Raw genomic sequence first — 144,179 nt, 5'->3', positions numbered from 1 at the left:
AAGATTTGAATGTGTTAATTTGCATTTTTATTGAGAGGTATATTTTTTTACGATCAAATGCAGAGGAGCTGGAAGTAACCCGCAGCAGGGGGTGCTGAAGATCTTTTTTCGTTTTTCCCATCCAAAAACAACTGTTTCGGTCCAAATTTGTCATGCTCACGTGTTTTCTCCATGCAAGTTATGCACACAGGCATGGTGGATAGTTTACGTACTACTACTACTAGGCTACTATAAAGATAGCTTTCTATTTCACCTACTGTGTGTGTTGGTGTTTTTGTATTGGAAATAAAAGCGCCTGTGTGTTGTAATGCAAGTCTTCACAGCTAAACAGCACAAAGACATGCGAACACATTTGAAAACTAAAAGGTCCAATGAGCCTCAGTTGAACACCCCCTTTTCCAACACTAAAATAAATTGTGCTCTGCACGGTGGCAGCTCAACAGCAACAACAAACAATAATATGGCTACAATGCAAGCATGTCTTACCTATTGGAAGACAATAAAGGTAGATTTCCTTTCTGGACTCCACGGTCTAAATCTGTTGCAGACCTTTCCTCGCTGGGCACTATTATAGAACTATCATCATGATCATCGTCATTTTCAACCTCGAATTAAATTTTACCAAATTTCACTGTTTTTGTCAAGAAAAAAATGTTAATTAGTTTTTGCGCCGTGTTAACGTCTCCTCTGTCAACAGTTAACTTTTCCGTTCCAATAGCGCTTTATTCAACCTGACCCAGTAGCAAGCAAGGTGTCAGGTGTTTTTAACATATATGTAATCAACCCCCAAAGTTAAATACACTATTGTTTCAATATTTTTTATTTATTTGTAACAACAACAAAAAAAGAATCTACGAAAACACTCCCCCCAACACCAGGGCATAGACTTCAAAACTTATTGACATGACATGGGAAACGGGGCTGATTCGTAGGGGGCCTATTTTCAAAAACTTCAAATTCAAATATTTTCAAAACCAAAGCTCCCACCGACCTAAAACAAAAACAGGCACCTACCTTAGCTCATATATGCTCTATGAGCAGCGGCATAAAAAAATTCAAAGTTGTTCCCTTATGAAATCCCGATTAATTATTTTTTTATGTAAGTATAACACAACTTGAAATGACTATAAAAGTCTCAGATTTTACAGTAGATGCACAAAAATCCCCAAATGCAGAGTTAATCACCTATATTTTCAGGATCAATAGCAAAATTTAACATATCATATAAAGTTTTTGCCCAAAATAGCGTCTTAGATTTTTTTCTATTAAGTGCAAGTTTTCAACAGCTAATAAATCACTTAATTTAACATCAGAAACTTAATACTCGAAGAAAACATGCAGAATCAATTAAAAATAATATGTAGATAGATTTTTAATAACTTCTATATACAATCACAATTTATTATAGAAAAGAATAGCCCTTTATAATCATTACACACTATATACTGTTAGCGTTTGAGGCTAGCGGCCGCCTGATGTAAAAAGAGCTTTTCTGGTGAAAATTCTTGTGAATAAATGCTTACACCCCCAAATTCTTCATAGATATGGACGTAAAACAGTCTCGATTCTTGGTTAAATGCAATGAAACCGTGCAGATAATGTTTATTTTACGTATATTGTTGAAGTACAAAGCTACACTGTAAGCCAATCAGGCTAGCGGCTGCCTGGCGTAAACAGAGTTTTTCTGTCGAAAATTCTTGTGAATAAATGCCTGAATCCCTGCCTGAATTCTTCATAGATATGGACGTAAAACAGTCTCGATTCTTGGTTAAAAGCAAAAAAAAAAAAAAAAAAATGTACAGGTTACATTTATTTCACGTAAATATTGCCAAATATGAGGCTAGTCAGTTAAGAAAATTAGCCGCCTCCATGTGTAAACAAAGAAGAAAATTCCTGCGAATAAATGCTTCAATCACGCATGCAAGGTACAAAAAGTATAATATTTACCTTGAATCTTCAAACAAATCACTCCTGAGACAATCCTTCCTGTTTGTATGCGGTACAGCTTTCGTAGTTCTTCAAAAATCCAAGCGTGAATCCAGCTTAGACATGAGCGTGTGCCGTCTTCACCTGACTATACTAAATGAAGCTCAGTCCCTTCTGATAAGGCGTGACCCAATGAATGACGAAGTGTGACGTCAATAGGTAATGAAGTCTATGACCAGGGTGTGCTGCAGCACCCTCAGCACCGTACTTCCCGCGCCACTGATCAAATGTGCAAATAAGTAAATTGTTATTATTTGTCAAAGTTGAAGGTTTGATGTTAGAAAAATTTACGCCCCAAAGACAGCGATGGGACAAAAATCACTCTGTTGTTCGTGGTCGTTGTGCTTTTTGATTCTGGTTTTCTCAAAGAGAAATTCATGTCATCCAACAATGCAATTTGCCTGCAGGTGGATATCCCAAAAACAGCTTCGACGTCATCATGCTCATCGTCGTCCTCATCCTCACTGGGTGACAAAAAGACTAAAGGGCGGACGGGATGGCCACAACACGTCTGGGCTTTGGAACTGAAACAGTAGCATCCATCCTATAGGTCGACTGCACTCGCGTTTCCACTGCTTTTCTTTGGACGATCGTGACGCATTCCTAAGAAGCATCACGGCTTTTGTCTGGTAGGCATGGACCTCAAGCCATGCACACTCCTGCCCCTCAAGGAAAGTGAAGGAATAGACCCCGTTATAATTTTGCGGTAGTATTCCGTGCCCAAATGGGAGATGCATGGTCTTCTGCTGTTTGCTATCTGTATATTTTCTAAAATAAAAAACTGGCATCCTTTGAAGGACAATTCAATAAAAAACTGCATTAATGAACGAAACGCAGAATTTTTGAACGTGAACTTTTATTTAACTAGATATTATGTGCAATGAGGCCGTTTGGACAAGCCAAACTGCCAGTCCACTGAATGGCCAAAGTAATTCATTTATTATTTCTCATTATACACTATACACGGTGTTTGTGAAGTTGTACTGTCTACCTGCAATTAGTCTTGTCTTTCTGGTTCTCATGGAACGGGTTGTATATAAATGTTGTGACATCACTGTGATGACAAAGTGTCCGTGTCGTGAAGTGAAAAAAAAAAAAACGTGGTGAGGGTGGAAATACTGCCAAATATAGGCTCTAATCTGTGTTATGAATTGAATAAACCACCACCTGACAACATGGGAAGTGATTCACAGGCCTTTTTATTCGTTTTTTTTGTTGAGCAGCCACACACAAATACAGTGCTGGGCAAAAGTATTGGCACCCCTGCAATTCTGTCACATAATGCTCAATTTCTCCCAGAAAATGATTGCAATTACAAATGCTTTGGTCGTAATATCGTCATTTAGTTTGCTTGCAATGAAAAAACACAAAAGAGAATGAAAAGAAACAAAAAACATTATCATTTTACACAAAACTCAAAAAATGGGCAGGACAAAAGTATACTTGGTAGCACAACCTTTCAACAAAATAACTGCAAAAAAACGCTTTCGGTATCCATCAGTGAGTTCCTTACAATGCTCTGCTGGAATTTTAGACCGTTCTTCTTTGGCCAACTGCTCCAGGTCTCTGAGATTTGAAGGGTGCCTTCTCCAAACTACAATTTTCCGATCTCTCCACAGGTGTTCTATGGCAGTGTTTTTTAACCTTTTCTGAGTCACGGCACGTTTTTACATTGAAAAAAATCTCCCGACACACAACAAACCAAAAATGCTCCACAATTATTTTATGTACAGTACATTTATTTATATAATAATTTCTTAACACTTATACTTACTCAGTGTGAAACTTGAGCCTGTTTAGATAAACACAAAGCCGATATCCTGGCATCTTCGTCAATAGCTCTCAGACTCCGTTTTCATTTTTTATAGCGGTTAGCTTGAAAAGCTCAGAATTATCAGATAGGGGGACTTTAGCAATGTCTTTAACCGCAGGGCCAAGCATCTCGCTGACAATGGCTTTGCAGGCAGGTAGTATTAGTAGGTATAGTAGGTCTCTGCCACGGTGTGGGACTTTTTCGATTTAGCAATAAGTTCAGCAACAAGTTAACTGGCTTTGGGGGCTTTCTCATTTACCATTGTAGATTTTCTCAAAAAAGTTTGTGTTTTCATAAAGGCGAACAAAATAGTCCATAGACTTGTTTTGAAGCAGGTGTTTCGTTTGGAGATGACGTTTAGGAAAGCTGCTCATGTCACGTTCTAGAACTGCTTGGGTTTCTAAGTATCAGCCACCTTGCTGTCCTTGACAATGTGTTGGAATAAAACACAGGGGAGGATTGACTGTCGTCATATATGGATAAAATGGAAAGGACACTTTTGTGAATATTGAGTCTTGACGAGTCTAACCAAATGATGTACAGTAGACGTGCTGGGGTCCACACTGTTGTGGACAGCAAGGTGGCTGATGGCTAGAAATCCGAGCAGTTATTGAATGCAACAAGAGCAATACCTCACTCATCTGCAACTTTCTACCTACTCTTTCCTTCCTACTGCAACTCTGTCCGACGACGTAAAAGAAAAAATAATATATTGGATATTCGGATATTTTCTCACGGCACACTTGATGATCTCTCACGGCACACCGGTTGAAAAACACTGTTCTATGGGATTCAGGTCTGGACTCATTTCTGGCCACTTTAGAAGTCTCCAGTGCTTTCTCTCAAACCGTTTTCTAGTGTGTTTTGAAGTGTGTTTTGGGTCATTGTCCTACTGGAAGACCCATGACCTCTGAGGGAGACCCAGCTTTCTCACACTGGGCCCTACATTATGCTGCAAAATTTGTTGGTAGTCTTCAGACTTCATAATGCCATGCACACGGTCAAGCAGTACAGTGCGAGAGGCAGCAAAGCAACCCCAAAACATCAGGGAACCTCCGCCATGTTTGACTCTGGGGACCGTGTTCTTTTCTTTGAAGGCCTCGTTTTTTCCCTATTAACTCTACAGGTATGTTGATGGCTTTTCCTAAAAAGCACTACTTTTGTCCTCCAATACATTTTTGGCTTTCTCAGGTAAGTTTTGGCAAACTCCAGCCTGGCTTAGTGAGCTTTCTGAGTCAGAAGTGGGGTCTTCCTAGGAATCCTACCATAGAGTCCCTTTTCAATCAGATGCCGACGGATAGTACGGGTTGACAGTGTTGTACCCTGGGAATGCAGGACAGCTTGACACAGGAACATTCAGGTCTTTGGAGATGGACTTGTAGCCTTGAGATTGCCCAAGCTTCCTCACAATTTTTCTTCTCAAGTCCTCAGACAATTCTTTGGTCTTCTTTCTTTTCTCCATGCTCAATGTGGTACGCACAAGGACACAGGACTGAGGTTGAGTCAACTTTAGTCCATTTTAAATGCTTGCAAGTGTAATTTAGTCATTGCCACCACTTGTTATGTGCCACAGGTAAGTAGCAGGTGCTGTTAATTAGACAAATTAGAAAGCATCACATGATTTTTCAAAGGGTGCCAATACTTTTGCCCTGCCCATTGTTGGAGTTTTGTGTAAAATGATAATGATTTAAAAAATGTTTCATTCTCTTTTGTGTTTTATCATTGCAAGCTAAATAAATGAAGATATTACTACCAAAGCATTTGTAATTGTAATCATTTTCTGGGAGAAATTGAGCATTATCTGACAGAAATGCAGGGGTGCCAGCACTGTATATATACATATATTTTCCTAGCTGTAAAAACCCTTGGGTACATCACGATTAGAAATGTGAGCGAAAATTTGGCGCCAAAAATAGCTCAAATTTTCGGCTTTCAGTTACCGTTTACCACTGAAAAGTGTGAAGAACCTTCGTCCCTCTTGTGATGACGAAATGAGTACACCGTTAGCTAACACTATTGGCTCTCAACCAACATATCCCTGGTTTGGAAGTACAGTATTTTGAGGTATTAAAGAAATTATTAGAAATTAGAAATTGCTTAATTAAGGAAAATAGAATAAATTTGCTTCATTTGCTCGTCCTGAAGTTGCTTTCCATTGATATCCCCGCGTCATATCGAGTACAGTGCATTTGAGCCTGTGCGTGAGTAGTTTGGAGTTTAATCAACAGACAGTATACAATTAAGTAGAATTCAAATGCATGCACAGGGGTTGCCTGGCATGGCCAGACTGTTCTCCCTGTATTTTTCAAACACTGAGAGAATAGTCTGGGACTCAGCCCATTAACAGCCTCTCGAGCAAGTACAAAATCAATCGTCAAATCAGATCCGTTTATTTGCGTGACGTCTTCTTAACGAGCAACGTCATTCTTCCGCGTCGGTAGTCAACATACAACAACACAGATGGCAAACAGGAGAGCCGAGAATATGTTCCAATCCACAGTAAAATCAGTTTTAAATTACCAAAAACACATCGACACAAGTCATTGACAACAGTCTGTCTCGCGCTAGCCATGTTGAATAAACTCCGCTCTCCTCGTTTGTTCACTTCCGCTCGCAAGTCCCTCGTCCCGCTCGTCGCTGATTGGTCCACTCCGCTGTCTGTTTGCTGTGCTTGCTCCGCCCTGGAAATGTTATCCGCTTAATGGTGGCCAAACTCAATGTTATTAGCCATGTTATTAACAAAAGAAAAAAAATCTAACTCATTGAATCAATATATATTCAACCCCCACAGTTAAATACGCTATTGTTTCAATATGTTCTATTTGTTGATTTATTTTTAACACACACAAAAAAAAAAACAAATCTACCAAGACACCTTTTTTTCTCTCCAACTGCAGGGCGTGCTGCAGAACCCCACTGTGCATGATTTCGAGAGTATTTAGAGGTACTTAAAGGGTTAATTCCGGTGTACGCGGAAATTCGTGTTACATAGCCAGTGTAGGAATGGCACTCGTCCGTAAACCGGGGACCATCTGTATTGTACAACTGTTATTTATCTGTTCCTCAGCAATGGGTAGTTGTGGCAACCACGACTGAGAATAGTGGTTGCTATTGTTGCTATTATCATTTCATGAGTGTTTTGTTCAATAAAGTGTGTTGTTTCTTGGGGTCATATGTGGCACAAGAAAAGCAAGTGTTAAAAACAAAAGCCAATAAATATTTAACTACCAAAACGATTAGAATGTGTGGAAGAGAGATTTAGTAATACTATATAAGATTATACTACTGATTGTTCATTTCTCATCAAGCATTAACAAAACATTCAGAAGTGTGTCATGAGCCAATGGCTCTTGTCTTATATGCATTGTTGAACATTTTAAAATAGTTTAATTCCCATGGGTTAATCCACTGAGTATTATCCCTTCATTTATATTGTGTCATTACTGTTTGAAAATGTGTTATTAATTAGCATGTGCTGTTTATATTGTAGAATTATTTCAGGTAAAAACAAAACAAAACAAAAATGCCGTTCACCAGCATATGATGAATGACCAGCACTAAAGTTAAGTAAGACATCACTTCAGTACTGTTCAGGACTAGCTTACTGTAATCTAATTCATTCAAGTTATTTTGAGTACTGCAAACTTTAAATAAACAATTTCTTATAATACAGTTTTTATGGTTAAATTTGAAATAATTAGTTAAATGCCATCTAATTAATGTAGGTAACATGATTTACTTGTACTAAGGCAGCAAGTTTGCATTTTTTTAAGTAGAGTCAATTTATAATAGTTTACAGTTTGGCTGACTTTCTTCGATTTAAATTCAACATTTATTGTCTGATAGTGCTGTAAGTTAACATATTTGTGGAGCCATGGTCGACATAACTATGGATTTATTCACTTGCCTTTGTCCATTGATCAATTTAACGAGGAAGCCAAAAAGTTCAACAGCGTCATAACCAGCTGAAGAGTCTTTAGCTGGCCGTGGCCCATCGCTGCACCTTCGCCGCTCGAGGCGGGTTGGCCCAACAGCAGTGAAACAAGATGGTATTTTAGCTCAACCTGTGCAGAAACTCCAACAGAACCTTGGTTCCGCACGCAGTGCTTCACTCGCGCCAATGAGAAATTAAAAAAATTAAATTAAAAACAAAATACAAGTAATCCCCAGGTTATGAACGAGTTCAGTTCCTACGCTGTTGATGTAACCCGAATTTCCATGTAAGTCTGAATTAACCCTTGAGGTAACTTTAAATCTCAAAATAACAATCCAAAAAGTCCAAAAGCATACGCGGAGATTAAGAAAATGTCATTGCATGTAATTGGCTTTCCAATACAGTACATGAATTTAAAATCAAGACTTTGCCGGGAAAGTGTTGTCTATAAAAGTTGTAAAGCAATAAAACAAACAGAAAAAATGAATTAAATGAACAAAAAAATATCTTTGTAATGAGGCAAAATTCATTTTCGAACAGATCATATGACTAGTACCTTAGAGACGGTCATTTGCTTTGCTTTGCCAAAACCACCTGAGGACAGAAGAAACAAGATGTATATACGTAATTTTTTTCAAACCTAAGCTTTCGAAAGCGACAACAACTACTGAGTGACAAGGATTGAAGATGTGGACCAAAATGGTGAGCGGCGTTTCAGTTTGTCCCACTATAGACGCTATTTGTACAACAGAGCCACAACCAGGCGTACCATATTCGATGCATGACGGTTTTGGCCAAAAGCATAGTTGTCCTAAGCAGCCTGATTTACAATTCCCCTAAAAAATGATGGGAAACCAAAAACGCTAATATTCAATGTATGAATATAAATATTCCTGGCTGGAATATTCAGTCAAAAAGGATGCCCTCTCCTGTTTTGCCTACCACCATTTTCAAACTCACTACAGTGAAGATTCGTTTCCTAAGGGTGTGAGTGACTGGAAAAACTTGGCATTAAATTGGATATCTCAGCAGAACGCAAAAAAAATTGGCTTCTACTTCTCCACAGAAAAATGCGCGCGCTCACACACGCACGCACACACCCACCCACACACACATACAGTAGCTGGGATGCCTGTATTGACGAGCATTGGCTAAGCTACTAACTAAGCATATATCTTGTAACACCACGTTTCGGGGTCATCAACTTGTTTCGCATCCCTGCAACAAAAGTCGAACTCCGCCTATGTACAAAACTATTGTATTTTGTTTAATGATGAAGGATACACTGCCCACTGGTGGCAGCGTTGGGTTTGGCTGGACTGTCGCCCTGTTTGACTCGTCTGACGTGAATAAAGGACAGCTGCGCTCTGGTTTGGCCTGTAAGTTGTTTCAGCTAATATTTGTTTGTGTAAGCATTTCTAATTAAGTTTAGAGCTACCGTTAGTGGAGTTACGTGTGAGCGATTTGCTATGAGAATTGTTAATATGTTAGCATTCGTAGCATTTAAACTAGCGGACTTTTGCTTGGTAAATTAGGCTAATTTAATCTACTAAATTTACATATTGATTAGAGTAGATGGACGTTTGACTACCAGTTGTTTTATGTCAAGTGTTTTATTGTTTAAAATGTATGTCGCCTTGTAAATAAGTGTACATGTGTGTATAACAGCGTTTCTAACGGCGTTATTTTTTTCAGTCGTGAGTAATCTAATTAGTCACTTTTCTCATCTTTGCAACGCCTTTACCGTTACTGAGGATATAAAGGCGTGTGTTACTATGCGTTACTACGTTGGTTGAATGACGCGAGAAAAGTCTGAGAGACACCGAGAGATATGAGCAGGAGTGGCACGGAGGAAAGGGAATTGTGACGCCGTTGCAAACGTGATGCTAGGCTAGGTGGCTCCAACTGAATATATAGAACTAGATGCGGAATGACAGACTCGGCGGCATTAAAAAACAGCCACCATCTTAAAGCAGTAGACTTCTTAGAAAGGCTCTGTTGTAGAGAAGAGCAAAGCTTACTATCTGGTTATCGCAATATCTGCAATACCCGTGTGTCTAGATAAGTTTAGGGTAAAGAATTGGGCTGGGGCAAATTGTCCCCAAAACCCTTTGAACTTCACATAGTGTGACCTGACAAAAAAAAAAAAAAAAAAACATTAAAAGTTGCACCAGTTACTTTGCCAAGTAACTAATTACTCTTATATTCAGGTAACTGAGTTACTAACTCAATTACTTTTTGGGAGAAGTAATTTGTAACTGTAATGAAGTACTTTTTAAAGTAAGATTAACAACACTGCTGTTTACGCGACAAAAAAAAAAAATTAAATGACCAGAGACAAATTGGCGGACGGGACTTCGACGTCATAAAGTCGAAATCATGTGAGTCGAGTACGTCGTAACCCAGGGACTACCTGTAAATAAAACAAAACCGACCAGTATGCAAGTGCATCAAACTGACCATGCGAAACCGAAATGGTTTGATAGACCTATGTGAACCGTTATACCCTTAGTACAGTGGGGAGAACAAGTATTTGATACAGTGTATCAAATACTTGTTCTCCCCACTGTATATATTATCTGATTAAAAAAAATACTTTTATCAAATACAGTAAATTCACATGTGTCATTAAGGCTTTATAAGACATGTACACTTTGAAATGGTTATTGCAGTCATGTTTTTGTGCTTGGGTGTTGCTGGAATACAATTATTTGCAGCTGTAGCCTTATTTTGTTGGGAAAAAAAGCCAACCAAAGAATCATTATTGAAAATAACGAGTTAGCCAAATGTTGGTCATACAGAAACAGAAATAAATACGCATAAAATTTTTGTGACCCTGCACTCACATAACACTGCCATTAAAGAATATCATGCCAAACATCACCACAATTTCAACTATATTATGAACATCATTCACCTTTTAGGGTTAGTTTTAGGAAACACTTGATCTGTTTTTAATAGAAAATTAAGATGCCTGAACTAAAGCGTCCGTTTTATCCACATCTGTTTGGTTACTTTGTGAGTCATTTTCCCATCCACATTCAAAAATACAGCATACTGATACTTATATGAATTTCTTTAACCTTTAAAGCATATGTACAGTACTTCTAACGCTTAATTGAAATAATTACACTATTATGGTACCGCAATAGGAAAGACTTGAGCAGATTACTGAATAGTTATGGAAAACTGATGAGCTTTATATGTCTTAAATAGTGACACGCTATTTCATTCCTGACAGTGATGTGGAGGTGTCAAATCTACATGCACAAAATACTATAAATATATAAAATAACAATGTGGCAGGCACAGCCCCAATGGTACTGTTGCATCTAGGAATCAGAAGATTATGGATCAATTTTTAAATCTTCCTCGTGATGTGGTATCATCAGCACAGTAGGTTGCTTTGTTTTAAGGCAAATTGGACTACTGTTATTGTGCAACTGTGCAGGGCATTTCCACATCAAACTTATATAGGCCTATCTGTAAGATGACGAATATTTGTTTTATAGAAAGAATATGTCTATGAAGTGAGCGGATCCCTCTTACACCTAAAAGAAGGTTCACCATGATGTACACTTCCTTACTGTTCTCTTATGGTCTGCCAATATATTGTAGCCCTTATACCAGCATATGTGATTTATTATTCATGGCTGCATTTACTTTTACAGGCGCATCTGGATAGACTTGATGGCCTCTCAATCATGGATAGGCTCTCTGAAAACCCTCTCGTAAATCTTATGACGACATTTTAAGCAGCAACAACTAATCGATAAGATCAATTAAAATCGATTCATAAATTAGTTGCCAACAAGTTTGATCATCGATTTTTGCTGGTAGCTATGAGCAGTCCCGTTTGGGTCCTTGTTTGTAAAGGTAAGATTGGGCCTAAAAAATCCAGGCCGACTCGACCCACCCGCGGGTACTAAAGCCCGACCTAGCCCCGAGCCCGATCAATTAACTTGATTTGCAGGCCCGAGCTGGAAAAAACCTTAAATTTTATGTTTCATTTGCAGGCCCAAGCCCGAAACCCCCCCTGGAAATTTTACGTTTTATTAGTAGGCCCGAGCCCGAAAACCCCCTGAAATTGTATGTTTTATTTGTGAGGAGGGTTAAAAATTGATCCGAATAATTTTATTCGCCTCGAGGAATCGTTTAATTTTGCCAGCTCTAAGCATCACGTTTCGCGCGGACTACTTTTAATGCGGGACAACGTGCTGACGTCATGTGCGTAGAGGAGGAAGCAATAATATCTGACTGCAGCCGACAGCCGCTACAAACTATGCCAACATTGCTACAAACAGTTTGCTGAAGACATGTCAACAAAGCACATGGATTACGGGAACCATATCTTATGGTCTGACGAGACAGGTGGGCTTTCTTGTGTACCGTCTTCAGAAGAGGCTTTCTCCTGGGGTGACAGCCATGCACACCAATTTGATGTAGAGTGAGGCGTATGGTTTGAGCACTAACAGGATGACCCTCCACCTCTTCAATTTCTGCAGCAATGATGACAGCACTCCTGTAACGAGTCACATGACACTTTGGAGGGCAAATGACAAGCAGTACTCAATTTGGATATTTAGGGATGTGCGTTTTTTTCATATGGGTGTACTCACTTTTGTTGCCAGGGGTTTAGATATTGATGGCTATATTTTGAGTTATTTTGAAGGGAAAATAAATGAACTCAATTGTATAAGATGCACACAGACTACTTTTCATTGTGCCAAAGTGTCATTATGTCAGTGTTGTCCCATGAAAAGATATACTTAAATATCTACAGAAATGTGAGGGGTGTACTCACTTTTGTGATACACTGTAGGCCGCTATTTTCGACAGCAACATACGGCCAACCGACTTGAACAGTGTCTCTGCCTTATCTGCATTGCCTACGCAATAGAGACAGACAGACAGACAGACAGACAGAATCTAGGTTGTTATTTGCTAGTGCGAAGTGCGGGAGTGTTGTCAGAGCATTAAAAAAGTTAACATACGCCGCAAAGTCACGTTTTTTTTTTTAAATAATTAAAGATTTGCCTGCGAGCCAGATGCAGCCGTCAAAAGAGCCAGAGCTCGTGAACCATAGGTTCCCAACCCTTGGCTTAGAGTTTCCATTCAACAAAAACTCCCATTTAAACTGTAAATTGTCATACATGCGAGTGTGCATTGAATTTGAATTGTATTTATGAACAACTGTTCAATAAAGAAAACAGATCCATTACAGTCTGCCTCCTCTTCATTTGATTGTGTTGTTTAGTTTGTTTAAAGAAAATAAATGAGTCATTGACACAAATTATATCAGCTCTTTGCCCACAAGAAAAAAAAAAATTCAGTTAGCTGCACTTGTTTGTTTGAATAAAGAAGACTTCTGTCTTTGTTGTATAGTCAGAACGTTTATCAAAAACTTTAACACGTATTACAAACTTAAAACAGTTCAGTTGTAGACTACAGTTAAGTCAGGAAGCTGTTATAAAGGGTTATTTTTTAGGGAAACAGTCATCCATTTTGTCTTCTTTGTTACTTACAACATGCCTAAAACAACTTCAAGTTAATTGTGAAAAAGCGACATTTATCCAATTAATCGATTAATCGTTTCAGTAAATGTCTGATTAATTGATTATGAAAATAATCGTTAGTTGCAGCCCTAACTACGGTATAGTCCAAACTGCTGGATACACCTTCATTTATCGGTTAATATTTAGACATACGCTATCTCAAAATGATCAAAATACCTAAAAGATGTCATATGTACAACACAATCTACTAGTCCCAGAGAACAACCATTGGCTCACATTGTCATCGTATCTGATGGAACTGTCAATCAGGCATCTATTGATAAGGTCTTATCTTGCAGCCCAATTGGTATGTTGATGGAGCGAGAGAAGAAAAAAAGAGAGGAGCTTGAGAGGCTTTTCCACATCTAGAGAAAGACTGACGTAATGGCCAACAGTAGACGGGAGAACAGATAAATGGTGAAAGAAGTGGCGTCAGACACTCCTGACCTTTTAATGACCTCATTTGGCATTCTATATTTGCAAGTTGTTGCTTTAGCGCTTTTACAATTTGCATAACTAACAGTGAAAAATGTCCGAGTTCTTTTATTTTTCAGGGGTATTTCTTAATTTAGGTTTTAAGATAAATTAATAAATATAAATGTGTTTTGGTTGAATATGGGGGTTTGTAGCCTGAAAAAGAAAAGGATCTTGAAGTTCTTGAATATTGATTCTGTAGTCCTTATGATGTAAATGTTTAAAGGACTTAGAACGAGTGTTCAAGTCTGGAAATGCAACCGCAGACCACTGACAAAACAATAACAAAACATGAACCACAGACCTGGTGTGTGTTGCGGTGTGATCAAGGATATTGCTGTCTGGACTGAAATCTTGCCATAAAAAAGAAGTCAGATGTGCTCAATGACCAACAATGAGAAGGATAACATTTTCCAAGCCATTTATACAAAAGATTAATGAAACAAAGACAACAACAATGCAAAAAAAAAAAAAAAAAAAAATTCAGCTGTAGTGTAATTGTGGATGGTGATGTAGATATGTGTCAAATTAATCTAGACAAATTATACAACCCCTAGCAAAACGTATGGAATCACCAGTCTCGGACGAGCACTCACTCAGACATTTTATCATGTAAATAAACACAGATAAAAAGCTTGAAAAAATAATGAATTAGTTCAAAGGTGCAACTCTTTAGCATTCAGAAACACTCAAAGAAATGAAAAAAGTGCAACCCTTTAGCATTCAGAAACACTCAAAGAAATGAATAAAAAACATTGTGGTGGTAAATGTTACTTTTATAGAGCAAGTCCAGGGAAATATATATGGAATAACTCCATTCTGAGGGAAAAAATATGGAACCATGATAAACAAACAAAGAAATAACAATCAAAACACATCTCTAGTATTTAGCAGCACCACCTCTGGCTTTTATGACAGCTTGACACCTTGTCCAGAGTCAAGAATCTGCATTGGACAAGGTGATGATGCTATAACTTTTGTTTGGTGCTGTTCCAGGGAGATTTACAAATATGACTGCCTGAAGAAAACATAAAAATTCATTTAGTCCTTGATGATATGGGGCTGCATGTCAGGCAAAGGCATTCGGGAGATGGCTGTGGTTAAATCTTCAAGAAATGCACAAGTTTGCATTGGAATTTTTGGCAGCTTTCTTATCCCTTCAATTGAAAATATGTTTGTCATTTTCCAAGATGACGATGCATCATGCCACAGAGCTAAAACTGTTAAAGCACCCTGTGGAGAAAGACTCATCCAGTCAATGTCATGGCCTGCAAATAGCCCAGATCTCAACCCTGTGGTGGAAATTGACAAAAAAAAAAAAAAAAAAGGTCACCAGCAAGGCTCCGACCTGCAAGGATGATCTGGCAACTGCAACCAAAGAGTTGGCACCAAACTGATGAAGAACACTCATCAAGTCCACGCCTCAGAGACTGCAAGCATAAACTCCAGAGGAGGACTACTAAATACTAGAGATGTGTTTTGATTGTTATTTATTTCTCATGATTCCATACTTTTTTCCTCAGAATGGAGTGATTCCATACATATTTCCCTGCACTTGCTCTATAAAAGTAACATTTACTGAACACCACAATGTTTTTTATTCATTTTTTTTTAATGTTTCTGAATGCGAAATAGATGCACTTTTGAACTAATTTATTATTTTTTCAAGCTTTTTATCTGAGTTTGTTATCCATTATAAAATGTCTGAGTGAGTGCTTGTCCGAGACTAGTGATTCCATACTTTTTTCTAGGGGTTGTAGTTCAAACGTTTGGTCACCAAAATAAGTGTCCTCATCACTGAATGTGTTCCCCACATCATCAATCCAGACACACATATCTCTTCTCACATCCCCTGTTCGTCTGGGTGTGCACAGGACTGCTGATCATGTTAGATGACTAAAGCTGCAACAGAATTTCTCCTTGCAACAATACCAAAACATCTGGCAGCCATTACAGTGTGCAGACCCCTCCGTCCCCACACTGCCTTCTCTTGCTTCCTCTCCCGCCTCATGTGGTGCCCTTTTATTCATAAGGGGGCGCAATTCCACCCTTATTTGCTTTCACAAATAATTTTTCTGTTAGGTTTGAAATATATTTGATGTGTTTTGAAAACAACGATAATAATAACAATAATAATAATGATAATGGGATTGAGGCAACACACTTAACAGCTGAAAAAGAGGATGAAAAAAATGTAAGCATGAAAGGAACTTTTGAACACTTGAAATATTTCAACATTCACCATCTTTATGTCTACCTCTAAGCCTTCCCTGCTGCAGTCATCACTCTTTGATTTATTTCAAACATAAGATGATCAAACCTCAACTTGATGAGCTCTCTTAAAACCCTGCAGTAACCAGAGATTACCACCTAAGGCCAGCTTCAAAACAGTCATTTACATTGACATGTAGTGTTAAAATTTCCGGTTTCACAGCATAATAAATGTGTTTGCAACCAAATAGCCCAATACAAAATGGAATATAAATCCAAATTTAAAAAAAAATAATGTTTTTTTTTAACCTGTCCTGTTCAGCTGCTTTGACATGGAGAATAGGAATCTGAGTGTCCTTATAGTCTGCACCATTTTAATGTATCACATGGGAGTATGGTATACTCCTGTTGTGATTATTCATTGTGTTTTGTTTATTAGGAGAAAGCAGTGAGCAGGGAGGGACTATAAGAGGGACAGAAAGATAAATTGGACAGACAGAGGCAGAAGACAAGAACAAACAACAACAAGAAATACATTGACCACCTACACTACCTATAAATATAGTGGTGCTATCGTGAGCTAATTGTTTTTCCTGTGGACACCATGTAGGGGGCTGAAGAGAAAGTGAAGTGGCGTGAGTCAAAAAGAGATGTGATTAGATGGGGTGGCGCGTATACAAATCAGCAATTTGAGGGGTAGAACCCAGTCATATGTGAATCGCTTGTACGTGTGAATATGTTGATTTCCTATTCTATGCTGCCTGATCACTAATCCTGGCACTGACATTCTCTCTACTTGAGTATGTCTACTTGCACCCAATCATGCATGAATCCCATCAGTCCTGCAGACAAGTGGAAATGCTGCACGGGGGCCGCTCCAGGGCCACGGCTCCTCCCTAACCAATCAGCAGTGTTGAGCCCATCCCTCCTCCCGCAGCTCCAGCAAGGGGTCCCTGCCATCCCACTGGGACCTAGGGTGGTCCCCGGGCCATCCGCTCCCCCATTAGCCGGCCTTCAGGGAAGGGATGAGGGAATACGCCAGTGCCCCTCATAGCTACCCCCACCACTGATTGCCCACCAGCCAGCCCCGCAACCTCCCAACCGACACGGAACGTCGTGGCACCCCAACGTCCCAGTAGACCCGGGGCAGGACAACAGGAGTGGGCGACATCCCGCCGACCCACCGGCACTCAGCCAGTGACCCACGCTGGGGCCCAAGGAGAATACTCAGGTAGAAAAGAGGGGGAGGCGGAAGTAGGAGAGCTTTTAGGGGCGGCACGGGACTTGGAGCGCCCACCCCTCCAACCCCCAACCGGCAGCCCAGGCGAAGAGGAGGGCACACCCTGGGAATCACACCACAGAGAAAAGTGTGGGACCCACCTGTGGCTGCCAGGTCCCCGACTGGCAGCCACAGTAACTGAGCAGTAGGTGCGTCCCATTACCCAGCAAACTGATGGGATTTTGTGGGGAGTTTATTGCCTGGTACACCAGACTCATTGCTGTTCCAGCTATAGAGTCTGCCGACCGTTCGGGTGATCAAATTCCCAGAGCGGAGCGAGCCGCAGCATCCTCGGTTTTTAAAAACCCTGCTAGGTGTAGACATGGCCTCTGTTGATCGTAGTCAAGTGCTTCTTGTTTCCCCAGAACCCTTGTTGGTTAAACTGCATGTGCTGGATCTGTTGTAACAAGGACCAGGACCTACTGCGGACCGGTTTACCCACCCCTGGTTTAGTAGGCTCATTACCTTTACTGCTCCCTGGTGTAGAGATGGACAGAGTCTTGTCTGTGTTTTCCGCCATATACATGGCAGAAAACACAATGCTGAAAAAGCAGTTTCTTCTGCTCTTTCACCCCTCTTTAAAATAAACTGCTGTATTTTAAGCCAAAAGAACTGTTGTGTTTGATAGAACACAATGTGTATATGCTGCCATAGCAGTTTCATGGATGTTTAATTTGTCCGTTTTACCCTGGAGACCCCCGTTTACAGACACCGCGCAACCACTTTTGTTTCAACTCAGCCATAAAAAGAAGGTAAGTAATGATATTTATTATTTGAAATGTCTATCATTTTTAGCTTCATTAATTGATGTCTAATATTAAGTTAAAAAAAAAAAAAATCAAATTATTCACTCGCATATTTTATACTTTTAAACAAATTACATCACAATGAAAAAAATAATGTTTAAAAGGGTAAATATTTGAAAAAGAAAATCTCGACCACTCCTTGATGTCTGTGATTTCTGCATTGCGACCCTTGCTATTTAACCGTGTTTCACCGATAAAGTCAGGCTTTGGCCATTCACAGCTGTGTCTTGCCACTCGGTGGGACATGCTACACAGAGTTTTTGGATCGAAACAATGTAAATCATGGTGTCTTTAATACTGCTCTCTCCATGCTTTCACATCAAGTTAGGGTTTAGGGGTATAAAATATATATATTTTTTTATACAAATGCCCTCCTGTTAAAAATTTTCTTCCCCCAGAAATATCCACACTTTGTATTATTCCTCGTTCTTCATAGAGAATTTGTGGGAACTTATTTGCCCAGTTCTTCTGTCCGTTTCCACAGCCTCTAAATGCACGTTCCACTATGTTGCAGTTCTAAAGTCAAGACTCCGTAGACTGATGCTGCATTCGAAGAAGGTGGGAAGTTGGAGGTTTCCAACCTCTGACCAGGAAAAAGATCATTGGAACACCACTCAAACAGGTAGGCCCTAGTCGCAAAGTCAGAAGAAAAAGTACCCCGACTTCATAAGTTGCTTCAAACAGACATCACTCGACAAATGCGCTGCTTGTTGAAAAGCAGACCATCAATAGTAAAACTAAAGAAGGCAGTTTACAGTGTGGTCTATTTACCTTAGCCGTCGTTTTTCCTCCACTATTTGGTCGCTTACGTGAAGGCAGGTTTGCTGGAGGTCAACATGTCTTTTGATGGCCAAAATAAAAAACGCTTGGAACGTTTTGAGGTTGCAAATTGTACCATCTGAGTGGGATCAGTCCGACTTCCCACCTTCCTCGAATGCAGCATGAGCACAAGTGGCCGAAGCACTCCTCTCTATTGTGCTCACGTTACGCATCTAAAAAAATTGTTTTGCAAAAATGAATTAAATAAGTATTTAGTCAACCACTAATTGTGCAAGTTCTCCCACCTGAAAATATTAGAGAGGCCTGTTACAGTGGGGCAAATAAGTATTTAGTCAACCACTAATTGTGCAAGTTCTCCCACTTGAAAATATTAGAGAGGCCTGTAATTGTCAACATGGGTTAAGCTCAACCATGAGAGACAGAATGTGGAGAGAAAAAAACAGAAAATCACATTGTTTGATTTTTAAAGAACTCATTTGCAAATCATGGTGGAAAATAAGTGTATTTGGTCAATACCAAAAGTTCATCTCAATACTTTGTTATGTACCCTTTGTTGGCAAGAATGGAGGCCAAACGTTTTCTGTAACTCTTCACAAGCTTTTCACACACTGTTTTGGGTATTTTGGCCCATTCCTCCATGCAGATCTCCTCTAGAGCAGTGATGTTTTGGGGCTGTCATTGGGCAACACAGACTTTCAATTCCCTCCACAGATTTTCTATGGGGTTGAGATCTGGAGACTGGCTTGGCCACTCCAGGACCTTGAAATGCTTCTTACGAAGCCACTCCTTGGTTGCCCTGGCTGTGTGTTTGGGATGGTTGACATGCTGAAAGACCCAGCCATGTCTCATCTTCAATGCCCTTGCTGATGGAAGGAGATGTTCACTCAAAATCTCTCGCTACATGGCCCCATTCATTCTTTTCTTTACACCAGTCATGTCCAAAGTGCAGCCCGGGGGCCAAATGCGGCCCGTGGTCAAATTTCATCCGGCCCCCAGCCTCTGTGATAAGATCAATAACGTCTGGCCGCACACAGACTTAATAAATTGGTCAGCAGTACTGCTACCAGCATATGAAGTGGCTTACACACTAAATGCTGCTCCTCATTTACACCAGCACTCTAAGCAACATTAGAGTGTGACCCTTGACTTCTAATTTTCTAAAATGGCGACAATCAACAAAAAAAAAAAAAAAGAAAAAAAAAAAAAGAAAGTTGACTGCGATGGCCGATGCTTCAAGGATAGGTGGTAATTGGACTATTTCTTCACTAAAATACGTAACAACTGTGTCTGCCTCATTTGCAAAGAGACAGTCGCTGTTTTTAAAGAATTTAATGTGAGGCAATATTACCAAACAAGACATGGTAACATGTACAACAAGATTACAGGTAAGATACGCAGCGAGAAATTGAAGAAACTTTTGAAGCTAGATTAATTTCACAGCAGCAGTATTTCGCAAGAGTCCGAGAGTCGAAAGAGAACGGTAGTTGGAGATTGTTGAAATTATTGATTAAAAAATAAATAAATAAAGCAAATGTGACACACAGAATGGCTTGCTAAAATTTGCTGAAATATATTGTTCTACGTAAAGGACGTCAGCCAAGGTCGGCCCCCTACATTTTTACCACACCAAATCTGGCCCCCTTTGCAAAAAGTTTGGACACCCCTGCTTTACACAGATATATCGTACTGGTCCCTTTGCAGAAAAACAGCCCCAAAGCATGATGTTTCCACCCCCATGCTTCACAGTGGGTATGGTGTTCTTCGGATGCAATCCAGTATTGTTTCTCCTCCAAACACAAGAACCTGTGTTTCTACCAAAAAGTTCTATTTTGGTTTCATCTGACCATAACACATTCTTCCAGTCCTCTTCTGGGTCATCCAAATGCTCTCTAGCGAACTGCATGTATGTCTTCCATTGTCTAATAATTGCTCGCACAGTTGATTTCTTTTACACCAAGCGAAGACTGAATAGTTACAGAAAATGTTTGGCCTCCGATATTGCCAACAAAAGGTACATAACAAAGTATTGAGATGAACTTTTGGTATTGACCAAATACTTATTTTCCACCATGATTTGCAAATAAATTCTTCAAAAATCAAACAATGTGATTTTCTGTTTTTTTTTCTCCACATTCTGTCTCTCATGGTTGAGGTTTAACCATGTTGACAATTACAGGCCTCTCTAATCTTTTCAAGTAGGAGAACTTGCACGATTGGTAGTTGACTAAATACTTATATGCCCCACTGTATCTGTATGAACTGTTATTATTATAATGTAACCTATTTCATAACCACATTACATCAACCCAAAGAAATACTAAAAAAAAATCCAGTGAGAGAAAAAAAATCTACAAAACTGAAGCATCATTCATCCTAAGAGCATGAGTGCCCTCTAGTGGAGAAAATAGTTCGAAGTTTGAATAGTTGAATAGTTCCTTCATAGTTCCTATTATGAAATTAAAAGGATCATATCTCCTGTTTTTCGTGGTCAATCGGTGCCAAATAAAAACTGGGAGAAAACTAAGCTTGAGAACGATAACCGATACGACCGGATATCCGGTTTTACAGGTGAGAGATACAGCTGTATCGATGGTAAAGTTACCATTCGACAGTAATTAGCCATTAAATATTCAATGAACAGATAGTAGAGATAGAATTCGGCTATCGCGAGTACAAGAATCGGCTTCTAATGCCTAGTTCAATGCATTGCTTGATATGATAATAATTTAGCTTTTACCTCACATGCTGCGCTTGAGTCATTCACCACACAGCGCACTTAGATTGTGACCGCCGTCGTGGTTGCCTTAACTTCCCATTCATTTCGGCAGAACCGCTAGTAGTCGCCGTCATTACCTGATCGTCACGGGCGTGTCATAACAACGGGAGAGCTAACAAAACCATTGTAACGCACGCTCCGTAGCGTTTTCTTCACAGCCCAAAATGAAACTAGTAGTGGCAACGAAGCAACATGCTAAAACAATGGAGAGTTTGCGCACCACGCCAGCGACGTGCAGCGATTGATTTTCAACTCACCCAGGAAAACAAAAGTCGGACTTTGAAGTGACAAAGGCAGCCAGATCTGTTCGCATGGGACAGAGCTAGTGTGAAGTATGAAGCGGTACAGAGATCGTGAGTTTTTAACCCTGAAAAATAACCCACTACAGTGGTGGAAAGGGCGATATATTGTTTCCACGAAACGCAGTCTACTTAAACATTAACATGTGGATCAGTTGATCTTCCTCAAGAAAAATCTGCCCTTCAAAAAAGATATAGACAGTCATGAGGAATAAAAAATGTGGAAGCACAGGCATAAGTGAATGACCTTGCTGCGTGTAAGGTTAAAGTAATGATCATAGACCTGTCTGTCTAAAATGCCATGTTTTTATTCCCCAGTTATACCAGTGGTAAAGCATAATTTATTATTTATTTATGATAACACTAGCAAGTTGAATTCTTTTTTTCTACAGCTGCTGCATATAATTAATATTTTTTGCTTGTAAGATGCTTACGTTGAAAGTTTGCACCTAAATTACTTACCTATTGTGTTCAAAACACCAGGAAATACATTAATTAAATTACTGCACTTTATTGTTGTCTGTCACTGGAGTTTTATTTTATTATCAATCCCATCCAACAAAATGACGGTCATATAGTAAGCTTTATTTTTTTTCATAAAAAAATAAAATATAACATTGGTATGAAATTTTGTTGTTTAATTTTGTCTTTAATCTTTGTTTATATGTTTAAAATACTGTACAAACACACACAACAAATGTTTACTATCATATCGTTTTCACTCTGTATCGAACCGTATCATTCTTAAACTGTATCGAATCGTATCAAATCGCTGGGCCTTAAGAATGTATCGTGTTTTTTAATCGAATCGTAACCTATGTATCTAGATACATATCAAATCGGCTTCATGCCAGAGATTCCCAACCCTAGTTAAAACCCGCGCTTTCGAGTCGTGTTGAGGGCAGATGTAAAATACTTAATGTCTTTACGGGGCTTTAAAGACGCCACGTGATTGAACAGGCCGGCCGGCGTGATCATAGAACGGCAAGCTTGAGTCTGATTTGAACAAAGACGCAGGTTTGCATAGGTGTAACTGGTGTTGCATAGATCCGCACGACACGATCCGTTCCCCTCGTCTAGGTCAGGACTCACACTCGCACGCACGGCCATCCAGCACGGCAGGCAAGTGCCCTGACCACTAAGCCAAAAGTAAGGGCTGGCAGCTTTAGTTGCCAGCGCACCCTCTTGAAGGCATCGGGAGGGAGGTTTCCATCCACCGCACACAACGGACTCGCGTGTACCCGTTACATTGGGACAAGGGACATAACACTACCAACTTTTCAGGATGCGCAAATCGTCCCCACCAACCTTTAAGCAACCTTATTTGCATTATATAATGAGCTCAATTATTTTGGTAATTTAAATTGTCTTCCCATATGTTGTAAGGATAGAATTGACCCTACATTAACCCCTTTTCACTCGCTGAATGTGCCAGTCCATTTTTTTCCCCCACAAACGCACGTATGATTGGCTGATGACTTGACACCCCCCCACCACCAACACAAACACGCACTCATAGACCTGCCAGAAATACAACATGTTGATAACATGCCACCTCTTCGGACCCCTTTGAAGAGGGGTGACATTAGAATTTTTTTAAGCTAACAGCAGCCACTGTAAGTAATGTAAAAAGACTTTAATGTTGTGGAGGTGGGGAAACACCATTAATTTTTCTACTGAATGTCCAACCTGCATCAGAGTTAGCATAACATGAAACTGTGTGAATTTGCTAACTTGCATAACTCGAGTAGGAAGCTGTTTAGAGACATTTCTTCCTGTGTGTGTTTTTTTAATGTTAATGTTAATGTTTGAGAAATGTAGTGAGCTGAGGTTTACCTCCTTCCCCCCAATTTCCATTATAATTTTATTTCTGTGGTGTTAGAGTGGTCCAAAGGAGCTTTGGCTGTGCTTGTGGACAAAAGCAGTTGTGTTTTGGAAGGGTGCATTTTTATTTTATTTTTTTTTTGTTATTCCCTGACTAAGACAGACAATGTTGAGTGATCATAAGACAAATTTCTATTTTTTTGGAGTTCCTGGATAGTTAAGAGATTTTTAACAAGTGTGTATTTATTGTGTATGCTAATATAATTTATGTTCAAATATTGCAATTTAAATTTTCTAATAACCAGTTCAGGGTGTCCCCTGCCTACTGCCCTTAGTTAGCTGGGATAGGCTCCAGTACCTCCGCGACCCTCGTGAGGAGAAAGCGGCATGGAAAATGAATGAATGAATGAATGAAATTTTCTAATAAAATCCAGACATTTTATCTGGAAGTTTCAAAATGTTTCTTTACAAGTTTTTTTAAAACAAAGGTTGGAATCGAACAGTGTATCGCCTGAACCAATAAACATGAAAGTTAGTATAAATCAATACAGATTATTTTGTATTGATCATTTTACCTATCAATTAATAAGGTTCATTTGGTTAGAAATGTTGCCCTCACCCCCGTACACCCAATCTGTTTGGTCTTACTGGTATAATGGAATCATATGATTATTGTTGCGACCTCTCATTGGTAAAAGAGAGCTACTGCTGGTATAGCTTTTGACCTCTCATTGGTGAAACAGAGAGCTACTGCTGGTATCTATTGCTGGTATCGCTGGCATAAATTAAAAAAAAAAAAAAAAGTAAAATCTAATATGTAGAATAAGGGGAAAAATGTAACGACTAGTGTAGCCCACAATAGTGGAGTAAGAGTAACGTTTTTTCTAAACAAATCTGCTCGAGTAAAAGTAAAAAGTATGGGTATAGCTTAGAGGTACATTTTTCTTAAAAAGATACTCAAGTAAATGTAACGGAGTAAATGTAACACGTTTCTACCCACCTCTGTATTACCTCTTCTTTGTTTTACTAATTCACTAAATCACCTAAAAAAAATAATTGGTTTGAATTGCTAATTTTCAGTATTTACAGGATGTGTAGTGCTTTGCTGGGTTTGATCTTGAGAGGATGGTCATGCGCTGCACTTTCTCGGAGTTAATTGAGGGGGGTGGCTTAGATAGACTAGGGCAGAGGTCACGGAACCGCGGATCTCGGTCCGGTTCCGGACACCCAAGCCGTCTGGACCGGATCTCAAGCTGTCCGGACTAATACACTTTTCAAAAACAAAAATCTTTTTTTTTCTGCGGGTTTGCAGGGTGAAGGTGGGCAACAAACAAAAACCTTAGCGGTGATGCGCGTGAGCCAGCCAATGGAAGTGAAGCATTTGAAAGTTATTTTTAGAACAGCATGTCTTACACTCGCTTTCCAGATTCCGCGGAGTGACAGCCAAAAACCAAGCCGAATGAAGTTGGAGGAAGAGGCGAAAAGGTACGGCAAATGGCGTGCTCAAAACTACGCAAGATTGTTGCAGAAAACAGAGTGTTTAAGGAGGAGTGGATCAACACATTTTTGTTCATTTTACCTGGCGGCAGCACAAGACCGCTATGCCCCATCTGTTCAGAGATGGTAGCGCTTGTAAAAAGCAGCAATTTGAAAAGGCATTTGAGACGAAGCACGCAGCTTTTTTGCAGAGTTTCCCTATGAACTCTGCCATCCGTTCTCAAAAAATAGCAGAATTAAGGGCTCAATATGTTGTTAAGGCTCATGGTTCATGTATTCACTGCACAGAAACGTGCAAATGGATGGTCCCTCAGAATAGCATGGATATTGGGTCAAAACAAAAGGTCTTTCAGTGACGCACCGATTGTCAAAGATTGTATGAGTGCAGTTGCTGAAACTTTGCTTGATGGAAAGCAAAAAGAAGAGGTCTGTCAAAAATAAAAAGCAAATACCCCTGTCAGCTTCCACAATTAAAAAAAAAAAAAAAAGTTTTGAACATGCTCTTATGTTGCTATTTAATGATTCAATTAAAGCACTTTTTTAGTTTTATGTACCTTTTATATTTTATTTACATTTTTGAATGTTGTAATTATCAGCATGGCCACGTTAAGATACGTTTGTATTTTCTGGAAAAAAAGAAGCATTAAAAATATTTCCAGACCCGAGATTGTTGTAATTTTTTAATTTCGGACCCAGAGGATTTTTAATCCATGACCCCTGGACTAGGGTATAGCCTTTGATCCTTGGGCACGGACAGTCTCCCATTGGATATAGCCAAGGATGTGTGTGTGTGTGTGCTGGCACATTCGAAAGATTGGGGTATATGTCATTGTGGGCAAGAGCACAGCCAGATCGTATGGCCGCCAAACAAATTAGTTCCTCTAATTCCCTTGGATTTCAGTTTGCAAGGGCCACACTGGACATGGCAGGAGAAATAACTCATTTTGAACATGCTTCATCATGAACACGGGAGGTCAAAGCACAGTACATTTACTGCAAGCAGACCTCTATCTGATAACGAGTGGCACAGTGGGCGACTGGTTAGCACATCCGCCTCACAGTTCAGAGGTCAAGAGTTGCATGTTCTCCCCTTACCTGACAAAAACACTTCCCAACGGGTTCTCTGGTTCTTAACCGCATCCCAAAAACATGCATGATAGTTTCATTGGAGACTTTGATATTGTCCATCGGTGTAAATGTGTGTGTGAATGGTTGCGTGTCTATTTTTGCCTGCAATTAGCTGAAGGTCATTTCGGGCTGTATCATCATAGCCAAGTGGCCACAGTCCCGTAGTGCGGACGTTCTTATTGCAAACCCACTAACGTAAAAGCCCAAAACAAGTGTCAGTATTTTACTCCAATGAATTGGTCCAAAATGCCTGAAAAGGTTTACAATGGGCCTCTATGTGACACACCCCGATCATTATACTGTATGATAAAATGGCAGTGGTGGAATGTAACGGAGTAAAAGTACTTCGTTACTGCTTACAGGGGAAGTTCAGAATTTTTGACATTGGGCTTAATCTTGGAGTTAGTGGGGGTTGAATTAGTTGGTGGAGCTGATTTAAAAAAATTCCGTGCAGTTTGTTAGTTATTTATTAATTTCATGGCTCCGGAGTGGCTAAGCTAGCGCGGGTCAATGATCCTCTCCTAGCATGCGCAAGGGAATAGTATGTTTTCTCGTATTTACTGTTTGACTTTGTATTACTCTAACGTACACAATATAAAATAAATGGCATTTGTATCATCGATTAAGGAAAACAAGCAGAATATATTTGACATAGAGCATAAGAGATACATGACGTCTTCCGACCACGGAAGCCCAACGAATGCGTCATGCAGCTGACTGAGCAAGATTTTTTTATTTATTTATTTTTTTTAAACCTGTCTTGTTCAGCTGTTTGACACGGAGAATGGAAGTTCAAGTGCCCGGATAGTCTGAACAGTTTTAATGTTTCACATTGAGAGTCTGACTGAGCAAGATTGACGCTGACTACCAGGTGATAGGCAAGACATCTACAAGCCCACCGTCAAGAACAAATGGCGGGACGTACTGTACTACCACAACACCCGATAACAAAAACAACTCTAAGTTTGATAGCTCAGTGCCTCAGATATCAAGGCAGCATCCCACCTCAGTTGCCTCCGTAACGATGAGCCAGCAACGAACGGTGATGCACAAACTTGACCGCCCAAATCTGCAACAGAAGAAGTATCCTAAACAACACCCAGGCACAGTCTTCGTCCGGCCCACCATACCGCAGACTTAAAAAAGACTGAACGTTTAACTAACAACTGTCACCTCTCGGGGACATTCCGATGCGCCTTGTTTTGCTTACCCTGGGTCCAGAATTGCCTCTCTGTCGGGGACCCATTTGCTGTTCGCATGCCGTTTGATTGCTGTCAACCGGAATAAATTTTCAACTTGTGTTTCGAAGCCTTTTTCCAGCTTTCAAAATGGAGTCAGTACAAGGGGTTAAGACTAAGGTGAACACATTTAAACTTTTCAGGCTCACCCATCTGTACAATCAAGGCAGTGATGGAAATACACGAACACAAGGAGGAGGGAGTTTGACCTTTTGGCCGGGTTGTCGGTGTTTCATCAGCCCGGGTCATTGGAGCTGCGCCAGCACATGTCCGGTGTTTCAGCTGGCGTGATTCCGGCAATCTAGCTAAAAGGTCAGATTCCTTCAATGCCAAAATAAATTTAAAAAAACGAAACGAACAAATCTAACATAGTCAAATAAATTCAAAATACAGATTGTTTTGGCCGCGTGGGTATTTTAAACTACAGTGGGGCAAATAAGTATTTAGTCAACCACCAATTGTTCTCCTACTTGAAAAGATAAGAGAGGCCTGTAATTGTCAACATGGGTAAACCTCAACCATGAGAGACAGAATGTGAAAACAAAAACAGAAAATCACATTGTTTGATTTTTAAAGATTCTATTTCCAAATTAGAGTGAAAAATAAGTATTTGGTCACCTACAAACAAGCGAGATTTCTGGCTGTCAAAGAGGTCTAACTTCTTCTAACGAGGTCTAACGAGGCTCCACTCATTACCTGTATTAATGGCACCTGTTTTAACTCATTATCGGTATAAAAGATGCCTGTCCATAACCTCAGTCAGTCACACTCCAAATTCCACTATGGCCAAGACCAAAGAGCTGTCGAAGGACACCAGAGACAAAATTGTAGACCTGCACCAGGCTGGGAAGACTGAATCTGCAATAGATAAAACGCTTGGTGTAAAGAAATCAACTGTGGGAGCAATTATTAGAAAATGGAAGACATACAAGACCACTGATAATCTTCCTTGATCTGGGGCACCATGCAAGATCTCACCCCGTGGCGTCAAAATGATAACAAGAACGGTACGCAAAAATCCCAGAACCACGGGGGGGACCTAGTGAATGACCTATAGAGAGCTGGGACGACAGTAACAAAGGCTACTATCAGTAACACAGTGCGCCGCCAGGGACTCAAATCCTGCACTGCCAGACGTGTCCCCCTGCTGAAGCCAGTACACGTCCAGGCCTGTCTGCGGTTCATAGAGAGATCCAGAAGAGGACTGGGAGAATGTGTTATAACACCATACCCAGAGAGAAGCATGGGGGTGGAAACATCATGCTTTGGGGCTGTTTTTCTGCAAAGGGACCAGGATGACTGATCTGTGTCAAGGAAAGAATGGGGCCATGTATTGAGAGACTTTGAGTGAAAATCTCCTTCCATCAGCAAGGGCATTGAAGATGAGACGTGGCTGGGTCTTTCAGCATGACAATGATCCCAAACACACAGCCAGGGCAACAAAGGAGTGGCTTCGTAAGAAGCATTTCAAGGTCCTGGAGTGGCCTAGCCAGTCTCCAGTTTTCGACCCCATAGAAAATCTGTGGAGGGAGTTGAAAGTCCGTGTTGTCCAACGACAGCCCCAAAACATCACTGCTTTAGAGGGGCTCTGCATGGAGGAATGGGCCAAAATACCCAAAACAGTGTGTGAAAAGCTTGTGAAGAGTTACAGAAAACTTTTGGCCTCCGTTCTTGCCAACAAAGGGTACATAACAAAGTATTGAGATGAACTTTTGGTATTGACCAAAAACTTATTTTCCACCATGATTTGCAAATGAGTTCTTTAAAAATCAAACAATGTGATTTTCTGTTTTTTTTTTTTTTTCCACATTCTGTCTCTCATGGTTGAGGTTAACCCATGTTGACAATTACAGGCCTCTCTAATATTTTCAAGTGGGAGAACTTGCACAATTAGTGGTTGACTAAATACTTATTTGCCCCACTGTAACAGTGCTTAAAATACCATGGCTTAAATTTTGAAGAAGAAAATCAAACATCATAAGCAGTTACAATGTTACTCATTACTCAACTCATTACTTGAGTTTTTTTCCCATCAAATACATGTTTTACCTTTTATTTGAGTAAATTTTTTGAATGACTACTTTTACTTTTACTGGAGCAATATTATTTTGAAGTAATACTACTCTTACACGGGGTGGAGGCAAGGGAGAGCTTATGTTTTAGCGCCACAGCCAATTAACGAAAACAGCGAGTGGCTGGAGGTCATTGCAGTTTATTAAAAGGGGTTAATTAGGAAGCAGTGCATGTTTTTTCCTGGTGAAGTGGCCTCACTTCAAAGTAAATAGAAGGCAAATACAATAAAATGTATAAATAGTTGCATCATTACAAGAACCTCAACAGCATACAGAAAGTGACAAATCTCTTTTCCAACCTTTGATTAACATTTGCTGTGAAGTGAAGCTGGATGCGTTGGAGGCATCTCTACGCAATCTGGCTTCAGTCCACTACCCCACCAACTGCTCCACAAAATTCCCGTCTTCTAAATGTGTAAAGCACGTGCCAGAATTTTTAAACAGGTGCATACTCTTTCCCCTAAAGTTTATTTTCATATGTCTCATACAGTACATAGCAAAGTTGAGTATGCATCTAAAACACTAATATTTTATTGGTCAAAAAATAAAATATGGCATAGAAAAAAAGCAATAATAAAATAACAGACGTTAGCTCCTTTGTTTCTTCCTCTTGATTTGGTAGAGGTAGGTGGTGAGGAGTTGAGCAAGAGGCTGTAGTAGTCTATGTAGACTATTTCCATTTTGTGAAGCCTGAGGTAGCTGTATTAGTGATTAAAAATAAATAAACGAGTCAGAAACAAGGCATTATTGGCCTAACAGGAATTGAATCGTTGAAGCCAAACAAATCAACAACAAAGCCAACCAGTGGGACACAGATAACAAGTTTTCCTCAGACATCCCTGTCATGGAACAGAGTGAAGTTAACAAGTTATAACACTGCCCTCGTCTGGTAGCACACGGGAAGTCACCTCACATCACAAGCCAAAGGGGAAAGGTACCGTACCGACCAGGCAGAGGAAAATTCCGAGACAGAAGTTGCTACACTGCAAAAACACACCTCCTTAAAACTAATTGAAATCCTTTGCTTTCAGTGTAAACCTGCTAGTCACTTTGAAAGTGCACCAATCATCATTTTTTCACCTCCGAGCTCCTGAATATGGATGTGTGCCGATGACGATACTATTCCAATATCGGAGCGGTTTCCATTAATACTGTTTTATTATTACTGCAAAAACACACCGCCTTAAAACTAGTTAAATTCCCTTGTTTTCAATGTGAATCTACTAGAAATACGTAAAATTATCTGCCAATGCTTCAAGTAAATTTTATCGCTTAGATTTCTTGAAATATCAGAAATATTCTTAATTCAAAAATAGATATTTGAAAGCAATTTTCTCTTGATTTGGGTGAAAAATTACAAACTTTTAGATGTATGGGCATAATAAGAACAAATAGTAATAGTAATAGTGGAATAATTTGACACATTAATCTGTTTACTACCCAGATAGCAAAATATAACTGGAGCGGACATGGGCTAGATGTACTTCAAATTTCGGCCCACCTTCGTAAAACGGATCCACCTTAGTATCTTTTTTAACAATGGCCCAAACTCAGTAAAGAGTCACTTGCTGGATCAGCCACCAGTTTTGGGCCAGAACTGGTCCAAAGTAGCAGACTTAATGTATGTACAGTGCCTTGCAAAAGTATTCGGCCCCCTTGAATCTTGCAACCTTTCACCACATTTCAGGCTTCAAACATAAAGATATTAAATTTAATTTTTTTGTCAAGAATCAACAACAAGTGGGACACAATCGTGAAGTGGAACAACATTTATTGGATAATTGAAACTTTATTAACAAATAAAAAACTGAAAAGTGGGGCGTACAATATTATTCGGCCCCTTTACTTTCAGTGCAGCAAACTCACTCCAGAAGTTCAGTGAGGATCTCTGAATGATACAATGTTGTCCTAAATGACCGATGATGATAAATAGAATCCACCCGTGTGTAATCAAGTCTCCGTATAAATGCACCTGCTCTGTGATAGTCTCAGGGTTCTGTTTAAAGTGCAGAGAGCATTATGAAAACCAAGGAACACACCAGGCAGGTCAGAGATACTGTTGTGGAGAAGTTTAAAGCCGGATTTGGATACAAAAAGATTTCCCAAGCTTTAAACATCTCAAGGAGCACTGTGCAAGCCATCATATTGAAATGGAAGGAGCATCAGACCACTGCAAATCTACCAAGGCCCGGCCGTCCTTCCAAACTTTCTTCTCAAACAAGGAGAAAACTGATCGGAGATGCAGCCAAGAGGCCCATGATCACTCTGGATGAACTGCAGAGATCTACAGCTGAGGTGGGAGAGTCTGTCCATAGGACAACAATCAGTCGTACACTGCACAAATCTGGCCTTTATGAAAGAGTGGCAAGAAGAAAGCCATTTCTCAAAGATATCCATAAAAAGTCTCGTTTAAAGTTTGCCACCAGCCACCTGGGAGACACACCAAACATGTGGAAGAAGGTGCTCTGGTCAGATGAAACCAAAATGGAACTTTTTGGCCACAATGCAAAACGATATGTTTGGCGTAAAAGCAACACAGCTCATCACCCTGAACACACCATCCCCACTGTCAAACATGGTGGTGGCAGCATCATGGTTTGGGCCTGCTTTTCTTCAGCAGGTACAGGGAAGATGGTTAAATTGACGGGAAGATGGATACAGCCAAATACAGGAACATTCTGGAAGAAAACCTGTTGGTATCTGCACAAGACCTGAGACTGGGACGGAGATTTATCTTCCAACAGGACAATGATCCAAAACATAAAGCCAAATCTACAATGGAATGGTTCAAAAATAAACGTATCCAGGTGTTAGAATGGCCAAGTCAAAGTCCAGACCTGAATCCAATCGAGAATCTGTGGAAAGAGCTGAAGACTGCTGTTCACAAACACTCTCCATCCAACCTCACTGAGCTCGAGCTGTTTTGCAAGGAAGAATGGGCAAGAATGTCAGTCTCTTTATGTGCAAAACTGATAGAAACATACCCCAAGCGACTTGCAGCTGTAATTGGAGCAAAAGGTGGCGCTACAAAGTATTGACGCAAGGGGGCCGAATAATATTGCACGCCCCACTTTTCAGTTTTTTATTTGTGAAAAAAGTTTAAATTATCCAATAAATTTTGTTCCACTTCACGATTGTGTCCCACTTGTTGATTCTTGACAAAAAATTAAAATTTTATATCTTTATGTTTGAAGCCTGAAATGTGGCGAAAGGTTGCAAGGTTCAGGGGGGCCAAATACTTTTGCAAGGCACTGTATGTATGTATGTGTAATGTAGTAGCATTAATGTATGGCCCGGATATGGTACACATGTTACCCAATCTGTGCCAGATTTGTATCAAAACCGTTTTCAGTATTAAATTTGGAGACCATTTTGTTCAATGTATCATACTGTAATGTCTTTATATTCTAAATTAAATTTGTCTATTAAAAGCATTAATGACACTTCTTTATGCCTTTTATTAATGCTAACATATTCATGCAACATACAACAGCATAACAATTTAACAATGTTCTTTCACAAAATATTTTAATTGGAACAAAAAACTCAACATTAAAAATGACCCTTTTTCAGACTGTAAACAGCATATTGTATTTGTTTAGGTTCTGGGGTAAAGGGGGATATAATTCATTGACAATGAGAGGGAGTGTTAGATAGTGTCCAAAGAATCCAGTGGGCAGTTTGGTGATAGAACAGGTGAACAGGCAGGCAGGTGTTTCAACAGGCAAGCAGTACAGGATCGGGGGGGGGGGGGGGGGGGGGGGTGTCACAAAAATGAGCTCAGTATCAGGATTACAAGATTCTTTGTTAGCTTTGTTTGCTGAAAGTCACATACCTGTAGGTAGTGATGGCAAAATGAAGCCCCATGAAGCAGTGAAGCCCTGCAGGGAAATGCGTCACACACACCTAGGGGCTTCAAAAGGATTGATTACCTCGACTACGCCATCATGTGGACAGAAAAATGTATAACATGCTTGGTGCATGAATCATGCTCTGATTACAAAGAAAATACATATTTTAAGTTTAACATGAATTATTGTGTGTTACTTTGTCTATGTGCTTACTCATTTTTATTTAGAAACAATATTTTTTCCAAAGTTTTTGGACTCAGGCGGTTTCTTTTTTTGCAGAGAATTTCACCTGCTTTTGAAAAAACTCTTTCACATGGCACTGATGAAGCAGGGGTGCATAGATAGGATACAGCAAGTTTGTATAAAGTTGGAAGTGTATATTTCTGATTCCCAGTACTGAAGGGGACTTCAACTCTGGGGATGTTTGGTGCTCCCAGATACTTTTGCACCTCAACTGTTGCATTTGCCGTGACATTTGTGGTTCTTGCTTGATGGACTGAGGCATCAAAATGATGCCACAGTTTGCTTCCTAGGAAAGAAACAGATATTAGTAATTATTTAATATTAGAGCAATTAGGAAATATTAAATACCTCCAACAGACTGGGAAGGTTCTGATGATGACGACGACTGTGATGATAATGATGAAGTAGATGAGGCTGTGCGGCTCATGATAGCTGCGTATTCCATCGTGAGCCTTTTTTCTGCCTCTGCTGCTTTACTGGGACTGAAGAAGCCTACTTTTTTAAACCTTGGGTCAAGCAGAGTAGCCAGAAACAATGCTCATAGACTGGAGTTGGTTCAGCTTCTCTTAGTTGTCTTTGCAGAAACTCAACCATGGATGTGGTCTCTGGAGTTTGAAGCTGTCGAATCTCTTCTTCCTCCAGGGAGTGATGCAACATGGACAACAGCGGAATTACCTTTGACCCCGAAACTTTCTTCTCCTCAGACAGCTCAATTGTGGCATAGTTAAATGGCTCCAATACTGTCAAACAGTCAGCAATAATTCTGTACTGTTCAGCAGACAATGGTGTCAGATCAGTGCGTAGACCAGCCAAAGCTGCTCCGACAGGCTCTCTCAAAGTGTAGATACGCTGAAGCATGAGATAAGTGCTGTTCCACCTTGTTTCAACCTCCTGAAGAAGTTTAAGCACCGGAAGGCCCATTTGAACTTGCATCTGAGTTAGTCTCTCCTACATTAAAATCAAGTGTCAAATTAATAAATAGCAAAAAATAAAATATGTTACATATGACAAGTAAGGAGCTTACCTTTGCTGTAGTGCTGCTCTTAAAATAACCAACTATCTTTCGACAGTTTGCCCGGATGTGGAACAATTCAGGACATTGGTCAAGAGCTTTTTTCACCAAAAGATTTAGCGTATGTGCCACACAAATAGTGTGACGCATATGAAGCTCTCTGGCACAAGCTCCCATATTTGCTGCTCCAACAGTCACTAGACATGTCACTTTTTCACTGATACCCCACTCTGACATTAGCGAGGTTTTCATAAAAGCCATGTTTGCTGCAGCGTGTGCCTCAGGGAAATGTTGCACCCCCAGTACAACTGATTGGAGGGATGTGGTTTCATCAATGAAATGACATGTCACAGCTAGATAGGCATCAGTATTGATGGACGTCCACATATCTGATGTCAAACTACATGCAGATGCTTTAGCCACAATGGCTTTTGTTTTATCTTTGGTTTCCTTGTACCTTTTTTCCACCATGGCTTTCAAAGTCTAAAAAAAAAGTACGATTTATGGAATTGAAAAGTATTGAAATGGTTAATCCTATAATATAGTGCTTCATGTCGTGACACACATACCTGCCGTGTAGGTAGAACGTAGGAAGGAGCTAAAGCTTTCATAAGCTTTTTGAATCCACTGCCGTCCACCAAGGAAAACGGCTGAGAATCCTCAATTACCATATCAACCAACAGCTCAGCCAAGTCAACCTTCTCAGCTATATTAAATTACATGTCAGAGTTATAAAACAAACAAACAAACAAAAATGCACACAGTGTAGTGTGGGACTATGAATATAAAAGACCCACCTGAGCCGGGTTCAACCTGGTTGGTCTCCTCGTTCCCATGCAAGACCCTATAGTGCCTTAGCATTGTTGAGGTGTTATTATAACTAAGCACCTTGGAACACACCAGACACTTCACCTAAGTATTCGGAAAGGAAAAATGTGAATTTTATGTGTCATCACACTCTCTTTCATTATTGGAATCTGTTAAATAGTAATTAATTGCAGTGCATTACCTTCTGAGGTGAGATAAGCTCAAAGTGCTCCCAAACAGGGGAAAATCTCCTTTTTCCTGCTGGTTCCATCGCAAAAATGAAGCTCGTTGAATCGAATGCCAAATAGCGCAATAAGGGACCCGAAAACACGAAAAGTGAAGGGGAATCCATAGCGTTTCTTGGCCGCTTTTATTTCGAACTCCAATCAAGCCAAGCGAATCAGATCCTGAATCAGTCACGTGGTACACCCGCTCGCAAATGCTTGACTGAATCAGCCACCTGGTACACCTGCTCGCGAATCATTTCCCGAATCAGTCACGTGGTACACCCGCTCGCAGATGCTTTACTGAATCAGCCACCTGGTACACCTGCTCGCGAATCATTTCCCGAATCAGTCACGTGGTACACCCGCTCGCAAATGCTTTCCTGAATCAGCCACCTGGTACACCTGCTCGCGAATCATTTCCCGAATCAGTCACGTGGTACACCCGCTTCGCGGGGCAACAAACGTCACCACGTAAGTCGTCAACACGGGCATCGGCTCGCGGTTCATGAACCACTCATCTACATTACTCGGCACACACTTCAGGGATTCGACCCAAGGAGCACATCACTACCTGTAGGTGAGTTGTTGATCTGGTGATGATGTGAGGCCAAGGACCGGTTTAAGTAAGTTGCAGATGATGATCAGTGGCACCTGGTCCCAGGCTCACCCATCTGTGCAATCAAGGCGACAATAAGGCAAAACTGTCATAGTGCTGATCCGGGCCACATCTGGAGCACTGACGTTAAGCGGGAGTTTGAGCACGTCTAGTCTGCAAAGTCCGCCAGGAACAGTGCGTAGCCTATCATTAGGACTGCCATAGTGCTCATCCGGGCTGCATTTGGCGCACTAATGTTAAGCAGGTATGATTGCTATGTGGATCTGGAGAGCTGAGGCCGGATCCGGCACGCAGTCGCCTGCTATTTGGGTAGTCTTGAACACTCCAAACAAGATGGAGAAAAATAATATTAATAAGACATTGTAAATTTATACTGTAGTGTATAAAGTGTATATTTGGGGGTAACTTTTATCCCTTAGGCCCATCACCTGTAAAGATGGAGTATAGCCAAGAGATATTGGTCAATTCAAATGTGTTAATGCCATTCACACGAGACCGTTTGAGGACATTTTGGGGAGATGGGCCTTCTCAAATGGGATCCAATAAAGATGAAATTGAAAACCAATCCGGACCACTTGCTAACTACACTACAAAAGCACCCTTTCCCCTTTTCACACGTTTATTTTGACACTTCCGCATTTGGTCTCTCCCGCTCCTTTCGTTGCTAGATTACAGGTAGTCCCCGGGTTATGAACGAGTTCCGTTCCTACGCTGGCAATGTCACCCAACTTCTCGCGTAAGACTGAATTAACCCTTTAAAATTCAAAATAACTACCCAAAAAGTCCAAAAATATTGTATTTTGTTTAATGATGGAGGCATAGACTTCATAATATATTGATGGGACACAGTGCGCGGGGCCGATTAATAGGAGGCCTATCTCTGTCAAAGCTGACCAGGTGGAAACACAGACAAAGAGCTTTTCAAGTTGAAAATTCTTGTGAACAAATGCTTAAATCCCTGAATTCTTTATAGATATGGACATAAAACAGTCTCGATTCTTGGTTAAAAGCAAAAAAAGAAGCACTTAGCATTTATTTTACGTAAATATGTCGAATGTGCTGCAAGACTTTAAGCTAATGTGGCGCCACCTTATCACCACAAAGAGCTTTTTACGTTGAAAATTATTGTGAATAAATACGTAAATCCCTGAATTCTTTATAGACATGAATGTAAAACAGTCTCAAGTTTTGGTTTGAAGCAAAAAAACGGGCAGTTAGCATATATTTTAATTAAATATTGCTAATTATGATGCCGGTTAATTTCTCCCACTGATTTTTTTCAAAACCTTTCAAAATGCATGCATGGAACGAATGAAATAATAATTACCTTGAATCCTAAAACAAATCACTCCTGAGACAATCCTTCCTGTTTGTATGCGGTACAGCTTTCATACTTTTTCAACCTTAATCCGGCGTTGCATCGCTGCATGTGTTTGAGGAAAAACTGCGGAGTGTGGGACGGCCCCCTACTTGAAGGTGTGGCACAGTGTCTGGAGAAGTTGTCCCATCAATATCATTATGAAGTCTATGATGGAGGATACGCTGCCCTCTGGTGGCAGCGTTGGGTCTGGCTGGACTGTCGTCTTGTATGACTCAGGAGCAGACTCAGATGTCTGACATGGATAAAGGATAGCTGCACTCTGGTTTGGCCCACATCATGGGTAAGTTGTTTCAGCTAATATATGCTTGTGTATGCATTTGTTATTAAGATTGAAGCAACAGTTTGTGGAGTTATGTGAGAGCGATCTGCAATGAGAATTGTAAATACATTAGCATTTGTAGCATTTATGATAGCGGACTTTTGTTAGGCAAATTAGGCTAATTTAATTGAATGTATATACATATTGGTCAGACTAGATGGACGTTTGAACACCAATTATTTTTTTGTGTCAAGTTTTTATTGTTAAAATGCATGTGGTTTTGAACGTAAGTTTGCATATGTACTATATGTTACAGCTTTACAAATTGTCAAAAGTGAAGGAAGTAAAAGCTTCAAAACGTACAATTGCTTTGTTTGCTGTATGTAAAGCTGAACAACTTCACATTTTTTGAGGACAAAACACATCATATTAATAAAGTGAAAAAAATAAGATACTGTGAGGTACAATAGGGCACTGTTTACTGTATGCGACAAAAAAACAAAACAAAACCAAAAAAAACACAACTAAAGACAAAATGGTGGCCGAGACTCTGGCGTCGTAAATACAAAATCGCGCAAGTCAAGTACGTTTTAACCCGGGGACTACCTGTACTTGTCTGTGTTGTCTCTCGTATCATCTATCTGAGCCTTTTGCTGTTTTTTTCTTCAAATTTCAAAATCATGGAACTAATCAACACATCCTTTCAATGCATTCGACAAAATTCCTCTACGAGGCTGCTTACCCGCTGCACTACTAGAACTAGTGGAGGATCATGTTGCAGAATGCATGTTGAAGACTTCGGAGATGTTTAAATAACTGGAATCATAACAGCGGATTTTCTGCTGATTGGGACTGGCACATTCCTGAAGGAATTGTGAACTTTTCAGGATTCTCAAAGGCTAGGTTCATCTAGCAGTTCTTAATGCACAAATTCTATTTTTTCGTGTTTTTCCGACTCAAGTGAGGCATTAACTTGACAGTCACAACGTGACAGGTCGCATAAAAGTGGACCATTTCAAATCCGATCTCGGTCACTTTCGTATGTAGGCCACATTTTTCCCGAATGTGGCTGCTGTCTGAATTGTCAAGTCTTCCAAATCGGAATTCATGCAGCAATTACGTCAACAAAGGGCGAGAGAGACACGGAGGTGCTGTGCATTAGCGTTGGAGCCTAGCTTGGACTCAGCTTTTAGGGAAGAGGTGGGCTTGACAACAGTCGTAAAACAATTAACTGAGGGGAAAAAAAGGATCAGCCTGAGAATGCTTGGTTTCCTTTGTGTGCGCCAAAAAAGCAACTTTTCAATATTGCTTACATGGCCAATATTCAGGGCAAACGGATTGTATGCATGTGCGTTATGCACGCACAGTGCGTGCATACGTTCTATCAATCCATATAAACTTTGAATATAAGACTAAATGGGGATTTTTTTATGTCTGTTATTTGTGTCCTTTTTGGAAATCAAAATAGATCACCCTAGAATGACGTAGAGACAGCATGTGTAGTCATTTGTTTTGATGCTTCTGTGCATGCGGGTCCGTTTGCTCAGCGCGTGTCGTACTGCGAGTTAGTGTGCATGCGTAATACATAAACAGGCTCAATGGAAAAAGGCAGTCTGAATGGGCATGCCAAAAAAACAGATATGAAGAAAAATCGGAACTGTGCCTCAAGACCTGCGGTCTGAACACAGCCAAATTGTCCCCATCAACTTAAAAGCAACCTTATTTGCATTATATAATGAGTTTAGTTATATAGGTAATTTAGATTGACTGTACCATTATTAAGTGAAATATTTTCATTATGTTCAGACTTAGATTTACCCCTTTCACTTGCTGAATGTACTGGTCCATTTTTTCCCTCATGCATGTCGACAAAATGCTGCTTCCTCCGCCCCCTTCGAAGAGGAGGGATATTAGAAGTTTAGAAGCAGCCACTGTAAGTAATATATAAATACGTCAATGTTGTGTAGATGGAGAATACACCACTAATTTTGCTCCTGAAAGTTTGACCTGCATCAGAGTTACCATAACATTAAACCGTGTGAACTTGCTAACCTGCAAAGAGTAGAGAGAAGTGTCTCCCTGGATGTGTTTTCTACTGTTAATGTTAATTAAACTGTGAGAAATGTAGACAGCTCTGCTGGAAACTATAGAACCAGACAAACATGAGCAAGAAGCTGCTTAGAGTCCCACACGCTGCTGCTTTTCTTCTTGTAAATGACCTGGTTTAGAAGGCTAGAGCATGTTGTGACTTTGCACTTTTGAAACCAAATACCTATTAGTTCATTTATTTTTAAATTAAAATGTATTTATTTATTTTCTCCATTATTTATTTTAAAATATTGTTATTTGCAGCTTATGCAGACATTTTCTCATATAATCATCCAATAACCATAATCGAGGTAAAAAGTTAAAGTAAAATTAACCTCGATTTAGATTTTTTTCCATAATTGCTCAACCTACTGATGCTCTTTAGATATGAAAATAAGGGAGAAGGCGCTGAAAGACACAAGCAAGTAAATCAATGTATTACTTATTAGTTAAATGCAGACATTTATTTTGGACGTTTTCAAAATGTATCCATCGTACTTTTTTAAAACAAAGGTTTGAATCAAACGGTGTATCACTTGAACCAATACACATGAAAATTAGTTTAAATCAATACAGATTTATTTTGCGTTGATCATTTAACCTATAAATTAATTAAGTTCATAATCGTAAGTAAATGTAGCCCTGAGCCCAGTTCACCCAAGCTATTTGGTCTTATTAATGTACCGTTCCAAGCAAGGAACACTTGCTGGACAGCAAGGAATATGAAATATGGATATGCATAGACTTTATGACCTATTGACATGACACGGGAAACGGGGCCGATCCGTAGCGGAGCTATTTTCAAAAATTTCCAATTCAAATATTTTTAAAACCAAAGCTGCTACTGACCTAAAACCAAAACAGGCACCTACCTTTGCCATATATGAGTAGCGGCATCAAAAAATTTAAAGTTGTTCCCTAATAAAATCCCGATTAATTATTTTTATATAAGTACAACAAAACTTAAAATGGCTAGAAAATTCTCAGATTTTACACTAGATGCACAAAAATCACTAAATGCAGAGATAATCCCCTATATTTTCAAGATCAATAGCAATATTCAACATATCATAAGTTTTTGCCCAAAATACCAACTTCTTTTTCTTTCATTTACTGCATGTTTTCAACAGCTAATAAATCACTCAATTTTCACATCAGAAACTTAATACTTAAGGAAAACATGCAGAATCAATTACATAATTATATAAATAGATTAATAATAAATTCTATATACAATCACAACTTTTTATAGAATAGAATAGCCCTTTATTGTCATTATACAGTTGTACAATGAAATTGTGGAGCATTTCCCTTTGCAGTGCATTATCGGTTAAAATCTCAAAAGTGACTTGCAAGTATAAAATCTAAATAAACAAATATAAAATGCGTATGAGATAATCCTATGTTCAGGCAGTGCAAATAATCGAAGTGAAGTAGCAGCAGTTTGACAGTTCAGGATTTGAATAATGCAGGTGAGTGGGTATTGCACATAGAAAATTGCAAATAAATCAATATTGGACTATGCCTTAAGTTTGCCGGTCAGCTTCCTGGACTTGTACTTGTACTGTATTCATTTTACGTAAATATGGCGAATGTGCGGCTCGTCTTTAATTTAACTGTGGCGCCGCCTTAGAACAAGTACACAGCAAAGAGCTTTTTATGTTGAAATTCTTGTGAATAAATACTTAAATCCCTGAATTCTTTATAGATATGGACGTAAAACAGTCTCGATTCTTGGTTAACTCATTCACTCCCAGCCATTTTCACCAGAGCAAGGCCCTTCGCTCCCGGCCGTTTAAATGGATTTTGACTGATTTTGCAAGGCCCACAGAAAATTCTGTTCTATTGCTATATAAACATGGAACCCGCCAAAAGAAAAATTAGACTCTATTCTTTCAGCAGAAAGAAAGTTATTTCTTATCTTTTTCCATTCTTTAGAAATAAGCGTTAGAAAATAGCTTAGTTTGAGCAATTTTCAAATTTCTGATGAAAAACGTAGAAAGTTTACTACTTTTTGTGAAAGCATACATTTCAAACATAACTTTGACTTATACACAGCTATTTTTTGCTTTTAGTTACATCCCAAACATCTGAATAATGTATTCCTTTTACAAAATAAGATAAACAACAAGACAAATAGAGCTTTTGATAGCAAAGTAACAATTTATCTACACATAACTAACTGAAAGATGACGCTGTTCTGGCCGCGACAGCCGGTTAAACTTTTCCCTCATCGCCGTCTGTCTCATAAAGATGAATTTTATTTGAGTCCCTGTGGGCTCTGCTTGCGAGCAGCACATACTCAAAGGCATCGTCCGCTGCACTAGTGGTCCCGATCGTTCTGCTCGGTCGTCCAGCGCCTGGCATCCCGAGCGTCCTACCGGTTGATCTCCTTGGTCATCTGCCGCCTGGCATCCATTCGGTCATCTTCCGCCGACGCCCTGAATACCAAATACGCTACTGCCCTCCAGTGGCCAGTTTTATTGCTTTAAAATGGATTTTCAGTTTTGTGCTTTGAAGCTAAATTGAATCACGACCCAGAGATGTCTTTTTTGGGAAAAAAAAAAAAACAAAAAACATAAAAGACGTCTAAATACATCTTTGGGACACTGAAACAATTAAAGACAGAACGCATGTATACATTTTTGGAAGCAAATGAGTTAAAAGGAAAATTTAAAAAATGGGCAGTTTGAATTTACTTAAATCTGTCGAAGAATGATGCTAGTCTGTTAGCTCTTCGTAATGATAAGGGCGCAGCCACGATGGCTTTTTACGTTGGAAATTCTTGTGAATAAATACTTAAATCACTGAATTCTTTATAGATATGGACTTAAAACTGTCTCGATTCTTTGTTAAAGGGCAAAAAAACGGGTAGTTACGCATCTATTTTACGTATACAATGTATCACAAAAGTGAGTAGACCCCTCGCATTTCTGCAGATATTTATATCTTTTCATGGGACAACGCTGACAAAACCCGCAAACAGTTTGCGAAGACATGCCAAATAAGCACATGGATTACTGGAACCATGGCCTATGGTCTGATGAGACGGGCGGGCTTTCTTGTGTACCGTCTTCAGGAGAGGCTTCCCCCTGGGGTGACATCCATGCACACCAATTGTTAGGTTTTGTGTTGGTTTTCTCCTTGTGTGACTTGTCCCTGTGATTACCCATTGCTCTCACTTGTGTGTTTTCCCAGTGTATCCTGCAATCTGCATCCACCTGTGTTACCCAGCTGTTCCTCGTCTCGTTACCCCTTGTCTGCGTATATAATGACCCAGTTTCTTGTCACTCCTTGTTGCGTCATTGTCTATGTCAATGTCTGTCTATGCGAACGTCAATTTCAAGTCCGGTCAACGCCCTCGTGTACCAGTCCCTCTGTTTAAGTAAGTTTTGGTTTGAACCTTGCCTTTTGATCCATAGTCTTTTTGTTTGTACTTTGTGATTTTTGTTAGCTATTATTAAAACGTTTTTTGAGTTCACTGCCACCTGCCTCGCTGCCTTTTTCGTTTTCCCTGCATTTGGGTCCACACAACCTGCCTGCCTGCTCGCGTCCCTGACACCAATTTGATGTAGAGTACGGCGTATGGTCTGAGTACTAACAGGCTGACCCCCGACCTCTTCAGTCTCTGCAGCAATGCTGGCAGCACTTCTGTAACAATTCACATGACATTTCGGAGAGAAAACTGACAAGCAGTACTCAATTTGGACATTTAGGGATGGGCATTTTTTCATAGGGGTGTATTCACTTTTGTTGCCAGGGGTTAGATATTAATGGCTATATTTCCAGTTATTTTGAGGGGAAAATAAATTAACTCTATTATATAAGCTGCACACAGACTACTTTTTATTGTGTCAAAGTTTCATTTTGTCAGCATTGTCCCATGAAAAGGTATACTTAAATATCTACAGAAATGCAAAAGGTGTACTCACTTTTGTGATACACTGTATATGTCGAAGAATGACACCAATGCTGTAGCGGTTCCCATTCTCCCATTGATTTTTGTCACAACGTTTCAAAATGCATGCATGGTACGAAAAATATAATATTTACCTTGAATGAGGATTCAAGGTAAATATTATATCACTCCCGAGGCAATCCTTCCTGTCCGTATGCAGTACAGCCTTCGTAGTTCTTTAAAAATCCAAGCTTAAACCCGACCTGAGTGTGTGCCATCTTCTGCTGAATATTACTAAATGAAGCTCGGCCCCCTATGGTAAGGCTTGATGCAAGGAATGACGAAGTGTCAGGTCAATAGGTTATGAAGTCTATTGGATTTGTCAAAATGGGACCAAACAAATTCATAGCAGATAAGGAAATTACCAGCACTCTGATAACCAAAACATAGCTAATCAGCATGGCCTCATAGATGGCCACTATCTCCTGAATGGAGTCTAACCTGGAATGTTCAGACCCCTCCCTTCCTCCCTTTCCGCCCTAACCTTCACCCTAGAAGGAACGCACTCTAGACTGTTTCCATGGCAAAAGCCCTTCGAACAGCCTTCTGACTGACATAGAATGCGACTTGTAGGTCGTTTTTTTTCCCTGAAGGATGGAGTGTCTCAAACATACACACACACCTCCATTTCGCTCCCTATTCCCCAACCAACACGCCGTGGGAGGCATGGCATGGTGGCACGAGCACCTGGTTGGTTGTGACTCCTTATGCCTGTAAATATGCATTTTGAGATATGATGTTGTCTTGTTTCTTCTGTTGCTCTTGATGAGTTGTTTTGAAACCTCATGAAACCTTTATTTATTTTGGACTAAATATTTTTAATTTAACAGACAACATTTTTAGTAAACGTCGACTAAAACTAGATCAAATTCGTCTTGAGCTTTCGTCAACAAAAATTAGACAAACGCATTTTGAGATGACTAAAATATGACTGACTAATAAGTATTGTTAAAGACTAAGAATAAGACAAATTTGAAAGGGCTGCCAAAAACAACACTGTGTACAATTTTGTTGGTTGAGTCTTTAATGTTAAATTTCCAAGATTAAAACAACTTTTTTTTTATATTCAAATTTTTCGGGGAGTACATATATAGATACATCATTGGTTAGCATTGGTTTCATATTATTTATGATATAAAATTACAAAAAAAAAATTAAATGAAATGTTCAATATACAATGATTGAACTTACCACAATGGCTGTCTCCCAAAGCACTGATGCAGTTCTAATATCTGCATTTCATCAAGCCACCTCAGAGTGCAACATTTTGGGTTAAAACGGCAAAGTTATGTTTGGCCTGAGAACGTGATTTCAACCCAATCCTCCGTGTCTTTGTGCCCAAAATAGTGAGCTTCGGGCAGTGCCTGGAGCCTCCATGCTGGAGATTTTAGTGGCGCTCTAAAACATTCAAATTATTTTATTCTACGTGTTCAATCACAGTTTACTGTATCAGTGCATTGCTGTAATAAATGGCAAAAGTGCTGCATTTTAGTCCACATTCAAATGTTTCTTTTTTATTTAAGTCATTTTCTGATTAAGTATTGTAAGTATGTTCTACTCGAAATATACAGTGGGGCAAATAAGTATTTAGTCGACTACCAATTGTGCAAGTTCTCCTACTTGAAAAGATTAGAGAGGCCTGTAATCGTCAACATGGGTAAACCTCAATCATGAGAGACAGAATGTGGAAAAAAAAAAACAGAAAATCACAGTGTTTGATTTTTAAAGAATTTGTTTCCAAATTAGAGTGGAAAATAAGTATTTGGTCACCTACAAACAACCAAGATTTCTGGCTGTCAAAGAGGTCTAACTTCTTCTAACCAGGTTTAACGAGGCTCCACTCGTTACCTGTATTAATGGCACCTGTTTTAACTCATTATCGGTGTAAAAGACACCTGTCCACAACCTCAGTCAGTCACACTCCAAACTCCACTATGGCCAAGACCAAAGAGCTGTCGAAGGACAACAGAGACAAAATTGTAGACCTGCACCAGGCTTGGAAGACTTAATCTGCAAATGGATAAAACGCTTGGTGTATAGAAATCAACTGTGGGAGCAATTATTAGAAAATGGAAGACATACAAGACAGGTGAATAATCTCCCTCTATCTGGGGCTCCATGCAATATCTCACCCCGTAGCGTCAAAATGATAACAAGAACGGTGAGCAAAAATCCCAGAACCACACGGTGGGACCTAGTGAATGACCTACAGAGAGCTGGGACCACAGTAACAAAGGCTACTATCAGTAACACAATGCGCCGCCAGGGACTCAAATCCTGCACTGCCAGACGTGTCACCCTGCTGAAGAAAGTACATGTCCAGGCCCATCTGCGGTTCGCTGGAGAGCATTTGGTTGTTCCAGAAGAGGACTGGGAGAATTTGTCATGGTCAGATGAAACCAAAATAGAACCTTTTGGTAGAAACACAGGTTTTCGTGTTTGGAGGAGAAACAATACTGAATTGCATCCGAAGAACACCATACCCACTGTGAAGCATGGGGGTGGAAACATCATGCTTTGGGGCTGTTTTTCTGCAAAAGGATCAGGACGACTGATCTGTGTAAAGGAAAGAATGAATGGGGCCATGTATCGAGAGATTTTGAGTGAAAATCTCCTTCCATCAGCAAGGGCATTGAAGATGAGACGTGGCTGGGTCTTTCAGCTTGACAATGACCCCAAACACACAGCCAGGGCAACAAAGGAGTGGCTTCATGAGAAGCATTTCAAGGTCCTGGAGTGGCCTAGGCAGTCTCCAGATCTCAACCCCATAGGAAATCTGTGGAGGGAGTTGAAAGTCCGTGTTGCCCAATGACAGCCCCACAACATCACTGCTCTAGAGGAACTGCATGGAGGAATGGGCCAAAATACCAGCAACAGTGTGTGAAAAGCTTGTAAAGAGTTACAGAAAACGTTTGGCCTCCGTTCTTGCCAACAAATGGTACATAACAAAGTATTGAGATGAATTTTTGGTATTGACCAAATAATTATTTTCCACCATGATTTGCAAATAAATTCTTTAAAAATCAAACAATGTAATTTTCTGGTTTTTTTTTTTTCCATTCTGTCTCTCATGGTTGAGGTTTACCCATGTTGACAATTACAGGCCTCTCTAATATTTTCAAGTGGGAGAATTTGCACAATTAGTGGTTGACTAAATACTTATTTGCCCCACTGTACTTAAAAACTTTAACATATTAAATATTTCAAGAATATACTGTATGTTTTACTTTTTTTTTTTTGCACAAGGCCCCGCCCCGTTTGTCTCAGCAGAGAATGGTTTCACCCCGCTCCGGCGCACTCAAGGCTACAGTAGGTACGAGCCCTGAAGCGGGATATTAAAATCTGTCATTGTTATAAACTCTAAACATGGCGAGTCCTCATAAATCGCAGAAAAGAAAAGAGATGAAGATCATAGAGGTGAACAAGAAAAAATGATGACTTTTTTAGAAGGGAGACAAGAAGCCAGAGAATTAGGGCTAGAGTTGGCTGTGAACGGTGACGTCGGTAAGTGAACAACAGCCGCTAATACCGAATGGTTTACATTCCCTATCACCATGACCAAAGCCCGATTCGAGTCAGTTACCGGCCGCTTGTAGCCTATTGAGCTGCAGTATTACAAGACATGCTGCTCGCATTGAGCTGAGGAGAGAGAAGGTGATGGGAGATCAGGGATATATGTTAGTCTGTGGGGAGCAGGTGCACGATGCTGAACAGACGCAGGTCTGGCGGCTGGATTTATCATGGGTTTACAACCCACTGTGTATTATAGCAACCGCTAATACGAAGCGCACTGTTACACACGTGCACACACGTAGCAAACTGCTACGCATTTTCTTGTCTTTGCCAGTGACTGTAGCTGGAGGAGAAAGAGCCTTCAGTAAAATGAAAATAATAAAAAATTACCTACGCTCCACCATATAACAGGGCAGGCTTAACAACCTAGCCATGCTCTCCATTGAGCGTGAGCTTGCTCAAAAATTGGATTTCGCTGATGTTATAAATTATTTTGCTGTCAAAAAATCTAGGCACATCACTGTTTGAGGGCTTGATAATCCCAGGGATGTGGAGGGGGTAGGCACAGGATGTTTAGTTATATTGTTTTGTTGCTTAGCAGGCAGTCACAGCACTCTCAGTTGTATTGTATTGTAGCCTACAAGGGAAAATTGATGGAAATTGTGTGTTTGTTGTCTGTTAAATTTAACTGTCCATCTCAAATTAAATAATTTGAAAATTTACACTGTCATTGCTTGCAAAGTGTTAAAAGTACTGCGTATGTTGTCGTGACAAGCCGGTGGCAGGGGTGCAGTGAGGGGGCCCTATAACGGTCTCTTGTCCCCGGGCCCATGTAAGTCTGTTGACAGCCCGGCTTTGGCGTCCAAATAGACATGAACTCGACAGACCTTGGGATAGACGCATGGAAAGACATGACAAGAAAGCGACAATAACACAACGATGACTGACAGCACATGGGGTAGTTCAATACAGATGTGGGGTAATGAGACGATGAGACACAGGTGGTTGATACAAGAGGCAGCTGATTGGTCAAGGCACAAGGAAGAGGCCCCAAAAGGTGAAATTCATCGACAATCACATGACAAAACACACTAGGGCATAAACGTAACCCAACTTAACTCAAGGCATGACAGCGGCGTTGGGAGCGCATTGTGGGGTCTTGAACTCCAAACTACAGGATGCTGGAAGGGCCATAATTTATCGCACAAAGGGGGATTGAGGTAATGCCGGTATTAACAGGTTTAACTGACAGCTTCATTATAAATGTATATATATGACCTGCGCTAATGGCCCAAACGTCAGGCCTGCCCACCGGGATTTGTCCATGTCCTCCCGATTAGCCACTGTGGGCCTGGCCATATACCGTTCATAATTTGTACCCAATACAAAACCTACAACCTTGGATTCATGGCTAACCAGGTCCCTAAAATACATTATTCTGAAATGCAGTTTTTTGACCTCCTGAATTCCAAGTCTTTTTATGCATTTTTGATTTGCAGCAGAAATGTACTTTTTTTATTTTTTGACCATGGCTTGTAACAATATGCAAACATACAGGCAACTAACATCAACCCCCACCCAGAACACACACATACACACATGAACCTTGCATCCTGTAAATACTAAGACCACCCGGGACCATGCAGACCACCAGGTTGTCCAGTACACGGGTACATGTTTTTGATCAGTAGGTCTGGGAACACATATAAAACCTGGTAAAAGGTGGGCAAATACACACATATGCAAAGCTATAATTCTGTCACACACAGAGAGACACACAGTAACACATATGGCTACTAATGGAGTCCTGGGTTTTATGGGTTTTTTTTCTTATGACTGACTTCAGTGCGGCGAGAAATGTGTATGTGCACACGCAGAGAGAGAGAGACAGAGAGAAAGAGAGAGAGAGAGAGAGAGAGAGAGAGAGAGAGAGAGAGAGAGAGAGAGAGAGAGAGAGAGAGAGAGAGAGAGAGAGAGAGAGAGAGAGAGAGAGAGAGAGAGAGCTGGGAGGGTGCTCCAACACCATTTGAGAGCTGTGTTTGACATGTGTACTGGTAGGTTGACTGATAGAGGCACACACAGTAGGGGGTAATGTGTTTGGATGGGGATTAACTTGGGGGATGCCAGGAATGCATCCCGGACCCCCGCGTCCCTTGTGAGGATAAGCAGCTTGGAAAATAAATGAATATATACAGTATATTGTACATATACGTATACATACTGTATATATAAATATGTATATACAATAGTTAAGTAGCTGCACAGTGAATAACAGGGTCTGAGTGGGTTTACTTCTGGTACTTCAGTTTATCAACATATTTATTCCATAAGGCAATAAGCAAATCCAACTGCTGTGGCTGCTACAAATATGGTACAGTGATTCATCGCCAGGGGCGTCACTAGACCTAATAGAATACTGGGGCACAGTGAAGCAATAGCAAGCGAGCAAAAAAAAATTTTTAGCACTTATCTATAAGAAAAAGTCAGAAATAGCGCTTTAAACTATATATGATCAAACCAAAATAGAGGTTTATGTTAAAAAGTTTTTGTTTTTCAGCCATCAGTATTCAAAATCGAAATTAGGACATCCCTTGTTGATAGTCAATTCACCTCTGTTCATGCTCATCAACTTCTATCTCTCCCTTACCACTTCATACACTCTGCTGCTCCACTTTATCTGGACAGAAATGGGGAGATATCACTTTAACTGTTACACAATTAATAAGTGTTTTTCAACTGGTTGGTTGTGACCTAAAGCTACGTCTTGTTTCCTAGGTGGGTTATCAAGCCTACCTAGCCTCTTGTTTCAGATTACAGGGACTGCAGTAACAAATAAAATGCTTGTATAACAGTTGGAAATTATGATGAGCACACATACATAATTGTTAGAGGTTTTATCCCAAAGATAAGCAATTAATTCATACAGATTGAATGTATTCATTTTGGTCATATAAACAAATAGCAATAAATAGCATCAGTATTGATACAGTTCATATACCACATATCATATTAACACAATATTGGACAAGGCTCTTGAGTGAGCGCCTCTCACTCAAATCGAATTTAATTATCATTGGATTCATAGCCAGTTTGCTAAAAGACGGCACCCCAATGACAGCTGACTGCTTAGCGATCACACCCGTTGAACGTCAGTGCGCCAGATGCGGCCCGTATCATCAATCTGACAGTCCAAATTGTAGGTTAGGTATTGGTCTGGGGGAGACCGTGCACACCGGACACGCTAAAAACCTGAAATTTAACATTCGCCGTGTGACGCCACAACAGCATACCTGTCAAGTTGTACGGTTTCGGCGTAATATGTACAAGTGAGCACTGATTTTTATTTCTTTCTTTCTTTTTTTCTTTTTTTTTTTTAAGCCTGTCCTTTTCAGCTCATTGATACGGAGAATGGAAGTTTAAGTGCCCGGTTGGTTTGAACAGTTTTAATGTTTCAAATTGAGAGTATGACATACTCCCATTGAGATCATTCAACATATCTCGTTTATTATGAAAAAGCAGCGAACAGGAAGGGGTAATGGGGGAACAGAAGAAAAGAAACACAAGAAGACAAAAAACAACAAGAAATACATTGAACGCCTGCACTAACTATTAATATGTTGGTGCTATCGTTAGCTAGATGTATTTCCAGTTGACACCATGTGGGGGGCCTGTTGACCAGGGAAAGAAAGGGAAGGGGTGGAGAAGTCTATAAGCTAAGTGATTGGGAGGGGTAGGGTGTACACAAATCAGCTCTGTGATCTAGAACCCAACCGACCCTGTGCTGCCCCACCGCCTGTCCCGGCACCGGGCCACACCACTCGAGCACACCCAATCACATCCAGCCGCACGCGAGCCCCACCAAACACGCGACAGCCATGCAGATGAGCGGAGACACCACGCAGGCACCAACCCAGGGCCACAGCTCCCACCCAGCCAGCCCAGGGAGGGAGTACAGCCAAGCAAAGGCGCCATCGTCACCCCGCCGGGATCCAGGGGGACACACATAATAGCCCATGCCCATTCCCACCCAAGCCCGCCCACCCGGCCCACGAGCCACAGCCGCAGCCCCCCAACCGGCACAGCACGCTGCGGGACCCCCAGTGGCCTACTAAGCCCAGGACAGAGCAGGGTCCCCCGCCGGAGCAGGCGACATCCAGCCGATACACTTGCGTCCAGCCAGCGACCCACAGCGGAGCGCAGGGCGGATACCCAGGCAGAGAAAAAAGGGGAAGGTGGAAGCATGAGAATGCCGAGGACCCGCTGCGGGGCGAGGCGAGATCGGAGCCCCAACCTCTCCCCACTCCCGCGGCTGGCAGTCCAGGCAGAGGGGAGGCCAGGGCCCGGGAGCCACGCCATAGAGAAAAAGTGTGGGACTCACCTACCACTTATTACTATTACATAACCCAGCACCGTAATGGGACTGTGTGGGGAGGGTAGTGCAATGTATGCATTAAAACAGGAGAGCTCGGCTTGTGGCAGTGTGACCGCTGCATGGAATTTCTACCCAGGAGTATAATGTGTGTGGTGCGTTAAAGAAGGTGCAGGAAAAGCGGGGCCTGCCGTGAGGAGTTAACCGTGAGCACCCCTCCCCCAACAGGTCCCATCCATCCCACAACCGTAGCGTGTGATGCATTAAAATCAGTGGGGAGCCGGGCCGGGACTCTATGGCCGCATCCCAACTATCCCCGGAGAAATGAATGAATATGTAGGTGCCAGGGTGAAAGATAGAGAGACCAGGAGATGTCCACCCCACTGGCAAGGGACAGCAAACCCCACCCAAGGCCCTGCGGGCCCCAAGAGGCCCCGCTGACAACCCCGCCAATAGGAGAGCAGCAGCAGCCGCCGCAGTCCGGAGAGGCAGACAGGGCCAAGGGGAGGGAGGCGCAACCCGCCCCTGGGCCAGGAGGTGTACGCGGTATGACACCAGGGGGCACCTCCCCAGTACCCGGTGCTAGGAGAAGCGGCTCCGGCCGGGCCGACCCGGGAGGGAACTATGGCCGCCGTGTACACACCAATAGCAGCTGACTGCATGCCGGATCCGGCCTCAGCTCACCAGATCCGCATAGGAATCACACTCGTTGAACGTCAGTGCGCCAGATGCGGCCCGTATCATCAATCTGACAGTCCAAATGATAGGTTAGGCAATGGTCAGGGGCAGACCATGGACACCAGACACGTTAAAAACCTGAAATTTAACATTTGCCGTGTGACGTCACAAAAGCATACCTATCAAGTTGTATGGTTTTGGCGGAATTTGTACAAGTGAGCACTGATTTTTTAATGTGTACGCCGTACGTTCAAAATCTGTACGGTTTTCGTGCTGTACGTTTTTTTTTTTTCATCGTTTCGGCAACGAGACAATGCACCAAATACTCTGTAGCCGTTTGCTCGCAAGAATTGCGCATTGAGCTTAGCGTCTGCTTCTACCTCCATGCGGGAGTGGGAAGGAGGGAAGAGTGTTGTGACACTGTTGCAAACGCGATGCTAGGCTAGGTGGCTCCAATATTTCCTGACTGTGGCCGACAGCCTGCAAGCTACGCCCACTTGATGCTACGCTAGATATCATATGCATATACTGTAGAACTAAATGCGAAATAACAGACTCGGCGGCAACAATATTTCCTGACTGTGGCCGACAGCCTGCAAGCTACAACCACTTGATGCTACGCTGGATATCACATGCATATACTGTAGAACTAAATGCGAATTAACAGACTCGGCGGCGTTAGTAAACAGCCGCCATCTTAAAGCAGTGGACTTCTCAGAAAGGCTTTGTTGTAGAGAACCTTCCAAGTGAACCTAAGTAACTTTTTATCTAAAATACTCCTAAATCGACAAAATCTTGACTTGACTCAATCTTTAAATGATGAAACAGTTTTTAAACTTTATTTATTTATTTATTTATTATTGTCATCATCATCGGTATCATTGACAGTTGCAAAATGTCATATAATTAGCCCGAAGAAAGAAAGAACCGAAGAAAGACGAGGGCTGACGGGAGAAGCATATGCTTATCAAGACCCGTCCGGACCCGAAGGGAACTAACGCAAAAATGGGACCAATTTTAACAACCTTAACAGTTGATTAACAAAGCTGGATTAGCAAACGTTACTATGGTTTTGTTTTTTTTTGTTTTTTTAAACAAAAAAGAAAAAAGAAAGAAAACACCAGTTACTTTGCCAAGTAGCTAATTACTCTTACATTTAGGTAACTTGAGTTACTAATTCAGTTAGTTTTTGGGAGAAGTAATTTGTAACTGTAATGAATTTTTTAAAGTAAGATTAACAACACTGGTCATAAAGATGAAGTCTTCAGAATGAAAAGTGAGGAAAGCGGAAATTTTAATCAGACAAATTGTTGCCGAACACAATTTGCCTGCAACTATTGATGATCACTTCTCAGAATTAGCAAAAGAAATGTTCCCTGACTCAAAGATTGCATCGGTAAATTAATTTTATCAATTGACCTTTTTAATTTATAATTGGACACACTAACGAACTACCTTCAAATCAAACTGAATTGCCATGAAGTGCAGCCATCAAAAGACATGATAGAAATTGCCAAAAGTGCTACATACAATTATAACAAAAGTCACTGTTAAATTTTAGTAATCATGATGTAGCTGAAGATATTGATTGTTCTTTGATTGTACCAGGTTATATGTTACAATATTACCAATAAATTCATATTATTTTAAAAATTGAGTTTTATTTTTGTTTCATATTGCACGCTATGTACAACATTGTAAGATTAGTCACCAATTTGTAGGGGCATACGTTACTATTTGTAAGATTGCCAATGGCCTCGGGTTGACAGGTATGCAATAGCGCGCATTCGCTGCGACTCATTGTATTTGAAATTTGTATTTTAGGAGCTGCACATCCGAATCAGCCTTAAACAGGAGAACGCGCAGGATTAAGGACACATCATCTTGGTGTATGGAAATTTTTATGGACAGTGCTTTGTTCAAAGCGTTTTGAAGTCACTTCTTGACTGCTAAACAAGTTATTCAATCGAGTGTTAATAAAATGGCCGGTATGCCATATCTGCATGTTAAGTAATTCAAAATTTGTTCCATGACAATATATGGAGGAAGAAAGTGTTTTCTCTGTGTTACTGTAAATGTTTCAAATATTTTTGAATACTATTATTCAACCTGAGCCCCTCCTCCTTGTGTTTGTGTATTTCTGTCACTGCCTTGATTGTACAGATGGTTGAGCCTGAAAAGGCCAAACTCTGCGCGTTCACCTTAGTTTTAACCCCTTGTACTGACTCCATTTTGAAAGCTGGAAAAAGGCTTCGAAACACAAGTTGACCGTTTATTAAGGTCGACAGCGATCAAACGGCAAGGCAAAACAGCTACAGACCCAGGCGTGGAGGCAGACTCAGGGTCACCAAATCACAAATCAACAAAAGATTCCCAAGAAAAATGACAACGATTATTTAAACATTCAGTCTTTTTGAAGGCTCTCGCAGGGCGGGCTGTGGGCAGGAAGAAGGGTATGTTTGGAAATTGTTTAGGATTATTGTCTGTTTGTGGATTGAACTGGAGGATTCGGGAGTTATTGTTGTCAGGACAACGAGGTTTGTGGATTTTGCCACCTCAGCACCACATGAATGCAGAGTGTTCACTTTTCAGTCACGGGTTCCTCCTTATCAGATGTTCCTTGTCAAGGCAAGATGTCCCGCCATTTGTTCTGGACTCTCCGGAAAAAAATGATTGGTGGTGCAGACGTGGGATTGTTGTAGATGTCTAGCCTCGTCAGCGTCAGTCTTGCTCAGTCAGCTGCATGACGCACGCATCGGGCTTCCGCGATCAGGTGTCATGTATCTCTTATGCCCTATGTCAAATATATTCTGCTTGATATCCATAAACTATGATATAAATGCGACTTATTTTATGTTGGGTGTGTTAGAGTAATACAAAGAGTCAAGCAGTAAATACAAGAAAATATACTATTCCTTCAGGTTTTGATATTTACATGACATTAATGTAGTGTCTGCTAATTTGGACCAGTTCTGGCCCAAAACTGGTTGCTGATCTGGCAAGTGACTCCTTACTGATTTTGGGCCATTGTTCAAAAAGACACTGGGGCTAATCCGTTTTACAAAGTTGTGCCGGAAGTTGCAGTACATCTGGCCCATGTCCGCTCCATTTGTATTTTGCTATCTGGGCAGCCAGGTTGCTACTTCAATTTGCGACCAGAGTAGTTTACCGCAGTTAACTGCCTGATACGTAAAGAGTTACGTTGGATTTATTAAATTTGAATTTGTAATTGGAACCGCCGACTGTATGATTGGCACACGCATTGTACTATTGATTCTGTGTTCATGTCTTGTTGGAGTAATCAAAAAAAAACCTCTCCTACGTGGTGTCTCTATAAAGTGCCAAACAGTCAATCAACTTGTGATGTATCGTTGGAAAATTAAAATAGGCTACACTTCTTTGTAGCAACCATGTTTTTAGCCCACATTACAACTTTACAACACATTAGAACAATTTTCCAACTTGGGAACTCAGATCTCCCGACACACATTTGACACAGCGTATCTCCCGAAGGTGCTTCGTGGAAGTGTCAACTCATCTATCACAGTTACGTGCATAAATTACCATACTAAGGAGCCATGTGCAGATTTTGTATATGGAGTGAATAGAGTAATATGACCACATTAAATAGGCACATTCTGTAGATTGTGCTACATAGACTTAAAACTCCAAAGTTTTTTTTGTTTTTTTGGTTTTGGTCCCCATTAAGAGCGATAAATAAGGGCTTACTGTATACCTGAACTAGGGTGACTACATCTATATCATGACAATATGTAGTTTCTCTTATTACAAGAGAGGACTTTTTTATGATTTATAATTGCCATGAAGGACCAACTGGAGCAGTTTGCTCATGAAGAATGGGTCACAATTTATGCAGAGATGTGCATGTTTCTCTAAAAGTTAAAAAAAAAAAAAAATAAATAAATAAATAAAAGCTTGCAGTAATTGTCTCAAAATGTTGTGCAAAAATATTAAGATATAAATGTACCATCATTCTTGTTGAGGTCTGTTTGATGAGTTTGTTTAAAACACGATTCTATTGAAACAAGATGTAAAAAATAAAAATTAAAAAAATTAAAAAAAAAAAAAAGAGGAGTGTCAGTGGAGCCACTCAAGTTCCTCCCTAACAATTTTTCTACAAGTTCAGTTCAGTTTTGGGCATCAAAGGAATACAGCGCAGGGATTCGGGAACCCATGACGCCCCATCCAGCTGAGCCATGCATGTTGTGCCTCCTTTTCCTGTTTTTGGATTTTTGACACCCTCTACTGGACTGGCCATGCTATACAATTACCAGTTTGGGTTGAGGTGCAAGGAAAATGATATCAATTGAGATTTAGTATAAGTGAAAGTAGGACAAATACTGTATGAGTCACACACATATATAAATATATATATACACACATAGGTCTATTATTGACCAGGCTGCACTGAATTCCAACCATACTGCCAATCTAACCAGTGAAGCGGTATGCAATGTTAAGAGTCTTGTTAGCTCGAATTGCTGTGTCCAGCGCTGTAACTCTGCTGCTCTCCTTGAACTCTCTTGAACTCTCTAATGAGCCGGAACGCACGCGACTCTTTATAGTGTCTCTGTCACATGACTGTGACGCAGCCGGTAACGCGCTCGGCCAAACAGACACACAAGTACGGTGGGTGAATTATGTCAAACAAAGGGTCACCACACAGGTCCCCCCAGAATTCACCCACACAGGACGCCAGGCGCAACCCGAATCAACAGTACAGAACGGAAGGGTTGCGCGGCCGGGGCATCTGTGGAAGACGACCAAACGGACAGTCAAGCGGATGTCCAGAATGCCAGATGCGGGACGCCCAAGCAGAACAGTTTGGAGGACGCCCAGGATGCCAGGCAGCGGGCGACCGAAAGCGACGTTCAGGCGGCCGTCCAGGACGCCAGATGCGGGACGTCCGAGCAGAACGGTCTGGAGGATGCCCATGACGAGGAGTGCGCCGTGCAGCACCGCCCAGGCGAGGCCGGAGAAGCGGACGCCGAGAGAGGCAGCACGCGTTGCTCAGCAGCGGTCGAGGAAGAGGTCGAGACGTGCGATGAGCAGCACCACCCAGTCGAGGCTGCAGACGAGGGTGACGGGCGCAGCGGTCGGAATCGACCGGTCTAGGCCGGAGACGAGGGCGACCGGCGTGGCGGTCGGAGTTGCCCAGCCGTGGACAAGGGCGACAGGCGAGACGAACCAAGTCGACTGGTCGTAGCAGGTACGGGGGAAACGCCGAAACCGGAGCGCCACCATCGTTGACCAAAGGCGGTGGACGAGGAGAGACTTCGGGGGCGGCGTTCGCTGGCGCTGGCTGAGGTGCGACCTCGGAGACTTCCGGAGGTGCCGGCACATCAGCAAGGCTAGCAGCGATGGCCAGCAGCGTAGGCAGAGGACTGACTTCGAAGACTCCCGGAGGCGCCAGAGTGAGGTCAGTGGCGGCGGCGTCCAGCGGCGCCGGTAGAGGGGCGACCATGGAGACTTCCATAGGCGCAGGTGCTGGAGCGACGTCAGCAGCGGCCAGAGACTCAGGCACAGGAATGATGTCGTGAGGAAGGCCAAGAGCAGGCGCAGTGTCGCCGAGAAAACCAGGGCCGGACGGGATGCAGTCAAGAAGACCAGGGCCGGACGGGACGCAGTCGAGAAGACCAGGAAGTGCGCAGTGGTGGCGTGGGTACCGGGACAGAAGTACGGCTGCGAGGAACCGCGGCGGAAGTGCCGCCATCTTTGGCGGGAACCTCGGGCAGCAGGGCTCTCGAGGTGGCACCCTGGGCGCCTCTGAAGTCGATTTGTACGACGGTTCAAAAAGTCTGAGAATGTGCGCCTTGAGCCCCGTGTACTTGCCCACCTTCGGCGGATAAACCACGAAGCGCTGTGCTCTAACCGCCGTTGAGTACCCGAGCGTGGCCACCACATGGTAGAAGCGCATGGTGTCGTCGGAAACACCACGGAGGACGAACTGCTCCTCCGCGTCAGCGAACCACGCGGCCGCATAAGACTCGGTAAACATCGGTAGCTCGAGAAAGCTAAAAGCCGCCATTGCTAAAAGTGTTCAAAAAAGCCTCTGAGACTTCAGCGAGGCTCGTCGGGGTCACCAGTGAAGCGGTCTGCAATGTTAAGAGTCTTGTTAGCTCGAATTGCTGTGTCCAGCGCTGTAACTCTGCTGCTCTCCTTGAACTCTCTAATGAGCCGGAATGCACGCGGCTTTTTATAGTGTCTCTGTCACGTGACTGTGACGCAGCCTGTAACGCGCTCGGCCAAACAGACACACAAGTATGGTGGGTGAATTATGTCAAACAAAGGGTCACCACACCAGCGGAATAACCAATGTAACAGTCTATCCAAGAAGATGCTGGATGAAGACATCAATGCAAGAGTACATCCACAAAGAGTAAAAGAAGTGCTACAAGAAAGCAGGTCCTCCTCCACTGCTGCTCCAAGACTTTCAAAGCAGCTTAAGGCATCGTCACCTACCCCATCTCCCAGCGGAGCGAACGGATGAGGGGGGAAGAGAAGCAGTAAAAGAGACAGTGGGAAAAACATGTTTTTTGGTGAGATCCAAACATTTCAACAGAGGTACCCATTCTAATTTCCACGGGTAGGCTGAATAGAAAATGCCATGGAACCTGATGACTTCATTTTTGCCCCAGGTGTCACTAAAAATCCGCATGTTGTACTTTTCAGGAGGGAACATACCGTGCCAATAAATCAACAAGGTATAAAAGTTAAGGTGACAATTATTATTGTGGTAACATCGCCAAAGAAATCGCCAGCTTTGTCAGGTTTCTAGTCATTTGTTCCATCAACTTGTGCAACACAGCACGCCTACTGTCTGCCGCAGTTGACACCAGCAACCAAACAAAATATTTAAAAAAGAAAGTAATATCTCTACCGCACTCTCTGTCTCATTGTGGCATCAGCCACGCGGTGCGTTCAGGTACAGTACGCAAAACACATCCGACACTTTAGCATCCCATTCGTTACATTGTTACAGGAATGATTAATTATTATTATCATACTGTATTATTCCGATTTTTATTTATAATTTATTTGTTTTTCTATGTGTAATTGCCATTTGTAATAACACCAGCAGTATTTATTATGGATTTAGTGTAGGTTTTCGGGCTGTAGAACAAATTAATGGAATTCTAATGTTATGTTATTAATCATAATGCATTAGCCATTAGCCTAATGCTAACGCGAACACGAATGCTATGCTTAAAGTTACATTTAGTGTGTGCTGATCACTGAGCAAAGACGTATAAAGGCTAAAGCAACACTGGATATTCTCAACAATTGCATATACAACAGACAAACGATAGTACAAAACAAACATATTCATAGTTTGTGTAGGCCCGGGGTCGCGAACCTTTTAGACAGAGAGAGCCAAAACCCAACATATTTTAAAATGTGATTACACAAGAACCATACAATGTGTGTCTATGTGTATGTATGTATAAAAATACACACTGTATATTCTATGTTCTTTTGCCATCTTGTCCGAGTTTGTTTTGTAAGCACTGTTTCTTTTTTGTGAACGAATTTGAATGCATTACACGGGAGGCAGAGGGTGGTCACGCTCTGCTTTTACGAGCAGTCGCCGAGTTGCGATTGAAATAAATCTTGAGAAAACGACAAAGGAAGTCAAACATTGTTACTTGGGTTGTTCCAATCATAGCACAGTTGTGCACTCACCACAAGGAAAATAACAAATAGAAACATAATGTGGCGCTGCGTATATTTCCTGGAAGCTGAAACCACAATCGGGGACAATCTGGGGGATGTGAGCATAGTTGAGACAGGCGGAGCCGCTCTGGGTGGTCGTTTCGTGAGTCTCGCTAAATTTGCCAGTCCAAAAAGTCACAAAAGTAATCACAAGTCTGTGTGACTTGGTAGTACCACGCGGTTCCCTATCATGGTTTAATTTTCCCCTATGTATTTTTTATATACTCCAATTCGCTCGGCATCGAGACAGGAGGGGCTGCCATCTCCACGTGACCCTACTTGAAGCATATTATTGCGACACACATTTGAAGTGTCAAAGATTAATGTGCGAATGCGCCATCGGCTCATTATAGCTGCTTCATGTCAAGCGAGCCAGCGGGTTCCACATTTAAGATGACTGGTTGGAAGACAGCCTATGTCACGTGAGCCATAGGTTCCCGACCCCTGGTGTAGGCGTTCAATGTATTTCTTGTTGTTGTTCGTACTTCTTATTTCTCTCTCTCCTTCTTTTCTTCTGTCCCCCCATAACTCCTTCCTGTTCACTGTTTTCTATTAAAGGATCCACGGATATAAAGACATGAAGACACTTAAAACATAAATCTTAGTACAAGTTATAGTAATGTGATATTAAAACCCCTCTCAATTTTTTCGTTTTAATAAAATTTATGAAATTATTTTAACTAGAAGATCGCCATTGTTGTTGATGTTGCAGGGAGGTGACGTCACATGGACACGCTGCCGAACTTCCACTGTGTCACTCTTTAACTACATGTCATCGGTTCTGCCCTTCCAATCTGAACCCGAGCAGAATATTAACGAGAAGGACAGCCCTGTCGATATTTCACAAAACAAGCAGCAAAAGCAAAATGAACACAAAAGATGGGATGAGAGGAGTAGCATACATGAGTCAAGTTCGCTAGTGAAAGCTAGCACTCTTCTGCTCTAGTGACGGAGCAGGAGAGTGTTTGATGTCAAAAAAAATGTTTGCAGATCTTCACGGTAAACTATTGGGTGATCCAACTTATTATGGAGATAGTTAGCATCCAGAGCTGTCGTGTGCTTTACATATCATTAGGGTATACAGTGAAACACAGCAGTTCGATTATTTTTTGCATCACATGAAAACGTTGATAGTTTGCCTCTACCGGCATTGGTCGACCCAAAACACGTTTTTAGCTCGTTATCATCTCGTCATCGTCATGAAAAAAGTGTTCGTTGTCAATATATTTTTGTATATTGTATATCGTTGACGAAACAACACTGCCCAGTACCATATACTGGACTGTCTCAGAAAATTAGAATACACAATATTCTAATTTTTTGAGACAGTCCTGTATATATACACAGGACTGTCTCAAAAAATTAGAATATTGTGTATTCTAATTTCCTGAGACAGTCCAGTATATATATATATATATATATATATATATATATATATACACAACATTTTCGTCATTGGTGTTAATAAAACTTTAAACTTTTCGGCAGTGTTTGTCTGTGAGATTGAAATCGGGGTCAGACACTGGAGAATTGTTTTCACAGATAAAAATGAAGCAAACTATAGGATATCACAAAAGTCTAGAATTTTCAGTCTAGCAGTGTTGCAATGTATATGGCGTAAAACACTCAGGTGACTTAAAGTTCCGCTCTGAGACCCCCAACTTCAAAATTGTCCTATATGCATGTGTGATACATCATTGGAAAGCTTAAAATTTTCTGGGGGATGAAACATTTTGAACAGGAGGGCATTTAAAAAAAAAAAAAAGTTAAATTAAACAGCGAATCCTTATCTGGAGGTAAGAGCATGAATTAAAGACGCCACGATTTTAACGAGATATTATCGCGTACTTACCTCTTTTCCCAAAACTCCATGTAGCATGGATCACCGAATGTCAAGACACAACTGTGAATGGCCAGACCCAGATTTTTGGGGGGATTTATGTGTAAAACATGGTCCTATAACAAGGGTCGCAATGCAGAAATCGCGGACATCAAGGAGTGGACGAGATTTTCTTTCATATATTTACCCTTTTAAAGGTGTTTTTTTTTTCTCATTTTTTCTTCATTTGGATCGATTATTTACCATGTAAAATATCGGGGAAAATGCGAGAGTAACAACAACAACAAAAAATACAATTAAGAGATAGTTATGAGGTAGATATCCGTGACTTATTTACAGACACCATTTTTTTCATTGTGACGTAATTTGTTTAAAAGGTTAAAATATGCGCGTAAATAATTTTTTAAAGTCTTTGTTTTTTTGTTTTTTGTTTTTACTAAATATTAGACATCAATTAATGATTCTAAGGTAAAAATGACAGACAATTTGAATAATAAATATAATTACCTACCTTCTTTTTATGGCTGGGTTGGAACAAAAGCGGTTGCGCGACGTCTGTAAACGGGGGTTTTCCAGGGTAAAGAAACAAATTAAAAATAGTTCGGGGGTTTATTGCGCCATGAATCTGCTATGGCAGCATATAGACATACTGTATTGTTCTATCAAGCTCAACATTTCTTTTGGCTTAAAATACAGCAATTTATTTTAAAGAGGGATGCCAGAGCAGAAACTGCTTTTTCACCCTTGTCTGTGTTTTCTGCCACATGCATTATTTAGGCTACTTTAAGGTCCATTGTCTTTGTATATCGTAATGCAGATGCCATTTTGAAATGGTAAGAACGCATTTTTAATGGACCACCCCCTATTGTTTGTGTGCATTGATTTAATCGGTTTAATTAACCCACAGGCTCATTAACAATTTGACCTATTTAACACTCTCTTAAAAATGACAATCGTAAGATATTAAAATGACATAAATTTTCTATTTATTTTCCAATAGAGGTATTTTATATAACACTAGGTGATGTTATGAAAGATCCTCAGATTGGATGCAAGAGATACCCAGATGAGGAGAGACGGTGCTGAAAGAAGGACTTCCCTGATCCTCCATCATCTGCAGAAAGAGAAAAACACATACGCGCGTGCACACGCAGCCTCCCACATACACGCACAAGCACACTGTGCAGAGCGCTAGCAAGGAGCTTTAAACCATTCCCCCGATATTGAGACAAAAGGACTCTAACCTGCAACAATGGAAGAAAACATGGATGAATCGCAAAGCCAGAAAGGTAGGACACGACTAAAATGTATGATTTTATTCATCTTCATGATTTCATTGTTCTGTGCATCCCTTCTTTCAAGTGGCTTTTTGTTTTATGAGCAGATGCCGCATAAATTTAGTGCATCTAGAGAAAAAAAACATGATCTATACAGTGTATTCATGTTTCATAATCAGGATATTTTTATGTCTATATGACTTTTACTCTGAGACTATGTTTCTCATTATTTACTAAAGACTGTAATCATTACATTGAAAATACCGCAGAACATACGGCCATATTCTGCTATGTGCCTTATGATGAATGGATAATGAAGCAGATTGAGAATGAGATGAAATGGCTGGAGAGTCTGGAGGGAGGATGTTGTTTTGCTTAGGAAGACTGGATGGACAGATGGATGGATTGTTGGATAGATGGATGGGTGGATGAAGAAGGTGTCTGTGGAAAAAAAAAAAGGTTAAAACAAAGTGGAGCAGTGATTGATGCCTCTATTGGGATTTTCTTTGTTAGCCTCTATTGTTGACGCTTCACGCTTGTCTGAGCGCCTTTTCCTCTCCAATCTCTACGTCTCCCATTTTCGTTGTCTGCGTCTCTTTCCCTTGCCTTCCCTCCATTTTCTATATCTATTCCTTTAGAGCCTCCTCACTGGTTTTCATCAGCATATGTGGCTCATTATCATTTTTTATACTGGATTTTCCAGGTTTATCTGTCAATCCCTATGTTGCTGTAGGTGTCTGCTTTTACTGTCTTTATTTTTCTGTCACCATATACCTAACCATCATTCCCTCCCTCTCTACCTCCAATCATCCATTTTGTTTTGTTATTTGATATTATTTTTTTAATCGCAGGGATTATTTAGCTCCTTATGTGTATCAGTCCTTTCAGGGGGGTTGCAGTATTTCATGTTTTTGTGTGTTATTTGCCTTGTTGTCGTCCGTCAAAATGGGCGTGTCCATTTTGTTCCTTGCATGCCCAGCGTGGAAAAATAACCTATTGCACTAAAACTGATTAAACCAATGGCTAAAATACATTTTACTTTTAACTGCTATCGTTTTAATTGCATTTACCACGAAAAATTACATTTTTAAAAAAAGAGATACAGTCTAATTGTTTGTTTCAACGATTTCTTGATCTGTTTTTTTTTTCTGGATGGAATTCGTCTCGACTAATTGTTTTTCATTGAAATTACCTTTTGTCGATCCTGCTGTCTCTTCAGTCACTCAGCATTGATGTTGTTGATTTTGTCGAAATAAGAACACGATTCAATGCTGACAATATTTTTCTGGCCTGGCCTACACCCACAAGACCCCCTCCCTAACCCAGTATGGCACTCTGAATCATACTCAACAGCATGATAACTATATGCAAATAGGATTTTAAAAAGGATCGTGTTCATTTTGTAACAAAAATGATTTGAGGAAAAATCTGACTTTAATGAGAGTGTAAATACTTTGTAGTACCAGCTTAATGATGTTCTTTTTATTGTACTCTCACATTTTATACTTCACTCTGTTTGCCATTTTTATTTTGTTTCCACTCCATCATTGTGTCTTGACATTTAAGCTTGGGGAGGATAATGTAAAATTACATACAACAATATACATTGGCTAGTGTGTTGTCTGGTTACTCCCAATCTGTTGATCTGTTCGATCTTCAATTGGACTGCAGGAGGCAGAAGGTATTTTACCGCAACATTTTTCCAAGACCAAGGTTGAACTCTCACATGTTTGAAATGTTCTTTCATAGACGTCATAATGTATTGACGGGACACGGGGTGCGGGGCCGATAAATAGGGGGCCTGCATTGTTGGCGAGGCCGTCAAAGCTGACCAAGTGGAATCACAGGCAAGGAGCTTTTTTTTTTTGAAAATTCTTGTGAAAAATGCTTAAATCCTTGAATTCTTTATAGATATGGACGTGAAACAGTCTCGATTGTTGGTTAAAAGCAAAAAAAAAACAAAAAAAAAAAACAAACATGCAATTAGCATTTATTTTACCTAAATATGTCAAAGTACAATGCTAGTCTGTTAGTAAATGTAGCTAGCGGCCGCCATATGTAAACAGAGCTTTTCTGGTGAAAGTTTTTGTGAATAAATGCTTAAATCCCGGAATTCCTCATAGATATATACGTAAAACAGTCTCGATTCTTGGTTACAAGTGAAAAAAAAAAACAGTGCAGTTAGCATTTATTTTACGAAAATATTGCGAGCTATGATACCAATACAGTTGCGGTTAATTTCTCCCATTGATTTTTTTCACAACGTTTCAAAATGCATGCATGGTACGAAAAATATAATAATTACCTTGAATCCTCGAAAAAAAAATAACTCCTGAGACAATCCTTGCTGTATGTATGCAGTAACGCTTTTGTACTTTTTCAACAGAAATCCGGCTTTAGATCGCTGCGTGCGTGTTTTTGTGAATAGCTCCTCTTGATGTGGGCAGTTCCCTACTTGAAGGCGAGGCGCAGTGCATGACCGATCTGACCTGTCAATATCATTATGAAATCTATGTTTTTTTCACCTACTCCATTATTCTACTATCCTCCAGCAGTTTTAGTGTGCATGAACAGTGCCTTCAATTGATCCATAAGCAGTACAGCTATTAATAAGTCATGATTATAATTGCAGTAAAACAAATTTTCAATCCGCCTCGGATTGTCAATAATGAACACCATGTTCAAGCATAAGGGTGTCCATATGTGCACTTGGCAAAAGGACACCCTAGGCCGTAGTTCGATGATTGACTTTGTAGTCGTCTCATCGGACTTGCAGCTGCATGTCTTGGACACTCGGATGAAGAGAGGGACGGAGTGGTGGTGAGTTGGCTTCGGTTCGGCCCGGCAGACCCAAACATTTTGTGAGGGTTTGCTGGGAATGCCTGGCAGAGTCCCATGTCCAGAGGAGTTTAAGCTCCCATCTCCAGCAGAGCTTCGCCCATATCTAGGGAGAGGCAGGGGACATTGGGTCCGAGTGCACCTCCAAATCCAAGGGAAAAGGTGAAATGCACTGTCTGGGTCGGGGAGGAGGTCCTTCCCCAAGTGGAGGACTTCAAGTCCGTCTCATCAGACCATAGGACATGGTTCCAGTAATCCATGTGCTTTGTTGAAACTGTTTGCGGGCAAGACAATACTGTATGTTGATTTTTTAAAAATTCGTAATTTTTATTACCGTGTTATAGTCATCTTATATGTATTTTGTAAGTTAATAAATGTCAGCGTGCACACAAATCATGAGAAGAGAGACAATTTGATAACTCCTGTTGATCATTTTCACTGTCTGTTGTTAAACAACTGAAAGTCACATTAAAAATAAATGATTATCAAATGATTCTGCAACAGTATCCGGTTGATGCAATGTGGATGCAACTTGTAAACATTGTTGTGCTTCTGTTCTAAAATGAAGATGTTAAAAGTATGAACAATAACGTGACAAAATACTTTATTTTCAGGGCACACAAGCATATTTGTGTAATTTCGATAATTAAAAATAAATAATTAATGGAGAACTAACAATAATGGAAGAAAATCCAGTCAATAACTACAAAAGGTCTGAGGGCCATGGACATTTTTTTCCATGTGGAGTCAATGAGCTGGATGACATCTTATAGTATATGGACTGAAAGAACGCCCCCATTACACCTTTGACTGCATGCCTGTTACTTAAACTGCTTCAACAGGATGTCACTCAACTGTTCACGCAACAAAAGATCAAGAAGTCTCCTGTTCCAGATGGTGTGCCCCCCCTCCCGACCTGAAAATATACATTTAGATTAGCTTGCTGCACCGTTCATTTAGAACTTAAAAATACAGTATTTGCTAAATAAATAAGTTGCGCATCAACTTCAAAAGGTCCAACATCATCCCAGTTTTCTTGAAACATTCGATTAAGTACTTTAAATCTACAGGCCTGTCACTCTAACATTTGTGGTCATAAAGTCCTTTAAATGTCTCATGTTGGACCACCTGACGAGCATCAGAGAACCCATGCTGGACCCTTTGCAGTTTGCCCACTGGGTCACTTGCTGATGCATTCAACATGGGGCTGCACTTCCTCCTGTAACACCTTGATGATGCAGATGGAACTTATTCGAGGATCCTGTTTGTCGTGTTCAGTTCTCTATTAAAATCCTTCAAATCTAAATTTCTGCTCTACCTTATTTACTCCTCTTTCTACTTGCCAGGGGAAAACCACATCATCTATATGCACAATCTGTTTTTTAGCAGTAAATTTATTGTATGTGCATGAGTTATTGTTGTGTTATCTGTATGCTTTCCTGTTGTAAGATAAGTTTCCCCTTCTTAGGGGACAATAAACTTAAACTGAACTGAACCAAATAACAAAGCTGGTGCTTTGGTGCATCCAGCACAACCTGGAGCTAGGGGCGGGCTGGGGAGAGGCCCGGGAATCATTAAAAAACCAGCTCACTTCACGGACGGTCTTGGAAGCCATCCAGCCGGCAACACACTTACCTGTACCTTGATTAAAAAACAGCATTTCTTTTGGACAATAATCATATAGTAAACAAAAGCCCAAGCCCGCAATTAGCCTACAGTAAAGCAATTACAATAGTGTAGTGATTTTAAAGCACAATTACAATAGTGTAGTGATTTTAAAGCATGTTGTGATTTTCATACAAACAGTTCATTGATACAGTAAACTATAAAATGAGTAAACCATTAATTAGAGAACTGTAACCTGATCAAAGTACACATGTAGGACTTTTAATTCAAATCTTCTAAATATTGGTTCAGTAAAGATGCATAGTTTTGAGTGTGTGGATAGTCAGAGAGGTGCACTACTAATATTCAACAACATTGGCTAGAACTTATTCAGAATTATGGACTTACAGTATCACAAAAATGGGAACTGTAACCTGATCAAAGTAGGACTTTAAATTCAAATGTTCTAAATTTTGGTAACAAAGCATAGTTTTGAGTATAGGAGTAGTCAGAGAAGTTCACTACTAATATTATTCAAACTTGTCCAGAATTTATTCAGAATTGTGGATTTGCAGTACAAAAATGGGAACTGTAACCAGATTAAAAAAAAAAAAAAACACATGAAGGACTTTGAATCGTTCTAAATATTGGTACAGTAAAAATGCATATTTTTTAGTATGGCAGTAGTCAGAGAGGTTCTACTACTAATATTCAACAACTTTGGCCAGAATTGTGGATTTACAGTACCACAAAAATGACAACTGCAACCAGATCAAAATACACATGTAGAAATTTTAATTATTTTTTTCTAAATATTGGTACAGTAAAAATGCATAGTTTTTAGTATGGGAGTAGTCAGAGAGGTCTACTACTAGGCAAGGCAAGGCAAATTTATTTATATAGCACAATTCAACACAAGGCAATTCAAAGTGCTTTACATCACATGAAGATCATAAAAATCACATTTAAATCAATACAATGTAAAAACCAAGACAATCAAAATCGGAAATAAAATTATACATAAAAATCGCATTTAATAACAAATAGAATAAAAATAAATGAATAAAAATAAAACAAAAACTACTACTAATAATAATAATTGAAATCAGCATTGGAGATAAGCACAAGTGGAATAGAAAGCAAGTATATTGAAGTATATAGACAGTTATGGATATACAGTGCTAAAAAAAAAGCGTTTTTAGCCCTGATTTAAAAGAGCTAACAGTTTGAGCATACTTCGGACGTTCAGGTAACATGTTCAAGAGGTGAGGAGCATAATAACTACATGCTGCCTCACCCTGCTTGGTTCTTGTTCTTGGAACATGCAGAAGACCGGTTCCAGACGACCTTAGGGGTCTAGATGTCTCATAGGAATCTAACAAATCAAGCATGTATTTTGGTCCAAGGCCATTAAGTGTTTTGTAGACAAGCAGTAGTATTTTATAGTCTATCCTTTGACTCACTGGAAGCCAGTGTAGCGATTTCAAAACCGGTGTAATGTGGTCCAGCTTCCTTGTATTTGTGAGGACTCTGGCTGCAGCATTCTGTACTAGCTGCAGCTTCCTGACTGGTTTTTTATCAAGACCCGTAAATATACCGTTGCAATAGTCCAATCTGCAGAAAATGCATACGTTTTTCCATATCTTGTTGAGTCAGAAGCCCCTTAATTCTGGTTATATTTTTTAGGTGGCAATAAGCGGATTTAGTGACGGACTTTAGATGGCTATCAAATTTTAGGTCTGAGTCAATAATTACGCCAAGGTTTCTGACTTGATCTGTAGCTGTAAGTGACAGCTACTACTACTAATATTCACCTACCTTGGCCAGAATTGTGGATTTATAGTATCACAAAAATGAGAACTGTAACCTACCATATACTCAGGGGAATTTCATACGATTGTACTGACGTGACAGCGCCTGTAACGCACATGTAGATGGAGCGGTTTTAAGATCAGGCGACTTTATTTCATTTTTAAATGATGAGAATGGTGGCTTTATTTTTTTTCTAGAGTGTTGGGAGTGTTTTTAAGAGTTGGGAAAAACGCAAGTACGCGGAAGTCAACTACCTTGCCGCTCGGTCAGAATGCATTTACTGTAATGCTTGGATTACGCCGGTGCGTTAATTTTAGGGTCCGCTCATTTGACCATGGGAAGATGCACGTCCCATGGTTTGACCGCAGTTTTCCGACCCCACTTATTTCTCCCGACAACAGCCCACCGGCCTACCGGTGAAATCCCAAGTAGCCCGGTATTGTGCCCTTGCCTGAAGCTGGCTCTCGAGCTGATTGTGGACATAAAGAGATCTCATGTACATAAACTGCCCCTCACTGCATTTAACAATTTTGTCAACAACCAGGACCTTTAAGGTTCAGGGAACAATTTTTAAAATTTATTTATTTATTTATTTATTTAAACTGCATATTGTGGTTGACAGGCTGTCCTAAAAAAGGACAAAGAAAGGGAAAAAAAGCCCACCAAAGGAAGTTCGTTCTGTAGTTATTTTGGAAACCAAACAGAGCAGCTGTAGATTTGTTCAACACAACAGTCATTGAATCAGTTCTCTGTTCATCCTTCACTGCCATGCTTGGTGCTTCTAAAAATTAATTTGCTTAAAATAAGTATGCTTTTTCAACTACAATAAAGGCATGACAATAAGAACAAGGGAGAATTTGGTGGTATCGATAGTCTTGAATCCAGACGTAGTGTAAGAAATGACAGAAATTTCGTGTTGCTGGAAAATCAAATGTACATTGACAATCAATTTTAAGGGCGCAAAAGAATAAGTTGTGATCGTTGTAGTCTATTCAGATAAGAATAAGGGGTGATTTGAAGTGTAGAAAAGTAATTCTGTGACCACTCTAGTTTGTGTAAGTATTCAATCAACTCAGTAGGAAAGCTGAAGAGAGACATACAATTGAAAGTGGACCATCTATATAAGCCTCATATCCATTTCATTATTATGACCACTAATAGAGAACAACTTAATGGAGAGATAGAAGCAGTCAATATAAATCGACTTAGCGCACTCGCAGTGGGTGAGGATGAGCAAGCTAGAGTGAAAGTGTCAACCAAATACTGGAGTGAAAAAAAGCACAGTTGAAAGAAAAACTAACGGCAAATTCCCTGATTAAACAAAACTTGAGAACAGTAGTGGGTACAAGAAGTTAAATGGATGTATAAACGTCATAAAGTTACAGTCATAAAGTCTCCTGGCTACAATGAAATTTTTGCCACCAAAGTCAGGTTATAGGTTTTCATATTTTAATGAGGATAGTATGCAAAAAATGACAGAAGGAGGAAAAATAAGTAAGTGAATCATCACATTTAATATTTTGGCAGTACTAACTTCAACCAGACTCTTCCTGTAGCTGCAGATCAGTCTGGAACATTGATCAAGACTAATCTTGGCCCATGCTTCACGACAAAACTGCTCTAGTTCTGTTATGACGGCAAGCCGTTAATGTGGATCCAAAACACAGACCAGGAGATCAATAGAGCAAATGTTTGTATTTAATGAGTATAACAAAGGGAGCACGCTAGGAAACGCGAGTATTATAAAGTACAACTTAGAGAGCACGCTAGGTAACGCGAATATAACAAGTACAACTTAGGGAGCACGCTAGAAAACGCGAATATAACAAGTACAACTTAGGGAGCACGCTAGAAAACGCGAGTGTAGTAAAATATAACTAAGAGAGCACCCAAGATGGCGTGAATATAACCGAGTACAAAATCCTAAATACAAAATCCAAAAGAGCACAAAAGTAAATAAGATCAAACCAGAACACGACCGAAGAACGTTGGGAAGCACCGAGGATGACGATGAGCACACAGCGGTAAGCAAGGCAGGTAACAAGCAAATGCAATAGTCCGACACTCACAGACGGTGGCCGGAGTCCTTAAATAATGAGCGCTCCAAATGCGCCACAGGTGTGTTGCAACGGCCCCGCCCATCCAGCTGAATCAGATGCTGGAATGAAAAAAGAACTGGGAAGGCATACAGATATGACAGAACCCCCCCCTCAACGGACGAAACCTGGCGGACCACCTGGTTTCGAGGGATGACGAGAGTGGAAATCCCGCAGAGGCGACGGATCGAGGATCCAGGAGCGGGGGACCCATTGGCGTTCCTCAGGGCCATAACCTTCCCAGTCGACCAGGTACTGCACCCCCCTACCCCTCCTCCTAGAGTCGAGAATGGCACGTACTGTGTACACCGGCCCACCGTCGATCACGCGAGGAGCAGGAGGAGGCACTGGTGGAGGGTTCAGGGGACAGGTGGAGACTGGCTTGAGCAGAGAGACGTGGAAAACTGGGTGAACCTTCATTGAGCTGGGAAGCTTCAGTCTTACAGTCACAGGGTTCACCACCGCATCTACAGCAAAAGGACCCACAAACCGAGGGCCCAGTTTCTTTGAAGTCCCAGCCAGGTGTAAATCCCGCGTTGACAGCCAGACCATCTGGCCTGGGCGATAGACTGGAGCGGGCCGTCGGTGGCGATCAGCTATCTGCCGTTTGCGGGCCGCCGTGCGGACTAGCACAGCCCTTGCGTCCCTCCAGACCCTATGGGCCCTCCGCAGGTGCACCTGGACAGATGGCACGATGACTTCGGCTTCTTGGGAAGGAAATAGTGGAGGCTGGTACCCATATGCGGTCATGAAAGGTGACCTCCCAGTGGCAGAGGAAACGAGGGTGTTGCGCGCATACTCCACCCAAGGGAGGTGCGATGACCAGGAGGCCGGATGCAGTTCACAAACACAACGGAGTGCAGCCTCTAGCTCCTGGTTGACCCGTTCCGTCTGCCCATTGGATTGTGGGTGGTAACCTGAAGATTTGCTTGACGTGGCCCCCAAAGCCTTGCAGAATGCTCCCCAGACCTGTGAGACAAACTGGGGCCCTCTATCAGAGACAAGGTCGCACGGGATGCCATGAGCCCTAAAAACATGTGTCACCAGCAGGTCAGTGGTCTCCAGGGCTGAAGGTAACTTGGGAAGTGCGATGAAATGCGCCATCTTGGAGAACCGGTCCACCACCGTCAAGATGACCGAACAACCCCTGGATCGTGGAAGACCAGTGACAAAATCAAGTGCAACATGTGACCAGGGGCGAGTTGGAACAGGCAGTGGATAGAGTAAGCCCGCTGGAGCACGATGGACTGGCTTGCCCCGAGCACAGATGGAACAAGCAGAGACATAGTCAGTGACGTCCTTGCGCATGCCTGGCCACCAAAACCGCTGGGAAACGAGGAAGAACGTGCGGGACACACCCGGGTGGCAGGCAAACTTCGAGGAGTGGCCCCACTTCAGTACTCCTGCGCGCTGAGCAACTGGGACGAATAACTTGCCGGCAGGGCAGCCCCCAGGCACCCTAACCCCTCGTAAGGCTTCTTCCACAAGACGCTCTACTTCCCAACGTAGGGCGCCAACGATCAGATTCTCAGGAACAATGGACTCCTCTGAAGGCCCCTCCTCCACTGGCTCATGGAGCCTTGACAGCGCATCGGGCTTCCCGTTCCTTGACCCTGGACGGTAGGTAATCTGGAAGTTGAAACGGGTCAGGAACAATGCCCAGCGGGCCTGGCGAGAGTTGAGGTGCTTGGCAGCACGAAGGTATTCCAAGTTTTTATGGCCTGTGAATATCTGGAATGGTACCTCAGTGCCCTCCAACCAGTGTCTCCATTCCTGCAATGCCTGGACTATAGCGAGCAGCTCCCTGTTGCCGACATCATAATTCGCCTCGGCCGGGCTGAGGCGGCGGGAGTAGAATGCACAGGGGTGCAGCCTCTGGTCGACTGCAGACCTCTGGGAAAGGATGGCCCCCACTCCGGAACTCAATGCGTCAACCTCGACCACAAAAGGGAGATCTGTGTCAGCATGAACAAGGACAGGTGAGCTCGTGAACGCTCGTTTAAGGCTTACAAATGCGGCCTCTGCCACCGAGGACCACACAAATGGTCGCTTGTTAGAGGTCAACCTGGTAAGGGGCTCGGCCCTCATACTATAATTGCGGATAAAACGCCTGTAAAAGTTAGCAAACCCGAGGAAACGTTGTAAGTGTTTACGTGAGGTGGGGGTGGGCCACTCTGCCACAGCCTGAATTTTCGCTGGATCAGGCCCGAGCTGCCCTTTTTCCACAACAAAGCCAAGAAACTGCATTGACTCACGGTGAAACTCACACTTCTCGGCCTTAACAAACAACCGGTTTTCCAACAGTCTTTGCAGTACTATCCAGACATGTTGGCGATGTTCATGCAAGCTTTCGGAGAAAATTAAAATATCATCCAAATAAACAAAACAGAACACATTTAGCATGTCACGCAATACGTCGTTGATGAGACTCTGAAACACTGCGGGTGCGTTTGTCAGACCGAAAGGCATGACCAAGTATTCAAAATGCCCAAGCGGGGTTTTAAAAGCGGTTTTCCACTCGTCTCCTTCACGAATCCTGACCAAGTGGTAAGCGCTGCGCAAGTCTAATTTGGTGAAAATGGTGGCAGATTTTAACGGCGCGAAAGCCGAATCCAACAACGGTAACGGGTATTTATTTTTAACAGTAATATTGTTGAGACCCCGGTAGTCGATGCACGGTCTAAGTCCCCCATCTTTTTTGCCAATGAAGAAAAACCCCGCCCCCAAAGGAGAGGATGAAGGGCGAATAAGGCCCGAAGCCAAAGAAGACGAGATGTATTCCCTCATAGCTTCCTGCTCTGGTCTAGAGACCTTGTATAACCGCGAACTGGGCAACGGGGCATTGGGCAGCAGATCAATGGCACAGTCGTAAGGACGGTGCGGGGGCAGGGTACTAGCCTGCTCTTTACTGAATACACGCTGGAGATCATGATACTCGGCGGGAACATTTTTCAAATTAACAGGCTCGGTAGCAGTTTTTGCTTGACCGGGAAGTAGACACGCCGAACGTAAACAGTGCGCATAACAGAACGCACTCCAAGCAACTATTTGCGTCTTCGCCCAGTCAATATTAGGATTATGCACTTTCAACCAGGAGAGCCCCAGCACGACCGGAGCCGATTTGCACGGCATAACCAAGAAGCTACGGGCCTCAAAATGATTCCCGGACAACTTTAATTTGAGCGGGGGCGTAATAAACTTCACGTCCGCCAGAGGGCGCCCATCGAGGTCTAAAACCCTTTTGGGCCTAGCGAGTCTTATTAAGGGACATTTAAGCGCGTCAACAACACTCTGGTCTATAAAACAGTCATCTGCCCCCGAATCAATTAGAGCAGTAAACCTAAAGTGAACCCCACCGTGCGACACTTCTCCCGGCAATTGCAGTCTCATAACACCTTGGGAGTCTTTTGGATCCTTCAACTCGTCCCGAGGCAACTCACTTGAGGGATTGCTGTCCTGTACAGACCTTGTACTAGTACCTCCTCGGGCGAGGGGAGCCCCAGGCAACGAAGATTCCAGTTGATGCGAAGGGGCGGCGTCACAAGCGGCGACATGGTGCCCCCGCAAGCCACAATACAGACACAAGCCTGCCATCATCCGTCTTCGTCGCTCCGCCGCAGAAAGATGTCCGCCGCCGAGTTGCATGGGCTCCTTCCCCATCGGGACCGGCCTCCGTGTCGACGTGGAGACGAACGGTGGTTTGATGAAGCCGTCCAGACCGGCCGCTGTCGGGCTGCTCTGCGGCGTTGACCAGCGACGTTCCCGATGCTCCGCAGCTCGCTCTCTCTCACGCTCTTTTAGACGATGACCCAAATTTACGGACAACTCGATCAGCTCCTGCAGATTCGACGAGTCATCCCGGGCCGCCAACTCGTCTTTCACCGCCGAAGACAGCCCGCGCCGAAAAATCCCACACAATGCTGCTTCCTCAAAACCGCACTCAGCGGCCAAAATGCGAAACTGAATGGAGTAGTCCGCTACGGTCAGATCGCCTTGGGAAAAATCCAGCAGGCGGCTGGCTGCCTCCTTGCCTTTTACCGGATGATCGAAAACTCTCACCAGCTCAGTCTTAAAAGTTTCAAAAGAATGACGGATCGCGGGTCTTGAGTTGCTTACAGCCATGGCCCATGTTGCCGCTTTACCGGCGAGGAGGCTCATTGCATATGCGACGCGGGATCTATCACTCGCAAACGTTTGAGGTTGTTGGTCAAACACAAGGGAGCACTGGTGCAAAAATAGTTGGCAAGCACCTGCCTCTCCCTCATAATGATGGGGGTGTGGCAACAACGGCTCCCGAAAAGTTGCCGGCGAGCCCACTGGAGACGGGGCGGATAGATCGGGCGCCGCGGCAGCGTCAACGGGCTGTACAGGTGACGTCATATTCTCAATTCTTGTAGTCAGCGAGCCGATCACATTCACTAATGCACGCAATGACTGATCATGCTTGCTGATCATATGCCCATGTTCCGCGAGCGCATGGCGAATACTTTTCGAGTCCGTGGGATCCATGTGGTCGGACTATTCTGTTATGACGGCAAGCCGTTAATGTGGATCCAAAACACAGACCAGGAGATCAATAGAGCAAATGTTTGTATTTAATGAGTATAACAAAGGGAGCACGCTAGGAAACGCGAGTATTATAAAGTACAACTTAGAGAGCACGCTAGGAAACGCGAATATAACAAGTACAACTTAGGGAGCACGCTAGAAAACGCAAATATAACAAGTACAACTTAGAGAGCATGCTAGGAAACGCGAATATAACAAGTACAACTTAGGGAGCACGCTAGAAAACGCGAATATAACAAGTACAACTTAGGGAGCACGCTAGAAAACGCGAGTGTAGTAAAATATAACTAAGAGAGCACCCAAGATGGCGTGAATATAACCGAGTACAAAATCCTAACTACAAAATCCAAAAGAGCACAAAAGTAAATAAGATCAAACCAGAACACGACCGAAGAACGTCGGGAAGCACCGAGGATGACAATGAGCACACAGCGGTAAGCAAGGCAGGTAACAAGCAAATGCAATAGTCCGACACTCGCAGACAGTGGCCGGAGTCCTTAAATAATGAGCGCTCCAAATGCGCCACAGGTGTGTTGCAACGGCCCCGCCCATCCAGCTGAATCAGATGCTGGAATGAAAAAAGAACTGAGAAGGCATACAGATATGACAAGTTCAGCTGTCTTTAGGTCATGCCACAGCATCTCAATAGCGTTCATGTCTGGACTTTGACTTGGCCACTCCAGGACGTATATTTTTTTCTTCTGAAGCCATTCTGAAGATGATTTACTTCTGTGTTTTGGATAATTGTCTTGTTGCAGAACCCATCTTCTTTTTAGCTTCAACTGTCTGACAGACGGCCTCAGGTTTTCCTGCAAAACCTCCTGATTAACTTTTGAATTCATTCTTCCATTAATGAGTGCAAGTTGTCCAGGCCCTGGGGTAGCAAAACAGCCCCAAATCATGATGCTCCCTCCACCATGGATCACAGTGGGGATGAGGTGTTGATGTTGGTGAGCTGTTCCATTTTTCCTCCACAGATGACGTTGTGTGTTACTCCCAAACAAATAAACTTTGGTTTCATCAGTCCACAAAATATTTTGCCAAAACCTCTGTGGAGTGTCCAAATGCCTTTTTGCGATCATTAAACGAAGAACTTTTTTTTTTTTTCAAACAACAGTGGCTTCCTCCATGGAGTCTTCCCATGAACACTATTCTTGGCGATAGTTTTACATATAGTGGATGTGTGCACAGAGATATTGGACTGTTCCAGTGATTTCTGTAAGTCAGTAGCAGACACTCTAGGGTTCTTTTTTTACCTCTCTGAGTATTCTGCGCTGAACTCTTGGCATCATCTTTAGTGGACGGCCACTCCTTGGGAGAGAAGCAACAGTGCCAAACTCTCTCCATTTGTAGACAACTTCTCTGACTGTCGATTGATGAACATCCAGACTTAGAGATGATTTTGTTTCATTTCACAGCTTTATACAAATCAACGATCCTTGATTGTAGTTCTTCAGACAGCACTTTTGACCGAGCCATGATGTACATCAGACAATGCTTCTCATCAAGACATTTCTGACCAGGTGTGTGTTTTATAGTGGGCAGGGCAGCTTTAAACCACCACAAATGTTTGATTAAAAATTGATTTCAATCGCTCTTTAAGTCTCCTTAGGCAGAGGGTTCACTTAACTTATTTTTCCCCCATCTGTCATTGTTTGCATGCTATTCTCATTGAAATATTAAAACCTATAAATGTTTGGGTGGTTTTGGTTAAAGCAGACAGTTTTTTTCATCTGTGTGATTTTTACAAAAATCAGATCACATATGATTTCTGCTTAAAATCACATGCAGAAATTTGAGAAATTCCAAAAGGTTGAGATACTTTTTCATACCACTGTACAAAAAAAAAAAGAAAAAAAAAAAAATTGTCGTCTCACCCACCCTGGCGGTGGTCTCTCCTTTCAAGCTCGGGTCCTCTACCAAAGGCCTGGGAGCTTGAGGTTTCTGCGCAGGAGCTTAGCTGTCCCTAGGATTGCGCTCTTCTGAACGGAGACGTCGGACGTTGTTCCTGGTATCTGTTGGATACATGCACACAGCTAAATATATGTATATATACAGTATATATACTATATACTGTATATATATATATATCTGTTGTCCCCGGGTTACGACGTGCCAACATACGTGATTTCAACTTTACGCCGCCGGAGCCTCATCCGTCATTTTGTTTCCAATCTTATTTATTTATTTATTTTTTTAATAATGTTGACTTTTGTTTTGTGATGCATGCTTTTATTTTGGCGCAGGAAGCGTAGAGCAGGTAGTACTTCAGCTCACGAGTCAGCGCGCACATACAAACGACGAAACGAGTCGTGCAGCCGGGTAAGAGAGAGGGGAAAGATTACAGCTGAAAGCTTACACTCACTTTTGTTGCTAACATGCTCGTGAAGCATCCACAGAGGAAACACCTGTATATAACACCTTTTGTACTGTTTATGGTGCATTTTACTTAGGAGGGAATTTATGTGATTGTTTTTGACGATGTGCGGACGCTAACTGATAAATGCTAATCGTTTGTGTGGATTGTTACTTCTGTATCAGTAGCTAGTTATAAACGCAAATTTCATTTGCTGTTATTGAAAATGAAACGGATTTAATTTTTATTTTAGTTTTATTCTGCAAGTGTTGATGTCATGAACTGCTGAATAAAGTCAGCAAATCACACGGACATCTGTCATCGTCATTTCAGAGCTTAGCTTGCTGTCTAGCTTGGACTCCAACGTCTCGGCGAGAACAGTACAATGATGTATCATACATGATTTTGGATAGTTATTTTGAGATTTAGGGGAGTATTTAGGGGCACTTAAAGAGTTAATTCCGATTTACGCGGAAATTCGGGTTACCTTGCCAGCGTAGGAACAGAAGTCGTTCGTATATATATTTATATGTATATATGGTGGAAAACACTCAGGTGACTTGAAGTTCCGCTCTGAGACCCCCAATTTGGCCAAATTTCAAAATTGTCCAATATGCATGTGTGATACATCATTGGAAAGAACAAAAATTTTGAACAGGAATACGTTTTTTAAAAAATGTTGTTTTTTTTAAACTGCAAACCCCTAATTGGAGGCGAGAGCACGGGAGAGCAGAATTAAAGACGCCACGATTTTAACGAGATATTATCGCGTACTTATCTTGTTTCGATCCAAAAACTCCATGTAGCATGTAACACCGAAGGTCAAGACACAGCTGTGAATGGCCAGAGCCGGATTTTTTTAGTTTTTATTTTATGGGTAAAACATGGTATACAGTGGGGAGAACAAGTATTTGATACACTGCCAATGGGAAAACCCATTGGCAGTGTATCAAATACTTGTTCTCCCCACTGTAACAAGGGTCGCGATGCAGAAATCGCAGACAACAAGGAGTGATTGAGATTTTCTTTTTCATATAGTTACCCTTTTAAAAGTTATTTTTCAAATTTTTTTTGTTTGGATCGATTATTTATCATCTAACAGATAGGGGAAAATATGACAGTAACAAAAAAAAAAATACAATTAAGCGATAGTTATGAGGTACATACCCGTGACTTTTTTACAGACGCCAAATTTTTCATTGTGATGTAATTTGTTTAAAAGTTTAAAATATGTGAGTAAATCATTTTTATAAAGCCGTTTTTATTTTTTAAACTAAATATTAGACATCAATTAGTGATTTTAAGCTAAAAATGACAGACATTTCAAATAATAAATATAATTACATACCTTCTTTTTATGGCTAGGCTGAAACAAAAGCGGTTGCGCGACGTCTGTGAACGGGGGTTTTCTGGGTAAAACGGACAAATTAAAAATAATCCGGAGGCTTAGTGCGCCATAAATCTGCTATGGCAGCATATATTGTTCTATCAAACATAACAGTTGTTTTGGCTTAAAATACAGCAGTTTGTTTTCAAGAGGGGTGCAAGAGCAGAAACTACTTTTTCAGTCTTGTCTGTGGCTCTTGTTTGTGTTTTCCGCCATATATATACTGTATATATATATATATATATATATATGTATATATACAGTGGTACCTCTACATACGAATTTAATTCGTTCCAGGACCTTGTTTGTAAGTCGAAATGGTCGTATGTCGAGCAGGATTTTCCCATAGGAATACATTATAATTCCATTAATTCGTTCCAAAGCCTAAAAACATTCACTAAATTCTTAATAAATACTGCTGGCACTGTTACAAATGGCAATTAAACATAGAAAAACAAATAAGTTATAAATAAATAAGTCAGAATAATATAATAATAAGAAGAATAATTAATAATTATTCCTGTAAATAATGTAACGAATTGGATTCTAATATGGCGGACACTTTTTACTGTCCCTGAACGCACCGCGAAGCTGACGTCACGGTGAGATAGGTCGGTGCGGTAGAGATAATACTTTCGTTTTCTTGAGAGCAGTCAACTGCTTAAGACAATGGGCGTTTTGTGTTGGATAAGTTCTTAAATAAATGATAAAAACGTGACGAAGCTGGCGATTTCCTTGGCAATGTTACCACAATAATAATTGTCACCTTAACTTATAAATAGTGGCGAACGGTGGTCGGAAGAGGACCATGGAGCTGTATTGTTGAGCCAGTTCAGGGACGCGCACACCAAGCTCATATTTTTCTATAACTTGCATCTTCATTTCAAAGGTAAGCATCACTTTTTTCCTTGTTTCTCCAACTGTATCAACTTGTTTTGAAAACTGTGTTGATTTCTCACACAAGAAAATCCACCGTGCGTTCGTTTGCAGTGCTGTCATGTCGTCGTATTTCGAGCAACTCGTCGGATGTAGAAACAAATGGCGGCTCAAATTTTACGTCGGATGTCGAAAAGATCGTGTGTCGAAGTGATCGTATGTAGAGGTACCACTGTATATATATATATATATATATATGCATACACATCAGGGGTCGCGTTAACCGGATATTTTCCGTCGTTGACCGGTTTTTTAAAACGGTGACGGAAAAAACTGAAGTCCGTCCGTCATTTTGACAGGTTGCAATTCACACCCCAGACCACAGGGTGGCGAGTTAGCATATTAATTAGCTATTGCCTCTCTTAATGCATGACGTCGTTGGCTCTTCTGTCAGAATATTTTAGCGTCACCGGGGTCTGGCGGCGGCACCGTGATTGACACATCAACGCGAGGTTCTTATTGGTGCACCCGGTGTGCCAGCGCGTCATCCAATTGATGGACAAGATTGCCGCCTGTGTATAGACCCCAATCACATGACGTCACAACTCCGCCCCCCTGACTGGAGTTGACTGATATTGTGTGTCAGCTCGTCACGTTTACACATTACCGCTACGTACATTACCTCCTATTACGGCGTGTTTTTCTGCTCGTTAATATTAATAATCAAAATGGTGAAGGCGTGTGTGGCGGTTGGTTGCTGTAACAGAGAAGATAAACGGAGAGACTTGAAGTTCTACCGTATTCTGAGAGACCCGAAGATGAGAGCGAGATGGACTGCTGTAATTCGACAAGAAATCTGGGCACCAAACGATCACCACAGACTATGTAGTAGTCATTTTATATCTGGTAAGATGCATTTAATATATATCTAGAAGATTTTGGGCTGACAACCACAGTTAAGATCATTGTGTGACGTTGGTGATTGGGGTCTATATCGTTGCCTCTTTTTCTTTGGGGGCGGAGTTGTTGGCGGTAAGCAGAGTAAAAAGGGAGAAAAATACCACGACTTCTGTGTCTAATTTTTCGCCGCCAAGCAAGCGTTACAATATTAATTAAAAATGAATGAAAACTAAATACTATTGAATATGTCATCATTATTATTTTAAAAATTTAAGTGACGGGTAAAAATAGACTATGACCAGATTTTTATCACGTTAAAATATTTGACGCAATTAACGCACATGTCCCGCTCAGACAGTATTCTGCCTTTTGGTAAGATTTACAGCAAGACTTTTTGTGCTGTCTAACAGCGAACTCTTGTGGTCGCTTTGCGACATGGTTTATTGTTTTCTTGCCAGTTCAATATGCTTGCACGATGTCTCGGGCTGACGCCTACGTTGTAATGTTGTGCTTATATGATCCTTGGACAAGATTTGTCCGTAAGTATGGTTGTTGTAAAGAATGTACATATTATGTTAGTAAGCGAAATGTTTATGCTTTTTGTTTATGTTTAGTGAACCTGTATAGCGTGCTAAGCTAACGTTGTTACTAATGCAATGCTTATGTACTTTTTTTTGTAGTTTTACGACGGTCTAAAGAGGACAATGGTTTGAGGCCATGAAATAAATCAGATGAAAAAGGAAGAAGTCTGATTATTAAGGCGTCGTTCACTAGCTGTCTAGCTTTGGAAAAAGTAGACGCTTCGGAGTGAGGACAGCATAGACAGATTTAAATGACAGTAGAGTGAAATGCCCACTACAGTCCTTATGTACCGTATGTTGAATGTATATATCCATCTTGTGTCTTATCTTTCCATTCCAACAATTTATTTTACAGAATATATATATAATTCACAGAAAAATATGGCATATTTTATAGATGGTTTGAATTACAATTAATTGCGATTAATTACGATTAATTAATTTTTAAGCTGTAATTAACTCGATTAAAAAATTTAATCGTTTGACAGCCCTAATATATATATATATATATATATATCTACTGTATATAATATATACTGTATATGTATATATAAATATTTGTAACTATAAATACCCCACACACATTTAATCTAGCCTACAGTAGTCCAGTCCATACTGATTTGGCCTTCAATACTGGAGGATCACAGTACAAACCCTGCGCTCGACAAAAAAACAAATTCCAACTGTTGGAAACTGGAAACCAGGCTTTTGTGTTACTTTTTCATTGTTGTGGACTTGACTTTCGGGTTTTTTTTCAGATTTTTTTTTTGTTTTTTTTGGTTGACTGTAGTGTTGTTCGTGGAGCTAACCTGTCATGTGAAAGTGATGAAATACTGGTAAAGTCAATAATGTGTTTGTCCAATATTTTTTTTCACGTAATTGTACTTTATTAAAAGATGTACAATTTAAGGACTTAGTTATTCCTGTAGCCCGTAACTGTTGTTGTTTTGGCGCATGCGCCATTAGAGGATTTGAGGATAGATTTGTTTTCCTTGAGACCTACGTCATGTGACATCATTTCAACGCTTTTGAGTCATAGCCGTAAAATTGAACGTACATGAACGTGTAAATACAAGTATGAATCTTTTTGAAGTCTCTCAGTCCATACTGAATCAAGAAAAAATTGCTTTCAAATAATTTTTTCAACAATATATAATCTTGGGACATTTCTGATAAATAAGCTTTTTAAAAAACATAAATATACTAATTTATTGCTTAAAATAAGACTGTTAAGCTTATTTACAGCTAGCTATTTTTCTTTTTTCAAGAAATCTGAGTAAAATTTACTTGAAACACTGGTAGATAATTTTATTTATTACGAGTAGATTTACATTGAAAACAAGGGAATTTAAATAGTTTTAAGGATGTGTGTTTTTGCAGCGTAAATGTTACAGTATTAGTGGAAACAGATCAGGTATTGGAATACTATCGTTATCGGCAGATATCCTTATTCAGGTGATCGTAAGTGAAAAATGATGATTGGTGCATCCCTATTATAAAGCTACAGTATTGCAAAAGGTTTTGTTTTTTTTTCAATTTCGGCACTGTGAAAGTGACCGTCATTTGTCAATTTTGTTTAAAAAGGACATGAAAGGGTAAACTGACTTTTTAATGTCTACAAATGGTAAATATGCAATTTTAGCACCAATAAGCTAACAGCCTTACCAGGATTAATTTTTAACCCTTACACACTTTTAGGATCAAATGTCACATTTTTTGACAGAAATGTTGCTAGCCTATACAATAAAGGTAATTATTTCACCCCGAGTGACAAAAAATATGCAAACATTTCATTATTTTAAAATGTCATTCTTTTGTAGAGGTGCTCCAATGTTTGCATGCCTGAGACTGTTGTGAGTGATATTTGGATTTATTCATTGCCTTTAAATTGAGGGCATTCTATTTTTTTCTGCAATCAAGTGCATGCGTGCACTAGAAGAAGCAAGCAGCCAGCGGCTCTGACCAAAGGCCACTCAGTGAGTGCCACCAAGTAGTTTATTTAATGCAGCATTTCCCAAATTTTATAGAGCTGAGGCACCCATGTCACATTAGAAAAATATCAAAGCTCACCACCAAATGTATGTGCCAGAAAAAGGACAAATACTGCAATATTGATAATCTTGTCTTTATATTCTCACAAATGTTCCTATTCCGTTGAGAAATCTGGGTTTGTTTTATTGAACACAAAGCTAACATACCCACAGGAAGCAATGACATACTGTATTGTGTTGTGAGGATCTACAGCTGCATGCACAAGATTATAATACTTTGCAGTAGCGGTTAGAGATAATTTTATGTTTCTGCCTGTAAATATATATATATATATATATATATATATATATATATATATATATATATATATATATATATATATATATATATATATATATATATATATATATATATATATATATATATATATATACTGTATATACAGTGGGGAGAACAAGTATTTGATATATATATATATATATATATATATATATATATATAATGTGTTTGCAGTAATACATAGTAAATAATAGTAATACATAGTTTAAAAAAAATAAATCATTAAATTCTATTTCATATTTAAATGTGAGTTTTTGTAAAATCTTTTAAGTTTGCTGATAATTTAGGGCTATATAAATTATCCTGACTAGTTGCAGTGTGCAAGTTCTGAAAAATAGGAATGGGATCCTTTCATCAGTCCTGATTGTCTGATTTACATTCAGTATAAAATCACCAAACCGAGCTGTGATGGATGAACAACTGACTCAATAACTGCTGCGTAGGACTGCCTAAATAGTGCTTGTTGCAGGTTGAGATTCCTCAGCAGCTACGAAAGTAGGACTTTTTCGTTGAAGGGAAGTTTTCAAAATGGAGCTCATGTCAGCTTCTCACTTAAATGTCCTGACAGACAGTATTTCACGGAACTCAAATGTTTCAACAGTGAACACAAATGGAAAGTGTGAACAATGCCGCGATAAACAATGATTCCTAAAGTCTCCAGTCATCATAACTTTCTAAAGTGAATTTAGCTTCCTATTATGCTGGCTGCACTAGAGGACGCGGCTACTTCTCATTTGTCATTGATAAAGCTAATGACTGCAGTTTCAGCAGCCAACTTCAGTTCAGGTGCTAGTCAACTTGATGTGTTGAGGTGCAGTCATGTGTGGCGTGAGCGAAGAGCAGTGGAGAGAGGACACATCCTTGTGGATCTCCTGTGCTGATGGTGCATATGAATCAGATTGGGTCATTATTGTTAATAAGCAGTAATGGATGAAGTACAGATAGTACACGGGTTACGACGTACTCGACTTACACGATTTCAACTTTACGACGCCAGAGTCTCGTCCGCCGTTTCATCTCTATTGGGTTTTTTTAAAGTCACATAAGCAGTACTTTATTGTACAACACATTGTTATTTTTTACTTCACTTTATTAATATGACGTGTTCTGTCCTCACTAAACGTGAAGTTGTTCAGGTTTACAGATATCAAACAAAGCAATTGTGCCTTTTGAAGCTTTTTACTTCCTTCACTTTTGACAATTTGTAAAGCTTTAACACACATATGAACACTTATGTTCAAAACGACACACATTTTAACAATAAAACACATTACATAAAACAATTGGTGTTCAAACGTCCATCTAGTCTGATCAACATGTAAATTTAGTAAAGTAAATTATCCTAATTTGCCAAAAGTCCGTTAGCTTAAATTAGCGGTCAGCAACCCTCGGGTCCGGAGCCCCATGTGGCTCTTTGATCCCTCTGATGTGCCTCAGTTTTAAAATGTAACACAATTATTTAATTAAAACATAATATGGCGCTTACGAGTCTTGAAGAAATTTAGCTTCCCCTTAGTAAACAGAACAAGTCAGGTCCACTCTCTTTGTATTTTTGTTAACAGAACACTCACGGAGGTCATGAATTTGACAGGGATCAGAGAACAAACGGACCCAAGTATGCAGAGCTCAGAGCAGGTTTTATTGACAAGGTTCCCGAAAAGGAGAAGGCTTGGCTTTCGACGAGGCCTAGAGAGTTGTTCGAGCAGGGGGGTTAGGGTTAGGGTTAAATATATCTTAATGGCGGATTGCAGGTGCATACCCACAGCTACTGTACAAGAGCGTGCAGCACCCATTCGAAGGCGTGCTGCTCTCACTGTTGTTTTTTATTGGTCAATACCTTGTTCACCTGCCTAATCTTGGATTGTACTTGTTTTGCTCCCACCAGTTGCACTGGTCTTATTGGCTGTGGTGGTAGCATGAAAACAAAACTATAAATTCACAGAGAAAAACAAAACAAACTAAATTAACTTGTAACACAGGTGACAATTTGAAAAGCAGTGGAGTAAAAAGCACAGATATGTGGTGTAAAATGTAGCGAAGTAAATAATACCACTTCATATTTGTGCTCAAGTAACTTACATTACATTCCACCACCGTTAATTAGCTGTAACACTTGGAAAAGAGAATTTCAGGAATGATGAGTGTTAAAGGCATAATTGAATTCCTAGGTCACTGGATCATTAAGGTATTTCAGAGTCATGTGTTGCACCATGTTGATTGCTTCATTCACTGACTTATTGTAGGTAAAGTGCCTAAAAAGATGCTATTCACCACCAAATGTTCGAAACACACCATTATTAGAGATGTCAAAGAAAAGGGCTTTTAATTGTATCTTCCCGAATTGAATTGTTTCTTGGAGACTGGGATTAACCTCATAAAGCAGGCTGGGACAACACTGTTCCAGAACAGAATATGACCGTAAATAAACGTGATTATCGTGATTATCTTCCAGGCATTTGTTTCAAAATATTCTTAAACAAGACCTATTTATGCCGCTCTACTCAAGCATTGAGCAGCCATTTTGTATATTGTATAAGTACATTTTATTGGGCAGAGAACATAGATTACTCACTCATAGATTATACTCATAGATCACTAAGCATGCTTCCCTCGTCTGCATTGTCTACAAAAAGTACAGCCACTCCCCCAGTTATTACTGTACAGTGGTATGAAAAAGTATCGGAACCTTTTGGAATTTCTAACATTTCTGCATAACATCACCATCAAATGTGATCTCATCTTTGTCAAATCGCACAGATGCAAAAAAGCGTCTGCTGTAACTAAAACCACCCAAACATTTATAGGTTTTCATATTTTAATGAAGATAGCATGCAAGCAATGCCAGACGGGGGAAAAATAAGAAAGTGAACCCTCTGCCTAAAGATACGTGAAGAGCAATTGAGACATATTTTTACCAAATAATTTAAGTCAGGTGTGTGCTCAATCACTGATGAGTGGTTTAACGCTGCCCTGCCCACTATAAAACACACACCTGGTAAGCATTGTCTGATGTGGTCATGGTTGGTCAAAAGAGCTGTCTGAAGACCTGCAGTCAAGGATTTTTGATTTGTATAGAGCTGGGAAAGAATGCAAAACCATCTCTAAAAGTTGGATGTTCATCAATCGACAGTCAGAGAAGTTGTCTACAAATGGAGAGTGTGTGGCACTGTGGCATCTCTCCCAAGGAGTGGCCATCCACAAAAGATGACACCAAGAGTTCAGCGCAGAGTACTCAGAGAGGTAAAAAAAGAACCCTAGAGTGTCTGCTAAAGACTTACAGAAATCACTGGCACAGTCCAAAATCTCTGAGCACACATCAACTATATGTAAAACTATGGCCAAGAATGGTGTTCATGGGAGGAATCCACGGAGGCAGCCACTGCTGTCTAAAGAAAACTTTGTTTGTCGTTTAATGTTCACAAAAAGGCACTTGGACACTCCACGGACGTTTTGCAAAATATTTTGTGGACTAATGAAACCAAAGTTGAATTGTTTAGGAGTAACCCACAACGCCATGTGTGGAGGAAGAATGGAACAGCTCATCAACATCAACACCTCATCCCCACCATAAAGCATCATGATTTGGGGCTGTTTCCTCAGAGCCTGGACAACTGACAATCATGAATGGAAGAATGAATTCATAAGTTTATCAGGATGTTTTGCAGGGAAACCTGAGGCTGCGTTTCAAACAGTTGAAGCTAAAAAGAGGATTGCTGCTGCAACAAACAACACAGAAGTAAATCAACTTCAGAGTGGTTTCACAAGAACAAAATACACGTTCTGGAGTGGCCAAGTCAAAGTGCAGACTTGAACCCCATTGAGATACTGTGGCATGACCTAAAGACAGCAATTTATGTCAGACATCCCAGGAATCTGACTGGATTACAGCAGTTTTGTAGGAAGAATGGGCCAAGATTAGGCCTGATCGATGTGCCAAACTGATCTGCAGCTACAGGAAGCGTCTGGTTGAAGTTACTGCTGCTAAAGGGGGGCTACAAACCATTAAATGTGATGGTTCACTTACTTATTTTTCGCCCTTCTGTGATTGTTTGCATACTATCCTCATTAAAATATGAAAACCTACAAATTGTTGGGTGGCTTTAGTTAAAGCAGACACTGATTTTTCATCTGTGTGATTTTGACAAAGATCAGCACACATTTGATGGTGATTTTATGCAGAAATGTGAGAAATTCCAAAAGGTTCAGATACTTTTCATACCACTGTATATCCAAAAATGTTGCGTAACTGAGTGATGTCACAAAAAAATACTACAACACGATTAATGCAGTACCACCTCCTCAAAGAACCACCCTCATGTTTATGGAGCGTATACAGCCTCGTGCGCTTAGTGTGCCTCTGTTTTTTTTACCAGGTCACTGGGTCTTGCCTGCTTAGCAAACCCAAATATGGCAATATGAAAAAGATTATCACATGGCTGAAATGTGCCACAACCAAAAAACAAACACCTGCACGCACATTCTCTGTCTGACACTGCATCATTATGATGCAAGGATTTATTTATTTTCTAGTTGTGGACCTTTTTAGACAGTGACAAGATGCTGCAGAAAATCACTTCAGCTCCACAAGCGCTCATAATACATTTATAACATGTCTCCTGAATACGCCATCTGCCTCGCCAAAGAGACAAACAATCAGTCTTTATTGAAATGCCTGATATGTCTATACAAGAAAACCCGTCTGTAATGTACATTAAGATCAGCAAAATTGGAACAAATGATTATTTATTTATCAGTAATATTTCTACCTTTACGACTCTTCTTTTTACATGCAACACTTTCCATTGATCTCTACAAAATACACAGCAGCGCAAACTGACATGAATTGTGCCTGTGAGTCTGTGCAGGAAAACGTGTATTAGTACGGCTGTAATGCTTGCCGAGCTGCACAGTTGCCATAACAACGCTACAGGCAAAGTGGGTCAGCAGGCTCCTGCCACACCCCTGCTGGCATGGCAACATGGTTGGTCAATTAAACATGAGCAATAGGATGACTCACACAAATGAAAACACACAAGCTCTTCTCAAAGAACCCGGGAGATGTTCTTATTATCGTGCATATATTTTGTCTTTGCATTAAGATATGTAGGCTGTTTATCTGCGTGCCTACGCATTTACTTTTATTACGGTATACTCAAGCGCAAGGCTGGAGCTGCTTGAGAATGAGCAATCGAACATGGTGGACTGTCATATATCTTTCACTTCAGTCAAAACTGTAAGGTATTGCTGTAATTAAGAACATGTCAGCGAACAAAAAAAACTGAGAGAACAGCTGAGAGCATTTTAAAGCCATGATTAAAAAAAAAAAAAAAAAAAAAATCACATGAAAGCAGAAGACTGCATGCACATGTAGCAAATGGAGCTTTAAAACCATCCACAGCCATTTTAGAGGCTGTAAATTCTGAGGCTGTGGTTGCCACTTGAATGAACGCAGTGACCCCAATCCTGCCTCGCTGTAATATTAAATAAAATTTGCTATATATAACAAGTCACACAAACCATTGTAGATCATAGACGGACAGATACCCACTGCCTCCTTCACATTCACAGAGGACAAGACAGATGTGCTGGCCACATCCAAGCAGGCTGAAAATCAAAAACCTGCAGGATGGAAAGGTTTAAAAGGAATATAGAGTCTCTCAGCTCTCTTGTCTTGCTAAAAAAGCGAAACTACAACTTGGAATGATTGACTGATAATATTAATGTATATACTTAAAACACGAGAAAACAAATATTAATGTCACCGTTATTTAAATTAAGGACATGTAATTGATGGTAGCTTTGCATGTAATGCAAAATCAAACATCTACATTACTGATGGTAGCTTTGCATGAAATGCATAAGCAACCATCTATGAAATTCTCTTATTGTTTTTTCAATGGCGTTTCTTCGGCACGCCTCACACCCCATCGACACTGTTCAAATACCGAAATAACTGGAATTCTCGTGCGACGCAGGGAATCTTTCGAATGACCCCCCAAAAAATTACCGTTCACACCAAAACGCAGGTTTTTTAGGGAATTTTTTTTTTTTTTTTCAATGTAGCTACCGTAACTTTCGGACTATAAGGTGCACCTGACTATAAGCCGCCTCCCACCAAATTTGACACGAAAACGGCATTTGTTCATAGATAAGCTTCACTGGACTATAAGCCGCAGCTGTCCTCACTGTGCCATATTTACACGAAAAGGTGTTAACGGGTAACACTTTATTTGACAGTGGCGTCCTAAGATGCCATAAGAACAAATGAACCACCATGAAACTTTGAGCCAATTGGCTGCGAATCTTTATTCTTCTGAAGACGGTACACAAGAAAGCCCGCAAACAGCTTGCTGAAGACATGTCAACAAAGCACATGGATTACTGGAACCATGTCCTATGGTCTGATGAGACGTGCTGGCTTTCTTGTGTACCGTCTTCAGAAGAGGCTTCCTCCTGGGGTGACAGCCATGCACACCAATTTGATGTAGAGTGCAGCGTATGGTCTGAGCACTAACAGGCTGACTCTCCACCTCTTCAATCTCTGCAGCAATGCTGTCAGCACTCCTGTAACGAGTCACATGACATTTTGGATGGAAAATGACAAGCAGTACTCAATTTGGACATTTAGAAATGTACGTAGTTTCTATGGGGTGTACCCACTTTTGTTGCCAGGGGTTTGGATATTACTGGCTATATTGAGTTTTTTTTAGGGAAAATAATTTAACTCTATTACATAGGCTGCACACAGACTACTTTTCATTGTGTCAAAGTGTTATTTTGTCAGTGTTGTCCCATAATATAACATGATATGACATGGTATAAGCCGCAGGATTCAAAATGAGGGGAAAAAGTATCGCTTAAAAGTCGGCTTATAGTCCGAAAATTATGGTAGTTCGACAATTTTTATCCAACTCATATAATTCATAAATCAAAAATTGCAGGAAGGGGCATAAAAGTTATAAACAGAAATTGCCACAAAAAAAAAAAAAAAAAAATTCGCCAAAAATGTTCCCATTCGTTTCTAATTTGCCAAAATTTCTCCTTTATTTGTTGTGATTTTGGACTGAAAACTTGCCATTACAGCCCGTTTACATTCAACTGGCGCCCAAGTAAGTCAATGCCATTGACAGCCATGTACATCCTTGCCAATGACGGCCATGTACGTCAACGCCATTGACAGCCATGTATGTCCTTGCCAATGACACCATTGTACTTGGATTCCATTGACAGCCATGTACATCCATGCCAGTGACACCAATATACAACCATGCCATTGACAGCCATGTACAGTATGTCCTTGCCACTGACGCCAATATATGTCGATTGTATTGATGCCAATGTGCTTGGATTTCATTGACACATATTTAAGTTGATGCCCTTGACGGCCTTAAACGTCCAAATATCAACAGGAAATGACCTGATATCAACAAAAAGTGGTCCTAAAATGTCCCCAAATCAGGAGAAAGTGAACTGATATCTAAAGGAAGTAACCCTGAAATGTCCAGAAATCAACAGAGAGTGACTTGTTATCAATAAGCAGTGACCTGAAATCAGCAGGACGTGACTCCAAGGGGTTTACCTGCGAAAGCAAACCTACCATCGGAATTGAAATTGCATTTTCTAGTTGTTGTATGTATGGGTTCAAACTGGTCATTCTTACCTTTGTGAAGCTTCTGTGGGCAGTCAACATCTACCAATAAGTGTCGTTGAGTGCTTCTTCATCAAACTTTGAAGCAATATCTAAAAAAATATATAAACAATTCACAAAGATGTTCATACTGGGTTGAGTTCACCTCGGTTGCTTCAACACCATCACTAAACCGATACTGGCTTTTGATACCCAAACCTGGTCTTGCATTATATTGTAATTTACATAGACACTGAAGTCTAGATTTTCATCATTTGTGAGGCATAATAATTAAAATAACAAAAAATAAGAAAAAAGGTAATAATATATTTCTTTACCTCTGTAAAGTTGGCCCCCTATCAGATGCAAATTTATAGAAAAATGATGTCATTCATGTGTGCGTGTGCTGAAAAACCTTTTGTGCTGCTATCGTTTTTGAAATATAAACAATTCTTTCATAGGTCATTCTGAGGTCAGCCAGCCCTCCAATTTAATTGAAAATGGCTACAAATTGTGTCAATCGTTTGTGCTACGTTTGTGCTAGTTGGTGCTGTAAAAATCTTTGGCTTGAGATATTAAATTCAAGTGATGACATGACTCGCAGCCCCCCATTTATTGCAAAGTGGACCCAAAGGGGTGCCGTTCATTTGTGCTACGTTTGCACTAGTTGTTGGGACACTTCTCTGTTATTGGAAGAGTTTTAACAGCACAAATGGGGGGCTGCATGACGTCATCACTCAAAATTAATATCTCAATATTTAGAAAGGATAGCAGCAAAAATGATTTTTTTTACAGCACAAACTAGCACAGATGATTGACACCACTCTGAGCCATTTTTAATCAAAATGGGGGGTGGTTGACCTCAGATTGACCCTATAAAAGAATTGTTAATATCTCAAAATCGATAGCAGCACAAACAAAGAAATTTCAGCACAAACGAATGACATGATTTTTCTAAAAATTTGCATCTAATGGAGGGCCAACTTCACTGAGGTTGTGTAATAAATCCATATGAAATACCAGCTCGATTTTTTAAATAACTGACAAAAACATTGGAACCTTACACAGTGTTTAGGAGTTTTTATTTATTTCTTATCTGTTTATTCAGATGTGCCTGTGTTTTACATTTATGTTGGTTTCACATTTGGTCATTAACGGTCATTCTTTTTCGATCACTTCTACTTTGGTATAATATTGAAAAGACATTGTTGCATTACACATGTTTTTCTGTGTTTAGGTTGTAAGGAGTGTTGTGAACGATGTGTGGGTAGCCTCCCCTGGGCATCCCTCATCGCCACCATTCTCCTCTACATGGGCGTGGCCTTGTTCTGTGGATGTGGCCATGAGGCTTTGAGTGGAACCGTCACCATCCTCCAGAACTACTTTGAGGTCATTAGAGCCCCTGGGGATTCATTGGATGTGTTCACCATGTGAGTAACTATAGTAAAAAAAAAAAAAAAAAAAAAAAACACAAAAAAGAAGTGTCACTCTCTAATTATGTAAGGTAGTGTTTTAAATACGTCACAAGGTGTCAGTGGCGAGTTTTAAATAGTTTGGGATCAGGCCAATGAGTGTGTTTTGTGCTGTGCCTTGACTGACGCCGTAGTTTACCTTTAATCCACAGTGGGGTGTAAATATTGGAGAAAGGAGAGTGGAAACAAATTTGTAACTCGGACCGCGCCATTTATTGGCATAAGCTTCTGCAACTCCTTCACAACAAACATAAGTATTATATAGTGAAAATACAACAAAAATAATATTCATATCTCTCAAAAAATAATGTTCACAAAAAGAAAAGTGCTTAATCGATTAATGAGGCCCTATTCTCACACAGTTAAACAACAAAACAAAGAGAACTGGCATTCACAAATTCACAATCAAAATAGATATGCAAAAAACACACAAATCTTACTCAGACTTTTGTCAAACTCTATTTAAACATTATAGCAACTCGTTTAGCTCACCCAATACACCGGATGGCAATATTAAGTCACAATATACAAACTATGACGCTGGGAGCCATTATCAGGAGTCTTGTTTGTTGTGAAGACAACACTCAAATGAAAAAAATCACAATGGACCCGCATTAAACAGGAAACTACGGTGTCAGTCGAGGGACAAAACACACACATTGGATTGATCTCTTATTAATTTAAAACTTGCCATTGACACCTCGTGGTGTATTTAAATCACTACCATACATAGATAAAGCGTGACACTGTGAAGTACGGCAGCGTGGCCATGTGACGTGATGCCCTGCGACGTCAACAACAACGACGAGCTACTATAAATATATATATATATATATATTTTTTTTTTCTTTTTTTTAATTTTACAAATTTTATGAAAACGAAAACATTAAGAGGGGTTTTAATACGAAACTATTATAACTTGTACTAACATTCATCTTTTAAGAACTACATCTCTTTCTATCCGTGGTACCCTTTAAGTTAAATCCAGACATGTATTCTGGAAGTTTTCAAAATGTTTTTTTCGTTGTTTTTTTAAAACAAAGGTTTGAATGGAACGGTGTATCACCTGAACCAATACACATGAAAGTTATTATAAGGTAAAACAGATTCATTTTGCATTGATCATTTAGCCTATGAATTAAATAGGTCCATATTCTAGAGAAATGTAGCACTGACCCCCGTTCAACAATCCATCTTCCTAATGTCCCATCCCCAACAAAAAGTGTACGGGTTATGCTTTTATATCGTCTTTACCAACGTTGAGATGAAACGTGCGCTAGTGACGGGAAAAGTCGTTCACCTGAGGAAACGAATCAATTCCGGTTCGTTCAGTAAAAAGATTCGTTCAAACAAATCGTTCAACGAATCGTTTGCCCTCCTCATCCCCCCCACCCACAACCGCCCAAATGAATCGTTCGGTCAGTGAACGGGAAGTGACGTTGCCAAACGAATCACCAAAAGACCGCTTAGCATATATAACTGAACAGGAAGGCTTGGTCCCTCCCCCTCTTGCACAGTACACAGGCTTTTCATTGGCCGCTCTCTTCGTCAATTCAGAAGTGAGTGACAGACTGTGTTTTTCTGTTAAATTTTTTTCACTGCCTCGTCTCTGCCGGCGCCCGGGTCTCCTCAGCCGCTGCAGCAATGAGAATTTCCGCGTCTATCATATTTCTATGGGATCAAAGCCATGGCTTGTGCTTGCTTCACTTTGATATAGGGAAACGGTTAAACATTTCCCCTTTTTTTTAAGCACAAACTTTTTCAATCACGCTAAATTGCGTGTACGCTCCCTTCCGTATTCGTAGCTTAAACGCGTGTTTACGTGAGCTGGCTGCTCGTGAAAGCCATTTCATATACCACCGAATCATTTTGGCTGAAGAACAAATAAATGTGGAATTTAAATAAACTGTTTTCGGCTATTTTTTCCGGTTGAGTGAGATTTATTGCACACAAATAAGAAAATATAAAAAATATGAATAAATAATCAATTTATAATGTATATTAATAAATATTAAATCAACGTTATAAATAAAAATTATTATTATTATTTGGCTTCTCTGACACGAAAATAAATAAATAAAACAACACTCGAAAAAATATTACCTAAAAATCGTGTTGAAATGTCATTTTTGCACTGGTATTAATATATAAATAATCCCATAAACTCCACGCATTCATCCCCTCCCGATCTCAGATCGCCAAATGCTGACGAAAAAAGAATCGTTTGCTCTTTACAATGTAACCATTCCACTCTCATTGGAATGTTAAGAAAATGGAGACATACATGTATATATACACATCCTACGTCCCCGCGTTTAATTTTTGGACGCTTTAGTTGCACAGGATGGACTGATGGACTCAACGTTAATTAATTTGCGCCCCGACCCGACAAGCTGTGACACGGAAAAAAAAAAAAAAAACTCGGAAAAATATGTCATGAAACTACCGTTTCATAGCAAATCAGTATTAGGGTGATCATACTAAATAGTCATTTTCCATGGGCACAGATTAGATAAATTTCGCTGCCATGAAGTCCAGCTAGAGTCTCTTGACAGCTTTCTCGCCCGCCCCCGCGACGTCTCCATAGCTCAGCCTTATCGCCTTGTAGCTACTGGCGAAAGTTTTAACGTACTGTAAAGTGGATACAATGTCGTCATATGTAGTCTCGAGTCTGTTGATAAAAGCACAGTAAACTTTGCTCACTGTGATTATGTGGTGATTTTTGTGCATTTGAGTAGCATATGATAGGCTCAACATGAAAGAGTATGTGATAAAGCCCTTTCCTTTCAGTCCTTAGCTCGTTCACTGCCGCAGCGCTGCTGCGTGACTGCCGCTGTAGGCGCACTATAAATTAGCGTAGCAGTCTAGCAGAACGAATCATCTAAGCATTCTCGGTAGGACCGAGAGTCAGTGAACGGGAAGTGACATAACTCAGTCTTGCCCACTGCCTGCACGCTGGCTGCTTATTGGCCACACGTGGAAGTGAGTGACAGACGCCCTGATTCTGTTTCCGCTCCCTCCCCTGCCCACGATGAGGCTGGCGTCTGATTGGTCGTGTGCTATGTCAGTAGATGCTGCCGCTTGCTCAATGCCCTCCCACGCAGATAACAAGGCAAGCCCCAACTTGATAGAACGAATCAGTGCAGGTGATTAGTTCGGTCTCGTTCACCCAAACAATTCATTCAAAAAGAACGAATCGTTCACGACCGATACAACAGTAACGTGCGCCCTTCATATAACAGTATTAGCCACCAAGTGTAGAGTGAATGAATAATGCAATGCAAAATGTCATCAATGCACTAGAAACTGCAATTTCGGGAGAAATTACACACCTTGGTCTTTCCTCTGTGGAGATACAGATCTTAGCCCCACTCAGGTCTATCAATAGAATGGATCATAATGCCAGTCATTGGCACTAAACAAAGTAAAAGCCATTAGAAATGATTGGGAGAATTGGACGTCCGTGGACGTCAATGGCGGCACCACTCATGAGCCTCAATAGAATTGGAGAAGTTTGGGGGGACACGTCCTATTGATATCTGGTCATTTTTTGTTGATTTGGGAAAAAAAAAAAAAATTCCCATTGAAAATGAATGGGAAAATTTTTGGACGTCCATGCACGTCAATGGTATCAACTTACATAGGCGTCAATGGAATCCAAGTACATCGGCATCAATAGAATGAAAAAACATAATTAAATGCCATTAGAAATGAATGGGAAATTTGGACTTCCATAGCCGTCAATGGCGGCACCCTCCATAAGCGTCAATGGAATTGGGGAAGTTTGGGGGACACGTCCTATTGATATCTGGTCATTTTTTGTTGATTTGGGGAAAAAAAAAAAATTCCCATTGAAAATGAATGGGAAAAATTTTGGACGTCCATGGACGTCAATGGTATCAACTTACATAAGCGTCAATGGATACCAAGTACATTGGCATCAATAGAATGAACAAACATGAAGAAATGCCATTGGAAATGAATGGGAAGTTTGGACGTCCATGAACGTCAATGGCATCACCCTCCATAAGCAGCAATGCAATCGGGGACATTTGGGGGACACGTCCTATTGATATCTAGTCATTTTCTGTTGATTTGGGGAAAAAAAAAAAATTCCCATTGAAAATGAATGGGAAAAATTTTGGACGTCCATGGCCGTCAATGGCATCGATATCCATATAGTCAATTGAATCCAAGAACATTGGCATCAATAGATTCGACATGCATGGCCGTCAATGGCAATGCAATGTAAAGTCCATTGGAAATCCTATTGAAAGTGAATGGGAACTTTTCCCATTAGAAATGAATGGGATAGTTTTTGGCAAATATCCGGGGAACCGTAAATTTTTTCCAAATTCTGTATACAACTTTTATGCCCCTCACCGTCCCGGAATTTTTGATGCCCAAATTATGTGATTTGGTCAAAAATTGTAGGACTAGATACATTTTGAAACTTTTTTTTTTTTCACGGAAAATTGCCGTTTGCGGACGAACGGAAACATTTTCGGGGCCATTTGTAAAATTTCCTGTGTCACGCGAAAATTCCGGTCGTGCCGATACTTGAACGGTGCCGATCGGTCTAACGGTTCGGGCTGTGAAGCGCGCGTTTTTTTTCCATTCAAAATGAATAGGAAAGTTTTTGGCAAATTTCCGGGGAACCGTAAAGTTTTGCCAAATTCTGTATACAACTTTTATGCCCCTCAATGTCCTGGAATTTTTGATGCCCAAATTATGTGATTTGGTCCAAAATTGTAGGACTAGATACATTTTGAAACTTTTTTTTTTTTCCGGAAAATTGCCGTTTACGGGCGAACGGAAAATTTTTCGGGGCCGTTTGAAAAATTCCCATCGTCGCGCGAAAATTCCGGTCGTGCCGATACTTGAACGGTACCGATCGGAGGTACGGTTCGGGCTGCGCGGCGCGCCGAAAAAAACGTCGACAATTATTGAATAATAATAATAATAATAATAATAACTAGAAACTGCAATTTCGGGAGAAATTACACCTTGGTCTTTCCTCTGTGGAGATACAAATCTTAGCCCCACTCAGGTCTATCAATAGAATGGACCATAATGCCAGTCAATGGCACTAAACAAAGTAAAAGCTATTAGAAAAGATTGGGAGAGTTGGACGTCCATGGCCGTCAATGGCAGCACCCTCCATAAGCATCATTGTAATTGGGGACATTTGGGGTACACGTCCTATTGATATCTGGTCATTTTTTGTTGATTTGGGCAAAAAAAAAAAATTCCCATTGAAAATGAATGGGAAAAATTTTGGACGTCCATGGACGTCAATGGTATCAACTTACATAAGCGTCAATGGATACCAAGTACATTGGCATCAATAGAATGAACAAACATGAAGAAATGCCATTAGAAATTAATGGGAAGTTTGGACGTCCATGGACGTCAATGGCATCACCCTCCATAAGCAGCAATACAATCGGGGACATTTGGGGGACACGTCCTATTGATATCTGGTCATTTTTTGTTGATTTGGGGAAAAAAAAAAAATTCCCATTGAAAATGAATGGGAAAAATTTTGGACGTCCATGGACGTCAATTGTATCAACTTACATAAGCGTCAATGGATACCAAGTACATTGGCATCAATAGAATGAACAAACATGAAGAAATGCCATTAGAAATTAATGGGAAGTTTGGACGTCCATAGACGTCAATGGCATCACCCTCCATAAGCAGCAATACAATCGGGGACATTTGGGGTACACGTCCTATTGATATATGGTCATTTTTTGTTGATTTGGGCAAAAAAAAAAAATTCCCATTGAAAATGAATGGGAAAAATTTTGGACGTCCATGGACGTCAATGGTATCAACTTACATAAGCGTCAATGGATACCAAGTACATTGGCATCAATAGAATGAACAAACATGAAGAAATGCCATTGGAAATTAATGGGAAGTTTGGACGTCCGTGGACGTCAATGGCATCACCCTCCATAAGCATCATTGTAATTGGGGACATTTGGGGTACATGTCCTATTGATATCTGGTCATTTTTTGTTGATTTGGGCAAAAAAAAAAAATTCCCATTGAAAATGAATGGGAAAAATTTTGGACGTCCATGGACGTCAATGGTATCAACTTACATAAGCGTCAATGGATACCAAGTACATTGGCATCAATAGAATGAACAAACATGAAGAAATGCCATTAGAAATTAATGGGAAGTTTGGACGTCCATGGACGTCAATGGCATCACCCTCCATAAGCAGCAATACAATCGGGGACATTTGGGGGACACGTCCTATTGATATCTGGTCATTTTTTGTTGATTTGGGGAAAAAAAAAAATTCCCATTGAAAATGAATGGGAAAAATTTTGGACGTCCATGGACGTCAATTGTATCAACTTACATAAGCGTCAATGGATACCAAGTACATTGGCATCAATAGAATGAACAAACATGAAGAAATGCCATTAGAAATTAATGGGAAGTTTGGACGTCCATAGACCTCAATGGCATCACCCTCCATAAGCAGCAATACAATCGGGGACATTTGGGGTACACGTCCTATTGATATATGGTCATTTTTTGTTGATTTGGGCAAAAAAAAAAAATTCCCATTGAAAATGAATGGGAAAAATTTTGGACGTCCATGGACGTCAATGGTATCAACTTACATAAGCGTCAATGGATACCAAGTACATTGGCATCAATAGAATGAACAAACATGAAGAAATGCCATTAGAAATTAATGGGAAGTTTGGACGTCCATGGACGTCAATGGCATCACCCTCCATAAGCAGCAATACAATCGGGGACATTTGGGGTACACGTCCTATTGATATCTGGTCATTTTTTGTTGATTTGGGGAAAAAAAAAAATTCCCATTGAAAATGAATGGGAAAAATTTTGGACGTCCATGGACGTCAATGGTATCAACTTACATAAGCGTCAATGGATACCAAGTACATTGGCATCAATAGAATGAACAAACATGAAGAAATGCCATTAGAAATTAATGGGAAGTTTGGACGTCCATGGACGTCAATGGCATCACCCTCCTTTAGCGGCAATGCAATTGGGGACATTTGGGGGACACGTCCTATTGACATCTAGTCATTTTCTTTTGATTTTGGGGAAAAAAAAATTCCTATTGGAAATGAATGGGAAAAATTTTGGACGTCCATGGACGTCAATGGTATCAACTTACATAAGCGTCAATGGATACCAAGTACATTGGCATCAATAGAATGAACAAACATGAAGAAATGCCATTGGAAATGTATGGGAAGTTTGGACGTCCCTGGACGTCAATGGCATCACCCTCCATAAGCAGCAATGCAATCGGGGACATTTGGGGGACACGTCCTATTGATATCTAGTCATTTTCTGTTGATTTGGGGGAAAAAAAAAAATTTCCCATTGAAAATGAATGGGAAAATTTTTGGACGTCCATGGATGTCAATGGCAGCACCCCCCATAAGCGTCAATGGAGTTGGGGACGTTTGGGGTATACGTCCTATTGATATCTGGTCATTTTCTGTCGATTTGGAGAAATTTAGTTTTTTCCCCATTGAAAATGAATGGGAAAAATTTTGGACGTCCATGGATGTCAATGGCAGCACCCCCCATAAGCGTCAATGGAGTTGGGGACGTTTGGGGTATACGTCCTATTGATATCTGGTCATTTTCTGTCGATTTGGAGAAATTTAGTTTTTTCCCCATTGAAAATGAATGGGGAAAATTTTGGACGTCCATGGAAGTCAATGGCAGCACCCCCCATAAGCGTCAATGGAATTGGGGAAGTTTGGGGGACACGTCCTATTGATATCTGGCCATTTTCTGTTTATTTGGGGAAATTTTGTTTTTTCCCCATTGAAAATGAATGGGAAAAATTTTGGACGTCCGTGGCAGTCAATGGCATCGACATCCATATAGTCAATTGAATCCAAGTACATTGGCATCAGTAGATTCGACATGCATGGCCGTCAATGGCATCAATGCAATGTAAATTCTATGGAAATCCCATTGGAAGTGAATGGGACTTTTCCCATTCGAAATGAATGGGATAGTTTTTGGCAAATTTCCGAGGAAGCGTAATTTTTTTCCAAATTCTGTATACAACTTTTATGCCCCTCACCGTCCCGGAATTTTTGATGCCCAAATTATGTGATTTGGTCAAAAATTGTAGGACTAGATACATTTTGAAACTTTTTTTTTTTTCATGGAAAATTGCCGTTTACGGACGAACGGAAAAATTTTCGGGGCCATTTGTAAAGTTTCCTGTGTCACGCGAAAATTCCGGTCGTGCCGATACTTGAACGGTGCCGATCGGTCTAACGGTTCGGGCTGTGAAGCGCGCGTTTTTTTTCCATTCAAAATGAATAGGAAAGTTTTTGGCAAATTTCCGGGGAACCGTAAATTTTTGCCAAATTCTGTATACAACTTTTATGCCCCTCAACGTCCCGGAATTTTTGATGCCCAAATTATGTGATTTGGTCAAAAATTGTAGGACTAGATACATTTTGAAACTTTTTTTATTTTTCGGAAAATTGCCGTTTACGGGCGAACGGAAAATTTTTCGTGGCGGTTTGAAAAATTCCCATCGTCACGCGAAAAATCCGGTCGTGCCGATACTTCAACGGTGCCGATCGGTGCTACGGTTTGGGCTGTGCGTTGGCTCAAAAAAACGCGGAGAATTATTGAATAATAATAATAACTAGAAACTGCAATTTCGGGAGAAATTACACACCTTGGTCTTTCCTCTGTGGAGATACAAATCTTAGCCCCACTCAGGTCTATCAATAGAATGGACCATAATGCCAGTCATTGGCACTAAACAAAGTTAAAGCCATTAGAAAAGATTGGGAGAATTGGACGTCCATGAACGTCAATGGCATCACCCTCCATAAGCGGCAATGCAATCGGGGACATTTGGGGGACACGTCCTAATGATATCTAGTCATTTTCTGTTGATTTGGGAAAAAAAAAAAAAAATCCCATTGAAAATGAATGGGAAAAATTTTGGACGTCCATGGACGTCAATGGTATCAACTTACATAAGCGTCAATGGAATCCAAGTACATTGGCATCAATAGAATGAACAAACATGAAGAAATGCCTTTGGAAATGAATGGGAAGTTTGGACGTCCGTGGACGTCAATGGCATCACCCTCCATAAGCAGCAATGCAATCGGGCACATTTGGGGGAAACGTCCTATTGATATCTAGTCATTTTCTGTTGATTTGGGGGGAAAAAAAAAAATTCCCATTGAAAATGAATGGGAAAAATTTTGGACGTCCATGGACGTCAATGGTATCAACTTAAATAAGCGTCAATGGAATCCAAGTACATTGGCATCAAAAGAATGAACAAACATGAAGAAATGCCATTGGAAATGAATGGGAAGTTTGGACGTCCCTGGACGTCAATGGCATCACCCTCCATAAGCAGCAATGCAATCGGGGACATTTGGGGGACAGGTCCTATTGATATCTAGTCATTTTCTGTTGATTTGGGGGAAGAAAAAAAAAATTCCCATTGAAAATGAATGGGTAAAATTTTGGACGTCCATGGACGTCAATGGCAGCACCCCCCATAAGCGTCAATGGAATTGGGGACGTTTGGGATATACGTCCTATTGATATCTGGTCATTTTCTGTTGATTTGGAGAAATTTAGTTTTTTCCCCATTGAAAATGAATGGGAAAAATTTTGGACGTCCATGGACGTCAGTGGCAGCACCCTCTATAAGCGTCAATTGAATTGGGGACGTTTGGGGGACACGTCCTATTGATATCTGGTCATTTTCTGTTTATTTGGGGAAATGTAGTTTTTTCCCCATTGAAAATGAATGGGAAAAATTTTGGACGTCCATGGCAGTCAATGGCATCGACATCCATATAGTCAATTGAATCCAAGTACATTGGCATCAATAGATTCGACATGCATGGCCGTCAATGGCATCAATGCAATGTAAATTCCATTGAAATCCCATTGTAAGTGAATGGGAACTTTTCCCATTAGAAATGAATGGGAGAGTTTTTGGCAAATTTCCAGGGAACCGTAAATTTTTTCCAAATTCTGTATACAACTTTTATGCCCCTCACCGTCCCGGAATTTTTGATACCCAAATTATGTGATTTGGTCAAAAATTGTAGGACTAGATACATTTTGAAAAAAAAAAAAAAATCTGGAAAATTGCCGTTTGCGGGAAAACGGAAAATTTTTCGGGGCCCTTTTTAAAAAAGCCATCGTCGCGCAAAAATTCCGGACGTTTCGATATCCGAACGGTGCCGATCGGTGCAGCGGTTCGGGCTGTGCGGCGCGCCGAAAAAACGCGGAGAATAAGATGAATAATAATAATAATAATAAGTACGATAAAGTTGCAGAACAGCATTACCTTGTTCTTTCCCTTGGAAAGACCAAGGTAATAACTAGAAACTGCAATTTCGGGAGAAATTACACACCTTGGTCTTTCCTCTGTGGAGATACAAATCTTAGCCCCACTCAGGTCTATCAATAGAATGGACCATAATGCCAGTCATTGGCACTAAACAAAGTTAAAGGCATTAGAAAAGATTGGGAGAATTGGACGTCCATGTCCGTCAATGGCAGCACCCTCCATAATTGTTAATGGAATTGGGGAAGTTTGGGGGACACGTCCTATTGATATCTAGTCATTTTCTGTTGATTTGGGGAAAAAAAAAATTTCCCATTGAAAATGAATGGGAAAAATTTTGGACGTCCATGGACGTCAATGGTATCAACTTACATAAGCGTCAATGGAATCCAAGTACATTGGCATCAATAAAATGAACAAACATGAAGAAATGCCATTGGAAATGAATGGGAAGTTTGGACGTCCATGAACGTCAATGGCATCACCCTCCATAAGCGGCAATGCAATCGGGGACATTTGGGGGACAAGTCCTAATGATATCTAGTCATTTTCTGTTGATTTGGGGAAAAAAAAAAATTCCCATTGAAAATGAATGGGAAAAATTTTGGACGTCCATGGACGTCAATGGTATCAATTTACATAAGCGTCAATGGAATCCAAGTACATTGGCATCAATAGAATGAACAAACATGAAGAAATGCCATTGGAAATGAATGGGAAGTTTGGACGTCCATGAACGTCAATGGCATCACCCTCCATAAGCGGCAATGCAATCGGGGACATTTGGGGGACACGTCCTAATGATATCTAGTCATTTTCTGTTGATTTGGGAAAAAAAAAAAATTCCCATTGAAAATGAATGGGAAAAATTTTGGACGTCCATGGACGTCAATGGTATCAACTTACATAAGCGTCAATGGAATCCAAGTACATTGGCATCAATAGAATGAACAAACATGAAGAAATGCCATTGGGATTTAATGGGAAGTTTGGACGTCCATGAACGTCAATGGCATCACCCTCCATAAGCGGCAATGCAATCGGGGACATTTGGGGGACACGTCCTAATGATATCTAGTCATTTTCTGTTGATTTGGGGAAAAAAAAAAAAATTCCCATTGAAAATGAATGGGAAAAATTTTGGACGTCCATGGACGTCAATGGTATCAACTTACATAAGCGTCAATGGAATCCAAGTACATAGGCATCAATAGAATGAACAAACATGAAGAAATGCCTTTGGAAATTAATGGGAAGTTTGGACGTCCCTGGACGTCAATGGCATCACCCTCCAGAAGCAGCAATGCAATTGGGGACATTTGGGGGACACGTCCTATTGATATCTAGTCATTTTCTGTTGATTTGGGGAAAAAAAAAAATTTCCCATTGAAAATGAATGGGTAAAATTTTGGACGTCCATGGACGTCAATGGCAGCACCCCCCATAAGCATCAATGGAGTTGGGGACGTTTGGGGTATACGTCCTATTGATATCTGGTCATTTTCTGTTGATTTGGAGAAATGTAGTTTTTTCCCCATTGAAAATGAATGGGAAAAATTTTGGACGTCCATTTAAGTCAATGGCGGCACCCTTCATAAGCGTCAATGGAATTGGGGAAGTTTGGAGGACACGTCCTATTGATATCTGGTCATTTTCTGTTGATTTGGGGTAATTTTGTTTTTTCCCCATTGAAAATGAATGGGAAAAATTTTGGACGTCCATGGCAGTCAATGGCATCGACATCTATATAGTCAGTTGAATCCAAGTACATTGGCATCAGTAGATTCGACATGCATGGCCGTCAATGGCATCAATGCAATGTAAATTCCATTGGAAATCCCATTGGAAGTGAATGGGACTTTTCCCATTCGAAATGAATGGGATAGTTTTTGGCAAATTTCCGAGGAAGCGTAATTTTTTTCCAAATTCTGTATACAACTTTTATGCCCCTCACCGTCCCGGAATTTTTGATGCCCAAATTATGTGATTTGGTCAAAAATTGTAGGACTAGATACATTTTGAAACTTTTTTTTTTTTCACGGAAAATTGCCGTTTACGGACGAACGGAAAAATTTTCGGGGCCATTTGTAAAGTTTCCTGTGTCACGCGAAAATTCCGGTCGTGCCGATACTTGAACGGTGCCGATCGGTCTAACGGTTCGGGCTGTGAAGCGCGCGTTTTTTTTCCATTCAAAATGAATAGGAAAGTTTTTGGCAAATTTCCGGGGAACCGTAAATTTTTGCCAAATTCTGTATACAACTTTTATGCCCCTCACCGTCCCGGAATTTTTGATGCCCAAATTATGTGATTTGGTCAAAAATTGTAGGACTAGATACATTTTGAAACTTTTTTTATTTTTCGGAAAATTGCCGTTTACGGGCGAACGGAAAATTTTTCGTGGCGGTTTGAAAAATTCCCATCGTCACGCGAAAATTCCGGTCGTGCCGATACTTGAACTGTGCCGATCGGTGCTACGGTTTGGGCTGTGCGTTGGCTCAAAAAAACGCGGAGAATAAGATGAATAAATAATAAGTACAACTAGAAACTGCAATTTCGGGAGAAATTACACACCTTGGTCTTTCCTCTGTGGAGATACAAATCTTAGCCCCACTCAGGTCTATCAATAGAATGGACCATAATGCCAGTCATTGGCACTAAACAAAGTTAAAGCCATTAGAAAAGATTGGGAGAATTGGACGTCCATGTCCGTCAATGGCAGCACCCTCCATAATTGTTAATGGAATCGGGGAAGTTTGGGGGACACGTCCTATTGATATGTAGTCATTTTCTGTTGATTTGGGAAAAAAAAAAAAATTCCCATTGAAAATGAATGGGAAAAATTTTGGACGTCCATGGACGTCAATGGTATCAACTTACATAAGCGTCAATGGAATCCAAGTACATTGGCATCAATAAAATGAACAAACATGAAGAAATGCCATTGGAAATGAATGGGAAGTTTGGACGTCCATGAACGTCAATGGCATCACCCTCCATAAGCGGCAATGCAATCGGGGACATTTGGGGGACACGTCCTAATGATATCTAGTCATTTTCTGTTGATTTGGGAAAAAAAAAAAATCCCATTGAAAATGAATGGGAAAAATTTTGGACGTCCATGGACGTCAATGGTATCAACTTACATAAGCGTCAATGGAATCCAAGTACATTGGCATCAATAGAATGAATGAACAAACATGAAGAAATGCCTTTGGAAATGAATGGGAAGTTTGGACGTCCATGGACGTCAATGGCATCACCCCCCATAAGCGGCAATGCAATCGGGGACATTTGGGGGACACGTCCTAATGATATCTAGTCATTTTCTGTTGATTTGAGGAAAAAAAAAAATTTCCCATTGAAAATGAATGGGAAAAATTTTGGACGTCCATGGACGTCAATGGTATCAACTTACATAAGCGTCAATGGAATCCAAGTACATTGGCATCAATAGAATGAACAAACATGAAGAAATGCCATTGGAAATTAATGGGAAGTTTGGACGTCCGTGGACGTCAATGGCATCACCCTCCATAAGCAGCAATGCAATCGGGCACATTTGGGGGAAACGTCCTATTGATATCTAGTCATTTTCTGTTGATTTGGGGAAAAAAAAAAAAATTCCCATTGAAAATGAATGGGAAAAATTTTGGACGTCCATGGACGTCAATGGTATCAACTTACATAAGCGTCAATGGAATCCAAGTACATTGGCATCAATAGAATGAACAAACATGAAGAAATGCCATTGGAAATAAATGGGAAGTTTGGACGTCCATGAACGTCAATGGCATCACCCTCCGTAAGCGGCAATGCAATCGGGGACATTTGGGGGACACGTCCTAATGATATCCAGTCATTTTCTGTTGATTTGGGGAAAAAAAAAAAAATTCCCATTGAAAATGAATGGGAAAAATTTTGGACGTCCATGGACGTCAATGGTATCAACTTACATAAGCGTCAATGGAATCCAAGTACATTGGCATCAATAGAATGAACAAACATGAAGAAATGCCATTGGAAATGAATGGAAATTTTGGACGTCCATGGACGTCAATGGCATCACCCTCCATAAGCGGCAATGCAATCGGGGACATTTGGGGGACACGTCCTAATGATATCTAGTCATTTTTTGTTGATTTTGGGGAAAAAAAAAAAATTCCCATTGAAAATGAATGGGAAAAATTTTGGACGTCCATGGACGTCAATGGTATCAACTTACATAGGCGTCAATGGAATCCAAGTACATTGGCATCAATAGAATGAACAAACATGAAGAAATGCCATTGGAAATGAATGGGAAGTTTGGACGTCCATGAACGTCAATGGCATCACCCTCCATAAGCGTAAATGGAATTGGGGACGTTTGGGGTATACGTCCTATTAATATCTGGTCATTTTCTGTTGATTTGGGGAAATTTAGTTTTTTCCCCATTGAAAATGAATGGGAAAATTTTTGGACGTCCATGGACGTCAATGGCAGCACCCCCTATAAGCGTCAATGGAGTTCGGAACGTTTGGGGGAGACGTACTATTGATAACTGGTCATTTTCTGATGATTTGGGGAAATTTAGTTTTTTCCCCATTGAAAATGAATGGGAAAAATTTTGGACGTCCATGTACGTCAATGGCAGCACCCCCCATAAGTGTCAATGGAGTTGGGGACGTTTGGGGTATACGTCCTATTAATATCTGGTCATTTTCTGTTGATTTGGGGAAATTTAGTTTTTTCCCCATTGAAAATGAATGGGAAAAATTTTGGACGTCCATGGCCGTCAATGGCATCGACATCCATACAGTCAGTTGAATCCAAGTACATTGGCATCAGTAGATTCGACATGCATGGCCGTCAATGGCATCAATGCAATGTAAATTCCATTGGAAATCCCATTGGAAGTGAATGGGACTTTTCCCATTCGAAATGAATGGGATAGTTTTTGGCAAATTTCCGAGGAAGCGTAATTTTTTTCCAAATTCTGTATACAACTTTTATGCCCCTCACCGTCCCGGAATTTTTGATGCCCAAATTATGTGATTTGGTCAAAAATTGTAGGACTAGATACATTTTGAAACTTTTTTTTTTTTCACGGAAAATTGCCGTTTACGGACGAACGGAAAAATTTTCGGGGCCATTTGTAAAGTTTCCTGTGTCACGCGAAAATTCCGGTCGTGCCGATACTTGAACGGTGCCGATCGGTCTAACGGTTCGGGCTGTGAAGCGCGCGTTTTTTTTCCATTCAAAATGAATAGGAAAGTTTTTGGCAAATTTCCGGGGAACCGTAAATTTTTGCCAAATTCTGTATACAACTTTTATGCCCCTCACCGTCCCGGAATTTTTGATGGCCAAATTATGTGATTTGGTCAAAAATTGTAGGACTAGATACATTTTGAAACTTTTTTTATTTTTCGGAAAATTGCCGTTTACGGGCGAACGGAAAATTTTTCGTGGCGGTTTGAAAAATTCCCATCGTCACACGAAAAATCCGGTCGTGCCGATACTTGAACGGTGCCGATCGGTGCTACGGTTTGGGCTGTGCGTTGGCTCAAAAAAACGCGGAGAATAAGATGAATAAATAATAAGTACAATAAAGTTGCACAATAACAATACCTTGTTCTTTCTTTCAGAAAGACCAAGGTAATAATAATAATAAGTACAATAAAGTTGTAGAATATCATTACCTTGTTCTTTCCTTTGGAAAGACCAAGGTAATAATAATAATAAAAAGTACAATAAAGTTGTACAACAACATAACCTTGTTCTTTCCCTTGGAAAGACCAAGGTAATAATAAGAACTAGAAACTGCAATTTCGGGAGAAATTACACACCTTGGTCTTTCCTCTGTGGAGATACAGATCTTAGCCCCACTCAGGTCTATCAATAGAATGGATCATAATGCCAGTCATTGGCAAAAAACAAAGTAAAAGCCGTTAGAAATGAATGGGAGAATTGGACGTCCATGGACGTCAATGGCGGCACCTTTCATAATTGTTAATGGAATCGGGGAAGTTTGGGGGACACGTCCTAATGATATCTAGTCATTTTCTGTTGATTTTGGGAAAAAAAAAAAAATCCCATTGAAAATGAATGGGAAAATTTTTGGACGTCCATGGACGTCAATGGTATCAACTTACATAAGCGTCAATGGAATCCAAGTACATTGGCATCAATAGAATGAACAAACATGAAGAAATGCCATTGGAAATGAATGGGAAGTTTGGACGTCCATGAACGTCAATGGCATCACCCCCCATAAGCGGCAATGCAATCGGGGACATTTGGGGGACACGTCCTAATGATATCTAGTCATTTTCTGTTGATTTGGGGAAAAAAAAAAATTTCCCATTGAAAATGAATGGGAAAAATTTTGGACGTCCATGGACGTCAATGGTATCAACTTACATAAGCGTCAATGGAATCCAAGTACATTGGCATCAAAAGAATGAACAAACATGAAGAAATGCCATTGGAAATGAATGGGAAGTTTGGACGTCCCTGGACGTCAATGGCATCACCCTCCAAAAGCAGCAATGCAATCGGGGACATTTGGGGGACAGGTCCTATTGATATGTAGTCATTTTCTGTTGATTTGGGGAAAAAAAAAAAATTCCCATTGAAAATGAATGGGTAAAATTTTGGACGTCCATGGACGTCAATGGCAGCACCCCCCATAAGCGTCAATGGAATTGGGGACGTTTGGGATATACGTCCTATTGATATCTGGTCATTTTCTGTTGATTTGGAGAAATTTAGTTTTTTCCCCATTGAAAATGAATGGGAAAAATTTTGGACGTCCATGTAAGTCAATGGCGGCACCCTTCATAAGCGTCAATGGAATTGGGGAAGTTTGGGGGACACGTCCTATTGATATCTGGTCATTTTCTGTTGATTTGGGGTAATTTTGTTTTTTCCCCATTGAAAATGAATGGGAAAAATTTTGGACGTCCATGGCAGTCAATGGCATCGACATCCATATAATCAATTGAATCCAAGTACATTGGCATCAGTAGATTCGACATGCATGGCCGTCAATGGCATCAATGCAATGTAAATTCCATTGGAAATCCCACTGGAAGTGAATGGGACTTTTCCCATTCGAAATGAATGGGATAGTTTTTGGCAAATTTCCGAGGAAGCGTAATTTTTTTCCAAATTCTGTATACAACTTTTATGCCCCTCACCGTCCCGGAATTTTTGATGCCCAAATTATGTGATTTGGTCAAAAATTGTAGGACTAGATACATTTTGAAACTTTTTTTTTTTTCACGGAAAATTGCCGTTTACGGACGAACGGAAAAATTTTCGGGGCCATTTGTAAAGTTTCCTGTGTCACGCGAAAATTCCGGTCGTGCCGATACTTGAACGGTGCCGATCGGTCTAACGGTTCGGGCTGTGAAGCGCGCGGTTTTTTTCCATTCAAAATGAATAGGAAAGTTTTTGGCAAATTTCCGGGGAACCGTAAATTTTTGCCAAATTCTGTATACAACTTTTATGCCCCTCACCGTCCCGGAATTTTTGATGCCCAAATTATGTGATTTGGTCAAAAATTGTAGGACTAGATACATTTTGAAACTTTTTTTATTTTTCGGAAAATTGCCGTTTACGGGCGAACGGAAAATTTTTCGTGGCGGTTTGAAAAATTCCCATCGTCACGCGAAAAATCCGGTCGTGCCGATACTTGAACGGTGCCGATCGGTGCTACGGTTTGGGCTGTGCGTTGGCTCAAAAAAACGCGGAGAATTATTGAATAATAATAATAACTAGAAACTGCAATTTCGGGAGAAATTACACACCTTGGTCTTTCCTCTGTGGAGATACAGATCTTAGCCCCACTCAGGTCTATCAATAGAATGGACCATAATGCCAGTCAATGGCACTAAACAAAGTAAAAGCCATTAGAAAAGATTGGGAGAATTGGACGTCCATGAACGTCAATGGCATCACCCTCCATAAGCGTAAATGGAATTGGGGACGTTTGGGGTATACGTCCTATTAATATCTGTCATTTTCTGTTGATTTGGGGAAATTTAGTTTTTTCCCCATTGAAAATGAATGGGAAAATTTTTGGACGTCCATGGACGTCAATGGCAGCACCCCCTATAAGCATCAATGGAGTTCGGAACGTTTGGGGGAGACGTACTATTGATAACTGGTCATTTTCTGATGATTTGGGGAAATTTAGTTTTTTCCCCATTGAAAATGAATGGGAAAAATTTTGGACTTCCAGGGACGTCAATGGCAGCACCCCCCATAAGCGTCAAGGGAGTTGGGGACGTTTGGGGTATACGTCCTATTGATATCTGGTCATTTTCTGTTGATTTGGGGAAATTTAGTTTTTTCCCCATTGAAAATGAATGGGAAAATTTTTGGACGTCCATGGACGTCAATGGCAGCATCCCCTATAAGCGTCAATGGAGTTGGGGACGTTTGGGGGACACGCCCTATTGATATCTGGTCATTTTCTGTTGATTTGGGGAAATGTAGTTTTTTCCCCATTGAAAATGAATGGGAAAAATTTTGGACGTCCATGGCCGTCAATGGCATCGACATCCATATAGTCAATAGAATCCAAGTACATTGGCATCAGTAGATTCGACATGCATGGCCGTCAATGGCATCAATGCAATGTAAATTCCATAGAAATCCCATTGAAATGAATGGGAAATTTTCCCATTAGAAATGAATGGGATAGTTTTTGGCAAATTACCGGGGAACCGTAAATTTTTACCAAATTCTGTATACAACTTTTATGCCCCTCACCGTCCCGGAATTTTTGATACCCAAATTATGTGATTTGGTCAAAAATTGTAGGACTAGATACATTTTGAAAAAAAAAAAAAAATCTGGAAAATTGCCGTTTGCGGGAAAACGGAAAATTTTTCGGGGCCCTTTTTAAAAAAGCCATCGTCGCGCAAAAATTCCGGACGTTTCGATATCCGAACGGTGCCGATCGGTGCAGCGGTTCGGGCTGTGCGGCGCGCCGAAAAAACGCGGAGAATAAGATGAATAATAACTAGAAACTGCAATTTCGGGAGAAATTACACACCTTGGTCTTTCCTCTGTGGAGATACAAATCTTAGCCCCACTCAGGTCTATCAATAGAATGGACCATAATGCCAGTCAATGGCACTAAACAAAGTAAAAGCCATTAGAAAAGATTGGGAGAATTGGACGTCCATGGCCGTCAATGGCATCACCCTCCATAAGCGGCAATCCAATCAGGGACATTTGGGGGACACGTCCTAATGATATTTAGTCATTTTCTGTTGATTTGGGAAAAAAAAAAAAAATTCCCATTGAAAATGAATGGGAAAAATTTTGGACGTCCATGGACGTCAATGGTATCAACTTACATAAGCGTCAATGGAATCCAAGTACATTGGCATCAATAGAATGAACAAACATGAAGAAATGCCATTGGAATTAATGGGAAGTTTGGACGTCCATGAACGTCAATGGCATCACCCTCCATAAGCGGCAATGCAATCGGGGACATTTGGGGGACACGTCCTAATGATATCTAGTCATTTTCTGTTGATTTGGGGAAAAAAAAAAAATTCCCATTGAATATGAATGGGAAAAATTTTGGACGTCCATGGACGTCAATGGTATCAACTGACATAAGCGTCAATGGAATCCAAGTACATTGGCATCAATAAAATGAACAAACATGAAGAAATGCCATTGGAAATGAATGGGAAGTTTGGACGTCCATGAACGTCAATGGCATCACCCTCCATAAGCGGCAATGCAATCGGGGACATTTGGGGGACACGTCCTAATGATATCTAGTCATTTTCTGTTGATTTGGGAAAAAAAAAAAAAATCCCATTGAAAATGAATGGGAAAAATTTTTGACGTCCATGGACGTCAATGGTATCAACTTACATAAGCGTCAATGGAATCCAAGTACATTGGCATCAATAGAATGAACAAACATGAAGAAATGCCTTTGGAAATGAATGGGAAGTTTGGACGTCCATGGACGTCAATGGCATCACCCCCCATAAGCGGCAATGCAATCGGGGACATTTGGGGGACACGTCCTAATGATATCTAGTCATTTTCTGTTGATTTGGGGAAAAAAAAAATTTCCCATTGAAAATGAATGGGAAAAATTTTGGACGTCCATGGACGTCAATGGTATCAACTTACATAAGCGTCAATGGAATCCAAGTACATTGGCATCAATAGAATGAACAAACATGAAGAAATGCCATTGGAAATTAATGGGAAGTTTGGACGTCCGTGGACGTCAATGGCATCACCCTCCATAAGCAGCAATGCAATCGGGCACATTTTGGGGGAAACGTCCTATTGATATCTAGTCATTTTCTGTTGATTTGGGGGAAAAAAAAAATTTCCCATTGAAAATGAATGGGAAAAATTTTGGACGTCCATGGACGTCAATGGTGTCAACTTACTTAAGCGTCAATGGAATCCAAGTACATTGGCATCAAAAGAATGAACAAACATGAAGAAATGCCATTGGAAATGAATGGGAAGTTTGGACGTCCCTGGACGTCAATGGCATCACCCTCCATAAGCAGCAATGCAATCGGGGACATTTGGGGGACACGTCCTATTGATATCTAGTCATTTTCTGTTGATATGGGGAAAAAAAAAAATTTCCCATTGAAAATGAATGGGAAAAATTTTGGACGTCCATGGACGTCAATGGCAGCACCCTCCATAAGCGTCAATGGAGTTGGGGACGTTTGGGATATACGTCCTATTGATATCTGGTCATTTTCTGTTGATTTGGAGAAATTTAGTTTTTTCCCCATTGAAAATGAATGGGAAAATTTTTGGACGTCCATGGAAGTCAATGGTGGCACCCTTCATAAGCGTCAATGGAATTGGGGAAGTTTGGGGGACACGTCCTATTGATATCTGGTCATTTTCTGTTGATTTGGGGAAATTTTGTTTTTTCCCCATTGAAAATGAATGGGAAAAATTTTGGACGTCCATGGCCGTCAATGGCATCGACATCCATATAGTCAATTGAATCCAAGTACATTGGCATCAGTAGATTCGACATGCATGGCCGTCAATGGCATCAATGCAATGTAAATTCCATTGGAAATCCCATTGGAAGTGAATGGGAACTTTTCCCATTCGAAATGAATGGGATAGTTTTTGGCAAATTTCCGAGGAAGCGTAATTTTTTTCCAAATTCTGTATACAACTTTTATGCCCCTCACCGTCCCGGAATTTTTGATGGCCAAATTATGTGATTTGGTCAAAAATTGTAGGACTAGATACATTTTGAAAGTTTTTTTTTTTTCACGGAAAATTGCCGTTTACGGACGAACGGAAAAATTTTCGGGGCCATTTGTAAAGTTTCCTGTGTCACGCTAAAATTCCGGTCGTGCCGATACTTGAACGGTGCCGATCGGTCTAACGGTTCGGGCTGTGAAGCGCGCGTTTTTTTTCCATTCAAAATGAATAGGAAAGTTTTTGGCAAATTTCCGGGGAACCGTAAATTTTTGCCAAATTCTGTATACAACTTTTATGCCCCTCACCGTCCCGGAATTTTTGATGCCCAAATTATGTGATTTGGTCAAAAATTGTAGGACTAGATACATTTTGAAACTTTTTTTGTTTTTCGGAAAATTGCCGTTTACGGGCGAACGGAAAATTTTTCGTGGCGGTTTGAAAAATTCCCATCGTCACGCGAAAATTCCGGTCGTGCCGATACTTGAACTGTGCCGATCGGTGCTACGGTTTGGGCTGTGCGTTGGCTCAAAAAAACGCGGAGAATAAGATGAATAAATAATAAGTACAATAAAGTTGCACAACAACATAACCTTGTTCTTTCCTTCAGAAAGACCAAGGTAATAAAAAATAATAAAGTTGCACAATAACAATACCTTGTTCTTTCTTTCAGAAAGACCAAGGTAATAAAGTTGCACAATAACAATACCTTGTTCTTTCTTTCAGAAAGACCAAGGTAATAATAATAATTATTATAATAATAAAGTTGCACAATAACAATACCTTGTTCTTTCCCTTGGAAAGACCAAGGTAATTATAATTCTTGCTGTAAGACGGCCCTGATTGTAAGATGACCCCCTCTTTTTCGAGAGTCACGTTTAAAAAAAAAAAGACTTTTTTGAACACCAAATTAATTTTTATACAGAAAATAATTACTGTACATCTGAAACAAATGATTATGAGAATATATTTGAGGGAAAAAACATGTTATTTCTCATTCAAATCTTAATATCGGAACATTTAAATATGTAAACTAAAGTGCAATCACATTCGTAAATGAATGGCTTCTGGTTTTTGAAATGTAAATAAACCAATCTATTGTGATAAAACAACAAAATTGCAAGTACTGCATTAACCATCAAAGTGAGGTCTAACCATCAAAGTGAGGTCTAACTGTAACTGTAGTCTTGAAACAAATCTGAATAAGGAAAAACATTGCAATAAAATAATGCATACTGGTTAAACTTGAGAGTTGCTGAGATCTGTCACGACAGAACATTCCCCCTCAAATTCAGCATTCGCTTCAATGATATCTGGCGCCCTCTAGCGTCGTGAATGGGTATAATGTCTCGACCCTGAATATAAGACGACTCCCACTTTTTTAGTCTTATTTCAATGCAAAAAACACCGTCTTATATTTGGGCCAATGCGGTATATTACGCTTCAGAGATGTTAGTCATAAGTCAATACAGATTTATTTAGCATTGATAATTTAGCCAATCAATTAATTACCTTAATTTTCGGACTATAAGACGCAGCTGACTATATGATGCCACCCACGAAATTTGACAAGCAAATGGCATTTATTCATAGATTAGCTACACCAGACTATAAGCCACACCTACCAAATTTGACACAAAAGCATTTGTTCACGTATAAGCTGCCCTGGTTGATAGGCGACAGGGATAGTCACACCAAATGACTACTGTTGTCACGATACTATATATTCTACTTGATATCTACAGTATACTAAAAATATATATAAATACTCAATACTATTTTTTTTAATATTACATTAAAAAAAAAAAAGAAAAAAAAAAAGAAAAAAAAAAGGAAGTCTTTCAGTGCCATTGGATGATGATAGATATCCAGTCTTGTACTAGTAGACGTCCAATTCATTTGAACTGGGTGGGTTGCAGCGAATGAATTTTCATTCGCTTGCACCCCTCCTACTGCAAATGGATTGGACGTAAGTGCAGTCAACGGTAGCGATTGAGTTAACAAAGAACATGCAAAAATATCCTCCATTACTATCAAGAGTCGTGCAGAAACAAATTTACCCATGTCAACACAATTATCTAAACCTGGGGTAACCCAAAAACCAATATATAACTGAGTAATCAAATACCGTATCCCGTTACAAAATTTCAGTATCAATACAATTCAATACTTTTAACAACCCTACTAAATGCATACACCTTATCGGCATGCAAAATCCACATATAAGACGCACTGGACTATAAGCCGCAGGGTTCAAAGCAGAGGAAAAAAGTAGCGGCTTATAGTCCGAAAATTACTCTAGCTTCCTATTCGTGAGAAATGTAGCCCTGACCCCCATTGACCCAATCTGTTTGGTCTTATTAATGTCTCGCCCCCTGTACATGTAGCCAGGTTATGCTGTTATGTCATTCCTACCAATGTTGAGACCAAACCTACACCCTTCTTGTGTTGAATCAGTTATTGAACACTAATAGTTCACTAGAATTCTGAGATGATCAGGGACTGCTATTAAAATAAATAAATAAAAATATAAAATTATGTGGTCCCAATGGTCCTTTGAAAGACCTAAATTAAAATAAAAAAAACTTAGCGGAATTGGAAACGCTACAAGCAGCATCTGAAGTTCCAATTTCGGATTTGTAATTGCTGAATAATGGTTAGAAGGCGGAGAGAGGAAATGCAAATTTCTTTAAGTGAATACATATATTTATAAATACAAAATCTACGGTACACAACGTACCAAAAAATAATGTGACATTATTCAACCCTTAATCCAAAAGGACAAATTTCAGAGTTCTTACCACTTGTGAATCTTAAATGGGATTATTTTCTCTTTAAGAAGCAACACCCACAACCATTATTGTTAAATGTTTTACTCTAATGATTTGATAAAATTAATCATAATGGAAGGGATTACCATGAACATGAGGAATAGAAGAGTAATATTTATTTTCTCTGCAGCATTGACATCCTGAAGTACATCATCTATGGCCTTGCAGCTGGGTTCTTTGTCTTTGGAGTGCTGTTGCTGGTGGAGGCGTTTTTCACCACTGGAGCAATTAGAGACCTGTATGGAGAATTCAAGATCACTGCTTGTGGACGCTGCCTGACTGCATTTGTAAGAATCATTCGGCTACAGCACATTCTACATTTTAGTTAGGGATGTGACAACACTAGCATGTATGTGATTGTGTCCCCTATGCAATGAATGGTTTCCTTTATGGTGATCAACCAGAACCATATTCGATTATAAATACATGAACCTATTATTTGACAAATGCGACAATTCAGGTGTGAATGAAAAAGAATGGACAGGAGATATTTATTATTTATTGATAATCCTTGGGAAATTGTTTGCTATGGGCAGTGACGTTCCTAGCCTACATGGAGCCCTGGGCGACCAAACGCTTCGACAAGCAAGGTGTCAGGTAGTAACCATGTTATTAACATGAAATTTATTTAAAAATTTCAGGCAACATATACAGTGGTATGAAAAAGTATCTGAACCTTTTGGAATTTCTCACATTTTGGCATAAAATCACCATCAAATATGATCTGATCTTTGTCAAAATCATAGAGATGAAAAAACAGTGTCTGCTTTAACTAAAACCCCCCAAACATTTATAGGTTTTCTTATGTTAATGAGGATAGTATGCAAACAATAACAGAAGGGGGAAAAATAAGTAAGTGAACCATCACATATAATATTTTGGGTGCCCCCCACCCCCCACCCCCCTGGCAGCAATAACTTTGACCAGACGCTTCCGGTAGCTGCAGATCAGTCTGGCACATCGATCAGGACTAATCTTGGCCCATTCTACAAAACTGCTGTAGTTCAGTCAGACTCCTGGGATGTCTGGCGTGAATCGCCGTCTTTAGGTCATGCCACAGCATCTCAACGGGGTTCAAGTCTGTATTTTGTTCTTCTGAAACCATTCTGAAGTTGATTTACTTCTGTGTTTTGGAACATTGTCTTGTTGCAGCATCCATCCTCTTTTTAGCTTCAACTGTCGGACAGACAGCCTCAGGTTTTCCTGCAAAACATCCTGATAAATTTTTGAATGCATTTTTTAATTAATGATTGCAAGTCGTGCAGGCCCTTAGGAAGCAAAATAGTCCCAAATCATGATGCTCCCTCCACCATGCTTCACGGTGGGGATGAGGTGTTGATGTTGGTGAGCTGTTCCATTTTTCCTCCACACATGACGTTGTGAGTTCCTCCCAAACAATTCAACTTTGGTTTCATCAGTCCACAAAATATTTTGCCAAAACTTCTGTGGAGTATCCAAGTGCCTTTTTGCGGACATTAAACGAGCGACAATGCTTTTTTAGACAGCAGTGGCTTCCTCCGTGGAGTACTCCCATTAACACCATTCTTGGCCATAGTTTTACATATAGTTGATATGTGCACAGAAATATTAAACCATGCCAATGATTTCTGTAAGTCTTTAGCAGACACTCTAGGGTTCTTTTTTACCTCTCTGAGAATTCTGCGCTGAACTCTTGTCGTCATCTTTGGTGGACGGCCACTCCTTAGGAGAGAAGCAACAGTGCCAAACTCTCTCCATTTGTCGATAACTTCTCGGACTGTCGATTGATTAACAGACTTTAAGTGATGGTCTTGTATTGCTTTCCAGCTTGATACAAATCAATAATCCTTGATCGCAGGTTTTCAGACAGATCTTTTGACCGAGCCATGATGCACATCAGACAATGATTCTAATCAAGAGAATTCTTACCAGGTGGGTGTTTTATAGTGGGCAGGGCAGCTTTAAACCGCTATTCAGTGATTGGGCACCAGTGTTGGGAGTAACGCCGTTATAAATAACGCCGTTACGTAACGGCGTTATTTTTTCAGTAACGGGGTAATCTAACTAATTACTTTTTCCGCCGTTACCATTACTGATGGTCAAAAGCGGTGTGTTACTTACTCTAAATAAATTGAAGAAACAACCAGCCGTGTCGAGTCGAGACTCTGCTCTGTTGATTTGTCATCCAAGACTTGGGATGCGTTCAGGTTCCAGAATAGCGCACGTACTTCTGACTTCAAGCTGTTTGTCCCTGCTCATTCAATTAGACAATGCTTTCCAAAGTTTGGTAACGTTTCTGTGTTTGCTACACCTGATGCTAGCCTCGTTCCCATCTCCCACTGTCAGCCAGCAATAATTCTGCTTCCATCTTGAGGACGGCAGACGCTTTGAAGGTGACGTGAATTGTCGGGAAACAGGCCTACCTGAATGCAGCCCCTCGAGAGATGCGATGGAAGTGATTGTGATTGGCTGAGGGTTAGAGTCATGGGTCTTGGTAAGCCAATCAGAGCCGGTGATTTCACAAGCAACCCGGAACAGCGCGTGCGGCAAACACACACACGCAAAACAGATGCACAGGGTTGGGATGGCAGAGCATTCAGAAGAAAAATTGTCCTTTAAGAGGTGGAGATATAGACACTATTCCAAGCTTGTCGAAATTAAAGTAAAGAACCTGCATGTAATGTGTAATTTATGTCCCGGGGCAAAGCTTTTGTCGACATCTGTGGTAAGCAATTCAAATCTGCTGAAGCACCTAACAAGTTAACTACCTGTCTGTTCTTCTCTATTCCACTGACTCGAATACTGCTCAGAAAATTTCAAATTCTTTGACATACAACAAGTTCTTTTTAAAGTAACGGAAATAGTTACTTTCCCTGGTAAGTAGTTACTTTTACTATAGAGTAATTCAGTTACTAACTCAGTTAATTTTTGGAAGAAGTAGTGAGTAATGTAACTAATTACTTTTTTAAAGTAACGTGCCCAACACTGTAGGGCACACACCAGACTTAAATTGTTTGGTAAAAATTTGTTTCAATTGCTCTTTAAGTCTCCTTAGGCAGAGGGTTCACTTACTTATATCTCCCCCCTTCTGTCATTGTTTGTATGCAATCCTAATTAAAATATGAAAACCTATATGTGTTTGGGTTGTTTTAGTTAAAGCAGACACTGTTTTTATATCTGTGTGATTTTGACAAAGATCAGATCACATTTGATGATTTTATGCGAAATGTGCGAAATTCCAAAAGGTTCGGATACTTTTTCATACCACTGTGCATTTAATCTCCAAAGTTAAGTATGCTATTGTTTCAATATTTGTATTTATTGATTTATTTCTAACAAAAACAACAACAAAATCTACCAAAACACCTTTTTTTCAACACAACACCAGGGGGGGCTGCAGCACCCTCAGCACCCCACTTCTAGCGCCACTGGGCAGCAATAGCAATAATAAGCTAACATTGACACTATCAACAAGCTATACCGTAATCTTTATAATTATCTTTAACTGTCACACTAAATGTTATCAGTTTTATTTTCTAATTTTTATTTTCTGGATTGTGGAATACAATTTTAAAAACATAAGGAGGTAATGATCTCACCTGTCAAGCAGGAATGTTGCTAATTCAGCGTCACCCCTTAATCTCCTCAGCTGCTTGAGATGTGTTCTCTCTGTTTCGTTTTATTACTTAGTATAGCTAGTCAACAGTACTATCAGTAAATCTTATGAAGGCCATCGCGAGGTATCATCATGGGCGTCGGCAGACATATTTCACTGGGGTACGTGCCCCAGTATAAATTTCACTGGTACAAAAAAAAAAATCCTTTGAAGTTTTACATCTACATAGCACAGTCTACAGAATACACCTATTTAATATGGTCATATTACTCTTTTCACTCAATATATACCTGCACATGACTCCTTAATATGTTAATTTATGCACATAACTTTGGCTGTGATAGACATATGAATTGACACTTCTGACAAGCATCTTCGGGAAATGTTGCGTTCATGTACTGTATATCGGGAGATCTGAGTTCCTGCCATGGAACGCGGGCGGAATAGTGGTGTGGACCCAAACGCAGGGAAATGAAGGCAAGACAGACAGGCGGTGCCAAAACGTTTTAATAAACACCAACAAAAAACAAAGTGCAAACCAAACGACCAGGGAATCTAAACACTTAGAGAACGAAGCAGGACGAGGAACAGGCAAACTGGCATAGACGCTGACGTGAACGTGGACAATGTCGCGACAAAGACTCAACAAAAACGGGAAGCTAATAAGCACACAGAACAGGTGGGTGACACGGGAGGATGCAGGATGGGAGGATACACAAGGACCAGGCAGAACAGGTGAAATCAATGGGCAATCACAGGGACAAGTCACACTAGGACGAAACAAACACAATCCCTAACAGTTACCAAGTTGGAAAATCATTTTGAAGTGTTGTAAAGCCGTAATGTGGGATAAAAACATGGTTGCTCCAGAGAAGTGGCGCCTATTTTAGCGTTGCAACTGTCAAGTTCAAATATAAATCCGTAGGGTGATATTTATAAAATTACCCAAAATAAGAAGAGAAGGCACTCACTTTTTGTGAAACTTGCTAGGAGAATGGGAGGGAACTATACAATGCAATACTAGACTACATAATACAGTTTCCAAGATCGTTCTAAACCTACCCTTTCTGTGACCTTTTCTTTTTATTTGGGCCCTAGCAGATGGGTATCTTGCCCTTAAAAGGGAATTGGGGAAGCAGCTAGCGACACCCCTTGAACTTGTTTAATTATGTGTGTGTGTGTAGGCGGATTTAGATACGTGTGTCGTAACATTTCATGTAGCAACGGATAAAATGCGACAGTTTGATTTCTTAAATGTCTGCGGCTTGTCTCAAGGCTGACCTGTGGAAAGGTCGGTTTGAACAGGTGTAAATGACAAGGCAGTTTTATTGAGAGCAATTTTCTGGCAATAAGTCACTAAAAGATTTCTTTATTGCAATCAATCATCAATAACTCGACTTTATTAAAAGCAATCATTGTTAAAAGCAAATATTTAATAAGCATCCAATGATCATCTTATCACCAACGATACATCAGTTGAGTGACTGTTTGGTGCTTTTTATCGACACCATGTAATAGAGATTTTTTTTTTTTCGATTACTCCAAGAAGACATGAATGCAGCATCAACATGATCACCAATCACACAGTCGTCGGTGCAAATTACATCTTTGCACCTGCTTTACTGGTTAGGGCGAGACAAACTGCCTATCCTTGTTCATTTTTAACTCTGTGTAGATGTTTGTTTGGTCGCCTATTCCTATGAATTATTAATTTAAATAATTCAACTTTAGTCTACGTATCAGGCAGTTAACTGCAGTAAACTACTTTGGTCGCAAATTGAAGTAGCATACTAGGTGCACGCTGTCTTTGAGTTAACTGACTTTGAACACAATGAGAATTTAAAGCTCTTGAGTTTTAATGTGATATGTGGCATTTGAACTGTATCAATACTGTTGCTATTTATTGCTATTTGTTTATGCAACCAAAATAGTTGGAATCAATCTGTATTAATAACTGCCTATCTTTGAGTTATAACCTCTAACAATTTTTTATGTGTGCTCATCATCCATTAAAGCTGGTTTTACAAGCATTTTTTTTTTGTTACTGAGGTCCCTGTAATCTTTAATAAGATTTTTTTAATGATTTCTATTTGACTCAAACAGCCTAACTATTGCAAATGGATATTAGAAAGTTGTTTGCTCGCAGCAAAGATAAATCAGCAAGGAGGAATGAGAGAGGTAAGCTAGGTAGCAAGCCAAGGCAACATAAACTACTTCAAGATAACAACCTATCAGTTGAGAAACACTAATTAATTGCAAAACAGTAACAGTTATATCTCCTCATTTCTGTCCAAAGTAGAGCAGCAGGTGTAGGAAGAGGTGAAAGAGAGATGGAAGTTGATGAGCATGAGCAGTGGTGAAATGACTATCAGCAAGGGATGTCCCAATTTTGATTTTGAATACTGCTGGCTGAAAAACACAAAAAATGTCACTTTTTCGAAGAAACTTACGTTTTTACGTTTGACTATATACAACCCATAGGAAAAAGTATGGAATCACCAGTCTCGGACGAGCAATCACTCATTGTATCATGTCGAACAAATTCAGATAAGAATGCTTGAAAAAATAATGAATTAGTTCAAAAGTACAACTCTTTAGCATTCAGAAACACCAAAAGAACTGAATAAAAACATTGTGGTCGTCAGTAAATGTTACTTTTATAGCGCAAGTGCAGGGAAATATATACATATATGGAATCACTCCATTCTGAGGAAAAAAATGAAGTCATGAGAAACAAAGAAATAACAATCAAAACTCATCTCTAGTATTTAGTAGCACCACCTCTGGCTTTCATGACAGCTTGCAGTCTGACGCATGGACTTGATGAGAATTCTTCATCAATTTGTTGCCAACTCTCTCTGATTGCAGTTGCCAGATCATACTTGCAGGTCAAAGCCTTGCTGTGGACCTTTTTTTTTTTTTCAATTTCCACCACAGGTTTTCAATAGAGTTGAGATCAGGGCTATTTGTAGGCCATGACATTGACTGGATGAGTCTTTCTCCAAGGAATGCTTTAAAAGTTTTAGCTTTGTGGCATGATGCATTGTCATCTTTGAAAAGGACAAACATATTTTCAGTCTGAGGCATGAACTTGATGAGTATTCTTCATCAATTTGGTGCCAACTCTCTTTGATTGCAGTTGCCAGATCATCCTTGCAGGTCGAAGCCTTGCTGTGGACCATTTTTTCAATTTCCACCACAGGTTTTCAATAGGGTTGAGATCAGGGCTATTTGTAGGCCATGACATTGACTGGATGAGTCTTTCTCCAATGAATCCTTTAACAGTTTTAGCTTTGTGGCATGATGCATTGTCATCTTGGAAAATGACAAACATATTTTCAATTGAAGGGATAAGAAAGCTGTTTAAAATTTCATTAAAATCTTGTGCATTTATTGAAGATTTAACCACGGCCATCTCCCCAGTGCCTTTGCCTGACATGCAGCCCAAATCATCAAGGACTGAGGGAATGTTGATGTTTTCTTCAGGCAGTCATCTTTGTAAATCTCACTGGAACAGCACCAAACCAAGTTCCAGAATCATCACCTTGTCCAATGCAGATTTTTCACTCAAGTCCATGTCTCAGAGACTGCAAGCTGTCATAAAAGCCAGAGGTGGTGCTACTAAATACTAGAGATGTGTTTTGATTGTTATTTCTTAGTTTGTTTCTCATGATTCAATATTTTTTCCTTCAGAATGTATTGATTCCATATATATTTCCCTGCACTTGCTCTATAAAATTAACATTTACTGACCACCACAATGTTTTTATTGATTTCTTTTAGTGTTTCTGAATGCTAAAGAACACTTGCACTTTTGGACTAAATCATTATTTTGTTCAAGTTTTTTATCTGAGTTTATTTTACATGATAAAATGTCTGAGTGAGTGCTCGTCCGAGACTGGTGATTCCATAATTTTTGCTTGGGGTTGTATAGTTTAAAGTGCTATTTCTGACTTTTTATTATAGACAAGTGCTAAAAAAAAATTTTTTTTTATTGCTTGCTCACGATTGCCCCGCTGTTCCCCAGTATTATTTTAGGTTTATAGTTACAACCGTGGGTCACATACTGTAGGTTTGCCTGCTCTAAGTGTTCTCACTGATGTGCACTGATTAGGAAAGTACTACCGGTATCTATTATTGTAGTTTGGTGTAACTTTTTTTTGTCTTTCTAGCTGATGTTCCTGGCCTACCTTTTTTTCCTTGTGTGGCTGGGCGTGACAGCATTCACTAGCCTGCCTGTCTTCATGTACTTCAATGTTTGGTCCATGTGCAAGAACACCAGCCTGGTGGAGGGAGCCAACCTTTGTCTGGACCTCCGCCAGTTTGGTATGTAGCATAACCTTTTGCTGTGCTCAATGAAAAATATCCACATCTCTTGGTTTCGTTCCCATTCTGCTAATTGATCAGTAAAATGATAAATAATATATAATTGTAGTCTTGACAATTTGTCTGGTCATCAGGGGCTGTGACCATATCTGAGGAAAGGAAGGTTTGTACAGGATCTGAGAAGTTCTTCAAGATGTGTGAATCAAATGAGGTAAAAACTGCTACATAATTAGATTCTACCCAAAAGCTGATAAATATAGGACAAGCATAAGATCAGTATACATTCACAATTTAAGTGTTACTGTGACTCTTGCAGCTCGACCTGACCTTCCATCTGTTCGTGTGTGCATTGGCCGGAGCGGGAGCAGCTGTGATAGCAATGGTAAGCACACAATTAGGTACAGTGTACCTCTACTTACGAACGTCTCTACATACAGAATTTTCATGTTAAGACACGCCTCAACGGGAAAATATTGCCTCTTTTTAACGATAAAAATTCAGGATATGAAAGGTAGAAATACAGTATGGCTGGTACTCACAGCTCCCAGAGTCAAGTGAGTGTGACATATTTATAGCTGCTCTGCCATTGCCTATTGCCAAGCATTCCTGGCTGAGAGGGATCTCTACTGTATGTGTATGTGTGTATTCCAGCGTCCTCTTCATCCGACAGCTTTACATTAGTGTATTTACGTTTATTCTTTACTCTATTCTTGGTTTTTTAGGTTACACACAACTCTAAATTCATGATTATTGTGCAAAAATCTAATTGTAACATGTACTTGTTATGCATTTTTATGCATTATAAAAGATTCATGTCTTAATTTTGGGGGGTTTGGAACGGATTAGGGCATTTTCATGGAAAAGGCATCTGTTCTTACTGAAGTTTCCGGTTATAAAATTAACTTCCAGAACCAATTAATTTCCTAATGAGAGCTACTACTGTAACTGCAAATTCCTTTCATGAAACAAAACAATATAGACCAGTAGTCCGCGTCTTGCCCAAAGACAGTTCTGAAAGTCTTTGGGCTCCTTAAGTAATACAGAAAATCAATTCTAGAAATTGAATCCATCATATAAGTTTTGTTTTACTTGTTCATAGGAAAAATAATATTTTCTGCGAATATACTAGAAATTGTGCAGATGAATAAATCACGCCTCCTTTTGAAGCCAGCATGGAGGGGCAGGGGGATTGGCAAAATATCTACAGTGTGAGTGAGTCATCAAGCTGTGCGGATATCTGAATTGATGGTGTGATTCAGTTCGTACAGATCCTTTTCTATGCTATATACTGTAGATTTAGTAGCCACTTACCTGCGTCATTTTTAATCACATTGCCGATTTCTCTTTGTCATAGTGTACAACGTTAAATTCTATCATGCACTTCTCCTTTATGCACCTGTTTATTTTCCCTTGGAATTGCAGGGGGCTGGCATTCATCCCAGAAAACACACTCCACCCACTCACACGCTGATTTCAGAGGCACACATTTCAGTGTTTAGAAAATGCCAGCTACAGTATTTGTACAACTAATCTAATCTAACATAAAACAATATTAGATTAGATATAATTAGATTAGACACATAAATACAACGAATCACACCAATGCTGTTAGGATTCTCGGAATGGAGGGGATCTTTATGCAGACACAGGCACGGTGTGGCAATGGATAAAAATGCTTTATTGTGTCCAACACAAAAGCAGTGGAACTTCCTGATCGGGGTAGTCGAGTGGGCGTGAGGCGATGAAGCTCGGGAAGGAGGCAGGCATGAAATCCGACAAGGGGCGCGCAAAAAACAGGACCTGGGACAAGAGCAAAAAATGTCGTGAGCCGGTGATCAGAGAAATAAGTAAAGAATGCGAGATACAACTGACTTAGCAAACAGACACGTTGATCGGGCGACGAGGTGGCGGCGTCCACTGCTTTTAAAGAGGGCTGATTATCATCACCATCACCTGTGGCCGCTCACCCCGTCTCGTGCAATCTGTAATCAAAATAAAAACAGGCACACCTGCAGGAGGTGGGCCAGGGCTCAGGAGGGAGGAGCAGGAGCCCTAACAAATGCAGTGTAGCAGCTACTGCATTATTTTTTGCGCATATGAAATTCAAGCTGTTTCCTAATTGATTCAGCGCAAATTGCTACCAACGCAATCTTATGAATCGAATAAGTCTTATTTGCAGAGATGGGTAGTGTTGTAGGGATGTGTTACATTTATTCTGTTACATTTACTTGAGTAACTGTTTGAGAAAAAAAATGTACTTCTAAGAGTAGTTTTACTCAGCCATACTTTTTACTTTTACTTGAGTAGATTTGTGAAGAAGAAACGCTACTCTTACTCCACTAATTTGGAGCATTTTAGATAAAAAGTTACTTAGGTTCGTTAGGAAGGTTCTCTACAACAGAGCCTTCCTGAGAAGTCTACTGCTTTAAGATGGCGGCTGTTTACTAACGCATCTAGTTCTTTATTATACATGTTGCTAATGCAGCCGTGTCTGTCATTTGCATCTAGTTCTGTATATATGTGATATCTACCGAAGAATCATGTGGCCATAGTTTGTAGGCTATCGGCTACAGTCAGGTATTATTGGAGCCACCTAGCATAGTAGCATCGCGTTTGCAACGGCGTTACCCTCCCTTGCCTCCTCATCACTCCTTCTCTGCTCTCTCGTCTCCGTGAGTCAGTCTATCTCAGACTTTTCTCGCGTCAGTCAACCAACATAGTAATGCACGCCTTTCCCTCCTCAGTAACAGTAACGGCGTTGCCAAGATGAGAAAAGTAATTAATTAGATTACTCACTACTGAAGAACATAACGCCGTTAGTAATGCCGTTATATTCTAACGCCGTTATTAACAACACTGTGTATAGGGCACATTTTCCATATTCCTTACACTTACACTTTCTGTTCAGGGTGAGCAGAATGGCACATAAAATAGTCAGAGATTGAGTGGCTGAAGAATCCTCCTGCTCTATTCATTTGACAGCTGAATAAAGCATCTGCCACTACTGTGCTCGGTCAGGGCTCCCGTGATAGTCCTGCTCCTATTGCTCTTTGCAGATCAAAGAAAGAATCTGTGATGTGTGCAAAAAAAAAAAAAAAAAAAAAAAAAAAAAAAATGGAAATGCTGGATCAGTAGGTGATAACACTTATGCGTGACTTTGATTAATTCATAAATAATTTTAAAATCCAGACAGTTGAATACAGAATAATGGTCAATTGGTCATTGACACAAGACATGACAACGAGACAAAATTCGATGAGTGAGCATTGGGGTCAGCCCCTGTCTTCGTCCCCCTGATTTTCTGTTGAACACTTCCTTGACTTTTACCACTTCCAACCCCACTGATAAGGTTAACCTGGACTCACTTGTACCACCAAGCTGTACAGTTATGTTTAAGGGAGTAATGCAGCTTCACAACATGTGACTTCAAGTTGTTTAAATGCTTCACGCGGAAGATTATGGTGGTTTTCAACCCAAGTTCAATCATGCTTATGAAATCAATTGGTTCTGGAAGTAGTTTCGTAAACTGAAAATTCTGTAAGTAGTGACGTGATTTTCATTTTAATGCCCTATTTTGTTCCAAGCCCCCCAAAATTCATACATAAATCTTTTATCATGCATAAAAATGCATCAAAACATGTAACAAGTATGTGTTACAATTAGATAATTGCACAATAAACATATACATTATTACACTCATATATAGCTGTCGGGACACGGGGGGACGCTGGTATACACATATGCACATACAGTAGAGGTTCCTCTTCGCAAATTGGATGCCAGGAAGATGCTAACCAATAGTCAATGGCAGAGCAGCTATAATTAACGTATTTTCCGCTCTATAAGGTGCACCTAAAAGCCTTCAATTTTCTCAAAAGCAAACAGTGCGCTTTATAATCCACTGCACCTTATTTAAGGATCAATATTGGTTAATCATGGCATCACATTCCCTTTAGCGCAGAACCATCTAGTGGATGTATAACGCAACCCCAACCACTACAACTAGTACTACTAATGCACCTTATAATGTGGTGCACCCTATACTATATATGAAATCATTTTTAAAATAGGCCATCCATCCTTATACTCCGATGCGCCTTATAATGCGGAAAATACAGTATGCTATATTGGGTAAACTCTGGGAGCTGTGAGTAGCAGCCCATACGGTATTTTTGCCTTTCGTATCCTGAAATTTCTTTCTTAACAAGAGGCAATATTTTACAGTTGAGGCGTGTCGTGACCTGAAAAATCTGTTTTTAGAGAAATTCGTATATCTGTATATTGAATATATAATATACTCTACCGTGCAAAAGTTTGGGGTCAAAGCGACTCCAAACTTTTGAACCGTAGTGTACATAAAAAAATCCCATATGATACACTATGGTTCAAAAGTTTGGGGTCACTTGCTATAGACCCCAAAGTTTTGAACGGTAGTGTATATATATAATATATATTTACACACACACACATATATTTATACATATATATATATTAGGGCTGTCAAACGATTAAAATTTTTAATCGAGTTAATTACAGCTTAAAAATTAATTAATCGTAATTAATCACAATTAATCGCAATTCAAACCATCTATAAAATATGCCATATTTTTCTGTAAATTATTGTTGGAATGGAAAGATAAGACACAAGATGGATATATACATTCAACATACGGTCCATAAGGATTATTTGTTTATTATAACAATAAATCAACAAGATGGCATTAACATTAATAACATTCTGTTAAAGCGATCCATGGATAGAAAGACTTGTAGTTCTTAATAGAAAAATGTTGTACAAGTTAGAGAAATTTTATATTAAAACCCCTCTTAATGTTTTCGTTTTAATAAAATTTGTAAAATTTTCAATCAAAAAATAAACCAGTAGCCCGCCATTGTTGATGTCAATAATTACTTACTCAATGCTCATGGATGCCTATAAAATCAGTCGCACCCAAGCGCCAGCAGAGGGCGGCAAAACTCCATAAAACACAACAAGTGAGCGTTTCAATGTGTACTGTCATTTAAAACTCTCTGAGCGGGGCATCTGCGTTAATTGCGTCAAATATTTTAACGTGATTAATTAAAAAAATTAATTAACGCCCGTTAACGCGATAATTTTGACAGCCCTAATATATATATATTAGGGCTGTCAAAATTAACGCGTTAACGCGAGGTAATTAATTTTTATAATTAATCACGTTAAAATATTTGACGCAATTAACGCACATGTCCCTCTCAGACAGTATTCTGCCTTTTGGTAAGTTTTACAGCAAGGCGTTTTGTGCTGTCTAACAGCGAACTCTTGTGGTCGCTTTGCGACATGGTTTATTTTTTTCTTGCCAGTTCAATATGGGCTGCACGACGTCTCTGTTGTGCTTATATGATCCTTGGAAAAGATTTGTCTGTAAGTATGGTTGTTGTAAAGAATCTACATATTATGTTAATAAGCGAAATGTTATATTTTTTGTATGAGACGCTTTTTGTTTACAGGTATGTTTAGTCAACCTGTATAAGGTGCTAAGCTAACGTTGTTGCTAATGTAATGCTTGTTTACTTTTTTTTTTTGTAGTTTTACGTAAACACTCTAAAGAGGACAATGATTTGAGGCCATTTTATTAATAAATCAGATGAAAAAGGAAGAAGTCTAATTATTAAGGCGTCGTTCACTAGCTGTCCAGCTTTGGAAAAAGTAGACGCTTCGGAGTGAGGACAGCATAGACAGATTTAAATGACAGTAGAGTGAAATGCTCACTACAGTCCTTATGTACCGTATGTTGAATGTATATATCCGTCTTGTGTCTTATCTTTCCATTCCAACAATTTATTTTACAGAATATATATATATAATTCACAGAAAAATATGGCATATTTTATAGATGGTTTGAATTGCGATTAATTGCGATTAATTACGATTAATTAATTTTTAAGCTGTAATTAACTCGATTAAAAATTTTAATCGTTTGACACCCCTAATATATGTGTGTATATATATAACATTAACATTAACATTAATCGCAATTAATCGTAATTCAAAACATATATAAAATATGCCATATTTTTTCTGTAAATTATTGTTGGAATGGAAAGATAAGACACATGGCGGATATATACATACAACATACTGTACATAAGTACTGTATTTGTTTATTGTAACAATAAATCCAAAAATGGCATTATTAACATTCTTTCTGTTAAAGTGATCCACGGATAGAAAGACTTGTAGTTTTTAAAAGACAAATGTTATAGTTACAAGAAATAGTAATTTTATATTAAAACCCCTCTTCATGTTTTCGTTTTAATAAAATGTGTAAAATTTTCAATCAAAAGTAGAGTTAATATAATAACAATAAGAATAAAAATAACAATAATAAGAATAGAGTGACCAAAGTCTGACTAAGTTTTACGTGTATTTTGCATAGCTATTTTGATATGGAATGCCAGTTCATTTTGCATTGTTGTTTAACTGTGAGAATAGGGCCTCATTACTATAGACTGAAGTGCTTTTCTTTTTGTGAAAATTATTTTTTTGAGAGAGATAGGAATATTATTTTTGTTGTGCTTTCACTAAACATTACTTATGTTTGTTGTGAAGGAGAAGCTTATGCCAATAAACGGCACGGTCCAAAGAACGCCTGTGTCCACTCGCCTTTATAAAATACATATCTCTGTACATATCTTTCCCAAAATACAACAACAGACACATAATTGCCACTAAAAGAAAGAAGACTTACCGAAATATGTGTGGAGCACAAATAGCAATTTGCATTGCATTGTGCATACAGCATAAACATCTCACAACTACTAATTCTCCCACGTTTAGAAGAGATAACACTAGAATGGAACGGCGCTGCCCCCAAGCGGCTGGTGGCATTCTCTTCACTCTTAATGTCCATAAACGGCCTCATTGTAATCTGTTTACGGCAATGTGCGAGCTGGTCATTCAGTACATGCGTTAATTGCGCCAAATATTTTAACGTGATTAATTGAAAAAATTAATTAACGCCCGTTAATGCGATAATTTTGACAGCCCTAATATATATATATATATATATATATATACAGTGCCTTGCAAAAGTATTCAGCCCCCTTGAACCTTGCAACCTTTCGCCACATTTCAGGCTTCAAACATAAAGATATAAAATTTTAATTTTTTGTCAAGAATCAACAACAAGTGGGACACAATCGTGAAGTGGAACAACATTTATTGGATAATTTAAACTTTTTTAACAAATAAAAAACTGAAAAGTGGGGCGTGCAATATTATTCGGCCCCCTTGCGTTAATACTTTGTAGCGCCACCTTTTGCTCCAATTACAGCTGCAAGTCGCTTGGGGTATGTTTCTATCAGTTTTGCACATCGAGAGACTGACATTCTTGCCCATTCTTCCTTGCAAAACAGCTCGAGCTCAGTGAGGTTGGATGGAGAGTGTTTGTGAACAGCAGTCTTCAGCTCTTTCCACAGATTCTCGATTGGATTCAGGTCTGGACTTTGACTTGGCCATTCTAACACCTGGATACGTTTATTTTTGAACCATTCCATTGTAGATTTGGCTTTATGTTTTGGATCATTGTCCTGTTGGAAGATAAATCTCCGTCCCAGTCTCAGGTCTTGTGCAGATACCAACAGGTTTTCTTCCAGAATGTTCCTGTATTTGGCTGCATCCATCTTCCCGTCAATTTTAACCATCTTCCCTGTCCCTGCTGAAGAAAAGCAGGCCCAAACCATGATGCTGCCACCACCATGTTTGACAGTGGGGATGGTGTGTTCAGGGTGATGAGCTGTGTTGCTTTTACGCCAAACATATCGTTTTGCATCGTGGCCAAAAAGTTCAATTTTTGGTTTCATCTGACCAGAGCACCTTCTTCCACATGTTTGGTGTGTCTCCCAGGTGGATTGTGGCAAACTTTAAACGAGACTTTTTATGAACATCTTTGAGAAATGGCTTTCTTCTTGCCACTCTTCCATAAAGGCCAGATTTGTGCAGTGTACGACTGATTGTTGTCCTATGGACAGACTCTCCCACCTCAGCTGTAGATCTCTGCAGTTCATCCAGAGTGATCATGGGCCTCTTGGCTGCATCTCTGATCAGTTTTCTCCTTGTTTGAGAAGAAAGTTTGGAAGGACGGCCGGGTCTTGGTAGATTTGCAGTGGTCTGATGCTCCTTCCATTTCAATATGATGGCTTGCACAGTGCTCCTTGAGATGTTTAAAGCTTGGGAAATCTTTTTGTATCCAAATCCGGCTTTAAACTTCTCCACAACAGTATCTCGGACCTGCCTGGTGTGTTCCTTGGTTTTCATAATGCTCTCTGCACTTTAAACAGAACCCTGAGACTATCACAGAGCAGGTGCATTTATACGGAGACTTGATTACACACAGGTGGATTCTATTTATCATCATCGGTCATTTAGGATAACATTGGATCATTCAGAGATCCTCACTGAACTTCTGGAGTGAGTTTGCTGCACTGAAAGTAAAGGGGCCGAATAATATTGCACGCCCCACTTTTCAGTTTTTTATTTGTTAAAAAAGTTAAAATTATCCAATAAATGTTGTTCCACTTCACGATTGTGTCCCACTTGTTGTTGATTCTTGACAAAAAAATTAAATTTCATATCTTTATGTTTGAAGCCTGAAATGTGGCGAAAGGTTGCAAGATTCAAGGGGGCCGAATACTTTTGCAAGGCACTGTACATATATATACACATATATATATATATATACACACACACACATATATATATATATATTACATTTTTGCATGGTAGAAAATGGCTGATGCAAGTGGTTTTGAATGACAAAAATTAACAGATAGTATATGAAAAAACAGGACACACTATGACTTGTATGAATACTTTACACTTTTGCATTGTCAGAGTAATGAAAGTGCAGAATAAGAACACATTCCTCTTCTTTCCTCTTCCCCCTCTAGGTCCATTTTCTGATGGCATTAGCCGCTAATTGGGGTTACCTAAAGGATGCCAGTCGGATGCAGAAATATGAAGATATCAAGTCAAAGGAGGAGCAGGAGCTGCATGACATCCACTCCACACGCTCCAAAGAACGCCTCAATGCCTACACATAAACACGTGATGGGAAACAATGCATGCACTTACCCAACAGACAACATTTTATCCAAACACGCAAACTTGCAGCACACAGTCATGGATACAAGTATAACGTAATATTATACAATACACTTCAATTTAAAATATATACACGCCTGTGGTAGGCTTTAAAAATGAAGAAGACAAAAAAAAAAAAAAACATTGATATCCTCCGTGTGTACCCTGCTGATCTCGTGCCTTGGTGATATATGATTACATGGTAAAACACAAAATAGAACCCATAGAGACATGAAGTTAATATGAATAGTATGATTTTAATAAAACCATAAATTCCAATGGGACATCGTAGGTGATCTGATCACAAAGTATTAAGTCTTAAGTTGAACAAATGAATAACCAGATAATTCACATATTGAATCAAGCAAGCCGACATATATACTATAGCAATCAAAATAACACATTATGAACTCACCCCCAGAAATCCAAAGGTCCATTAGAATCAAGACCTTTCCTTTGCATACCAAAGCAGTAGACTGGCAGTTAATAGTAAACTAGATTGAATGTACAGTGCTAAACAAATTCATTCGACCACCTGTTGTAGAAGTCAAAACACGGGCTTGTCTTAGAGGGGAAAAATGAAGAGAATACATTTTACCACCATAAAAAATCATCTAAGGAAATAACATCTTAAACCACAAAAATGTTAAACTTTAAATTTGAGACCTAATGTATAACAATATTAATTACTGTTTACTGTTGTATTTTTTTTTTTTTTTTTTTGCCACATTAACACCACAAAGATTTTTTTTAAAAGTGTTGCATAATATTACATAAACCTTACAAACATGCAGTGGTCTGACAAAAAATGTGAAGCACTGTACATAAACTGAACAAAAACAGAAACCATCATTGCAAATGTCTGCTATTCACATGCCGCACTGAAGCAATAATCAGCAGAAGACGCACGGAAGACTTCATTGTCTCTAAAGTAATCTTTCCATGGATGTTGGGTACCGTATTTTGGCGACCATAAAAGGTGCAGGCCCATTTTCAGGTTATTATTGCATTATTGCAACCATATTATTGGGCGCATGAAAAAAAACTACCGTGCGTGAGTGCTAGCATGCACGCTAGCATGCATGCTACAATGTGTTGCTTTTTTTGTTTTAAGGCAGCAAGAGCAAAACTGACTTCAATTGTGCTTTATTAAAGAATTTCATAATGTAGTCACGTCTTAATCAATCCACAAATCCATCAAAGTCCTTATCTCCTCTACCCAAATCGAACAGCTGGGCTAGATCTACATCAAACATGGCAGCTCAACCTTTCTTTAGGCAGGTCTCCCTCCGGGCTTCGTTAGCGTGTCTGTTCGCAGTAGATGCCATTTTCAAGGGTCCTTAGCCAAACCAATGTTGTTTAGCCTAACACACACACTCGAACGTTACAGCTACTGGGGGCACACCCCCATCACACGTAACCTTATCCCTTTAAGGTTCTCATGCGGCTTTCACTTACTGACTTGCCTTTTAATAAATTCAGTCTGGCACGTTTTGTTACTCAGTCCACATTATTAGATGCACCGTCCATTTTGGAGAATTTTTTTAACTTTTAGGTGCGCCTTATGGTCGTGAAAATACGGTAATATGAAGACACCGCCATTAATTAACCGCAATCCCTACAGTGCACAGATCTCTTTCTCACACAAATACACGCACACGTGCACACAGACACACATACAATACATAAATGTGGCTGAATGGTCAGTGTTGTGCAGGCAGTGTTGTATGGTGGTGTCATGCTGTGATATGTCATTTACCCACATTACAATGAGTGGTATTGCAAAGAAATATGGTTTCCGGAAAAGTTGGTACTAAAATGAGTACAAATGGATAGCTTGACTCACTTCCAAACCCTGACCAAATCTTTTCCCAACTCTTATCCGAAGCCCAGTTTCATCAGTTGTTTCTTATTTTACTTACTTTCTTTAAAATAATTATTGTATATGCACATAGCACGGTTTGACTATTTTTGTTTGTTTGCTCTATAAATATAATTTATTGTTTAACTCATGATATGAATCTAAATATTCTTTATATGTATTTTCTACATAAGGTGACAGCATATGCCAGTCAATTGATCATAGATTTGTGCAATTTTTACTCTTTCATACATGATGTCGGACTTGCTGGATTCACAATTAGCACTTAAGTTGGCCGGTGATTTGAAACAACAGTGAAATTTGGCTTCTTTCCCTTTCCCTCTCTGCCAATGTTTGTGTAAACTCGTGATTTGTCCAGAAAAGGCACATCTTAGCAGCACAAAGTCTTTTATAATGTCATTTCAATGTAATATTGTCTTCAAGTCTGTTCAGACTACATCTTTCTCACTTTTTGGAATTTTTGCCACATTTTTACCAGCATTATTCATGTGTAATTTTAACATTAGGGTACATTTTAAGGGCAAGCGTGTAGTGGGGTCCGGGTGAGGGTCTTTATCACGTTCACAGTTTCATGTGATTCTGCACCTACAACTACACAAACACACACATGTAAACACCAGTCATTGTGAGACTTTGATTCTATGGTTTTGCTAACATGTTTAATAGTTTTATCTTTGTATATCAGACTCGAATTATACCAAAATTTCTCTTTTGTCATGAAATGAATTCAGATCCTCACTAGAACTGGCAACTCGTCATTGGTATCATGAAGAGAATTGTTTACGATATCTTGGCTTCATTGTGGCTTACTGTAGGTCAGGATGAGCATGTTGTTTTCCGGTCCAAACTAGATCTTTTCAGATGTAAATGACTTTTCAGAAGCAGAGATCTTTCGAGAGCCTTTACTTGATGTGATGGAAAGAGATCACACGGGAGGAAAACTGTTGTTAGCTTTAAAAAGTAATAATTTTGTATGATTGAATTGCTTATTCTTTTGAGCACACCGCATTACCTTGAAAAAGATCTACATTGCGACGTTATTGTAATTCTATAACGGGGCATGTTTTGAAACTGATTCGTAAAATGATTGTATGGTACTAATAAGCTCTGAGGGAATGTGAGTCTCTATCTGCCAGTAGAGATCGTTAAAGGATTAATAGCTATATTGTTGAGATGAGGATGGTCGATTGATCAATAGATTGAAGACGAGACAACCAGCAGAGAAATACACACATATGCACACAAACACACATTTTACTATTGCCATCTCTCTGAGCCATAACGCTGCTCTTTTACTGTTCGCAGAAACATTGAAGTATTTTAAGATCTTTTAATCCTATTTTTCTCAGATCATTATAATACGAAAAGGTTATCTAAAAAGTTGAATTCATGCCTAGTTTTCTTAACAGTAATATGCACTGCAACTACATATATTCTGTATAAAGATATACATATGTGCAGCCAAGAAAAGGAATTTCTGAAATGTAACAAATCTGAAGGATGACGTATAGTGTCATTGATCAACTCCTCACCATTAGAACTGCATTTACACACACATACACGCACACACACAAATCACATACAAGTATTTTGTGAAAAGTTAAAGTGGTTAACAAGACAAAATGTCATGAATTGTCAAGAAAAACATAAAATGTCATGAATTCGGCAAAGCATGTTGGACACCTTATTTGTCTATGAATTGAAACATAGGCGGAGATCGAGAGGGAGCAGGGGTGCAGTCCCCCTCGGTGGCCGAAAAATGTCATTGCATGTAAGTGACTTTTCTAGAAATTATTTAAAGGGGAAGTTCGAAATTTTAGACATTAGGTTTAATCTTTGAGTTAGCGGGGATTTAGTCGGTGGAGTTAATTTCAACAAACTCCGTGCAGTTTGTTATTCAGTGGTTTCAGTGCTCCAGAAAGGCTAAGCTAGCGCTAGTCAATGGTGCCTGCTTAGCACACCAATAAAAAAACAACATATGCAAGCATGAGAATACCGATGACCCATGTAATCAATACTGTTTGCTATGTTTTCAGGATAGTGTTATTAAAACTTAACGTTGCACGTCATTAAAGCCCCTTTCATTCACTGAACTTAAATCTTGTGATTTAAACAGATAGCCCTTATGTCTGAAAGCAATTTTCCAGGTCAATGACACACACATTAACCGGGTCGCATCCTAGAATAATGTCCGGGATTTACCCGGAACACGGCATGTGTGAAAACAGCCGTTTAAATCCCGGGTCACAGCGCAAAGGCTGATGACGTAAATATCATGGCGGGCTGATCGTCATTTCCTCTTTTTTCACAGTAAGAGGAAAAGCGGTAAACAAACATCGCAATTATAAACATGGCAAACTGGCAAGATAGCTAAATTAAACTGGAAACATCTCAAAATTAAATTGCTACTGGATCTTAGAGCCAAGGAGGAGACAGTTCATCGTCCATCTTTGGAAATGTGTGGTTTATTTTGTTGCCGATGCCGACCAAAAATGACGTAATGTTATAAATTCCAGCCCCTGCCCTCTGCCGTACAGAGAGCCTCTAGTAGCCAACACGGGACAAGTCTGAAATTGTCCAACACGGGTAATTCCCGGTACATATCCCCATGTCCGAAAGCCATGACACGGGTAAATCCTGCGTCATCTTATACGGGAATTCAGCAGTATTTAAGTCTGAAAGGGGCTTAATTGTAGTATGAACAGCAAGATTTGTAATCCAGCAGCTCTGCAGGGAGCAGGGCGGAGTGATAGCACATCGTTTTTTTTTCACCGCTGATTTTTTTATGTCGTAGCCAGCAGCAAGTAAAAAGAGTTCATATTGTTTCTTGTTCTGCATCGGGAATCTGTGGAAACATTCCTTTGCCCATTTCTTCTGTCTGTTTCCACAGCCTCTAAATGCACATTCCACCATGCTGCATTCGAGGAAGTTGGGAAGTCGAAGTTTCCAACCTCCAGCCTGGAAATATATCATTAGATCGCCAAAAAAAAAAGTAACCAGACATCACGAGTTAATTCAGTCTGACGTCGCTCGACAAAATGGCAGTGCCCGTGGAAAAGCAGACCTTCAATAGTAGAACTAAACAAGGCAGTTTACAGTGTGTGCTATTTACCTCAGCCATCGTTTTTCCTCCACTATTTGATCGCTTACAAGAAGGCAGGTTTGCTAGAGGCCAAAATGTCTTTTGATTGCCAAGACAAAAAAAACAACTTGTCGCGATCAGCCATCTTTGATGTTTACATTTGCTTTAAACGCTACAAGTATGGCTATGTTAGATCTGTTAATATCGTTTTATATTAGCATGCTAATGTTGTACCATTGACTCGCGCTAGCTTAGCCACTCTGGAGCCCTGAAACTAAGAAATATCTGAGAAACTGCACGGAATTTGTTGAAACCAACTCCACCGACCAGTTACACCTCTGCTAACTCCAAGATTAAGCCTAATATTTAAAAATGCTGAACTTCCCCTTTAACAATATTACATTTTAAATCAAGTCAAGTTAGGAATTCTAGCAGTGTGTAAATGCAGCCTAGATGAGGCACTAAAGGTAACAATCACCAGATTGAGACTGTTCTGGTGTATTTTGGCTGAATACAAGTCAGTATTTTTAAGGGTCTCGGTTTACAGTAAGAGTATTCATTTCATATCATTTCACTGCCTGACAATGGATGTCTTGTCAGTGTTTTTAACCTCAGATACAAACAAATGTTTTTGTGCACTTATTGACCATTGTGAGCTCTCTATCTCTTATTCTTGCTGTGTGTGCATTGACGTCCCCTTTGCGGGACCTGTGTATAGTCTTGCGGCATTGGTATAACCTGAAGAAGTTACAACGATGAACATGAATTAATTCATTCAAATGAAGAAAATCTTATTCTAGGTTATTTAAAAAAGAAAAAAGAAAAAAAGACAGTGAGTCTAGTTGTTGTTTGTGGCATGGTTATGCATTTAATGGTCATAATTTTAATGATTAAACCGTACAAAAAAATATTTTCCACTAGCGCTGTTCTGCTATTTATGTTAAGTTTTTCACTTTTTAGCTTGCAGTATTGAAGTCCTAGTTGCTAATGGTGTTGCTAAGCCAGCTAGCTTGTTTAGTTGTTCACCACCAGAGCAATATATTGTAACTGTTTAACAAAAATAACAAAGATGAATCTTAACCTTACATTTTTGGCATATAAGTGCATGATAAAACTGCAAGTCGTAACTGATATGATTAATAGTGTTATTTCTTGTCTCTCAAGAGATTTGCAGCTATGATGTAATGTATTGCTCTGGCGGCCCATAATGCACCATCCCCCTTCAGCTCACATCTTTTGCCTCTTTCTCTCACATGCAGTGCTTGATGAACAATTTGCTTTTAGCAAACTAGAGCCCTTGTTAAGGAGGTGTCAGTTCTTGAAACTGTCATTAAATTATTACGTTACCTAGCAACAAGCACAATCAGCAAAGTTCATGTAGTAGGCAACGCAACATGCCTACAAAGAGAGCAAAAAAAAAAAAAAACCCCACAAAATATGATCAATTAAAATCTAGTTCAGCTACATTTAAACAAGAACAAAATTGTTTTTGCCCGACTGGTGCTATCATGGTTCTAAATATAATGTAAAGAACTAGAAATCTATAGTGGTTTAAGATTGCCACAGTCAGTGTTAGAAAGTGGAAGAGGATGTGAGCTGCTAGCTCACCATGTTTGAATCTCCTTGTGAAAATGTTTGTATTAAAACATGCTAACCCTGCGTCCTTCTAGTCTACCTTCTGTCCAGTGATGAATTGGACTCAGAACTACCATTCCACCACCTTGGCTTTAGTTGTGTGAGATTTTAGCATGAAGCAAACCTTCAAAAAACTAAAATGTGAATTTTTATCATTCTGTGAAGATGTTTTTATTTTATTTTTGTCTACCTGGAATTCTACAGTGTGAGTTCTGAAGCTCTAATAGTCAACTCTGAATTACAGGATGAACAATCAGCTACTCTGCTCCTCGATTTGTACAGCTCTTGACCATCATGAGCTCCGCAAACTACTACACTACAAAGCTAAACACTCATGATTCTGCAACCTCAAAATGATTATGAGCTATAATACAAACTACAAGGTTGGACATTTTGGGCGTAGGGAGATTTTGTTCTTCGTTTCCATAGTAGACTTTTTGTATTCCACTCTAGTTGCTTAGTAGCAGGCTTTCTTTTATTCACTCCCCCATTTTTGTACATATCTGTGCCAACAGCTTGGGCAGACAGTGGCTTTTTTTATTTGTAAAGACATAAACTTGCTTGCATATATAAATAAAATGAAATATTACACTTGTGTACTTGTTGATAAGGAAACCATTGAGTCTGTGTCTTCATTTCATAAAAGTGACGACTGTGCTTCAACGTGATGTGGATATTGAGAAATATTATTGAGATGAATGTTTGAGTACGAAGACAATCAGCAAACAAATTGGGCAACTATCAATAATTCTGACTCTCATAATAATTACATTATTCTACATAGGGCTATACAAATAAAATTGAATTGAATTGAATGTGCTTTGTGGACCTGGAAGAGGCATTTGTTTCGACCCAGCCATAAAACGAAGGTAATTAATTGTATTTATTATTCAAAATGGCTGTAATTTTTAGCTTAGAATCATTCATTGCTGTCTATAATTAAGTTTTAAAAAATGACTTTAAAAAATTATTCACTTGCATATTTTCCAATTTTAAACAAATTACGTCACAATGAAAAAAATGGTGTCTGGAAAAAAAGTCTTGGATATCTACCTCATAACTATCACTTAATTGTATTTTTTTTTTGTTACAGTCGCATTTTTTCCGATATGTTAGATAAATAATCGATACAAACAAAGAAAAATTGAAAGTTGAGTTTAAAAGGGTAAATACTAGGGCTGTCAAATGATTACAATTTTTAATCGCGTTAATTACAGCTTAAAAATTAATTAATCGTAATTAATCGCAATTTCAAACCATCTATGAAATATGCCATATTTTTCTGTAAATTATTGTTGGAATGAAAGATAAGACACAAGACGGATATATACATTCAACATACGGTACATAAGTACTGTATTTGTTTATTATAACAATAAATCAACAAGATGACATTAACATTAATAACATTCTCTTAAACGATCCATGAAAGACCTGTAGTTCTTTAAAGATAAATGTTTGTTATAGTTAGTAGTTATAGTTATAGAAGTTTTATATGAAAACCCCTCTTAATGTTTTTGTTTTATTAAAATTTGTGAAATTTTCAATAAAAAAATAAACTAATCGCTCGCTATTGTTGATGTCAATAATTACACCATGCCCACTCATGGTACTAACCCATAAAATCAATTGGACCCAAGCGCCAGCAGAGGGTGCCAAGCACCAAAAAACAAGTAACAAGAGGACATTTCACTCTGCTGTCATTTTAATCTGTTTGAGCGGGGCATGTGCGTTAATTGCGTTCAATATTTTAACGTGATTAATTTAAAAAATTACCACCCGTTAACACGATAATTTTGACAGCCCTAGTAAATATATGAAAAAGAAAATCTCGACCACTCCTTGATGTCTGCGATTTCTGCATCGCGACCCTTGTCATATGACCATGTTTCACCCATAAAATCCCCCCAAAATCCAGCTGGGGCCATTCACAGCTGCGTCTTGACACTCAATGATACATGCTACATGGAGTTTTTGGATCGAAACAAGGTAAGTGCGCGATAATAACTCGTTAAAGTCATGGTGTCTTTAATTCTGTTCTTACATGCTATCATCTCCGGATATATGGAGGACCAGGAGTGCAAAAATTCAATAAATAAATACACAATTAAATAAATAATTAAAAGTGTCATTAAAAT

At 40.0% G+C, this 144,179-nt stretch overlaps 2 protein-coding genes and 1 long non-coding RNA gene across 3 annotated transcripts in view; 2 read left to right on the top strand and 1 right to left on the bottom strand.

Moving 5' to 3' along the window:
* The window catches only part of hand2 (heart and neural crest derivatives expressed 2), a 12,130-nt gene extending 7,911 nt beyond the window's left edge, over window positions 1-4,219 (top strand). The window contains exon 2 of the mRNA XM_057843809.1: window positions 2,394-4,219. Within this exon, the coding sequence (XP_057699792.1) occupies window positions 2,394-2,522 (129 nt within the window). The 3' untranslated portion in view covers window positions 2,523-4,219. The remainder of the gene's footprint in view (window positions 1-2,393) is intronic.
* A 30,847-nt stretch (window positions 4,220-35,066) lies between these two features.
* Window positions 35,067-35,632, bottom strand: LOC130920058 (uncharacterized). Its single transcript, XR_009064100.1, has 3 exons — window positions 35,576-35,632; window positions 35,348-35,484; window positions 35,067-35,261 (listed from the first exon to the last, which is right to left on the bottom strand). It is a non-coding gene; the product is annotated as an uncharacterized LOC130920058 (long non-coding RNA).
* A 27,683-nt stretch (window positions 35,633-63,315) lies between these two features.
* Window positions 63,316-142,656, top strand: gpm6ab (glycoprotein M6Ab). The gene is made up of 7 exons (XM_057843260.1): window positions 63,316-63,537; window positions 93,741-93,933; window positions 118,528-118,684; window positions 126,165-126,318; window positions 126,453-126,529; window positions 126,635-126,700; window positions 135,250-142,656. Exons 1-7 carry the CDS (start codon window positions 63,501-63,503, stop codon window positions 135,400-135,402), a joined length of 837 nt encoding a protein of 278 aa, XP_057699243.1. The 5' UTR covers window positions 63,316-63,500; the 3' UTR covers window positions 135,403-142,656.
* Window positions 142,657-144,179: the final 1,523 nt, after the last annotated feature.

Source organism: Corythoichthys intestinalis, chromosome 8 (assembly GCF_030265065.1).
Source record: "Corythoichthys intestinalis isolate RoL2023-P3 chromosome 8, ASM3026506v1, whole genome shotgun sequence".
Taxonomy (NCBI): domain Eukaryota; kingdom Metazoa; phylum Chordata; class Actinopteri; order Syngnathiformes; family Syngnathidae; genus Corythoichthys; species Corythoichthys intestinalis.
The sequence above is the reverse complement of the archived record's forward strand: the minus strand, read 5'-3'. Positions and strand labels throughout refer to the sequence as shown.

Coding starts and splice junctions, on each gene's coding strand:
- gpm6ab (XM_057843260.1), top strand. CDS start 63,501: ATGGAAGAAAACATGGATGAATCGCAAAGCCAGAAAG. Junction 63,538..93,740: donor TGAATCGCAAAGCCAGAAAG/GTAGGACACGAC, acceptor TTCTGTGTTTAG/GTTGTAAGGAGTGTTGTGAA. Junction 93,934..118,527: donor TCATTGGATGTGTTCACCAT/GTGAGTAACTAT, acceptor TTTTCTCTGCAG/CATTGACATCCTGAAGTACA.